Genomic DNA, 143,185 nt, shown 5'->3' with positions numbered 1-143,185 from the left:
CGTTTTGTCTCGGTGAGCTTGATTTTGCAATCTTGCAATATCTTTAGGGGACACGAGGTCATTCCCTAAATATATTTTTTCTATTTTAATAATAGCCTGATGCGTTTCATGCTTTCGTCGTTTTGAGAGAACGAGTTTAGTCAAATTACCCTGCAATATGACACTTTGTTTTGTCAGATTAATTAAAATAAACTAGACGAAGCACCCGGCGTTGCCCAGGTTAAGTATAGAGTAGCCTATTTGCCAGTTTAATTCTACAATTGGTAAAGGACGAATGGCCCTATACCGGTGACGTAAAATAATTACAGCTGCCTAAAAGCGGTTTGTATTTTTTTCCGTATTAAATATATAAGAAAATTTAAACAAAATGTTTTCTTTAGAAACCAGGCCTTATATCACTGTTGAAAGTAATCCTGAACGGAACAACGATCCAATAATAGAATTACTGCCTTAGTGGCGTTATGAAAAAATAATGATTTTTTTGACAAGCCATTCCGCCATCTCTGACATTTGAACCGTCAGAAACACAAGTTCGGTCTCAGAAATACTAAAAAAGGACATCTTTTGGTTTCAAAAATCGATGACCCTAAGCGGGTATCGCCTACCAGTTAAACATTTTCCGAGGCCGCTAGAGAGCGATGTTAATTGAATAATTTGACGCAGAGCTTCGATTTCATGCTTACGCAACTCAAGGCAACTTCGAAAACTAATTTTTCGATGTTTCGTCTATGACAGTAGTCGGCAAATGCGGGTGCCAGTCCGCGAGAAAGTGCTTACCAGTCCGTATACTAGAGTTGCCAGTTTAAAATTTTAACTTAAACCCAAACTGCACGTAAAAGGCGAAACAAACAACAACAAAAAACAAACAACAAATGTATTTTTATTTTCAAAACACATTAACTTTGGTTTAATATACTCTATGGTTGATTGGTATTATAAAAATATTACAATTAGTATCAAGCTCTTGTGGGGTTTCAAATAATTTGTTTGCTGTGGCCATAGGAGTTACGTGGCACGTTCGCAACATCCAAAAATACAACTTCTCGTATGTATAATAATATCGAAAAAATGGGCTAAAATAACATGTTATTTTATGTTCAAGCGTAGGCCTACTCACCCAAAAGTGCAATAGAATAAAATCCTACAAACAATGTTTATAAACTATGTCCCATAAAAAATGATTCATTATTTTGTTGTTAGGGCTGAAAAGTTTTCGAAAAAAGTATGAATTTAATTAGTTTAATGAAAAAAAGTTGCAGCAAAATATATTTGACTGAACATTTGTTGAATTTTGAAGGCCGGTCCGCGACAAAATTAAGGTTTTAAACCGGGCCGCAGTGCAAAAAGGTTGCCGATCCCTGGTCTATGAGCAAATTTACGCAACGAAACAGACAGCAATCGACATTTCATTCAGATATAAACACTAAAAAAATGTTGGAACATACAGATAAGTCCGACGGCAAGTTGAAAATGCCCAACAATATTCGCGTAACCCAGCGTTTGTCGACCGTGGTCTCCGGCCCCTATGGATGGCCAGATAAATCTTCTGGGGGATAGAAAGTTAGAAACATATCTGATTTTAAGTATTTGCCGTTTAACCCAAACGCGTCGTTTTTTTCACTTTAGAGACCTTTCTTTTGACATAATGTGAAGCATTTTTCCAATTCGCGAGTGGAGAACAAAGTGGGAAAAGCAATGAAACGTTGCGAAACACTGTCATAATAATTTATGCATCAAACTTTGCTTTTCGTCACTTGTAAAATCAATTATTTCGTAAGAAGTTCAAATACAACCCAGAAACTGTGTAGATGTTTTGTGTTCTTTTGTCGTGATTTATTAAATTCTCTGTTGATTTTAGTAAATGCGAAGTTTGTAGAAATTCCTGATCATGAAAAACGATACTTGCGAGATAAATATGGCAGCGTATTGTTTTACTTGCTTAGCAAACAAAACGCTATCAATTACAACATCCTTCAGTCGACTTTTATAACCTGGGGTGTGGATTTTTATTGACATGACGTTTTTCTAGTTTTGTTCCCTACAAAAATATGCCGTTCTTCTTGAAAATGCCTTGTGTTTCTAAGGTAAAATGACTAAAGCATATTGTCGACTCGCATAAAGAAACCAAAAAAGGAAAACTATAGAAAAGTCAAACAAGCACTCTTTGAGAGGGGATCCGGATTTGTTTACCAAATGCAAGCAGGCGCTAATGTGCGAGCGCAAACATCGGCAGACAAAAAAACAGTTAAGGCCCGGCGCTGCAGCTTAAACACACAATCCCTTGCCACGGCATGCAAGCACACAAAAATCGCGATAAGAACAACCAAAGTGCAGCAGCCAACCTATATGATATATACATATACACCTATGTGCTCACCTGAAAACGGCCTCGATGCCGAAGCAGCAGCAGGGTTCGCGACCGCCGCGGCTCACTTGCCTCTGTTTATTGCCTTTATCAGCGCGACGGAGGCCCATGTGTGCCAAGGGCAAACAAGCTCCACCTGGTACGTAGAGTATGGGCGACGCTGGCCGCTCGCCGAATATATCTTCGCCGCCTTTTGCGTCTGTCCGCCTAATCGGCCGTTGCTCCTCTGTAGATTGATATTTTGCGCTCGTGGAAAATTGCCAAGGCAGAAATTTGCAATTATTTCCATTTAAATTTACGCGACGGCTCAGCGTCGGAGTCGGCAGCTTGTAAGGTTGTTTTTAGCTCAGGTGTGCCGTGTTAAAAAAGGGGCGTAAAGCAGCCGTTACAGGGCTGCCTTAGTGTTTAACCTGACTTGGCGATAAAATGTTAAGGGCAGCGCATTCCATGTCGTGACTTGCAAATTCCGTGTAGTGAGACGCTTACTGTGACGTTCACATTTTTCCTTCCCAGTCTTTCTTACTTGTAAGGCAGCAGGTTGCACGCATTTTGCGTAACATGGAGTGCAAAAAGGAAAACATGGCGCTCGATTATAGCCACCCTTCGGCGTTCGGCGAAGGCGCGGTATCAAAACCAGCAGCGGACACCAATAGCAGCAGCAACAATAAGAGCAACAGCGTGAAACCGGAACTGAGCGACAAACAATGCAAGCTTCTACAAGAGCTGTACGACAGCGGCCTCAACCTGTCGCTGCTCGTTAAATTCTTCAAAGCTAAGGGAAATGTCACGTCCAGGAAAAGTGCTGACGACAACCGCGACAAGAGGACGATTAAAGCGCTGCTTAACAGGAACGAGGCAACGCCAAAAGCGGAGTTGGAAAAGTCCAGGAAGAGCGTGAGTGTGTCAGCGAAACCCAGCACGTCTTGCGCCTACACACAGACAAACAGCGCGGACCTGGACGACCAAGGTGCAATGTAAGTTTTCGACCGAAATTTACCGTATCGCTTAAAAACTTAAAAGCTATACTGGCCAGCCGATAGACGTAAGAATTAGTATTTCGACGCCTATAGATTGATTATAAGAAGGTGTGTGCTAAATTTCCGATTTATACCGTTAATATTTCCACCAGAAGCAGGGCCTATGATTATGGTTATGGAACGCATAAAACGACCCTCTCATGCAGCTAAAATTGTGTACACCATATAAACGGACTTCTAAATTGTTTTTCTGTGGCAAACTTCCGTTATCAAATATGATGTGTAAAAGTGGTGCTTTTAAAACGGACCCTGGAACACACCAAGTTCCCATGTTTGTCTAGCGTTATTACAGTTGGGGATATTCTTTGACCCTATGAACCTAACAGAAAATTTGAACAACTTTTTTCGTTCAGGCAAGTGGAAAAATATAGGTCTTTGGGCGCAGTGACCGAAACCGATCTGAACGCGCCTTTTGCCGGAGAACCGACCACGGCCACTACGGTTGATCCCCGAAACTGCGAGGAGGAAATGGAAAACAAAATAGTGGAAGGAGAGCTGGCCGAGGCCCCGTTCGTGCAAATGACGAGCGGCATCGAGGCACAGGATCACCAGCCTGCCGTGTTCGAAACTGGTCACGACTTCGAGGCTAAGGCTCCCGCCCAGCAGCAATCGCGCAAGTTGTCCAGCACTTCGTACACTACCCAGCACGAGGCCGACGCTCAGAGGATGCAGACAGAAGGCTCCTACTATCCTGGCCAAGATGATATTAATGTGCCTGAACAGCATCCGGAGGTGAGTGGGGCGGGCGATATTGTGTCCTATGAAGAAGTAAAAAACCAGATCTCGGAAGAGGTCTATCGTCAGCAGGAGCAGCAGATCATCGCGCAGCATAGGGATAGCGGCGACGTCGGGTTTAACTTGCTTCCTCCGCCCCCTGTGATTAGCAGCAACGGGCAAACAAGCTCGTCCTACCAGGATTCCCTCTCGCACTACTACACGCTGCCGACGCACGACGATCACCATCAGCCAACATCCATCTACGACGGGTACGTGAGCACAAGCGTGGAGAGCGCTCCCTGTCAAGTAGTCCAGCAGCAACAGCAGTTGCCTGCGAGTCAAGAGAGCAACCAGGAAGCGTCGGTCTCAGCAGCCGTCACCACGCAGTCGCAAGCCTACATCAGCCACTTCCCACACGATCACGTTATGGCGTTGGACGGCAGGAGCATCAGCCAGCACGCCTCTTCGCACTTGGTTCACCACCGACCGGACAGCATGGAACATTACCAACAGCAGCAGCACGTTATGCACGGCATAGAGGGAGACTCAATCGTTCTTGATCAGCAGGGCCATCCAATCGACGTCGCTCAGCAACAGCAGCAAGACCTACTCCAAATCTACGACCCATCGCGGAACATGTTTATCTACCAGCAGGGTCACCAGGGCACCCTAGACCCCAATGACCAGCAAGGTGTTATGAGCACGCTGCAGACGCCCATGATGCAACACCACGTCGGTGCCATTCACGCCAAGACCGAGGCACCCCTGGACCCCTACGCCAGACCCAGTCAGCAGCAGCAGCCTCAGCAAAACCAGCAACAACAGATCGGGCTGCGCGTTCGCAAGAGAGAAATCGAAAAGCGAGAAGACTTGGACACGGATTCGTTCGAGGAGGTGTCCCACGCTCCTGAGAAGTGCATCGAGGATATCATACAAGGCACCCAGGGAAACGAGCGGAGGAAACAGAAAGTGGAAGAACTACTCAAGTAAGGGTTTTTCTTTGGGCACTAACAGATCACTCGGGCAGGTATAAAAAAATTTGCTGGGCTATTAATGGTGTGGTGTTTTCTCGCTTAGTGGTAAATGACTTCTAAATTACTTTTAAACCTAAGTTGACTCAACTAAACAATAGGCAGCTGTAACTACACAAGACTTTAATAGCAGCGATATTATAAGTATTATTCTAAACATCTTTACCTTTACCACCGCGCAAACTAACGCACCCCCAACTAATTTAATTTATCGTTAACCTTGGAAGGCAAAACATGTCAAATTTAAATCAACTTAAGAAAATGCGGCGTGCACTAAAAAGGGCGAGAGCCTACGGCCGGGAAATACCCTGTTTTGTTTTACACGTGCCCTTTCCTGGCCCAAACAAAAGCATCGCTGGCGCGTATCATGGACTCGAGATAATCTTTAACTTTTACTCGTGTTGTCAACGACGAAACGACGCGACTGCTACACTAACTACGGTGTGTGTGTACGACCAGCTGTTTGTACCGGTCTCTCTTCCAATCTTCTATTTGGGTTTCCACATCTTACAAGCGTCTTATTTCTATATATATAGTGGTCGTGCCAATACAGTATAGTATAGTAGTTGTGGCCCTGGTAGTAGATCATTAGCCACCACGAGGCGCGCGCGTAAATCTTTGACTAAGTCGATGTGGATTTCCTATTCAAGTCCCCCACGCCGGGCGAGCCCGCCAAGAATGGCCGTGATACATTACTTGTGGAGAACGATAAGCTTCGCCTGTGGAATCCTCTCATCGCAGCTCGAAGACGGTGTTAAGCATTAACGTGCGCCGGCGGACCGACGAATGAATGAACGAACGAACGAATGAATGAATAGCCAAGGCGTCGGACGCCTTACTATTCCCGTCGTAACACAGCGGGCCTTTTCACAATGGCCCCTGGTAAAAATTAACCCTGCGTCCGGCTACTGGAGCGATCGAGGAGTCGTTTTGGTAACAAAAGAACCCATATTAATGACTAACTAAATGGCGTTTTGAATTTATTTCTTATCCGCCTCCAGTCTTAGAAGCGAACCACCGTTGTACGGATGGCAGCTAGCTCGGTAGCGCAAAAGGTTAGGTCGAATAACTGTTAACGCAGAACTGCTAAAACTCTGGAAGCTTTAACAGAGACAGGAAATGGTTCCTGAGATTTCAGAACAGGTACGAAAGAAATCACTTTGCATGAAGCGATTCGGTTGCCGTAAAAATGGCGGCCTTGTGAGTTCGCGCGGCGCAACGTTGTCACTAACTACTATAAAAAAGGCGCAAACTGTTCGACTTTTAAGGGTTGATTTCTCCTCCGTGACCAAACACCTAAGCGGCCTTTTTATAAAGTACGAACAATGCGCGTTGTAAAACGTTTCTGATTTGAACCGGCGGGTAAGCGATCAGGCGATTTTAAAATCGTCCCCAGGCAAACTTTTAGGGCTGTGCGCGGTGATAAAACCAAACGGCTGAAAAGGACTGGGCGGGCCGCTCCGCTTTTTTATGCTTTATCAGATGCGACATTCGTCGGCGCGGGATCTTTGTGCCAAGGACCTCGCGGCCGTAACGCGCGCCAAACAAAGATCCGAGCACTGCTCGGCCTCTGTTTGCCCAAGGAAGGGTGCCAATGGCAAGCAAACAGCAAAGCCCCGCCGTTTGTTTTTCAATATTTCACGTCAAGCGTTTGGACGAATATAGCCGCACGAGGCAAAAACACCCCTGGCGCAATTGCTGGTTGTTTTCCAACAGTCGTTTAGTTCAACTCAAAACTGGACCAGTCGCATCAATGGTGACGTATATTTGTACCGGAGATGACGAATATTTAGCAGAAAATTTGTATCTTTAAACCGTCAAACATAAAGGAAAAAAACCCATAAAGGTAGAGCACTTAAACAGTCAAAGTAAAAGGACGGGCAGCGTTGCCCATTTGTCGGAAAAACAAATATTAATTCCGGGAAACTCAAATAACTCATTCTGTTTTCAAGAAATGTTTTTTTTTGTTATTAATCTAATGTTCAAAGGACGCGATGCCACCGCCAACTGATTTGTATTGTAAAACCAACTGGTCAAGCAACTTGCGGTAACTTATTAATTTAACCTAAAGCTGAAAGACACACAACACTAATCGTGTAAAGTAGAGAAAATAAAAATGCTCAATAGGTGATCTGAGTACTTGTTTCAAAATGTATGGTTTAAAATCTCCCGAAAAAGTAAAGCAACGCTATTTGAAGTGGAACATTGTCGCGCTTTGCCTCATACTTGGTTCCTTTTTTGTTTCAGGGGTACATTGGCAAGACACACCCTTTGTTTTGCGGGTCATTGACCGACAAACATTGTTGTAATCACGACAAACATTAGCACGTCTAAAATATTGAGCCACTTACGTAATGTGTGCGCATTGATAGGCGAGATTCCTGGCGCAGTTTAACGTATAAGGGTGGGGTGAGGGTTATTAATGGGGAGGGAAAATGCGTTAGTAGAACAGGCGTTGCTGTTTTTTTGCTTAATAGCAACATATAAAATCCACTATAAAAAATACTCAATATTTAAAGGGCTTTCTCAATTTCTAAGAGTGAATTGTCCCTGGGGTCGCATACATAGACCGTTTCATAGGTAGGAAACCCCCTTATGGCGCGTCTCTTATCGTGCCAAGGCACTTCAGAAACATTTCGCCTCTCTTGCCTTTGTTTGTGCCCCGAACCAAACAGCAGCATAAGCTTTAACCATTAGCAGCGCGATCGGCCACAATTAACCTGCCTCGGGTCGAAAAGGTTGCAAATCACTCTTGTTTCCCGAAAACGGGGGCGTGTCGACGATTCCGAAGCCCGGCTCATGTTTGCCGGTGTCGGTCCGACCCGTTACCGGGGTCGCGAGTGCAAACAAGGCCCGCCGATATAGCCTTTTGACTGTTTGCTCGTGCCCATTAAATTTATTAGGAGCAGTTTGCACGCGAGTCGCCGCCACAGCGGTAAAGCATCGGCGATACACGTTGTTTGGCCCCCGGCGAATTGGTAGCCCCCCTCCCCATATTAGCCAACCAACCATTTTCGCTAGTCACCTTGTCACGTGCGCAAAACGTTTTTTTCGCTAATAAGGCCAATATGATGTAAGCCATTTAATGATACACAAGCAATTCTAAATAATAATATGATACACAAGCAGTCCTAATTAATTCCACAGACGGAGTTTTTTATGCGGTGTAGCGTCTCTGTTTGTTCTGTTGGTGTAATCCACGTGTAATCCTTCCTACATACCGCGCGGCTTGGAACATAGCATCCCTCATGAGAGCATATACGTCGCTTTCTCGTCTGAGGAAATGCAAGTGGCTTGTAAAACTCGCGGGTGCCCCTCGATCTGTTAAAATGTTACCAGAAGGCGGCCGTCGGGCGAAACCTACTACTACACTAGACGACGACTACAAGGCGACTCGGCCGCGGGCGCATCCGGCTAAGTGAAATATTAACAACATAGACTCACAACTGTAAAAGAAAATGGTAAATGATTTGCCTAAAAATCCGCGTTACAGTTTTCCCCACTGGCCCGCACAAGGCGATTCGCATTTAAGCGTCGCAGTGCCGAAATCAGTCGCGTTGTATGTGAAGTGACATACAAATTAAAAAACAGCTTTGGAAAATGTTTTAGACGCTGTTTTTTTTAATTGGGTAAAATAACGCTAAAAGCCCAAGATGAGAAGACATTGTAGAGTTGCGAACAAACATTTCAAGGGATCCGCGATTTAGAAACTTGAAGGCGATCGCACAGAAACAAAAAAAGTACAGGTAGTTCACGCTACTAACCTGGTTGCGAATTGGCCAAAGCTTTACGATGTCAGAAAATTTGCCAGCGCAGACTATACAGTTGCCAAATATTGCGAGATGTGCGCACTGTGGACTACAAAGTCCGTTGTAAATCTGACAAGAGACGAAAGCTTTGAAATATTCGTATCGATTAGAATGCGTGGAAACCGCGCTTTGAACAGCATCCAAGGCCACCGAGCCCTAAATCACAAAAAAACGGTTGTTTGCTAGTTGGGCTTGTGCCTAACTTCAGATGGCACCCTTCCAAAAACTGGGTAAATAGAAAAAATGAAATGTCGAGAAAGGTTTAACGAAACTTCACAACGTTTGATAGGAGCAGCATAAAAAACACCTGTGTGAAAAAGCTAGGCAAGGGATGTTAAGTGCCACGGCTCGTAATAAACTTGGTTTAATGGAGCTACGGTCCAACTTAATCGTGCCACTTTCTACACCATACAGTACAGGTAAGTACACGAAAGAGGTAAATCCAAAACCCAGAGAGACGAGCGTGCGCGCGTGTGTGTGCGTTTGTGTGTGTGTGTGTGTGTGTGTGTGTCGAATACGTTTGCCAACGACGGCGCGACACATTTTTTCGTTATACTGCTCTGTCAACATGAAAGACGACGGAGCGTACACTGGAGTAATAGATTCGCGATAAATCATCTACAGGGCCCCACCGACTGGCGAGCAAACAAACTGTAACAGTTTCCCAATCGCGCCGGGGCCTCGCCGTCTGGAATTGTTTTTCGGGGCAAGGTGTCAACACTTGAACTGAAGTGCGCGGCGATGTTCGGTGCATGCGCCAAATCGATTTTTCGAGTAGCAAACTCTTGCACAATAGCGAAACCCCTTCCGCCCGATAGATAACGCGATTTCGGTTTGTTTTGCGAACTCGCGACGTCAACCTTTTTGTAACAAGGCTGTGCAGTTTTTCCTTTACCTAAACAGACATACCAAACATGAGAGTTTCTGTTTGTGGATCAGCCGTGGAAATATTGGATATCGACTCTTGTCGCAAGAATTTTATACCACCCTTGAATAAATGGCGTGCTACAGCATTATAAATATAAATCTTCAACCTATACCTAAATAAACCGTAATAGGTTGGCTATACGAAAAACTGACTATAGGCTCTCCATTTCGATCGTTTTATGTCATGGAGATATCTTTATTTTGCGTCTAGTTTTGTTGCAACTTTTAGTTTCTTGGTTTATAATAAAACCGTTGACAGCCAGTTTCACATTCCTTTTATTTGCTATTTGCAGGGCAGACCCATGGAAGGCGGCAAAGCACATCAAGACCTACATGGCACAGCACAACATCCCGCAAAGGGAAGTGGTCGACTGTACAGGTAAAATATCAGGCCTATTTGGAGAGCGCACGCATGCATGCTACTTAAAGCCTTATATAACCACAAAAATATTATTATTATTATGGACCTGGTAAATATCCCAATGTTTGCACATTTAGGAAATATATGGTGCGTTTAATAAATTTGCTATAGTGATTAAAATTAAAAGATGTTGTGCGTAACCCTTTAGAATTTCCAATGGACCTCCAAAGGTATATGCAGTGCATTTTAAGATTAGCTGCTATTGGTTGTGCGATATACTATACTAAACAACAAAACACTTTTTTTTTGTTTATTTTAATTATTTTTGGTTTTTTTTTGGTATGAGTGGAATTTTCAAAGCAATTTAACCTAGCGTTTCCCAATCACACTTCGTGTGATATGTCAAAGTTAGTCTATTAGAACATAGCAAATACAATTTTCGCAGGATTAAATCAAAGTCACTTGTCGCAACATCTGAACAAGGGAACACCAATGAAAAACCAGAAGCGCTGTCTGCTGTACGCCTGGTGGACCAAGAAACAAGATGAAGTCTGTGCGCGTAAGTTTCACCTGGAATATTGCTTTCTGTAGCCAGTGTCTTTTATTTTATATAAGGGTAATCAGGTTGGACTTTATAAATACAATTTATTTTGACAAATTTGACCTGTTGAAGCATGGTACTGCGATAATTGTCGAGAATCAAAACAATTTGTCTTTATGTAGTGCAACCTGACTACCCTATTTAGAATTAGACAAATACGTCCAGTCGTCCATTTACAAGGATTCAATTTTATATAATGTTTAGCGAGTGTTTTTTTCGCTTCTTAGTAGTTGATAATTTGATCGTTCATGTAAACAAAACTGAATATTTTAGACCTACACTTTTAAGATCCACGTACTTTAGGTTCTCTGTGTATAAATAAAACTATTTTTTTAACCGATTCTTCGAAAGTAAAATTCATTTGTGTCAAAGCAAAATACTTGAGAGTCTTCCCAAAAATGTTATTCTCTGCGTCTAAAACAGCGGTTCTTACCATTAATTTTGAGATATGACGTCATAAATTGATGTCATATTGCAAATAGAATTCAAAAACATCCTGCTCCGTTCCAAAAAATGTGAAACTGAAATGAAGTCTAAATGTATTAAGCGCAAAAACGTTTTATTTCTAATTGAACTGTTTTTTTGAAAAATTTATCACTATTTAAATGATACATTAAGATTTGAAATATGTTTTCGTGAATCCCCTTAAACCAGTACAAGTACCCCTGAGGGGTCCATGGAGCGCAGTTTAAGAACCCCTGGTTTAAAACAAATGAAATACAAAGCTGCGCAAACGTAGATAGATATAAGCGCCGACTTTATACCTTTACACCAGTGTTTCTCAGCCTTTTATGGCTAGCGGCACCACTCAGAAATAATAAATACATTGCGGTACCCCTATAAGATTTTGTCAGTGGGTAGCAACTCTACACAACGTAGGTAATTATAATTGGATTTAATCCACTCTAATCTTTCACATAAAGTTGTAAGAGTTGAGCAAATATCAGATTCTTAAACATTCCCAGATATGTCGCGGCACCCTTGAGGATTAGAAATGGCACCCAGGGTACCGCGGCACCCGGGTTGAGAACCACTGCTTACACTGTTGCCGGTCAATCGAACAATGTAAAAACGAGGCGTGTATTTTGCTGTAGAATTCAAGATCGCCGAAAAAGGAATGGGAGCAGAACAAGTGGAGGAAGCGGTTGGCGTGAGTCTGAGAGCAAGAAGGAACAGATTCAAATGGGGGCCTGCGTCACAGGTGAGGTCCTAGACAGGCCGCGAGACTTTATCCGGCATTTCCTTTCTTTAAAAGCAGACGTGTTTATTTTGTACTCGGTTTGTGGAAATGAAAGCTTTATTCAGAAGACACGAGACGGTTATTGGGGAAAATTAGTGACGGAATTTCGGCGTTGAATTTATGCAACAAGTTTAAAATAATTATATAAAATTATCCAGTTTTATTTTTCGTGACACTGCGTTAAGGCTATTAAATACTTCAATGTTTTATATTATTTTATTTAAACTTAATGTAAGTCCAGGATTCTAGACATCTTTTGGTTCGAGTTTTTCAGACGACACTAGACGGCCATTAGGGAACGTGAACGGCAGAATTTTCTGGGTTGCCTTGTGATCTATTTTCTGTTTTCTTGATACCGCGTTAATGCCATTAAATTATTCAAATTTTTATATTATTCAATCTTATATAAGGCCAGGATTTCAGACATTTTGTGGTTTACTGTCACGTTACCATAAACGAGATTGAAACACCACATTAACTGGAAGCTTGCCAATAGACCAAAAAATCGGAATCGTAAAGAATTTGAAATATCTCTCCGCACACTTGAGCGTTAACAATAGCACCCCAGAGTTCCGCGGTACACCGGTTGCGAACCACTGGCTCACAGGTTGATCAAAACAAAGAAATGATATTCGTAGGGTATAATTAAAACAACAAATAATTTATTATAGTAAGCTTGTTAGAAACTCACCAAATCGAATCTCGAAGTGTGTTTAGCCAGCTGGAGACCAACAACATTACCTTCATATTTTTTTTAGAAACTCCTATACGATAATTACCAGCGACAGCGAAACCCGACCAAGGAAGAACGCGAAGCATTGGTGAACGAATGCAACACTGCAGAGTGTCTTCAAAGAGGGGTTTCTCCTTCACACTGCAGTGGACTTGGGTCCAACCTGGTCACTGAGGTAAGGCCCACATAAAAGATAAGATACGATCAATGCTTGTTTGTTGCTACGATGCGAACACAGTAGCAACAAAGGATCTACAAAGAACCACAAAATGGTTATCGAGTCAGTTAACTCTGAAGGTATAAGGAATTTAGGTTAAAACAGAAATAGAGAATATCAAAAACAAAAAAGAATATTAAAGACAAACAATAAACAAGGACTTTAGCAATGTAAAATATGTTTGACAAGAAAAGAAACAATAAAAAACCAATCGAGAATAACTTAAATTACAATGTAAGGTTTTTTGTTTTGAAGTAATAGCCGTATAATTTTCTTTATGGTTTGGGGTATTTTTAATCAGGGCTGCGGAGTCGGTTAAAAACAACCCGAGTCCGACTCCGGCCAAAAAAATACACCCGAGTCCGAATCCCGAGTCCCGAGTCCGACTCCGGCCAAATGGAAGATTTTGTCGAGGCCCGAGTCCAGCTCTGACTCTACAGCCTGTATTTTACCCATTTACGCAATTAAATTAAGGTGTTTTTTTGCAATCCACTCATATTGGTCATAGTTGATCCACCCGCATTACATGGTTTAAAAATATTTCACCATTTGCTATTACACACAACTTACATTTTGCCGCCTTAACAGTTTATAATTTGATACTGCGCACGCGCACGTCGGACTCGGGACTCGGGTAGTTTTACGCTGTATGACTCGAGTCCCGAGTCCCGAGTCCCGAGTCCCGAGTCCCGAGTCCCGAGTCCCGAGTCCGACTCCGGCAAAACAAACCGACTCCGTCGAGTCCCGAGTCCCACTCCACAGCCCTGTTTTTAATACAGAAAAAGCAATATAATATTCTATCAAACTAACCTTAGACAAAGCCTGAGATCCTTGTGGAGTTCAAATAAACACTTGTTTACTAAACCGTTTGTTTACCGCCTTTATCTTGTATGTTTTAGTTTTGACTAACAGGTTGCAAAAGGCACCAGGCTATTTTTTCACAGGATACGTTTCTTACCCTATCGCACAATACACAAATTGATAATTACGATATTAGAAACGATATCAATTAGGCGTTATGTGTGAGTTGTTACATATTACATCTACAATTTTCCAGGTGCGCGTCTACAATTGGTTCGCGAATCGTCGCAAAGAAGACGCTTTCAAGCACAAACTCGCTTTGGATACCATGCAGGTAAATCATAGAACACACAAAAGTTAGCAAAGAAGATAATTATTAGTTAAACCTTCAGAAGGCGGTGTTTGTGTCAGCACACTACAGCATACTTTATTGACAGCGTATCAATCTTTTGAGATATGTACCATACAAGGGATGTCCCATAAAATGGGATCGGAGCCGATGCCCGATATTGTGGTATAGAATTGCCGATTTAATATGAGAATTTCAGCCACGGTTTGTAGTCCAACGCAGTGATTTCAGCCTTAAAAGATAAATTTATGAATAAATAAGAGGTTAACAACTTGATGCAACTAAACTTGCTACTCAAATTTCGGCCTAATAACCTATCAAAGTTAACTTGAACGGTTCAATGTCGCCTATTTCACTGTTTTAGCGTATTGACGACGTCATTTAGCATCCAATTGGATCGCGATATATTCAATCCAAGCGATCGGGTATCGGTAGCAGATAAACTGTCATTATCGGACATCCTTATACACTGTACTTTTTAAAGAGAGACGTATCTCATTGAATTTATGCTAAAGTTACCTATAACGTTTATCTACCAAAGGCCTCAGTTGCCCCATCCACATAAGCAATTTTCAAAGGGACAAGTAATGCTAATTGACCTTAGAAGTTAATTCTATATAATCCGATATCTGTAGTAAGGCGAAATCAACAAAAATCATAATGAAAAGCAAGTGGAGTGTTTTGTAAAAGGAAAGCAAGGGTAAATCCCCAAATTATCCCCCAACCATTTTGCATTTAGGACGACCTACAACTGCGGACATCGGCCGATGACGTCCACGGACCACCTCCCATTAAAGTCAAGGTCATCGGCAACGAGGAGGAGTTCGTCGCCAAAAGTAAGTAAAAGCAAAAGTGTTTTGCGAAAAGTAGCTTACATTGAAATTGCTCTTTCGATGAGTCAACTTGGATCATGGAAGATTACATATTTAAACGTAGGCCTATATCCACAATATCAAAACCCGTTTGGCGACCAACCAATTTCGTTTCAAAGGCACGTGTGGTATGCTGTGTTTTTTTACAAGTAATTCGGTTGAAAAGTTGCACAAACCAATGTCAAACTCGGAAAGGTTTCGTTTTATTTCTGGCATACTCCCTTGGTCAAGAGTTGTCTGACGGACAATGAAAGACGATAAACCCCACATCTGATTGTTAAACGATATATTTGTTCACAACCTAAGTTTTTCTCAAACTAAAGGTCACGACCCCGCCGGGGATTTCGCAACTAGTTTTTAGGGTCGTTAGTAGGCTACATCGATTTCACACAAAGTGTTACATCTACAAATATGTACTTTTCGCTTAAAGCAGTGGGATAATTTTTTTGTCGTGCGTTACACCAACTGTATAAAATAAAGACAAAATCACGGAAACAATCTACACGGTACCACCGCATTTCATTATCAGTTATCAAGATATAGGGTTTTGTGTACAGCAGAGCAAGCTGTTCAACATCAACAACATCAACAACAACAACATCAACAACAGCAACAACAACAACAACAGCAACAGCAGCACCATCAACAGCAAAACCACAGCGGCCACAAATCGCATACAAAGCGCCACAGATCGAGGCCGTTTCGGTCCATGTCAGGAAAACCACCTTTGGCCATGTCTTCGACGCCTATGCAAACCGTCACCCTGCAGCAAATCCACCCAGGTCAGCATATGGATAACATGACACGATATAAATTTAATCGTGTTATGGTTTTACAATCGTTTGGTAAAGGCTGATAAAATTAAGTCTGACAATTCGAATATTTACACTTATTGCCGTTTAAAAAAGTAGTTAAATTTGTAAGGATTTACGGCAGGGGTTATTAGACTTGGGTACATGGACCCTTTTGGGTCCGTGAACAAGTTTTGGGGCCTCATGAAGGTCTAGTTGAAATATTAGTGTACATTTAGGAAGTAATCAATTTATCAAAAAAACAAAAAGATTGATTAAAAAATAAAACGGTTTTCCACTGAATGTATACTTAGACTCCATTTCACTTTCACATCTTTGGACCGAAATCAAAAAATTTAAGACGTTTATTTAGTTGTGACGTCAATTTATGACATCGCTTTTGATTTTTTTGTCTACCGTGGTCCGCGCGGGGCCAAAATAAATTTTAGGGGTCCGCGGTAAATAAAGTTTAAGAACCCCTGATTTAAGGTGTCTGGCATTAAAATTACTTGTTTCGAAATGCCTAAAACAAGTTCCAAAATTCCTAACCAAGACTCACAAGAAAAAAAACGTGCAATTACGGCCAAAGGCCTTCTATAATTTGTAGCATTAAGTGAAGGTAACTTGAACAACGTTTTTCCAAACAGTCCCAAACCAAGTGAGCCCGGCACAGCAAGCTCAAATCGAGCAGGAAAACTTGTTCTTTACCAGACTCGGAAATGCTTCATCTGCTAAGGTAAATGCAATACTATTTTATGAAGATTAAACTTAATAAAGATGACAATTCATATAACTCATATACTGTGCAATGTGTATACATAGGTGGAAATTTGTAACTATTGAATCGGACCCCTCGAATTAACAAATAACGGTTTTTAGGGCAACCATATTTTGTGACAGAGGAAACCCGCACAAAAAGAATGAAAAACTTGTGGAGAATTACTGAAAACAAATAAAATATATAAAAAATAACTTTTTTAAATAGGACAAGTATTATATCTAGTCTAAAAACTAATTATAAATGTAGTCTAAATAAAAACTGTCTTAGAACCTGACGAGCGAAAGCCTAATGGGGAATTGCGTGCGTTTATTCATGAAGACAACCCTGCGACACAAGTGCAAAAACCAAATAAGCCACTGTCACGAACACAACAATTTGCCAGCTATTTTAAAATATTCTTTTACAGTCTAGAAGATACCCAAAAGCGTTTACTATATTAGTTTCGCTTTTGAATTGGTTTCTCAGTCGCGCAAAAAAACACGCGTGTTTACCTCGCAACTTTTAATGTAAAATGACCTGCTTTAACGCAGTAAACCACACGGCATTTTGAGGGACATTGTGACATAATACGAACGGCTAGTCGTAAACAACGACAACAAGTTTACAACTTATCGAAAATAATGTTAAATACAACTGTTAGATACAAGTTCAGTGGTTCTCAACCCGGGTTACGCGGCGACCTGGGGTGCCATTTCTAATGCTGAAGGGTGCCGAGAGATATTTAAGAATCTGATTTTTGCTCAACTCTTACAGCTTTTTTTGTAAAGATTAGAGTGGAATAAATCCAGTTATAACTTCCTACGTTGTGCATAGTTGATGTGTGTTGTTCTAGTTCCGTTTATTGTGACATTCTGGTGAATTACCTACGGAAAAATCTCGTAGGGGTGCCGCTAGCCATATATTTGCAACACCCCTAATTTTACCACTCCCTATTTGTTTTCCTCGTACAGCCAACGAGCTACGGGGGTCTCCCGTCGGTAAACACCCTGTCACCCATCGTGAACACTTCTCTACTGCAACATCACACCTCGGGACACGGCACAAGCGAGGGACCGATGATTGAGACAGTGCAAATGTCAACTCCACTTCCCCCTCAAAGCCTGTTGCTGACAGGCCTCATAGCCAACGGTAGGTCGACGCTAAACTGTTTTTTGTACTTTCAAGTTTTTTAAACAAATCTTGGAAAAGTGTGGTAACCGCTAGAAATGTGTCAGCACTTTTAGAAATGGCTTATAACGCCAAACGAAAGTGGTTAAGGTCGGTTAAGAGATATATCTGGTCTGTTGCGTGATATCTTGATTTAACGACAATATTAAACCAGCAAATCCAGCATTGTTTATAGTATACCATGCAGTGGCTCCGAGTAACTATATCAAAGGCATTTTTTCATAGAAAATACAGCGACATGTCATCTCGTTATTAACCTAACACAGTGTTTCGCAACCTTTTTGTGGCTTGCGGCACCCTACAGAAATCATAAATAGTTCGCGGCACTCTTGCTTGTATTTTTGCTGAATGGTTAACTGGAACGTTACAATAAAGGAGATTGAAACAGCACATTAACTGTGCAACAAGGTTGATAAAACCTTTTTGATGATTGACACTTTGATCGTACACAAAGGAATTGTATCAATAAGCTCAAACCAAGTAGAGCAAAAATTCGAATCCTGAAGAATTTGAAATGTCTCTCGGCACCCTTGAGCGTTGTAAATGGCACCTTATAGAGCAGGGGTCGGGAACCTATGGCTCGCGAGCCATATATGGCACTTTTTGTGACGCAATATGGCTCTTTTGATGAAAGTATCTTGCTTGCAAATAATTCAAAGCTATCATTTCACAGCATGATCTGAATAAAATTGCAAGCAGCCACGACTGCTTTCTTAACTTAATATTTCGTTATGTATTACACATAGTAGCACATTTTTGGCGCTTCGCGCGAATCTCTTTATGTCCAAAAGGCTCTATTATTTCAAGGGAACTCCGTAATCAAAGTTGTGTAAACTTAGCTAATTATTTTTTTGTGCATATTATGTTCTGTCCTTTAAATGAGAAAAAATAAAATGACCCTGCTCAATTTACTATTTTTTTGCCAACATAAACTTCAAGTATTATATACAATCAAGAATATTTGACTTTTATGGCCCCCTTACAGCAAAAAAGGTTCCCGTGCTATAGAGTGTTAACGTTTTATCTTAAAAGAAAAACTCACACGACTATATTTTCTTCCTTAGCTGCGACCGCCTCTTCCCCGTCGTCGCAAAACATGCCCGTGTTCACATCGCTCAAGACGATCAAGCAGCCGCACGGGCAGAGCACCACACAGGTGCACACTGTGCACGACCACCTTGCTCAAGTGCACCACCAAGTGGCTGGTACGTTTTTTGTTTACCTCCACTAACGGCGGACGCGAGCTTTTAAGAAGTTGCATTAACGGCTGTTCGGTGCCGCCAAGAAAAACAAACACAATATGGCGAGAGTATAGTGTTAAAAATCGTTTTTATTTGTGGGAATATGGCAAACGCTTGTGAGGTGTACCTTATTTCCATACAAAAAAAAATAAAAAGGTAATATTGCCTTGTTTAAAGAATATGACAAAATGAGTATTGACTATTTGAACGTGTACGATTAAATCTTTGTCACAGATTTTACAGTAAAATAAATTTGCGTTTTTTGTGAACGTTATATTGCCCTTTTAGAACAAGCCTGGACAAACTACAGCCCTCTTACCGTGTCCGGTGGTATTATTTTTTTTAAAGCCCGTACAATTTTTATATTTTTCAATATTTCATTGAATAAACTACACCTGTATATCATCCTAACTTTTACCTACTATAGATTATCACCATGTGAAATCAATGCGCTTTAGAAATAGATTAATACTTATAATGTGGATCCTAATTTAGATCTGGTCCTTCAAAAGATTGTCTTATTCCTATGCGCGGCCCCGTCGAACATAATTTCCCATCCCTGGTTGAGCATAAACCTTTCGTATCTTTAAACATCCACATTGCGAGTGATTTATGTTTTACTAACGTCACCTTAATCTCCAGGTCCGTTCAGCGGCTACCACACAACTGCCCAAATCAAGCAGGATTTTGCCACGTTTCAGCCTGGGCCTGTTGCATACCCGTTGACCACCGCTCATGAGGTAAGTCGACAGCATGAAAGTGCGGAAAAAAGTTAAAGACCAAATGCTAACTGGGGTTTAGCATTCACCGACGTATGGTCAAAAGGCCTAGCACAACGCATTTCCATATTCAAAGGAATATTTACCGTTTCATCTTTACAGTTTCGACAGCTTATTGAGAGAACCCGTTCGGCTTTTAAATTGCCATTGTGGCGAAAATGGCTGAAAGTTCCCCATTATTTAATTCAGCAGTGAAACGTTTTTAACTTGCGGCACACTAAGATATAAAACAAATTCGCGGCACACTCTGTACAAAAGCATACAATTACAAGTAACTCAAACAATCATATACCAAAATCATCCAGTGAATAGTGTGCAGCACGAATGCTTGAAGCATGCCTACAGTAATACACATGATTATAGATTATTTTCGGAAGTTGAAAACAGTCTCGCGACAGACTCTAAAATCGCTCGGGGCACACACTTCAAAAACAATATGATCACTATAAAAAATACTATCTTAAAAATTAACTGTTTCTCTTTCTTTTACAGCGACGAAGCGAAGTTTCCTCGAACGGTGTTACGAGGAACGATGCGGACATGAATTCACTCGAATTAGCCAGTGAGTTTTGATAAGACGTTTATCATTAGGACCCGCAAAAGTTAATAAGGTTAAAACAATTTAAGGACCCCGTCTGTCCACGAATCAAATAATAAAGTTGTTTTCAGCACCTAGGGGACTGTTTCTATGAAGTTTATAGGTCAAAATAAAGTTAAAATTTACACTAAAGTCAAAATTTGTCAAATTATGGCAAGTTTTTTTGTTTCTTGAGAATAGTTTTTGTAAAAATCATCGTGGAAGCCTCGTAAATCAGGAACCGCGACACAATTAAACATATTAACCCATAAAAGCAGAAAATATATCACAATGCCCTCTTGGATCAGTAACTTTTATCGCAAATTGTCCATTTTATTTTATTTATTGTTATTTTTTTTATTGTTCTTATAAAACACTCCATCTTCATAAACGTGGTCTTTTCGAAGATTAACAGTTTTGATTTTAGGAATAGCCTATTGACATTCTGTAATACAAAAATGCCTAAGCAAGCTAAATCTATCGCCCAAAAAACCGACGCACTTTTTATAATCCATAAAACACCTTGACTTTTCGAAAAAATACTACGTTTGGCTCTGAAATCGACAAAATATTATGTATGAGTAACTGGCATCAATTCAAGGAAGAACTGTGGCCTCCAAAAATAAGCAATTTCGTTAGGTTAAAATAAAGTCAAAACTTGATAAAAATAAAGTCAGAAATTTTTTTTTTAGGTTAAAATAAAAATGGCCTTATTTATAATTTAAAAACATCGTCATTTACAAGTATGCCAGACGTCTTTTGCTATACTTTTGTTCAGGGTGAAAGTAGAACAATAGTAATACAATGAGCTTAGCGGAACGCGTAAACATTTTTTAGACACCAAGTCACAAAGGTACGTTATCATGAGACGTTTAAAACAAATAACCTTAGAAAGCTGGAAATTATCGTTCGATGTCGTGCTCAAATATGAAACGCAAATCTTAGTTTGAATACATTCAAGGAGATGGCGGGCTGGCCTGGGGAAAAAACATTTGTTCCTTAATAGAAAGCAGAATAATAACTTCCCACCTAGTTTTAAATCATAAATCGCGGCAAAATCAGGCTGCTCTGAGGGCTAACTTATGGCATGTCGTGAATTTATGCTAGTAAGTCACTTTACTTGGATATTATTGTTGTGACCTAAAGAAAATGGTTTGACTGAGATAAACTTTGGTTTATTAAACTTTAACACAGGCAGTTTAGATTTAAACAGCGTATACTTGTGTTACAAAGGGTTTTGGACATATTGCTTACTTGATAAAAATTTGGTAAGATTTTGACACGTTTGAATAGAATCTAGGACAAAGTGTAATTCACCTAGTAGAAACCAAAACGTAGCCTGTACTAAGTAACATACAAGTTATGCAACACCTTATACTCCTCACTTTTCCTGTCCATCGAACACAATTACTCTTACAACATAAAATTGCGTCGAAAATATCTGGCTGTGTTAAATACTGTTTGACCTCACCAAGCACTTTAATAACTCATTCAAACAAAGTACAGAGTGATAATTTTTTTTGCATCTCTAAATTCTAAGTTTTTATAGCAGTAGTTTTCCAAATGTAGTAACATGGTTACGTTTATGACCTATGTATACCGAAATTTTTTCTTTCTGGAAAAATTTATCTGGCTTCGGTAGTTAAGGAACACATTTTTTAATTGTTTGCACTTTGAGCGGAGGTCAAACAAGCGCTGATTGCAATAAATTGGAGTACCTTACTTTATAGTTCGCGCTCCCGTTCATAATGAGCATGTTTGAACAACAGTTTTGCAATCAGCAAATTGACGGTTTTTATTTCAAATAAGCCAAGACCTTTGCGAAAGTTTTCAGACAAAAATTAACCCGTTTTACAACTGGTCTTCTAAAATGTTTTGTCCCAATATTTCGTGAGAAATTCCATTTTTTAACGTTCTGTGACATATTGACGTGTTTGCAAGCGTTCTTGCTTTGGGGAACACGTTTTCGGCCTTAAACCAGATTTCTAGCTGTCCAACTTTATATCTTGATATAACTTGTTTTCTTAGTGATTACTGAAGTATAGTTTTTATATGCCTGTACCTCAAACATCGCATTTTTATAAGTCAATGCCCACTAAAAGGAAAAAAAAACAGGTCTCTGCACACAGAGCCTTACAGTTACAGTAGCAGGCGTTACGCCAATCAAGTAACGTTTTCTGGTTTCAATTGCAGGTTCTGCTTTGCTTGCGGCAGCCTACAGTCAGCAGTCTGTATGAAGAATGGCAGCTTGACGTTGGGAAAATCAGAATAAAGTTCAACGTCGAGCAATCGACCATTCCAAATTGCTCTAAAGCTGATTTTGCGTGTTGCTGTTCAGTTTCGGTTATTTGTGGCGCGGTTACGTTTGGTCATGCGATTTATGCAGTTGTTTCCAGCAATGATTGAATGATACAGTGTTATTAAATCGTGAAAAGCGTATGTGTTTCGTATGAGAATTCTTGTCGATAGAAAAGAATGCGTTTGTCGTATGGTAGTCCGGTTGTGAATTCTTCGTTTTTCCGGCCAACATTTATTAGCTCGCTTAACAGTAAAAAAAGTATCAAACCATTTTAGGAATGCGGCTGTGGTTAACCAAACATGTTAAAACTGTTGGCCTATACGTAAAATTCCAAGCAAATATTTAAAACATGGATTTGGGATGTTGTTTTTTAACGGATTTTTGATTACCGGCAATGTGCAACTAGAGGTATTGGCAATTATAGAAAAAAATGAGTATATTTAAAAAAATATTCCTCGACTGCCTGAAACACAAAGAAAAGTTCATGCTATATATATTTATTTATTCGGAAGGGGAAAGGAACATTATATCACACAAAGTAATACAACAAGGTAGAGACGCATTTTAAGATGGAAATTTATATGGGCCTCTTTCCCCGGGAAGCTAAACTTCTGTTCAATAGTAGACGTAGTAGTTTCCGCAGGTGCTGAGCTTGTAGTAGGAGCTACGGCTGTAATATGAAGGAATATACATTTTTAAATTTCACAGCTCGATGATATATAGGCCTACACCAAGATTTGAGGCATGCAAAAAGAAGAAATAAATATATTAATGGAAACTACAAATCGCTCCGTGACTAAATCAAGACAGAAATAGACTCTTTGAAAAAGAAAGAAGTGAACTTATTACAATAATATAAATTATAATTGTGAATACGAAACAGAAATCAATGCATTTATATATGAGTTGCAATACTTACCAGAACTGGGTATAGTAGTAGCAGTAGGACTGGCTGGTGGGGTAGCACACACTCCAGCGAAGGTATCCTCCGAACATGTATCTGGGGTAGCAGTAAGAGACTCTGCACTTGGAGCAGCAAGAGAAGTGCTGGACAAGGGCGGGGATCAGCTTAGCGTAGTAAGCATCGAACTCAGCCATAACGACGTTGCAGCCAGAGACAAGCTTGTTGGCGTAAGCGGAACGGGATTGGGAGACGTAATACAAGTTGTAGTAGTACTGTCCGTGGAACTTCTCGAGCATTTCGTTGTATTTGTTCCAGTGAGCGACCTTGGCCTGCAATCCGATAAAGCAATATGTTGAATATATAATACTTTCATATCGTTATATCTAAATTGTAACTTACATCCCACATAGCGCTGTAGAAAGCGGTCCTCTTGGCGTCACGGTCATCTTCGAGCTTCTTCTTGTAAGCAGCAATGGAGGCGGCCCTCTTGCTAAGGCATGTGCTGTACTTTCCGATGACGGACTTGATGAGCTCAGCGGCCTTGGTCTTGTAAGCGGCGATGCTCTTGTTGAAGGTGTCCACGCATTCGATGAGCCTCTGGGTAAGCTGTTCCTTGTAGAGAGCGACGGCATCGCCAAGCTTCTTCTTGAGGTCAGCGCTCAGTTTGGCGAGCTCCATACGCTGGGCATAAGTCAAGTAGGTGCTGCCGTTCCTGTATCATAAAAACAGTTAAAACAGTATCTATTTGTTCAAGCATAAATAATGGTAGTTTTTGGTTCAATTAACTCACTGGCACACGAAGTAGGAGTACTTCATTCTGTAGATGAAGGCGTGTCTCTCCTTGATGATGGCCTCGTATTTCTCAAGGTATTCGTTGTGGTATCCGATCCACTTGAGCTTCCAGGCAACGAAGGTAGCGGTGTAAGATTTGACGAATTCGTCAACCTTGGCCTGCATTTCGGATTCAATCACAGCGGGAGTCTTGTGAAGGGCATTGAGATCTGAAAGAAAAATAATGTCATTGCATCATCTGATAATATACAATTCGATAAAAGTAATGTCTACTTACCACAAGTCTTCAAGTTCTTGAAAGTCATTCCCCTGAAGCAGTAACGGAAAGCACACAAGTTGAATCCGACGCGGCAGTATTTGCGGCTGAAGGAATACCAGCATCCGAGGGAGGCACTGAAAATACAACAACATTAGATATGACACTATTTTACAACTCTTATATGACTTATTGAATCGCACCATCCGTTGTAGTAGCTCTTCTTGTAGAAGTTGAGGCATCCGTTGGTCATGTAACAGCGGTAAGAGCAAGTGTAGAATCCGATAAGCTTAGACTTGTAGGAGTTAAGCTTGGCGGTGTACTCGGCCATGCATCCACGAGCAATGTTGAGTTCGCTGTTGTAGTAGTATGAGGTGACGTAGTTGATGTAGTAGTCGGTGGTGCTCTTAGTGCCTGGTAAGCAAAACTATGTCATTCGCTGTATTTTAAATAGTTTAAGACGATTCGAAATTCAACAAATGTAAATACGAATAAACTCACAGTAAATGTTCTGCAAAAGAGTCCTGTAGTAGCTGGTCTTGGTGGTGGCAACAGCAACCTTGAACTTCCAGAAGTTGGCAACGTAAGATGCGATCCTCTTCTCCAAAGCGGTCTTGTATTCGGCGATCTTGGTGAGACGAGTTTCAAGGCACTTCTTGGCACTGTGGAGGGATCATTTGCCATTTAGCATTATTTGATATAAATTTACATAAGTTAAATTCAAATTCTTACTTTTCGACAATCTTGGCGTGGAAGTCGATGATCATCTGAAGCTTCTTGCTGAGCAAAGTGTTGTAAGCAACCAAAGCATCGTATCTCATTTTGATAAGCTTGGCGGTGTATTCAGCGATCTTCTCATCACGCTCCTTGATAAGAGCATCCCTGTCAGCAGTGGCGCAGCTAAAAGCGAACAGAGAGCAAAAGTCAGCAGTGTCTTTGTTTGACTGATGCTAGAAGCGGTATTACTTAATCTTAAGCGATATAGAAATATTGTGTTTCTGTAACTTACGACATCTTGTAGTCGTAGTAGATGGTGATGAACTTCTTGTAGGCTTCGATGTATTCGTTGGTCTTCTCGTAAAGAGCGTTGTACCAGGCAATACGCTTGGCAATCATCTCACTGGAGATCTTGAAAAGACTCTCCTTGAGGAGGTTCTTAACTTCTTCAACGACATCATCGACGGATTTCTCTGCACACAAGAGAAGTTTGAGTCTCTTGTTTTGAGAAAAATTTGTTGCATTTACCGTTTACTTACCAGACCATCCGGGCTGTCCGCAAGTATCCTCGGGGTAAACCTTCAAGATGGGCTGGTAGAATTTGGTGGAGCACCAGGCGCTGTTGAAACTGATGCTAAACCTGTAGAAGGAGGAGCAGGGGAACACATTGAAGTTGCGTCCGCAGTAGTAGGAGTAGTTGCATTGATATGCGTTGGTGGCCTGCAAAGAAACAATACGTTATTTATTGACGATACATTTATTATTCAAATGTAGTACGTTTATTACTTACTGCAATGCAAGCCAAGAGAACGAGTAATAACTTCATCGCTGTCGTTTTTCAACTTTCCTTCTTGGATAATCGAAACTGGACTGATTTCTTGTTTAAATCTCCCTGGTTATATAGGCTTTTCCCGGACTTAGTTGCACGGACAAAAGACACAAATGGTGCACTCGAAGTGGTATTGTTTTGCCTGGCGCTCATCAGAGCAAAGTAGTTTGCCATTCCAAATTGGTTGTTGTTATAGCTTAACAACTCTTTTCTACATGTTGTATCGGTGGCCAAACTAACTTGCTGTTACCAAGGATGTGTTTCGCAAAACATTTGGGCAGTGAGCGTTCGTTAGCTATATCCGCAATTCTTTCCTTGTTCTATATGCATAAGCATGTTAGTCTTTAATGCAGTTTGTTAATGCAATGTGGCGGGTCGTTGTGTTTTTACGGCAGTTTGATTGATTTACCTTGCATGTGCTGTTTGCTTAAAGCGCTCGGTTTTCTATTGCGACACTAAAGTGGTTTATATTGCGGATGTTGTACTTGGATCGAATATTCATTATCATAACAGCGTGATTCAAACAGGTATGAAAATGTTAAACAGACAATAACGTACAATATCACCCTGTTTGCTGTTGTTATAGCCTTTGACAGTCTTGGTATTAAGTAAAATAAAATAAAATATATGTGGCGTTCGCAGTTTTATCTCGATCGTCATTACGTTTTCGATTGTTAATTCAAGCTTGATTGAACTGCTACCTGGCTCATATATATTTGTTTAGTTTGGGGTTTAATTTTAAATATTCATGCACATGTATATATTGATATGCAGCCATAATGAGCAACATTGCATACAAAATTGGTTTTTGAGTTACTTAATGAAAATTCAAGGTTTAGCTGTAGGGTATACATTTGTTGGAGATAAATCCTGTCGTTTAATTTGACAAACATAATATCGACGGCTTGCTTGTGGTGAAGTTAAAGGCAATTTGCTTTAAACCAACGTGACTCTTCTGAATATTATTTTTTAATAAACTCAAATTAACCGGTGCTTACAACTGTATTGATTTTATTTAGTTTATATTAGTAGTTTTGATAACATTTTCTTTCTCATTTTGATTTTTGGCAACAGTTTAAACTCATACCAGAATTATTCTTTGATCCTTAATTTTTTACAGTTTCGCAGAGAAGGAGATAATTGAAAAAAAAGGCTAATGCGTTTGCGTTTCGGATACGAATGGTCGACTATCAAGCAACAATATTGGATTTGGGGGAAGTCATTAAAAAAATTTTGAAAATCATGAATTAAAGCTAACTTATGCAGTCGCCCTCTAACGGTTAAAATGCTATCGTACGACTTGCCTAGCTAGCTTTTGGCACTCAATTCAATCACTAAAATACAACAGCACTTTAAAGTTGTTTGTTCACTACAGCCACAGCAAACCCAAATTAAGTGTTCGCACACGTCCGTAACACAACATTAGCGAAGCGTGTGTTTTTAAATGAATGCCAAAAAACAGGAAATCATCACAAAGTATCTGACGCAGCATCGCTGTCCAATTTGAAGCACCATGGTACAAACAACTATCATCACTTGTTGCATTAGTTTAATGATCTGAAAACATTTCTATATCCCTTAGAACAACAAGTAATATGTGGTTGCTGAACGTATTAGCAATTACATGAAGGGCTTTAAAACAGCTCTTCAAAACAGGGTAGCACTATGACTTTCTACGTATTTTATTGGACTAACCGCTTGGTAACTAAACATGCTAAAAATGTAGTGTCGAACGGCATATGCAACACTCTCGGTTTAGAGCAACCTTTCTTAACCTGTGGTAAATTTTCCCACAGACGTAAATTTCTTCGTTTTAGGGGGTAAATCCAAGGATAGGTATTCAAGCTCTGAATATTCTGGCTCCGTTTCTTTAACTTACCTATGCCGATGAGGTTTCTCCGGATTGCTTACCATAAAATCTAAAGTACGATGCCGATTTCATGTTGAATCTTATGTTCGTTGTACATTATCTGCTTCTTTACCAGACATTAAACAACTCGTTGCCAAAAAGCAATGCTGAATATAACTGGTGCAATCTGCTAATTTCGTATTTTTATTAAATAAGAACAATTTTATATATTGGGGGTAAATCTGATATTTATCTTTGATAGAAGGGCAAAACATAAGATACAAAAAAGTTTAAGACCCTCTGGGTTAGATTAAAACCATAATCCCAAAGTTTAAAAACCATGATTCCTAACTGGGTGGTGCGGCCATGCAAGCTGTCATAATTAGGTCCACATCATTAGTTTGACACATGTGTTGCATTCATATAAAATGATTTTTTATCATAGGCAAGTTTTAAATTAACCCGAAAACCCAATTCCCTTAAGAGTTACATTATTTCAACAAGCTGTGGCCAAAGTTAGCAGACAACGAAATGTTTTGCTTCTAGATTACGCGAAACGAAACAAGGCGCTAAAACGTTTAATAAATTAAAAGGGTTGCAGACAGAAAAGTTTGGAAAGACCTATTTTAACCAAGTTATGATATTTTTAGGTTTTGTACATTGTATGTTAATGGGTGGAACACTTTTACACAAAAAATTAGAAAAGCATTATGTTTTCGCATGTTAAGCTGCAATGGGACGTACGCCGTTGTACCACCAAATATATCACTAGGCTATATGTTGTGTTAACATCAAAATATTAAAGCCTCACGTAATGACGAAACCGCTTTACTGCAGCAACGTTTAAAGCTGTTTGTTATCTACAACCACAGCAAGCCAAATGTAAGGGTTTGCACACGTTCGTAACACAACATTAGCGGAGTGTGTGTTTTCAGAAGAGTGCCAACATATTAGGAAATCGCAACAAATTTGTACGCAGTCGCGTTGATCTCTTTATAGCACCAAAGGTACGAGCGACGATTATGATCGTTTGTTGTATTAGTTCGTTTGTGATAAAACAGTCCTATGTGCTTAAAACAACAAATATCTTGGTAGTGCCAACTATGTGCAATTGCAATGATTCAGCGAGTTCGGCAGTAACGTTGAGGCTTTTTGGCGACTCGGACGGTGAGGTGTTTGTAACAAGAGAGAGAGGCAATGTGTGCAATGGTGACTCGCGTTTCAAGCGAGCGCCAAGGGACGCTCTTAAATAAACACGATCTCATCTTGGCAGACAAAATGATCCACTTTCTGGGATTAAACAACATAATAGAAAATGCTGATTTAAGTCAAAGCCTATTGGCTTCTTACAGTATGTTTACCCACGCAAAATTTTAAATGATTATCGCGCTTTTTGCAGCGGTTTTAGCAGTAAGCACTTTTTTATTTCCAGATGGGATAAAATTATGTTGGCCACATTTTACTTCCGGGATTACGTGTTTGCTTGAATACCTTGCAAGTCAACTTTTATTGTCATAACTGACTGCACTTAAATTTGACTTGTCGGACCTGTCGTGTTTGTAAAAGCCCTTACACTAATTGTTTTTAAAATGTATGTTTTTAATTCCACACATACCCAATGTTTGTAAACGGTCGCGTTTAATTGTTTTTAATGTGTAAGAACAAATATCTTAAAAAATTGTGCTTACACCTGCGGCCAGAGTGTCGGCTGTGGGCAGAAATAATGCCAATTAACAGTTTCGCTGAATCAATATAATTGCATATGAAGTAGGCAAGTTAGTTAAAATGCTTTTAAATGCGATAGAGCTGTTTTATGTCCGCAAACATTATTTTTACTAACTTTAATTGAAAAAATTATAGCTGGGTGAACTTTCACTCCTTTCAGAATGTTTTTGTCTGTTTAAAGAAAATCTAATTAGTCTACAGGCGTTATGCATCATGTCATGTTGTGCCGTGGGACTCAAAAACTGTCTGAATGCGAAAAGTGCCGTTATTTCGGACAGTATTCAGACTCCTTTTGTGTGCCTACTGCGCCGCATATCCTTTTAAATTGAATGTTTGCCAATCAATCAATCAATCAAACAAAATTAACAAATCAATCAAATCAATTAAACAAATTTGTGCTCAATAGAGAACAAGAGTTGTGTTTAACGTTAATTGCATATGACGTCACGTTATGTTGGAACATTGTGTCCAACAAGATTGCGTCCAAAACTTTGTTATGATTGTGCCAACATTGTGTGTTTGTAGCAATTGTTTATAACATGTTGCTGATAAAAGTGCTATTTAATAAACCTCGGTTCCCCACATTTCGTATTCATTTAGTTCACAAGTTCCCAACCCGGGGTACTTGTACCCCTTGGGGTTACGAGGTTAAACATCAAGTGGTACGAAGATCCTTTGGCCACAGAGCGGCTTTTCAAACAGATTTCACAGTACATTTTTATTTTATTTTTTTACCAATAATTGTTGTTATTTAGCAAATAAACTCATTGTCGTATAACCATGCGTTTTTTAACAGCGCCGTACGACTTTAAGAGATTGAGAACTAAATATGAGTTTAGCTTCGGCCAGCATTAAACAACAATGCACAAGATTTGGCTTGCTGTATATCTGCTACAAACGGTCTACTATCCACCTCTAGAACTAGAGTGTAAAATACAGTGTAAATATTTGGTGCACAGAAATCGACTGTGCCTCAGGAGGTATTGAACAAACAATATATACATGAAAAATCTTAAATATGATAACCTATTTTTCCTTGAGTAAACTCGAACCATCGTTTAAGCGAATTTTATCATTAAAGCAGCAACAAATAACTCACTGAGATGTGGCAAACAAAATAATTGACGTTTAATTTCTTTTTGCGATTATTGTGAGAAATACCTGTTTAACGTTTAATTAAGATCTAAACGAAATGTAAGTTAGCAATATACATCTAAAAAAAAATCCATTAGAAATTTTTTGGGGTACGAAGAATGCCCTGACCTGACTAAGGTGTACGAGCAACAAAAAAGGTTTGAACCCCTGATTTAGTTCGATGTTATTTCAACATGATCTTTACAAGTTCCTTAAATCCTATGGCGAACCAAACTAAAGTAAAACACGGCATGTGATGATTGACAAAGAACTTTCTGCACAATATGCCAAATTTGTATTAATTTTTGGGTACACTATGCACGGATCTTGATGATAAATTGCAAAGCCAAAACGGTCGAGTAGATCGACATCATTTTGATTAGGACTTGTATCATCTTCAGTTAATGCGACCGAGAAACAATTCAAGCATCACTTATCAAAGATGGAACGCAATTGTTAACAGTCTGAGTTAGAAAGTATGATCATAATTTAGCATTCTGATTTCGAAATCAGAGGTTGGCAGTCATCTTACAACATCCCGAGCATAAGTTGATTTTTGCAAACCCGAAGTTCTCGGATGGGCTTCAGACGTTTTAGATTGCGGCTACTCGAGGCGCTATCTATCCAAGACTGCAGCCCCGAACTAAACGTCGACAATTTATCAACACCGCAGTACGTGTTCAACACCTCAAGGTGCTAAATTATGCTTCTTCTTTCCAAATCTGATTGATAACAATTGCTTCCCATCTCTTATAAGCAGGGTTGCTAAACCGTGCTTATTTCTAAGATTTATGCTTATTTTTGGGTGCAGTGTCTTAGAAAACGCAACTGTGCTTGTTTTTTAAGAAACGTGCTTATTTTAGAGGTGTGTGCTTAGTTTGCCTTATTTTAGTTTCTAAAAGTGTTCTTTATCACATCTATTACATTAAAGGAGGAGTGAGAGACTTTTTTATGGACATTATTCCTAAAAGATGGATTTCACGTAATCCCGCAATCCTGGATCTAGTCCTGGTCTTCAGTAGTGCGCTTTTTTTGAGTAGCGTGCTTATTTTTTGGTTTGAGCAGATGGTAACCCTGCTTATAAGTGATGCTTGAATGGCTTCTGAGTCACATTAACTGAAGATGATACAAGCTCGTATCGAAACGTCCTAATCAAGATGATGTCGATCTACTGGACCTTTTTGGCTTTGCAATTAATTATCAAGCTGTATTAATTGTGTTCGTATATATATTTCGCGTTCAAAGTTAAAAAACATAAAGAAAATGTTTTGATCCATAGGAGGGAAAACAAGCAAATTGATTGACCCTAGAACCTCAACAATTTGTGTTTGCAGTAGATTCTCATTGCCTATAATACAAGGCTGCACTTTGTTTATCAATGTGGCTTCTCCCACGTGGTTTTAGTTAGTTTGATGCTCAACCAAAAATTTACTTTTCATTTAAGACTTCGCAAGGATGTCTTTTGTTTTGATTTGGTGCAAGGAAATGCACAAAAAGAAAAATACAATATTCTGGAGCTGAAAAGGTAACTGTTTATGATGTTTTCCGATGCGACAAATTTTGACAGTCAATCTTAAAACATTTAAATCAATCTTAATACAATTAAAAGCAATTTGGTTTTTGAGGTACTCTAAATGGGCTGAGCATGTAATATAGTATACTTTGATCATAGATTTTTTTTGTAATTCATCTCGCATAAAACACTTATCAATTGTTATATTTCTATGCTTCCTAAAAACCGTTTGTGATAATTGTATGTTCTAAATTAAGTAAACTTAATACAGAACCAAATTGAATGCTATTTGTATTTATTTATTCGGAAGGGGAAAGAAACATTATATCACACGAAGTAATACAACGAGGTAGAGACACATTTCAAGATGGAAATTGATATGGGCCTTTTTCCCCGGGAAGCTAAACTTCTGTTCAATAGTAGACGTAGTAGTTTCCGCAGGTGCTGAGCTTGTAGTAGGAGCTACGGCTGTAATATGAAGGAATATACATTTTTAAATTTCACAGCTCGATGATGTATAGGCCGACACCAAGATTTGAGGCATGCAAAAAGAAGAAATAAATATATTTATGGAAACTACAAATCGCTCCGTGACTAAATCAAGACAGAAATAGGCTCTTTGAAAAAGAAAGAAGTCAACTTACAATAATATAAATTATAATTGTGAATACGAAACAGAAATCAATTCTTTAATATATGAGTTGCAATACTTACCAGAACTGGGTGTAGTAGTAACAGTAGGACTGGCTGGTGGGGTAGCACACACTCCAGCGAAGGTATCCTCCGAACATGTATCTGGGGTAGCAGTAAGAGACTCTGCACTTGGAGCAGCAAGAGAAGTGCTGGACAAGGGCGGGGATCAGCTTAGCGTAGTAAGCATCGAACTCAGCCATAACGACGTTGCAGCCAGAGACAAGCTTGTTGGCGTAGGCGGAACGGGATTGGGAGACGTAATACAAGTTGTAGTAGTACTGTCCGTGGAACTTCTCGAGCATTTCGTTGTACTTGTTCCAGTGGGCGACCTTGGCCTGCAATGCGATAAAGCAATACGTTGAATATATAATACTTTCATATCGTTATATCTAAATTGTAACTTACATCCCACATAGCGCTGTAGAAAGCGGTCCTCTTGGCGTCACGGTCATCTTCGAGCTTCTTCTTGTAAGCAGCAATGGAGGCGGCCCTCTTGCTAAGGCATGTGCTGTACTTTCCGATGACGGACTTGATGAGCTCAGCGGCCTTGGTCTTGTAAGCGGCGATGCTCTTGTTGAAGGTGTTCCCGCATTCGATGAGCCTATGGGTAAGCTGTTCCTTGTAGAGAGCGACGGCATCGTCAAGCTTCTTCTTGAGGTCAGCGCTCAGTTTGGCGAGCTCCATACGCTGGGCATAAGTCAAGTAGGTGCTGCCGTTCCTGTATCATAAAAACAGTTAAAACAGTATCTATTTGTTCAAGCATAAATAATGGTAGTTTTTGGTTCAATTAACTCACTGGCACACGAAGTAGGAGTACTTCATTCTGTAGATGAAGGCGTGTCTCTCCTTGATGATGGCCTCGTATTTCTCAAGGTATTCGTTGTGGTATCCGATCCACTTGAGCTTCCAGGCAACGAAGGTAGCGGTGTAAGATTTGACGAATTCGTCAACCTTGGCCTGCATTTCGGATTCAATCACAGCGGGGGTCTTGTGAAGGGCATTGAGATCTGAAAGAAAATAATGTCATTACATCATCTGATAAAATACAAATAGATAAACTAAAGATAACTTACCACAAGTCTTTAAGTTCTTGAAAGTCATTCCCCTGAAGCAGTAACGGAAAGCACACAAGTTGAATCCGACGCGGCAGTATTTGCGGCTGAAGGAATACCAGCATCCGAGGGAGGCACTGAAAATACAACAACATTAGATATGACACTATTTTACAACTCTTATATGACTTATTGAATCGCACCATCCGTTGTAGTAGCTCTTCTTGTAGAAGTTGAGGCATCCGTTGGTCATGTAACAGCGGTAAGAGCAAGTGTAGAATCCGATGAGCTTAGACTTGTAGGAGTTAAGCTTGGCGGTGTACTCGGCCATGCATCCACGAGCAATGTTGAGTTCGCTGTTGTAGTAGTATGAGGTAACGTAGTTGATGTAGTAGTCGGTGGTGCTCTTAGTGCCTGGTAAGCAAAACTATGTCATTCGCTGTATTTTAAATAGTTTAAGACGATTCGAAATTCAACAAATGTAAAAAAACGAATAAACTCACAGTAAATGTTCTGCAAAAGAGTCCTGTAGTAGCTGGTCTTGGTGGTGGCAACAGCAACCTTGAACTTCCAGAAGTTGGCAACGTAAGATGCGATCCTCTTCTCCAAAGCGGTCTTGTATTCGGCGATCTTGGTGAGACGAGTTTCAAGGCACTTCTTGGCACTGTGGAGGGATCATTTGCCATTTAGCATTATTTGATATAAATTTACATAAGTTAAATTCAAATTCTTACTTTTCGACAATCTTGGCGTGGAAGTCGATGATCATCTGAAGCTTCTTGCTGAGCAAAGTGTTGTAAGCAACCAAAGCATCGTATCTCATTTTGATAAGCTTGGCGGTGTATTCAGCGATCTTCTCATCACGCTCCTTGATAAGAGCATCCCTGTCAGCAGTGGCGCAGCTAAAAGCGAACAGAGAGCAAAAGTCAGCAGTGTCTTTGTTTGACTGATGCTAGAAGCGGTATTACTTAATCTTAAGCGATATAGAAATATTGTGTTTCTGTAACTTACGACATCTTGTAGTCGTAGTAGATGGTGATGAACTTCTTGTAGGCTTCGATGTATTCGTTGGTCTTCTCGTAAAGAGCGTTGTACCAGGCAATACGCTTGGCAATCATCTCACTGGAGATCTTGAAAAGACTCTCCTTGAGGAGGTTCTTAACTTCTTCAACGACATCATCGACGGATTTCTCTGCACACAAGAGAAGTTTAAGTCTCTTGTTTTGAGAAAAAATTGTTGCATTTACCGTTTACTTACCAGACCATCCGGGCTGTCCGCAAGTATCCTCGGGGTAAACCTTCAAGATGGGCTGGTAGAATTTGGTGGAACACCAGGCGCTGTTGAAACTGATGCTAAACCTGTAGAAGGAGGAGCAGGGGAACACATTGAAGTTGCGTCCGCAGTAGTAGGAGTAGTTGCATTGATATGCGTTGGTGGCCTGCAAAGAAACAATACGTTATCTCATTGACGATACCTTTAATACCTAAATGTAATACTTTAATTACTTACTGCAATGCAAGCCAAGAGAACGAGTAATAACTTCATCTCTGTCGTTTTTCAACTTTCCTTCTTGGATAATCGAAACTGGACTGATTTATTGCTTAAATCGCCCTAGTTATATAGGCTTTTCCCGGACGTAGTTGCACTGACAAAAGACACAAGTTATGCTTTCAAGTGGTATTGTTTTGCCTGGCCCTCATTAGAGCAAAGTAGTTTGCCATTCCAAATTGGTTGTTGTTATAGCTTAACAACTCTTTTCTACATGTTGTATCGGTGGCCAAACTAACTTGCTGTTACCAAGGATGTGTTTCGCAAAACATTTGGGCAGTGAGCGTTCGTTAGCTATATCCGCAATTCTTTCCTTGTTCTATATGCATAAGCATGTTAGTCTTTAATGCAGTTTGTTAATGCAATGTGGCGGGTCGGTGTGTTTTTACGGCAGTTTGATTGATTTACCTTGCATGTGCTGTTTGCTTAAAGCGCTCGGTTTTCTATTGCGACACTAAAGTGGTTTATATTGCGGATGTTGTACTTGGATCGAATCTTCATTATCATAACAGCGTGATTCAAACAGGTATGAAAATGTTAAACAGACAATAACGTACAATATCACCCTGTTTGCTGTTGTTATAGCCTTTGACAGTCTTGGTATTAAGTAAAATAAAATAAAATATATGTGGCGTTCGCAGTTTTATCTCGATCGTCATTACGTTTTCGATTGTTAATTCAAGCTTGATTGAACTGCTACCTGGCTCATATATATTTGTTTAGTTTGGGGTTTAATTTTAAATATTCATGCACATGTATATATTGATATGCAGCCATAATGAGCAACATTGCATACAAAATTGGTTTTTGAGTTACTTAATAAAAATTCAAGGTTTAGCTGTAGGGTATACATTTGTTGGAGATAAATCCTGTCGTTTAATTTGACAAACATAATATCGACGGCTTGCTTGTGGTGAAGTTAAAGGCAATTTGCTTTAAACCAACGTGACTCTTCTGAATATTATTTTTTAATACACTCAAATTAACCGGTGCTTACAACTGTATTGATTTTATTTAGTTTATATTAGTAGTATTGATAACATTTTCTTTCTCATTTTGATTTTTGGCAACAGTTTAAACTCATACCAGAATTATTCTTTGATCCTTAATTTTTTACAGTTTCGCAGAGAAGGAGATAATTGAAAAAAAAGGCTAATGCGTTTGCGTTTCGGATACGAATGGTCGACTATCAAGTAACAATATGGGATTTGGGGGAAGTCATTAAAAAAATTTTGAAAATCATGAATTAAAGCTAACTTATGCAGTCGCCCTCTAACGGTTAAAATGCTATCGTACGACTTGCCTAGCTAGCTTTTGGCACTCAATTCAATCACTAAAATACAACAGCACTTTAAAGTTGTTTGTTAACTACAGCCACAGCAAACCCAAATTAAGTGTTCGCACACGTCCGTAACACAACATTAGCGAAGCGTGTGTTTTTAAATGAATGCCAAAAAACAGGAAATCATCACAAAGTATCTGACGCAGCATCGCTGTCCAATTTGAAGCACCACGGTACAAACAACTATCATCACTTGTTGCATTAGTTTAATGATCTGAAAACATTTCTATATCCCTTAGAACAACAAGTAATATGTTGTTGCTGAACGTATTAGCAATTACATGAAGGGCTTTAAAACAGCTCTTCAAAACAGGGTAGCACTATGACTTTCTACGTATTTTATTGGACTAACCGCTTGGTAACTAAACATGCTAAAAATGTAGTGTCGAACGGCATATGCAACACTCTCGGTTTAGAGCAACCTTTCTTAACCTGTGGTAAATTTTCCCACAGACGTAAATTTCTTCGTTTTAGGGGGTAAATCCAAGGATAGGTATTCAAGCTCTGAATATTCTGGCTCCGTTTCTTTAACTTACCTATGCCAATGAGGTTTCTCCGGATTGCTTACCATAAAATCTAAAGTACGATGCCGATTTCATGTTGAATCTTATGTTCGTTGTACATTATCTGCTTCTTTACCAGACATTAAACAACTCGTTGCCAAAAAGCAATGCTGAATATAACTGGTGCAATCTGCTAATTTCGTTTTTTTATTAAATAAGAACAATTTTATATATTGGGGGTAAATCTGATATTTATCTTTGATAGAAGGGCAAAACATAAGATACAAAAAAGTTTAAGACCCTCTGGGTTAGATTAAAACCATAATCCCAAAGTTTAAAACCATGATTCCTAACTGGGTGGTGCGGCCATGCAAGCTGTCATAATTAGGTCCACATCATCAGTTTGACACATGTGTTGCATTCATATAAAATGATTTTTTATCATAGGCAAGTTTTAAATTAACCCGAAAACCCAATTCCCTTAAGAGTTACATTATTTCAACAAGCTGTGGCCAAAGTTAGCAGACAACGAAATGTTTTGCTTCTAGATTACGCGAAACGAAACAAGGCGCTAAAACGTTTAATAAATTAAAAGGGTTGCAGACAGAAAAGTTTGGAAAGACCTATTTTAACCAAGTTATGATATTTTTAGGTTTTGTACATTGTATGTTAATGGGTGGAACACTTTTACAAAAAAAATTAGAAAAGCAGTCGATTTCTTTATTTTTTACTTTTTAGGAGAGTTAGCTCAAATGTGCTGTTTATAATTATTATAAATGTATGTTTTCGCATGTTAAGCTGCAATGGGACGTACGCCGTTGTACCACCAAATATATCACTAGGTTATATGTTGTGTTAACATCAAAATATTAAAGCCTCACGTAATGACGAAACCGCTTTATTGCAGCAACGTTTAAAGCTGTTTGTTATCTACAACCACAGCAAGCCAAATGTAAGGGTTTGCACACGTTCGTAACACAACATTAGCGGAGTGTGTGTTTTTAGAAGAGTGCCAACATATTAGGAAATCGCAACAAATTTGTACGCAGTAGCGTTGATCTCTTTGTAGCACCAAAGGTACGAGCGACGATTATGATCGTTTGTTGCATTAGTTCGTTTGTGATAAAACAGTCCTATGTGCTTAAAACAACAAATATCTTGGTAGTGCCAACTATGTGCAATTGCAATGATTCAGCGAGTTCGGCAGTAACGTTGAGGCTTTTTGGCGACTCGGACGGTGAGGTGTTTGTAACAAGAGAGAGAGGAAATGTGTGCAATGGTGACTCGCGTTTCAAGCGAGCGCCTAGGGACGCTCTTAAATAAACACGATCTCATCTTGGCAGACAAAATGATCCACTTTCTGGGATTAAACAACATAATAGAAAATGGTGATTTAAGTCAAAGCCTATTGGCTTCTTACAGTATGTTTACCCACGCAAAATTTTAAATGATTATCGCGCTTTTTGCAGCGGTTTTAGCAGTAAGCACTTTTTTATTTCCAGATGGGATAAAATTATGTTGGCCACATTTTACTTCCGGGATTACGTGTTTGCTTGAATACCATGCAAGTCAACTTTTGATTGTCATAACTGACTGCACTTAAATTTGACTTGTCGGACCTGTCGTGTTTGTAAAAGCCCTTGCACTAATTGTTTTTAAAATGTATGTTTTTAATTCCACACATACCCAATGTTTGTAAACGGTCGCGTTTAATTGTTTTTAATGTGTAAGAACAAATATCTTAAAAAATTGTGCTTACACCTGCGGCCAGAGTGTCGGCTGTGGGCAGAAATAATGCCAATTAACAGTTTCGCTGAATCAATATAATTGCATATGAAGTAGGCAAGTTAGTTAAAATGCTTTTAAATGCGATAGAACTGTTTTATGTCCGCAAACTTTATTTTTACTAACTTTAATTGAAAAAATTATAGCTGGGTGAACTTTCACTCCTTTCAAAATGTTTTTGTCTGTTTAAAGAAAATCTAATTAGTCTACAGGCGTTATGCATCATGTCATGTTGTGCCGTGGGACTCAAAAACTGTCTGATTGCGAAAAGTGCCGTTATTTCGGACAGTATTCAGACTCCTTTTGTGTGCCTACTGCGCCGCATATCCTTTTAAATTGAATGTTTGCCAATCAATCAATCAATCAAACAAAATCAACAAATCAATCAAATCAATTAAACAAATTTGTGCTCAATAGAGAACAAGAGTTGTGTTTAACGTTAATTGCATATGACGTCACGTTATGTTGGAACATTGTGTCCAACAAGATTGCGTCCAAAACTTTGTTATGATTGTGCCAACATTGTGTGTTTGTAGCAATTTTTTATAACATGTTGCTGATAAATATGCTATTTAATAAACCTCGGTTCCCCACATTTCGTATTCATTTAGTTCACAAGTTCCCAACCCGGGGTACTTGTACCCCTTGGGGTTACGAGGTTAAACATCAAGTGGTACGAAGATCCTTTGGCCACAGAGCGGCTTTTCAAACAGATTTCACAGTACATTTTTATTTTATTTTTTTACCAATAATTGTTGTTATTTAGCAAAAAAACTCATTGTCGTATAACCATGCGTTTTTTAACAGCGCCGTCCGACTTTAAGAGATTGAGAACTAAATATGAGTTTAGCTTCGGCCAGCATTAAACAACAATGCACAAAATTTGGCTTGCTGTATATCTGCTACAAACGGTCTACTATCCACCTCTAGAACTAGAGTGTAAAATACAGTGTAAATATTTGGTGCACAGAAATCGACTGTGCCTCAGGAGGTATTGAACAAACAATATATACATGAAAAATCTTAAATATGATAACCTATTTTTCCTTGAGTAAACTCGAACCATCGTTTAAGCGAATTTTATCATTAAAGCAGCAACAAATAACTCCACTGAGATGTGGCAAACAAAATAATTGACGTTTAATTTCTTTTTGCGATTTTTGTGAGAAATACCTGTTTAACGTTTAATTAAGATCTAAACGAAATGTAAGTTAGCAATATACATCTAAAAAAAAATCCATTAGAAATTTTTTGGGGTACGAAGAATGCCCTGACCTGACTAAGGTGTACGAGCAACAAAAAAGGTTTGAACCCCTGATTTAGTTCGATGTTATTTCAACATGATCTTTACAAGTTCCTTAAATCCTATGGCGAACCAAACTAAAGTAAAACACGGCATGTGATGATTGACAAATAACTTTCTGCACAATATGCCAAAATTGTATTAGTTTTTGGGTACACTAGGCACGGATCTTGATGATAAATTGCAAAGCCAAAACGGTCGAGTAGATCGACATCATTTTGATTAGGACTTGTATCATCTTCAGTTAATGCGACCGAGAAACAATTCAAGCATCACTTATAAAAGATGAAACGCAATTGTTAACAGTCTGAGTTAGAAAGTATGATCATAATTTAGCATTCTGATTTCGAAATCAGAGGTTTGCAGTCATCTTACAACATTCCGAGCATAAGTTGATTTTTGCAAACCCGAAGTTCTCGGATGGGCTTCAGACGTTTTAGATTGCGGCTACTCGAGGCGCTATCTATACAAGACTGCAGCCCCGAACTAAAGGTCGACAATTTATCAACACCGCAGTACGTGTTCAACACCTCAAGGTGCTAAATTATGCTTCTTCTTTCCAAATCTGATTGATAACAATTGCGTCCCATCTCTTATAAGCAGGGTTGCTAAACCGTGCTTATTTCTAAGATTTGTGCTTATTTTTGGATGCAATGTCTTAGAAAACGCAACTGTGCTTGTTTTTTAAGAAATGTGCTTATTTTAGAGGTGTGTGCTTAGTATGCCTTATTTTAGTTTCTAAAAGTGTTCTTTATCACATCTATTACATTAAAGGAGGAGTGAGAGACTTTTTTATGGACATTATTCCTAAAAGATGGATTTCACGTAATCCCGCAATCCTGGATCTAGTCCTGGTCTTCAGTAGTGCGCTTTTTTTGAGTAGCGTGCTTATTTTTTGGTTTGAGCAGATGGTAACCCTGCTTATAAGTGATGCTTGAATGGCTTCTGAGTCACATTAACTGAAGATGATACAAGCTCGTATCGAAACGTCCTAATCAAGATGATGTCGATCTACTGGACCTTTTTGGCTTTGCAATTAATTATCAAGCTGTATTAATTGTGTTCGTATATATATTTCGCGTTCAAAGTTAAAAAACATAAAGAAAATGTTTTGATCCATAGGAGGGAAAACAAGCAAATTGATTGACCCTAGAACCTCAACAATTTGTGTTTGCAGTAGATTCTCATTCCCTATAATACAAGGCTGCACTTTGTTTATCAATGTGGCTTCTCCCATGTGGTTTTAGTTAGTATGATGCTCAACCAAACATTTACTTTTCATTTAAGACTTCGCAAGGATGTCTTTTGTTTCGATTTGGTGCAAGGAAATGCACAAAAAGAAAAATACAATATTCTGGAGCTGAAAAGGTAACTGTTTATGATGTTTTCCGATGCGACAAATTTTGACAGTCAATCTTAAAACATTTAAATCAATCTTAATACAATTAAAAACAATTTGGTACTCTAAATGGGCTGAGCATGTAATATAGTACATTTTGATCATAGATTGTTTTTGTAATTCATCTCGCATAAAACACTTATCAATTGTTATATTTCTATGCTTTCTAAAAACCGTTTGTGTTAGTTGTATGATCTAAATTAAGTAAACTTAATACAGAACCAAATTGAATGCTATATGTATTTATTTATTCGGAAGGGGAAAGGAACATTATATCACACGAAGTAATACAACGAGGTAGAGACGCATTTTAAGATGGAAATTGATATGGGCCTTTTTCCCCGGGAAGCTAAACTTCTGTTCAATAGTAGACGTAGTAGTTTCCGCAGGTGCTGAGCTTGTAGTAGGAGCTACGGCTGTAATATGAAGGAATATACATTTTTAAATTTCACAGAAGAAATGTATATATTTATGGGAACTACAAATCGCTCCGTGACTAAATCAAGACAGAAATAGGCTCTTTGAAAAAGAAAGAAGTCAACTTATTACAATAATATAAATTATAATTGTGAATACGAAACAGAAATCAATTATTTAATATATGAGATGCAATACTTACCAGAACTGGGTGTAGTAGTAGCAGTAGGACTGGCTGGTGGGGTAGCACACACTCCAGCGAAGGTATCCTCCGAACATGTATCTGGGGTAGCAGTAAAAGACTCTGCACTTGGAGCAGCAAGAAAAGTGCTGGACAAGGGCGGGGATTAGCTTAGCGTAGTAAGCATCGAACTCAGCCATAACGACGTTGCAACCAGAGACAAGCTTGTTGGCGTAGGCGGAACGGGATTGGGAGACGTAATACAAGTTGTAGTAGTACTGTCCGTGGAACTTCTCGAGCATTTCGTTGTACTTGTTCCAGTGGGCGACCTTGGCCTGCAATGCGATAAAGCAATACGTTGAATATATATTACTTTCATATCGTTATATCTAAATTGTAACTTACATCCCACATAGCGTTGTAGAAAGCGGTCCTCTTGGCGTCACGGTCATCTTCGAGCTTCTTCTTGTAAGCAGCAATGGAGGCGGCCCTCTTGCTAAGGCATGTGCTGTACTTTCCGATGACGGACTTGATGAGCTCAGCGGCCTTGGTCTTGTAAGCGGCGATGCTCTTGTCGAAGGTGTCCACGCATTCGATGAGCCTCTGGTAAAGCTGTTCCTTGTAGAGAGCGACGGCATCGTCAAGCTTCTTCTTGAGGTCAGCGCTCAGTTTGGCGAGCTCCATACGCTGGGCATAAGTCAAGTAGGTGCTGCCGTTCCTGTATCACAAAATTTGTTATCTATTTGTTCAACATAAATATTGGAATTTTTTGCTTCAATTAACTCACTGGCACACGAAGTAGGAGTACTTCATTCTGTAGATGAAGGCGTGTCTCTCCTTGATGATGGCCTCGTATTTCTCAAGGTATTCGTTGTGGTATCCGATCCACTTGAGCTTCCAGGCAACGAAGGTAGCGGTGTAAGATTTGACGAATTCGTCAACCTTGGCCTGCATTTCGGATTCAATCACAGCGGGGGTCTTGTGAAGGGCATTGAGATCTGAAAGAAAATAATGTCATTGCATCATCTGATAATATACAATTCGATAAAAGTAATGCCTACTTACCACAAGTTTTCAAGTTCTTGAAAGTCATTCCCCTGAAGCAGTAACGGAAAGCACACAAGTTGAATCCAACGCGGCAGTATTTGCGGCTGAAGGAATACCAGCATCCGAGGGAGGCACTGAAAATACAACAACATTAGATATGACACTATTTTACAACTCTTATATGACTTATTGAATCGCACCATCCGTTGTAGTAGCTCTTTTTGTAGAAGTTGAGGCATCCGTTGGTCATGTAACAGCGGTAAGAGCAAGTGTAGAATCCGATAAGCTTAGACTTGTAGGAGTTAAGCTTGGCGGTGTACTCGGCCATGCATCCACGAGCAATGTTGAGTTCGCTGTTGTAGTAGTATGAGGTGACGTAGTTGATGTAGTAGTCGGTGGTGCTCTTAGTGCCTGGTAATCAAAAGTGTGGCATTTGTTGTATTTTAAATCATTTAAGGTGATTCGAATTGAACTGAAAACTGTTACAAATAAACTTACAGTAAATGTTCTGCAAAAGTGTCCTGTAGTAGCTGGTCTTGGTGGTGGCAACAGCAACCTTGAACTTCCAGAAGTTGGCAACATAAGAAGCGATCCTCTTCTCCAAAGCGGTCTTGTATTCGGCGATCTTGGTGAGACGAGTTTCAAGGCACTTCTTGGCACTGAGAAGGAATCATTTGTCATTTAGCATTATTTTGATTTACATTAGTTAAATTTAATCCTTACTTTTCGACAATCTTGGCGTGGAAGTCGATGATCATCTGAAGCTTCTTGCTGAGCAAAGCGTTGTAAGCAACCAAGGCGTCGTATCTCATTTTGATAAGCTTGGCGGTGTATTCAATGATCTTCTCATCCCGCTCCTTGATAAGGGCATCCCTGTCAGCAGTGGCGCAGCTGAAAATGAATATAACGCAAAAGTCAGCAGTGTATTTTTTAAAACTTACACTAGAAGGGAGATAAATTAATGTAGAAAGTTATTACTTTATATGAAAAAAGCGATATATAAAAAAAAATTGTCTTTCTGTAACTTACGACATCTTGTAGTCGTAGTAGATGGTGATGAACTTCTTGTAGGCTTCGATGTATTCGTTGGTCTTCTCGTAAAGAGCGTTGTACCAGGCAACACGCTTGGCAATCATCTCACTGGAGATCTTGAAAAGACTCTCTTTGAGGAGGTTCTTAAGTTCTTCAACGACATCATCGACGGATTTCTCTGCACACAAGAGAAGTTTGAGTCTCTTGTTTTGAGAAAAATTTGTTGCATTTACCGTTTACTTACCAGACCATCCGGTCTTTCCGCAAGTATCATCGGGGTAAACCTTCAAGATGGGCTGGTAGAATTTGGTGGAACACCAGGCGCTGTTGAAACTGATGCTAAACCTGTAGAAGGAGGAGCAGGGGAACACATTGAAGTTGCGTCCGCAGTAGTAGGAGTAGTTGCATTGATATGCGTTGGTGGCCTGCAAAGAAACAATACGTTATTTATTGACGATACATTCATTATTCAAATGTAGTACGTTTATTACTTACTGCAATGCAAGCCAAGAGAACGAGTAATAACTTCATCGCTGTCGTTTTTCAACTTTCCTCCTTGGATAATCGAAACTGGACTGATTTCTTGTTTAAATCTCCCTGGTTATATAGGCTTTTCCCGGACTTAGTTGCACGGACAAAAGACACAAATGGTGCACTCGAAGTGGTATTGTTTTGCCTGGCGCTCATCAGAGCAAAGTAGTTTTCCATCTCAAATTGGTTGTTTGCTCAGTATAACAACCTCTTACTGCATGTTGGTGTCGAAGCTGCAGTAGAGTGGCGGTTTCCATAGATCTGTTTTGCAAAATAGTTCTTAGATGAGCGATGAGTGGTCCTGCTGAGCTACATTATTTTCGTAATTTTATGTTTGTTCTGTAAATCGTCAAATTAAACCTTATTGCGATTGGATTGCATAAAACAACATTACTGGCACTTATTCCGTTACGGCAGTGGAACAATTCACCCTGCATCAATGAAGGGTGTTTGTTCAACGCATTTGACTATTTTTCATCGCGACATCCTTTTTATTAGGGCTGTTTGTTCAAGATACATTGCCTAGAACAGCGTTGTTTCTTTAACACGTTCGGCTGTTTTTTCATCGCATATCCAAGTGGTTTAGAATGCGGATGTTGGACTTGGATGAATATTCTTTAGGATAACAAGCGTTATTTGATGCTGACGAATTACTTGCAGCCATGTAAAAACCAAAACAAAATATAACTGATTTTGCTAACGATACCCAGGGGTAAATACAATCGTGTTTGTTCTGAGGACAGAGAGGTTTTTGTTGTAACACACCCACTCCTGGATAAACATTCATTCTTCTATTATTACTACACGAACATTTCGTATTTCTTTTAAAATTTGCAATATGACCTTTACGTTTTTTAAGCCGTTTGTTCAAGATACATTGCGCAGGGTTGTTTCTGTAAATCGTTCGGCTGTTTTTTCATCGCGACATCCAAGTGGTTTAGAATGCGGATGTTGGACTTGGATCGAATCTTCTTTAGGATAACAAGCGTTATTTGATGCTGGCGGAATATGTTCAACCAGGTAAAAATAAACAACAAATATAGGTGAATTTGTTAACGGTACACACGGGTAAATATTGTATTTGTTGTGAGATAGGAGAGGCTCTTGTAGTAACACTGGCGGTCCTGGAAAAACAGTTTTTTATCGAACCAACCAGAATAACTCGTATCTTTTTTAAAATCTGCAATAGTATCGACATTACGTTATCAGGGCCGTTTGTGTAAGTTATATTGCCTATAGAGCAATTAAGGGTGTTTGCTTAACGCGCTCGGCTGTTTTTGTTTCACCGAATCCAAGTGGTTACAATTGCGGATGTTGGACTTGGATCAAATCTTGTTTAGGATACCAAGCGTTATTTGTAACTGGCAGAATAATGTAAAAGAGTAAAGCAAACAAGTAGAGATGTCCGAATGTGCATACGATTGTACATACGGCGCGTCCCAACAACAGCTAGATATAATTGTTTTGGTTTGGGCAAAGGTTCTTAAATTTGTCCCTTCCAGGAAAACCTTTCCTTTTAATATACAGATAGCTCGGATCTCTTTTAACATTTCAGGACTGTTTTCCTTCGTTTGATATTTTCTTATTTAGCCTTCAAGAATATTACATGTAGTATATTGTTCACCACTTTTATCATTTTTTATCACAAGTAAATATCTTAGTTTCTTTTCAGTTTTTTTAGTTCTTTTTTGTGTAAAAAAAATAATGCCGATTTTGACGTAACTGCGGTATTCTGAATTTTAGTGAGGTTATACTAGATATTTTGTAACCTTCGTAGTTTGTTTTGCATAGCTCCCCTAGGCCTGATAAGAGTTTGTCTGATCGTTTATTTTCCCAAGACTCTTTACTCTATTATTTGTACACAAACCAGCCATGCATAAGACTAACGCATGTTTGGCGTGATATGAATAGGTTCATGTTTTTATTGGTGTATTAAAATAAAATTTGAAACTATTTTGTCGCACTGTAAACAGCAATATAGGCCGCACAATTTCCTACAAATATGCCGTATCGTATAGTATGCATTTCAAAAACTGCAATTTGCCAGTCTTGTAATGACGCAGTTAAGTCGTTTTGGTAAATAAAATTGACTTGCCGTAATTCGTTTTGGACAAGTGATTTAACTTGGGCTTAAGTTTTGGGTATAATGAGTTAGATTTAAATTTATCAGCATTTTTTTAAACAATATTATATAAAATTTAGCAATGTATCTTAAACTTTTCACGTAAACCAATTAAATTGCTACGATCGAGTTGTTTTTTGTTGGTATTGTTCTTGGTTTCGTTTTATAGAGATATAAGTGATTTGGCTTGAAAATTACTTGCTCTAATTATGACTCAACTGGAACTTTACTTAGACAAATAATGTTTTGAACTGGGACTTGACTTGTTAATTTCTATAGAAGAATTGCCTTAAACTTCGGATGTTTTTAAATGACTTAACTGGCACTTAAGTCTATTAAAAATGTTAACCTCACTGCAATTTTCATTTTGTTTTAGGTGGTTAATCCAAACTAGAACCTCTAAAATCACAGTTAATACACACACTTGTAAGCCTTTTTAAAAGCTTTTATCCCTTCTGTGATTAAGTTTAACGAAATCCTGTTGTTGGCCTAACTTTCTGTCGATTTGTGGAAAGTCAGATTAAACTTAACCACACACCATAAACCACCACAATAATCATTTTTTTTATAGATTTACATTTTAAGGTGAATCGTGGCCTGGGATTGCAAACAAGGCTGAAATTCCGATCTTAATTCGGTATCGCACGGCGACCGATACCACTGAAGTATCGGGCGAGTACCGATACAGCTACTGGGCACCAGGTATCGGCTCCGATCCAATTTATCGCACATTCCTAATAACAATTGTCAAACAAGCAAAATAAATGAACATAAAACTTTCCAGATTATTGCTACCAGGTTGTTAGGACATCACTTGCTTTGGCATTAAAAAGATTATTTACTTCCGGTTGTTAATCGACTTGTTTTTGATAAATTTAATTTTAAGGTAAAATCGCTGCCATGGATCGCCAAGCATGGCAGGAATTTTCTAAATTGATATGGCACTTAACCGGCACCGTTACCGCGCTGGTATCTGCCAAACTCTCACTGACAATTGGCATCGGGTATCGGCTCCGATCGATATTATCGGTCATCCCAATTTCAAAGAAGCGTGATTTGACACAATTTTATTAGAATTGTTTTTACTTTAATAAAATGAATTCCTACTAGGATATTTGTTCATGTTCAATAACAACCATACAACTGCTGACGGTTTAATAAATCCAAATACTACAGTTGTCAACGAAAATCATAGTGTATCAATTATCTGCGTAAACCACTGCAGCTTTTTTTTTTTTACTATTTTAACGTTTTTTTTTCACTTTTTCAAGTATATATTTGGATAAATGTTCATTTCAGGAGCAAACATCCCAAATTTTAGTAAACAATAATCCGCCTAAAACCCGCAGATATCATGGACACTTAATCCCAATATCTTGAATCACGTAATATATTTAACAAATGTTTTCAAAATCATCAAAAGATACCAAAAAAATTTCTAGATGTCAATAGTCCACAATGGACGACAATTAGGCTATTTGCAATAAAGATTTATCTTAACTGAACAAAACTATAAAAAGACGGCTTTCCGTTCATACGAATTATTAATATTTTTCTGCTTGGCAACATTTGTGAGTGACCTGCCGTTATAACAAACTAAGTGGATAGTTTGATATAGTGAAACAAACGAAACAAATGGATGCTATATATTTATTTATTCGGAAGGGGAAAGGAACATTATATTACACAAAGCAATACAACGAGGTAGAGACACATTTTAAGATGGAAATTTATATGGGCCTCTTTCCCCGGGAAGCTAAACATCTGTTCAATAGTAGACGTAGTAGTTTCCGCAGGTGCTGAGCTTGTAGTAGGAGCTACGGCTGCAAAAATAAGTATAACTATATTTATGGAAAATACAAATCGCTCTGCAACTAAATCAAGATAAGTATAGGCTCTTTGAAAAAGAACGAATTGAACTAATTACAATAATATGAATCCTAATTGTGAATATGAAACGGAAATCAATGCATTTATATATGAGTTAGCAATACTCACCAGTACTGGGTATAATAGTAGCAGTAGGACTGGCTGGTGGGGTAGCACACACTCCAGCGGAGGTATCCTCCGAACATGTATCTGGGGTAGCAGTAAGAGACTCTACACTTGGAGCAGCAAGAGAAGTGCTGGACAAGGGCGGGGATCAGCTTAGCGTAGTAAGCATCGAACTCAGCCATAACGACGTTGCAACCAGAGACAAGCTTGTTTGCGTAGGCGGAACGGGATTGGGAGACGTAATACAAGTTGTAGTAGTACTGTCCGTGGAACTTCTCGAGCATTTCGTTGTACTTGTTCCAGTGGGCGACCTTGGCCTGCAATGCGATAAAGCAATACGTTGAATATATAATACTTTCATATCGTTATATCTAAATTGTAACTTACATCCCACATAGCGCTGTAGAAAGCGGTCCTCTTGGCGTCACGGTCATCTTCGAGCTTCTTCTTGTAAGCAGCAATGGAGGCGGCCCTCTTGCTAAGGCATGTGCTGTACTTTCCGATGACGGACTTGATGAGCTCAGCGGCCTTGGTCTTGTAAGCGGCGATGCTCTTGTTGAAGGTGTTCACGCATTCGATGAGCCTCTGGGAAAGCTGATCCTTGTAGAGAGCGACGGCATCGTCAAGCTTCTTCTTGAGGTCAGCGCTCAGTTTGGCGAGCTCCATACGCTGGGCATAAGTCAAGTAGGTGCTGCCATTCCTGTATCACAAAATTTGTTATCTATTTGTTCAACATAAATATTGGAATTTTTTGCTTCAATTAACTCACTGGCACACGAAGTAGGAGTACTTCATTCTGTAGATGAAGGCGTGTCTCTCCTTGATGATGGCCTCGTATTTCTCAAGGTATTCGTTGTGGTATCCGATCCACTTGAGCTTCCAGGCAACGAAGGTAGCGGTGTAAGATTTGACGAATTCGTCAACCTTGGCCTGCATTTCGGATTCAATCACAGCGGGGGTCTTGTGAAGAGCATTAACGTCTGAAGACAATAATGTCATTGCATCATAATATGATAATATACAATAGATGAAAATAGAGATAACCTACCGCAAGTCTTCAAGTTCTTGAAAGTCATTCCCCTAAAGCAGTAACGGAAAGCACACAAGTTGAATCCAACGCGGCAGTATTTGCGGCTGAAGGAATACCAGCATCCGAGGGAGGCACTGAAAATACTACAACATTAGATATGACACTATTTTATAACTGTTATATGGCTTGTTGAATCGTACCATCCGTTGTAGTAGCTCTTCTTGTAGAAGTTGAGGCATCCGTTGGTCATGTAACAGCGGTAAGAGCAAGTGTAGAATCCGATAAGCTTAGACTTGTAGGAGTTAAGCTTGGCGTTGTACTCGGCAATGCATCCACGAGCAATGTTGAGTTCGCTGTTGTAGTAGTATGAGGTGACGTAGTTGATGTAGTAGTCGGTGGTGCTCTTAGTGCCTGGTAATCAAAAGTATGGCATTTGTTGTATTTTAAATCATTTAAGGTGATTCGAATTGAACTGAAAACTATTACAAATAAACTTACAGTAAATGTTCTGCAAAAGTGTCCTGTAGTAGCTGGTCTTGGTGGTGGCAACAGCAACCTTGAACTTCCAGAAGTTGGCAACGTAAGATGCGATCCTCTTCTCCAAAGCGGTCTTGTATTCGGCGATCTTGGCGAGACGAGTTTCAAGGCACTTCTTGGCACTGAGAAGGAATCATTTGTCATTTAGCATTATTTTGATTTACATTAGTAAATTCAAATTCTTACTTTTCGACAATCTTGGCGTAGAAGTCGATAATCATCTGAAGCTTCTTGCTGAGCAAAGTGTTGTAAGCAACCAAGGCTTCGTATCTCATCTTGTAAAGCTTGGCGGTGTATTCAGCGATCTTCTCATCCCGCTCCTTGATAAGGGCATCCCTGTCAGCAGTGGCGCAGCTGAAAACGAATATAACGCAAAAGTCAGCAGTGTATTTTTTAAAACTTACACTAGAAGGGTGATAAATTTAGGTAGAAAGTTATTACTTACGACATCTTGTAGTCGTAGTAGATGGTGATGAACTTCTTGTAGGCTTCGATGTATTCGTTAGTCTTCTCGTAAAGAGCGTTATACCAGGCAACACGCTTGGCAATCATCTCACTGGAGATCTTGAAAAGACTCTCCTTGAGGAGGTTCTTAACTTCTTCAACGACATCATCGACGGATTTCTCTGCACACAAGAGAAGTTTGAGTCTCTTGTTTTGAGAAAAATTTGTTGCATTTACCGTTTACTTACCAGACCATCCGGTCTTTCCGCAAGTATCATCGGGGTAAACCTTCAAGATGGGCTGGTAGAATTTGGTGGAACACCAGGCGCTGTTGAAACTGATGCTGAACCTGTAGAAGGAGGAGCAGGGGAACACATTGAAGTTGCGTCCGCAGTAGTAGGAGTAGTTGCATTGATATGCGTTGGTGGCCTGTAAAAAAACAATACGTTATCTTATTGACGATACATTTAATACCTAAATGCAATACTTTAATTAGTTGCATCGACAAAAGACACAAGTTATGCTCTCAAGTGGTATTGTTTTGCCTGGCGCTTATTAAAGCAAAGTAGTTTGCCATTCCAAATTGGTTGTTGTTATAGCTTTACAACTCTTTCCTACATGTTGTATCGGTGCCCGAAGCTAGCTTGCTGTTTCCATGGGTGTGTTTCGCAAAGCAATCGGTCGATGAGCACTCGTTAGCTATATCCGCAACTCTACCCTTGTTCTATGCATAAGCGTGTTGGTCTTTGATGCAGTTTGTTAAAGCAATGTGGCGAGTCGTTGTGTTTTTACGGCAGTTGGATCGATTTACCTTGCATGGGTTGTTTGCTTAAGGCGCTCGGCCATTTTCTATCACGACACCAAAATGGTTTATATTGCGGATGTTGTACTTGGATCGAATCTTTATTATGATAACAGCCGGATTCGAAAACAGGCAATAACGTGCAATAATAAGCTGTTTTCGGTTGCTACGGCATTTGACAGTTTTATTTATTTGTTTAGTATGGGGTTTAATTTCGATATTTAAGCATATGTTTATATAGATATGCAGCCATAATAAGCAACGTTGTATACAAAATTTGTTTTTGATTTTTTTGATCATAAATCAAGAGCTGTAGATTAAGTACATTTGTTGGAGATAACTTCTGTGGTTTAGTTTGACAAATAGAAGATCGACGGCTTGCTTGTGGTCAACTGGGGCAATGCTTTAAACCAACATGACTCTTGAATATTATTTTGAAAACTCTATAATTACCGGGGATTAAAAATGTATTGATTTTATTTAGTTTATATTAGTAGCATTATTAACCCTTTTTTGGATTGTGTTAACAAATAAAAAACTCCTTTTAATTTTTGGCAACATGTTAAACTCATATCAGAATTATTTTTATTTTGATCCTTAAATTGTTAAGTTTTGCAGAGTAGAAGAGAAATGAAAGATACCGGCTAATGCGTTGGCGGTTTAGATTACAAATGGTCGATTCTCAAGTAACAAAATCAGGACAGTCGTTAAAATAATTCCGAAAATCATCAATTGAAGCTGACTTGTGCAGACGCCCTCTAACGGTTAAAATGCTATCGTACGCCTTGCCTAGCTAGCTTTTGGCACTCAGTTCAATCACTCAAATGCAACAACACTATAAAGTTGTTTGTTAACTACAGCCACAGCAAACTAAAATTAAGTGTTTGCACACGTTCGTAACACAACATTAGAGAAGTATGTTTCTTTTACATGAGTGCCAAAAACATGAAATAATCACAAAGTATCTAACGCAGCATCGCTGCCCAATTTGAAGCACCGCGGTACGAACAGCGATCATCACTTGTTGCATTAGTTTAGTGATCTTAAAACATTTCTAGCACCGTTAGAACAACAAGTAATATGTTGTTGTCAAACGCAATTGCAATTACATGGAGGGTTGGGCTGGTAATATGGCTACACAACAGGGCAGCACTATGACTTTTTACGTATTTTATTAGACTAACCGCTTTGTAACTGGAAAAGCTTAAACAGAAGTGTCGACAGCATGTGCAACACTCTCCGTTTAGACCCAAAGTTTAAAACCATGGATTCCCAACTGGGTGGTACGGCCGTGCAGGGTGTCGCAACTGGGTCAGTTTATGTGTTTTACACATGTGTTGTATTCATACAAAATGATTTTTTTATAATATGCATGTTTTAGATTGACGCGAAAACCTAATTCCCTTGAAGGTTAGCCTATTATTTCAACAAGCGGTGGCCAAATTTACCAGACAACGACAAATGTTTTGCTTAAGTTAAACGAAACGAAATGTTAAAACGTTTAATAAATTAAAAGGTTTCCAAACAGGAAGTTTGGAAAGTCCTATTTTGACCAAATCATTTTTAGTTTTTATACAATGTATGTAAAGGGGGAACACTTTTACAAAAAAAAATCAGAAAAGCCGTCGATGTCTTTTCTTTTTCACTTTGCACGAGAGTTAGCTCAAATGTGTTGCTTATAATTATAAATGTATGTTTTTGCATGTTAAACTGCAATGTGACCTACGCCGTATTACCACTACTATGTCATGGGGCTATATTGTGTTAACATCAAAAGATTAAAGCCTCACGTAATGATGAAACCGCTTTATTGCAGCAAAGCTGTTTGTTATCTACAACCACAGCAAATCCAATGTAAGGGTTTGCACGCGTTCGTAACACAACATTAGCGGAGTGCGTGTTTTTAGAAGAGTGCCAACATATTAGGAAATCATAACAAATTTTCCAACGTAGTCTCGTTGATCTCTTTGAAGCACCAAAGGTACGAGGGACGATTATTGTCGTTTGTTGCATTAGTCCGTTTGTGGAAAAACAGTCCTATGTTAAAACAACGAGTATCTTGTTATTGCCAACTTTGTGCAATTGCAATGATTCAGCGAGTTCGGCAGTAACGTTAAGTTTTTTTGACGACTCGCACGGCGGTATGTTTGCAGCAAGAGAGCAAATGTGTGCAATGGTGACTCGCGTTTCAAGCGAGCGCCCAGGGATGCTCTAAATCAGTGGTTCTCAACCTTTTTTCTTTCGTGGCCCATTTACGTTGAAAAAAATCTGTGGCCCAATGGTTTTATGAAAGAAAAAACTGTAGAATAGGTTCAGAACAAAACACAGCAGAACAATCCATTATTCCTAAAAAATAAATGTAGTGACACAAATGAAACTAAATCTAGGTTTTTCAAATTGGTCTGTGGCCCACCTGAAATATTCTTATGGCCCACCCGTGAGCCATGGCCCACTGGTTGAGAACCGCTGCTCTAAATAAACACAAAGTCCTTTTTTATTTTGGCAGAAAAATGATCCTCTTTCTGGGATGATCCAACATAATCAAAAATGGCGATTTAGATTAAAGCTTGTTGTCTTCTTACACTTACAGTATGTTTAACCACGTAAAATTTAGGATGTGTTCGCAAGAATTATCGCGCTTTTTGCAGCGGTTTTAGCGGGAAGCAATTTTTATTTCCTGGTTGGATTTGTCTTATGTTGGCCGCATTTTGATTTCGGGGATTACGTGTTTGCTTAAATGACGAATTTGAATGACGAATTCGCTTAAATGACACAAGACAAACAATTTATCCTTTCCACACGGGCCTTATCTTTAATGTTTTGGTCTGTTCGTGATTCCTGATCGATCTACAGTACGTAGATGATGTGTCGGTCGTGCATAGACAAAGTGTTCCATTCTATAGCTGAGAACTTTGTCGATTTATTTCAGGTACAACACATAAGATGGAAAATTTAAATGGGCTCAATCACTTTAAATAATTTGCTATAGCGTATTATCTTTAGCAAATTTACACAGGGACGGTGCAACATGTATCAGTGAATAAGAGACACAATTTCAGTTTCCTTAAAGTTTTATTTACAAACTTTCAAAAATTTTATGAGAGTTTTAGTTTACAAGATGAAGAATTTAATTTGATTACTTACGATTTAGTTTGCCACACAAAAAGCATTTAGATTTCGCAAATGATCGCCTTTATTCCATCGGTAATTAATTTCCATCGCCCGGACAACAACGCAAGTGGTCTTCTACTTGTTTCAAACTGATAATCACTCAGTTTACCATATTAAAATCGCCAAATACTTCGCCGGGTTAGAACTGAACTGGTACCCTATCATACCTGGGCAATGCTGAGTATTTCGCCTAGTATTTGCCAATCAAATTTCTTTCTTTACAGCATGAAAAAGCGTTTTTTTAATGCATCAAGGTTGGCATATCTGTATAAAAACAATTTTCCAAATTAAAGATTTAACAAAGACAATTTCACTAAGTCAAGTTCCATTTATATTCCAAACGTGTTTCCAAACAGGACAAGTCTAGGTCGAGTCATAAACACCGAATAATTAACTTATTAATCCCAATTTTTTTTTATTAGTATGAACAACTGAAAATTTATAAGCAACCTGTTTTGCGTTCACAAAGTAACAATGTGATGTCAACCAGAATATTGGACAAAGGCATATTTATTTGAGTGTTAAAACAAGTTGATAAACGACTATAACCATTATAGCACCGAAGCCTATGTTATACTAAATATAAGCAATAGAGCTAACAAATATATTAGTTTCAAATTATTACGTTAGGAATAAATATATTTTTCCTTCGATTTTAAATACGACAATTCCATTTCCCGTTAGTGTCTCAAAAGATAAGGCTTTTCATTTAACAATATAGGATTTCATTTAATGACACAAAATTACTACAAACATTATAAAATCACAGTTTTGCCGCAAAATTCGGAGGACTATCTGTTTAAAAAAACGAATAAAAACATTATTCCGGGAAAAGGCCTTCTAAACTATGGGTTCAGAAACAGTTAAAGCCTAGTATCTGAAATTGGTTAAATATTCTTACCTTTTAATATTTTTGTTTTTAAATTTGAATAATTCACCATTACACACTATTGTTTAAATAGGTCCAATATTTTGAAACTTGAAGGTTTCTAGAAATGTATTGTTTTAGCTGTAACATCGCCTAAATGTCTTGTGTTCTTTACCCGCTTTGTAATTTTTTAACACACATCACCTGGCCTTGTCACACGACTATAAATAGTATTTCAGTTTCAAAATATAATTAGTAGCCCTTCAAAATATAATTAGTATCTCAAAATCGTCAAATATCTGAGGTCAAGTTAATTTCTGGTTATCAATCTTTAGATATTTTGGAATAAAATATGAATTTAATTTATTTCAGAAGTCTTTGTCTAAAGCAGGTAGGTTTTTTGTACATCGACCGTGCCCCTGAACTGATTTGGTTCAGCACCCCTGCGATAAAACGTAAAGACGCGGTCGCCATCTGGTGGTCAAAATACAGCAAGTGCCTTGAAATTGCAGCAAACCGTCATAGCCCACCCGGTGCAAGTGTCCGCACACGTCCGGAAAACAACAATACCGAAATGTGTGTTTTAGATAAGTGCCAAAATATCACGCAGTCATAACAATGTACCTTACGCAGCATAGCTGTCCACTTTTGGGCACCACCGGTAGGATCGGCGACCATCATTTGTTGCATTAGTTCGATGATCGTAAAACAGTTTTATCTTCGTAAAACAACAAGTATATCTTGTTATTGCTAACTGAAATTGGGTGCAAATTACTGAGAAGAAGAGAAACGGTTCGCTCTACACGTAGGCTTACTTAAATATCTAAAAAAGGGGGTAAAAAAATATATATATAAAAAATAAACAAAATAAACAAAAAATAATGGAATATTAGAAATAACCAAATAAGACTATCTCAACCAGTCTAAAAATTAACAATTTACACAAAATTAGGTAAACAATTTTAAAGTTTCCATATGAAAGAAAACTGGTAAAAAATAATCTCAACGATCAAATTAAAAAAACACAAATATTTTGTTTTTATTAGGTATCGAAGCTCGGAACTAATAAGTGGCAATCGCGATCGCAAGTAGTTTTTGAAGAGCCTATGCAGTGCTGGCTACCAATGTGTCAACCACGAAAACATCCCTAAACACAATTTCGTACCCGGATCAGATTATCCGGGTTTCGCAAATCAAACGAAAACAATTTATTTAAGGCTCTCGACAACTTGGCGCAAATCCGCATTAAAACAAACGTGCTGGTTGGTGGTTGTTATTGGTTTATTTTGGGTGCATCGACCGGCGGTTACGCTATATAAGTCCGAAGCTTGCAGTCCAAAATCACATTCAATTACCTGAAGAGGAAAGTTGAAAAAACGACAGCGATGAAGTTGTTACTCGTTCTCTTGGCTTGCTTTGCAGTAAGTAATAAACCTTATATATTTGAGTATTAAACGTATTGTCATTAAGATAACGTATCGTTTCTTTACAGGCCACCAACGCATATCAATGCAACTACTCCTACTACTGCGGACGCAACTTCAATGTGTATCCCTGCTCCTCCTTCTACAGGTTTAGCATCAGTTTCAACAGCGCCTGGTGTTCCACCAAATTCTACCAGCCCATCTTGAAGGTTTACCCCGATGATACTTGCGGAAAGACCGGATGGTCTGGTAAGTAAACGGTAAATGCAACAAATTTTTCTCAAAACAAGAGACTCAAACTTCTCTTGTGTGCAGAGAAATCCGTCGATGATGTCGTTGAAGAACTTAAGAACCTCCTCAAGGAGAGTCTTTTCAAGATCTCCAGTGAGATGATTGCCAAGCGTGTTGCCTGGTACAACGCTCTTTACGAGAAGACCAACGAATACATCGAAGCCTACAGGAAGTTCATCACCATCTACTACGACTACAAGATGTCGTAAGTTCAATTTTTATATATCGCTTTTTTCATATAAAGTAATAACTTTCTACATTAATTTATCTCCCTTCTAGTGTAAGTTTTAAAAAATACACTGCTGACTTTTGCGTTATATTCGTTTTCAGCTGCGCCACTGCTGACAGGGATGCCCTTATCAAGGAGCGGGATGAGAAGATCATTGAATACACCGCCAAGCTTATCAAAATGAGATACGACGCCTTGGTTGCTTACAACGCTTTGCTCAGCAAGAAGCTTCAGATGATCATCGACTTCCACGCCAAGATTGTCGAAAAGTAAGGATTAAATTTAACTAATGTAAATCAAAATAATGCTAAATAACAAATGATTCCTTCTCAGTGCCAAGAAGTGCCTTGAAACTCGTCTCACCAAGATCGCCGAATACAAGACCGCTTTGGAGAAGAGGATCGCCTCTTACGTTGCCAACTTCTGGAAGTTCAAGGTTGCTGTTGCCACCACCAAGACCAGCTACTACAGGAACCTTTTGCAGAAAATTTACTGTAAGTTTATTTGTAATTGTTTTCAGTTCATTTCGAATTACCTTGAATGATTTAAAATACAATGAATGCCTTACTTTTGATTACCAGGCACTAAGAGCACCACCGACTACTACATCAACTACGTCACCTCATACTACTACAACAGCGAACTCAACATTGCTCGTGGATGCATGGCCGAGTACACCGCCAAGCTTAACTCCTACAAGTCTAAGCTTATCGGATTCTACACTTGCTCTTACCGCTGTTACATGACCAACGGATGCCTCAACTTCTACAAAAAGAGCTACTACAACGGATGGTGCGATTCAATAAGTCATATAAGAGTTGTAAAATAGTGTCATATCTAATGTTGTTGTATTTTCAGTGCCTCCCTCGGATGCTGGTATTCCTTCAGCCGCAAATACTGCCGCGTTGGATTCAACTTGTGTGCTTTCCGTTACTGCTTCAGGGGAATGACTTTCAAGAACTTGAAAACATGTGGTAAGTAGGCATTACTTTTATCGAATTGTATATTATCAGATGATGCAATGACATTATTTTCTTTCAGATCTCAATGCCCTTCATAAGACCCCCGCTGTGATTGAATCCGAAATGCAGGCCAAGGTTGACGAATTCGTCAAATCTTACACCGCTACCTTCGTTGCCTGGAAGCTCAAGTGGATCGGATACCACAACGAATACCTTGAGAAATACGAGGCCATCATCAAGGAGAGACACGCCTTCATCTACAGAATGAAGTACTCCTACTTCGTGTGCCAGTGAGTTAATTGAAGCAAAAAATTCCAATATTTATGTTGAACAAATAGATAACAAATTTTGTGATACAGGAATGGCAGCACCTACTTGACTTATGCCCAGCGTATGGAGCTCGCCAAACTGAGCGCTGACCTCAAGAAGAAGCTTGACGATGCCGTCGCTCTCTACAAGGAACAGCTTTACCAGAGGCTCATCGAATGCGTGGACACCTTCGACAAGAGCATCGCCGCTTACAAGACCAAGGCCGCTGAGCTCATCAAGTCCGTCATCGGAAAGTACAGCACATGCCTTAGCAAGAGGGCCGCCTCCATTGCTGCTTACAAGAAGAAGCTCGAAGATGACCGTGACGCCAAGAGGACCGCTTTCTACAGCGCTATGTGGGATGTAAGTTACAATTTAGATATAACGATATGAAAGTATTATATATTCAACGTATTGCTTTATCGCATTGCAGGCCAGGGTCGCCCACTGGAACAAGTACAACGAAATGCTCGAGAAGTTCCACGGACAGTACTACTACAACTTGTATTACGTCTCCCAATCCCGTTCCGCCTACGCCAACAAGCTTGTCTCTGGCTGCAACGTCGTTATGGCTGAGTTCGATGCTTACTACGCTAAGCTGATCCCCGCCCTTGTCCAGCACTTCTCTTGCTGCTCCAAGTGCAGAGTCTCTTACTGCTACCCCAGATACATGTTCGGAGGATACCTTCGCTGGAGTGTGTGCTACCCCACCAGCCAGTCCTACTGCTACTACTATACCCAGTACTGGTGAGTATTGCTAACTCATATATAAATGCATTGATTTCCGTTTCATATTCACAATTAGGATTCATATTATTGTAATTAGTTCAATTCGTCGTTTTTCAAAGAGCCTATACTTATCTTGATTTAGTTGCGGAGCGATTTTTCCATAAAATTTTCCATAAATATATTTATACTTATTTTTGCAGCCGTAGCTCCTACTACAAGCTCAGCACCTGCGGAAACTACTACGTCTACTATTGAACAGATGTTTAGCTTCCCGGGGAAAGAGGCCCATATAAATTTCCATCTTAAAATGTGTCTCTACCTCGTTGTATTGCTTTGTGTAATATAATGTTCCTTTCCCCTTCCGAATAAATAAATATATAGCATCCATTTGTTTCGTTTGTTTCACTATATCAAACTATCCACTTAGTTTGTTATAACGGCAGGTCACTCACAAATGTTGCCAAGCAGAAAAATATAAATAATTTGTATGAACGGAAAGCCGTCTTTTTATAGTTTTATTCAGTTAAGATAAATCTTTATTGCAAATAGCCTAATTGTCGTCCATTGTGGACTATTGACATCTAGAAATTTTTTTGGTATCTTTTGATGATTTTGAAAACATTTGTTGAAAAAAAAAAAAAATCCTAGTAGGAATTCATTTTATTAAAGTAAAAACAATTCTAATAAAATTGTGTCAAATCACGCTTCTTTGAAATTGGGATGACCGATAATATCGATCGGAGCCGATACCCGATGCCAATTGTCAGTGAGAGTTTGGCAGATACCAGCGCGGTAACGGTGCCGGTTAAGTGCCATATCAATGTAGAAAATTCCTGCCATGCTTGGCGATCCATGGCAGCGATTTTACCTTAAAATTAAATTTATCAAAAACAAGTCGATTAACAACCGGAAGTAAATAATCTTTTTAATGCCAAAGCAAGTGATGTCCTAATAACCTGGTAGCAATAATCTGGAAAGGTTATGTTCATTTATTTTGCTTGTTTGACAATTGTTATTAGGAATGTGCGATAAATTGGATCGCAGCCGATACCTGGTGCCCAGTAGCTGTATCGGTACTCGCCCGATACTTCAGTGGTATCGGTCGCCGTGCGATACCGAATTAAGATCGGAATTTCAGCCTTGTTTGCAATCCCAGGCCACGATTCACCTTAAAATTTAAATCTATAAAAAAATGATTATTGTGGTGGTTTATGGTGTGTGGTTAAGTTTAATCTGACTTTCCACAAATCGACAGAAAGTTAGGCCAACAACAGGATTTCGTTAAACTTAATCACAGAAGGGATAAAAGCTTTGACAAAGGCTTACAAGTGTGTGTATTAACTGTGATTTTAGAGGTTCTAGTTTGGATTAACCACCTAAAACAAAATGAAAATTGCAGTGTGGTTAACATTTTTAATAGACTTAAGTCCCAGTTAAGTCATTTAAAAACATCCGAAGTTTAAGGCAATTCTTCTACAGAAATTGACAAGTCAAGTCCAAGTTTAAATCATCAATTGCCGAGGTAAACTTCCAGTTGAGTCATAATTAGAGCAAGTAATTTTCAAGCCAAATCACTTATATCTCTATAAAACGAAACCAAGAACAATACCAACAAAAAACAACTCGATCGTAGCAATTTAATTGGTTTACGTGAAAAGTTTAAGATACATTGCTAAATTTTATAAAATATTGTTCAAAAAAATGCTGATCAATTTAAACCTAACTCATTATACCCAAGACTTAAGTCCAAGTTAAATCACTTGACCAAAACGAATTACGGTAAGTCAATTTATTTTACCAAAACGACTTAAGTGCGTCATTACAAGACTGGCAAATTGCAGTTTTTGAAATGCATACTATACGATACGGCATATTTGTAGGAAATTGTGTGGCCTATATTTGCTGTTTACAGTGCGACAAAATATATTCAAATTTTATTTTAATACACCAATAAAAACATGAACCTATTCATATCACGCCAAACATGCGTTAGTCTTATGCATGGCTGGTTTGTGTACAAATAATGGGTAAAGAGTCTTGGGAAAATACACGATCAGACAAACTCTTATCAGACCTAGGGGAGCTATGCAAAACAAACTACGAAGGTTACAAAATATCTAATACAACCTCACTAAAATTCAGAATACCGCAGTTACGTCAAAATCGGCATTATTTTTTTTACACAAAAAAGAACAAAAAAAACTGAAAAGAAACTAAGATCTTTACTCGTGATAAAAAATGATAAAAGTGGTGAACAATATACTACATGTAATATTCTTGAAGGCTAAATAAGAAAATATCAAACGAAGGAAAACAGTCCTGAAATGTTAAAACAGATCCGAGCTATCTGTATATTAAAAGGAAAGGTTTTCCTGGAAGGTCCAAATTTAAGAACCTTTGCCGAAACCAAAACAATTATATCTAGCTGTTGTTGGGACGCGCCGTATGTACAATCGTATGCACATTCGGACATCTCTACTTGTTTGCTTTACTCTTTTACATTATTCTGCCAGTTACAAATAACGCTTGGTATCCTAAACAAGATTTGATCCAAGTCCAACATCCGCAATTGTAACCACTTGGATTCGGTGAAACAAAAACAGCCGAGCGCGTTAAGCAAACACCCTTAATTGCTCTATAGGCAATATAACTTACACAAACGGCCCTGATAACGTAGATGTCGATACTATTGCAAATTTTAAAAAAGATACGAGTTATTCTGGTTGGTTCGATAAAAAACTGTTTTTCCAGGACCGCCAGTGTTACTACAAGAGCCTCTCCTATCTCACAACAAATACAATATTTACCCGTGTGTACCGTTAACAAATTCAGCTATATTTGTTGTTTATTTTTACCTGGTTGAACATATTCCGCCAGCATCAAATAACGCTTGTTATCCTAAAGAAGATTCGATCCAAGTCCAACATCCGCATTCTAAACCACTTGGATGTCGCGATGAAAAAACAGCAAAACGATTTACAGAAACAACCCTGCGCAATGTATCTTGAACAAACGGCTTTAATAACGTAAAGGTCATATTGCAAATTTTAAAAGAAATACGAAATGTTCGTGTAGTATTAATAGAAGAATGAATGTTTATCCAGGAGTGGGTGTGTTACAACAAAAACCTCTCTGCCCTCAGAACAAACACGATTGTATTTACCCCTGGGTATCGTTAGCAAAATCAGTTATATTTTGTTTTGTTTTTTACCTGGCTGCAAGTAATTCGTCAGCATCAAATAACGCTTGTTATCCTAAAGAATATTCTATCCAAGTCCAACATCCGCATTCTAAACCACTTGGATATGCGATGAAAAAACAGCCGAACGTGTTAAAGAAACAACGCTGTTCTAGGCAATGTATCTTGAACAAACAGCCCTAAAAAAAGGATGTCGCGATGAAAAATAGTCAAATGCGTTGAACAAACACCCTTCATTGATGCAGGGTGAATTGTTCCACTGCCGTAACGGAATAAGTGCCAGTAATGTTGTTTTATGCAATCCAATCGCAATAGGGTTTAATTTGACAATTTACAGAACAAACATAAAATTACGAAAATAATGTAGCTCAGCAGGACCACTCATCGCTCATCTAAGAACTATTTTGCAAAACAGATCTATGGAAACCGCCACTCTACTGCAGCTTCGACACCAACATGCAGTAAGAGGTTGTTATACTGTGCAAACAACCAATTTGAAATGGAAAACTACTTTGCTCTGATGAGCGCCAGGCAAAACAATACCACTTCGAGTGCACAATTTGTGTCTTTTGTCCGTGCAACTAAGTCCGGGAAAAGCCTATATAACCAGGGAGATTTAAACAAGAAATCAGTCCAGTTTCGATTATCCAAGGAGGAAAGTTGAAAAACGACAGCGATGAAGTTATTACTCGTTCTCTTGGCTTGCATTGCAGTAAGTAATAAACGTACTACATTTGAATAATAAATGTATCGTCAATAAATAACGTATTGTTTCTTTGCAGGCCACCAACGCATATCAATGCAACTACTCCTACTACTGCGGACGCAACTTCAATGTGTTCCCCTGCTCCTCCTTCTACAGGTTTAGCATCAGTTTCAACACCGCCTGGTGTTCCACCAAATTCTACCAGCCCATCTTGAAGGTTTACCCCGATGATACTTGCGGAAAGACCGGATGGTCTGGTAAGTAAACGGTAAATGCAACAAATTTTTCTCAAAACAACAGACTCAAACTTCTCTTGTGTGCAGAGAAATCCGTCGATGATGTCGTTGAAGAACTTAAGAACCTCCTCAAGGAGAGTCTTTTCAAGATCTCCAGTGAGATGATTGCCAAGCGTGTTGCCTGGTACAACGCTCTTTACGAGAAGACCAACGAATACATCGAAGCCTACAAGAAGTTCATCACCATCTACTACGACTACAAGATGTCGTAAGTTACAGAAAGACAATTTTTATATATCGCTTTTTTCATATAAAGTAATAACTTTCTACATTAATTTATCTCCCTTCTAGTGTAAGTTTTAAAAAATACACTGCTGACTTTTGCGTTATATTCGTTTTCAGCTGCGCCACTGCTGACAGGGATGCCCTTATCAAGGAGCGGGATGAGAAGATCGTTGAATACACCGCCAAGCTTATCAAAATGAGATACGACGCCTTGGTTGCTTACAACGCTTTGCTCAGCAAGAAGCTTCAGATGATCATCGACTTCCACGCCAAGATTGTCGAAAAGTAAGGATTAAATTTAACTAATGTAAATCAAAATAATGCTAAATGACAAATGATTCTTTCTCAGTGCCAAGAAGTGCCTTGAAACTCGTCTCACCAAGATCGCCGAATACAAGACCGCTTTGGAGAAGAGGATCGCTTCTTACGTTGCCAACTTCTGGAAGTTCAAGGTTGCTGTTGCCACCACCAAGACCAGCTACTACAGGAACCTTTTGCAGAAAATTTACTGTAAGTTTATTTGTAATTGTTTTCAGTTCATTTCGAATTACCTTGAATGATTTAAAATACAATGAATGCCTTACTTTTGATTACCAGGCACTAAGAGCACCACCGACTACTACATCAACTACGTCACCTCATACTACTACAACAGCGAACTCAACATTGCTCGTGGATGCATTGCCGAGTACACCACCAAACTTAACTCCTACAAGTCTAAGCTCATCGGATTCTACACTTGTTCTTACCGCTGTTACATGACCAACGGATGCCTCAACTTCTACAAGAAGAGCTACTACAACGGATGGTGCGATTCAATAAGTCATATAAGATTTGTAAAATAGTGTCATATCTAATGTTATTGTATTTTCAGTGCCTCCCTCGGATGCTGGTATTCCTTCAGTCGCAAATACTGCCGCGTTGGATTCAACTTGTGTGCTTTCCGTTACTGCTTCAGGGGAATGACTTTCAAGAACTTGAAGACTTGTGGTAAGTAGACATTACTTTTATCTAATTGTATATTATCAGATGATGCAATGACATTATTTTCTTTCAGATCTCAATGCCCTTCACAAGACCCCCGCTGTGATTGAATCCGAAATGCAGGCCAAGGTTGACGAATTCATCAAATCTTACACCGCTACCTTCGTTGCTTGGAAGCTCAAGTGGATCGGATACCACAACGAATACCTTGAAAAATACGAGGCCATCATCAAGGAGAGACACGCCTTCATCTACAGAATGAAGTACTCCTACTTCGTGTGCCAGTAAGTTCACTAAACCAAAAACTACCATTATTTATGTTTGAAAAAATAGATAACCAGTTTTGTGATACAGGAACGGCAGCACCTTTTTGACCTATGCCCAGCGTATGGAGCTTGCCAAACTTAGCGCTGACCTCAAGAAGAAGCTTGACGATGCCGTCGCTCTCTACAAGGAACAGCTTTCCCAGAGGCTCATCGAATGCGTGGACACCTTCGACAAGAGCATCGCCGCTTACAAGACCAAGGCCGCTGAGCTCATCAAGTCCGTCATCGGAAAGTACAGCACATGCCTTAGCAAGAGGGCTGCTTCCATTGCTGCTTACAAGAAGAAGCTCGAAGATGACCGTGACGCCAAGAGGACCGCTTTCTAGGACGCTATGTGGGATGTAAGTTACAATTTAGATATAACAATATAAAAAAATGTTCTGTATTTCACTGTATTGCTTTATCGCATTGCAGGCCAAGGTCGCCCACTGGAACAAGTACAACGAAATGCTCGAGAAGTTCCACGGACAGTACTACTACAACTTGTATTACGTCTCCCAATCCCGTTCCGCCTACGCCAACAAGCTTGTCTCTGGTTGCAACGTCGTTATGGCTGAGTTCGATGCTTACTACGCTAAGCTGATCCCCGCCCTTGTCCAGCACTTCTCTTGCTGCTCCAAGTGCAGAGTCTCTTACTGCTACCCCAGATACATGTTCGGAGGATACCTTCGCTGGAGTGTGTGCTACCCCACCAGCCAGTCCTACTGCTACTACTACACCCAGTACTGGTGAGTTATTCAGACCTCTATACAATAGCCATGCTATCTTTTTTATATTCAAATGTTGAATTTATAAATTGACTCTTTTTCAAAATGCTTATTTTTATATTTCTAAATCATCGAGCAGAGAAATTTTAAATATGTGTATTATTCTTCATTTTACAGTCGTAGCTCCTACTACAAGCTCAGCACCTGCGGAAACTACTACGTCTACTATTGAACAGAAGTTTAGCTTTCCGGGGAAAGAGGCCCATTTAAATTTCCATCTTAAAACGTGTCTCTACCTCGTTATATTACTTCCTGTGATATAATGTTCCCCTTCCGAATAAATATATTATAGCATCCATTTGTTTGAGTTGTTTGTTTTTATCCAACAATCCACTTACAGTTTGTTGTTCAGGGAGATCACTATATTGAAAACTGTCGCCTCGCTGAAAAAATAGAAATAATTTATACGAAAGGAAAAGTTTTCAAAGATATTTTCAAAAATGTCTTTATTTCAAAATTATGGTCTATTATGGCAGGGCTGGGGAGCCGGAGCTGGAGCCCGGAGCTAAGCATTTTCTCTGGAGCCAGAGCCGGAGCCGGAGCCATTGTTATTATTTTTGTGGAGCTGGAGCCGGAGCCGGAGCCATTTTTATTATTTTTGTGGAGCTGGAGCCGGAGCCATTTTTATTATTTTTGTGGAGCTGGAGCCATTTTTCAATTTGTGGTGCTAAAGCTAAGAAATTATATTTTGTTCCATCTCCAAAGTTAGTTAGCCAAAAGCAATTTTTAAAACTTGCCATTGAATAAGTGACTGGTGGCACCGGAGCTGGAGCCGGAGCCAAAGGATATGAGTTTTACGACTCCGGAGCTGGAGCCGGAGCTAATGCTATTTTACGGTGGCTCCCCAGCCCTGTATTATGGACTACTGACCAGGGCTGGGGAGCCACCGTAAAATAGCATTAGCTCTGGCTCCAGCTCCGGCTCCAGCTCCGGCTCCAGCTCCGGCTCCAGCTCCGGCTCCAGCTCCGGCTCCAGCTCTGGCTCCGGCTCCAACTCCGGCTCCAGCTCCAGCTCCGGAGCCATGAGGCAATTATTAAATTGCTCCGGCTCCAGCTCCGGAGTCGTACAACTCAATCCTTTGGCTCCGGCTCCGGCTCCAGCTCCGGAGTAGTAAAACTCACATCCTTTGTCTCCGGCTCCGGCTCCAGCTCCGGAGCCATCAAACACACACCCAATGACTCCGGCTTCGGCTCCGGTGCCACCAGTCACTTATTGAATGGCTTTTTTTTTAAAAAGTTTAAAAAAGAAAAGTTTTAAAAATTGCTTTTGGCTAACTAACGTTGGAGATGGAACAAAATATAATTTCTTAGCTTTAGCATCACAAATAGAAAATTGGCTCAAGCTACACAAATATAATAAAAAGGGCTCTGGCTCCGGCTCCAGATCCACAAAAGTAATAAAAATGGCTCCGGCTCCGGCTCTGGCTCCAGAGTAAATGCTTGGCTCCGGTCTCCGGGCTCCGGGCTCCAGCTCCGGCTTCAGCTCCACAGTCATGCTACTGACATCTAGAAATATTTTGGTATTTTGTAATGAATTTAACAATATTCGCTGAAGATATTGTTTGTTCATATCTCACAAGATATATGGATTGGTTTTCATTATATCTACGGGTTTTAGTAGGCGGAATTTTTTACTTAAATTTGTTCCTGAAATTAATATTAATCTGAATAAATACTTAAAAGTAAACTTACGAAAAACCCTAAGTTAACTAAAAGAAAGTTAACTTAAAAATAAAAACCTTTGAATAGGTAAACCAGTTGTATTAGTTCATGGAGGAAATAAAATGTTGATGTTTTAGTATCACTATGTATTTTGATATATATATATATATATTCGAGTGCGCGTTACATATACATCACAATACAATGCACGCGTCACCATACATTGCACTAGCATGTATACAAGTCTGTAAAGTAGTGAGAGATGTTCTTCTCCTTCCACGGCCGCCAGCTCAGCTCGTAGACGCGCTGTTGCAGAGATTATTAACTTGATCGCGACTCGCGCTCTCTGCTTGATCTTCGGGCTACGGTTTTCAGGTGCTCAGCCCACAAGCACCGCGCGTAAGTAAAGTGCTCAACCGGGTGTTGAGCCCCGGATCTGAGGATTGCTGGTCAGTGGCGCTAACCACTTCGCCAACGCGCCCACACGTATTTTGTATTTTGGTAAAAGCATTGGATTAGTATTTCAAAAATGTAAAAATTTGATATTTTTTTTAAAATGTAAATTTGTCAAAAAATATTTAAAAAACAACTGGAGGTAAATAAACTTCTTAACGCTAAACGGAATTTTGTTCAAATAACCAGGTAACAATTGCCTTGAACGTTTTATGTTCATCTATTTTGCTTGTTTGATCATTATTAGGAATGTGCGATAAAATTGGATCGGTGCCGATATCTGATGCCAGTGGTGGTATCGCTACTCGTCCGATACTTCAGTGGTATCGGTCGCCGTGCAATATCAAATTAAGACCGGATTTCACCTTAAATGCAATTTTATAAAAAAATAGTAGATTCAACTAAAATTAAGTAAGAAAAATGTTAACTGTCAAAGAAAATTTTAAGTAAAATGCTAAAAAATACTTTTGAATGTTTCAACTTAACGTTTTTGGTTGTTTGTGCATAGGCTAATATTGACGTTATTTTATAACTGATCAGATCGCGATAGTTATTTGCTTCAAATATCAGGTATCGGTATCGGAATACAATGTAAAATATCGGACATATCTATTTAGGAGTTTCACTAAAACAAAAGTATGCATATTGATTTTAAAACTAGTTTGATCACTCTGGTAATGGCCGACTGACTTTGGTTAGTTTTGTGGCGGTACATGATGCGTGGTTAAGTCATATCTCCCTTTGCACAAATCGATAGAGCGTTACAACTATTACGATTTCGGTAAAGATAGGCATATAAGTGATAAAAGCTTTTACAAAGGTTTACAGTTATGTGTTTCGGTATGAACTGTGATTTTAGAGGTTCTAGTTTGGATTCACCACCTACAACAAAATGAAAATTGCAGTGTTAAGAAGTCATTTTTAATAGACTTAAGTCCCAGTTAAGTCATTTAAAAGCATCCGAAGTTTAGGCAATTCTTCTATAGAAATTAACAAGTCAAGTCCCAGTTCAAAACATTATTTGTCTAAGTAAAGTTCCAGTCGAGTCATAATTAGAGCAAGTAATTTTCAAGCCAAATCACTTATATCTCTATAAAACGAAACCAAGAACAATACCAACAAAAAACAACTCGATCGTAGCAATTTAATTGGTTTACGTGAAAAGTTTAAGAGAAATTGCTAAATTTTATAAATAATTGTTGAAAAAAACGCTTATAAATTTAAACCTAACTCATTATACTCAAGACTTAAGCCCAAGTCAAATCACTTGTCAAAAACGAATTAGGGCAAGTCAATTTATTTTACCAAAACGACTTAAGTGCGTCATTACAAGACTGGCAAATTGCAGTTTTTGAAATGCATACTATACGATACGGCATATTTGTAGGAAATTGTGTGGCCTATATTTGCTGTTTACAGTGCGACAAAATAGTTTCAAATTTTTTTTAATACACCAATAAAAACATGAACCTATTCATATCACGCCAAACATGCGTTAGTCTTATGCATGGCTGGTTTGTGTACAAATAATAGAGTAAAGAGTCTTGGGAAAATACACGATCAGACAAACTCTTATCAGGCCTAGGGGAGCTATGCAAAACAAACTACGAAGGTTACAAAATATCTAATACAACCTCACTAAAATTCAGAATACCGCAGTTACGTCAAAATCGGCATTATTTTTTTTACATAAAAAAGAACAAAAAAAACTGAAAAGAAACTAAATATTTACTTGTGATAAAAAATGATAAAAGTGGTGAACAATATACTACATGTAATATTCTTGAAGGCTAAATAAGAAAATATCAAACGAAGGAAAACAGTCCTGAAATGTTAAAACAGATCCGAGCTATCTGTATATTAAAAGGAAAGGTTTTCCTGGAAGGGCCAAATTTAAGAACCTTTGCCCAAACCAAAACAATTATATCTAGCTGTTGTTGGGACGCGCCGTATGTACAATCGTATGCACATTCGGACATCTCTACTTGTTTGCTTTACTCTTTTACATTATTCTGCCAGTTACAAATAACGCTTATTATCCTAAACAAGATTTGATCCAAGTCCAACATCCGCAATTGTAACCACTTGGATTCGGCGAAACAAAATCAGCCGAGCGCGTTAAGCAAACACCCTTAATTGCTCTATAGGCAATATAAATTACACAAACGGCCCTGATAACGTAGATGTCGATACTATTGCAAATTTTAAAAAAGATACGAGTTATTCTGGTTGGTTCGATAAAAAACTGTTTTTCCAGGACCGCCAGTGTTACTACAAGAGCCTCTCCTATCTCACAACAAATACAATATTTACCCGTGTGTACCGTTAACAAATTCAGCTATATTTGTTGTTTATTTTTACCTGGTTGAACATATTCCGCCAGCATCAAATAACGCTTGTTATCCTAAAGAAGATTCGATCCAAGTCCAACATCCGCATTCTAAACCACTTGGATGTCGCGATGAAAAAACAGCCGAACGATTTACAGAAACAACCCTGCGCAATGTATCTTGAACAAACGGCTTTAATAACGTAAAGGTCATATTGCAAATTTTAAAAGAAATACGAAATGTTCGTGTAGTATTAATAGAAGAATGAATGTTTATCCAGGAGTGGGTGTGTTACAACAAAAACCTCTCTGCCCTCAGAACAAACACGATTGTATTTACCCCTGGGTATCGTTAGCAAAATCAGTTATATTTTGTTTTGTTTTTTACCTGGCTGCAAGTAATTCGTCAGCATCAAATAACGCTTGTTATCCTAAAGAATATTCGATCCAAGTCCAACATCCGCATTCTAAACCACTTGGATATGCGATGAAAAAACAGCCGAACGTGTTAAAGAAACAACGCTGTTCTAGGCAATGTATCTTGAACAAACAGCCCTAATAAAAAGGATGTCGCGATGAAAAATAGTCAAATGCGTTGAACAAACACCCTTCATTGATGCAGGGTGAATTGTTCCACTGCCGTAACGGAATAAGTGCCAGTAATGTTGTTTTATGCAATCCAATCGCAATAGGGTTTAATTTGACGATTTACAGAACAAACATAAAATTACGAAAATAATGTAGCTCAGCAGGACCACTCATCGCTCATCTAAGAACTATTTTGCAAAACAGATCTATGGAAACCGCCACTCTACTGCAGCTTCGACACCAACATGCAGTAAGAGGTTGTTATACTGTGCAAACAACCAATTTGAAATGGAAAACTACTTTGCTCTGATGAGCGCCAGGCAAAACAATACCACTTCGAGTGCACAATTTGTGTCTTTTGTCCGTGCAACTAAGTCCGGGAAAAGCCTATATAACCAGGGAGATTTAAACAAGAAATCAGTCCAGTTTCGATTATCCAAGAAGGAAAGTTGAAAAACGACAGCGATGAAGTTATTACTCGTTCTCTTGGCTTGCATTGCAGTAAGTAATAAACGTACTACATTTGAATAATAAATGTATCGTCAATAAATAACGTATTGTTTCTTTGCAGGCCACCAACGCATATCAATGCAACTACTCCTACTACTGCGGACGCAACTTCAATGTGTTCCCCTGCTCCTCCTTCTACAGGTTTAGCATCAGTTTCAACAGCGCCTGGTGTTCCACCAAATTCTACCAGCCCATCTTGAAGGTTTACCCCGATGATACTTGCGGAAAGACCGGATGGTCTGGTAAGTAAACGGTAAATGCAACAAATTTTTCTCAAAACAAGAGACTCAAACTTCTCTTGTGTGCAGAGAAATCCGTCGATGATGTCGTTGAAGAACTTAAGAACCTCCTCAAGGAGAGTCTTTTCAAGATCTCCAGTGAGATGATTGCCAAGCGTGTTGCCTGGTACAACGCTCTTTACGAGAAGACCAACGAATACATCGAAGCCTACAAGAAGTTCATCACCATCTACTACGACTACAAGATGTCGTAAGTTACAGAAAGACAATTTTTATATATCGCTTTTTTCATATAAAGTAATAACTTTCTACATTAATTTATCTCCCTTCTAGTTTAAGTTTTAAAAAATACACTGCTGACTTTTGCGTTATATTCGTTTTCAGCTGCGCCACTGCTGACAGGGATGCCCTTATCAAGGAGCGGGATGAGAAGATCGTTGAATACACCGCCAAGCTTATCAAAATGAGATACGACGCCTTGGTTGCTTACAACGCTTTGCTCAGCAAGAAGCTTCAGATGATCATCGACTTCCACGCCAAGATTGTCGAAAAGTAAGGATTAAATTTAACTAATGTAAATCAAAATAATGCTAAATGACAAATGATTCCTTCTCAGTGCCAAGAAGTGCCTTGAAACTCGTCTCACCAAGATCGCCGAATACAAGACCGCTTTGGAGAAGAGGATCGCTTCTTACGTTGCCAACTTCTGGAAGTTCAAGGTTGCTGTTGCCACCACCAAGACCAGCTACTACAGGAACCTTTTGCAGAAAATTTACTGTAAGTTTATTTGTAATTGTTTTCAGTTCATTTCGAATTACCTTGAATGATTTAAAATACAATGAATGCCTTACTTTTGATTACCAGGCACTAAGAGCACCACCGACTACTACATCAACTACGTCACCTCATACTACTACAACAGCGAACTCAACATTGCTCGTGGATGCATGGCCGAGTACACCACCAAACTTAACTCCTACAAGTCTAAGCTTATCGGATTCTACACTTGTTCTTACCGCTGTTACATGACCAACGGATGCCTCAACTTCTACAAGAAGAGCTACTACAACGGATGGTGCGATTCAATAAGTCATATAAGATTTGTAAAATAGTGCCATATCTAATGTTATTGTATTTTTAGTGCCTCCCTCGGATGCTGGTATTCCTTCAGTCGCAAATACTGCCGCGTTGGATTCAACTTGTGTGCTTTCCGTTACTGCTTCAGGGGAATGACTTTCAAGAATTTGAAGACTTGTGGTAAGTAGACATTACTTTTATCTAATTGTATATTATCAGATGATGCAATGACATTATTTTCTTTCAGATCTCAATGCCCTTCATAAGACCCCCGCTGTGATTGAATCCGAAATGCAGGCCAAGGTTGACGAATTCGTCAAATCTTACACCGCTACCTTCGTTGCCTGGAAGCTCAAGTGGATCGGATACCACAACGAATACCTTGAAAAATACGAGGCCATCATCAAGGAGAGACACGCCTTCATCTACAGAATGAAGTACTCCTACTTCGTGTGCCAGTAAGTTCACTAAACCAAAAACTACCAATATTTATGTTTGAACAAATAGATAACCAGTTTTGTGATACAGGAACGGCAGCACCTATTTGACCTATGCCCAGCGTATGGAGCTTGCCAAACTTAGCGCTGACCTCAAGAAGAAGCTTGACGATGCCGTCGCTCTCTACAAGGAACAGCTTTCCCAGAGGCTCATCGAATGCGTGGACACCTTCGACAAGAGCATCGCCGCTTACAAGACCAAGGCCGCTGAGCTCATCAAGTCCGTCATCGGAAAGTACAGCACATGCCTTAGCAAGAGGGCTGCTTCCATTGCTGCATACAAGAAGAAGCTCGAAGATGACCGTGACGCCAAGAGGACCGCTTTCTACGACGCTATGTGGGATGTAAGTTACAATTTAGATATAACAATATAAAAAAATGTTCTGTATTTCACTGTATTGCTTTATCGCATTGCAGGCCAAGGTCGCCCACTGGAACAAGTACAACGAAATGCTCGAGAAGTTCCACGGAGAGTACTACTACAACTTGTATTACGTCTCCCAATCCCGTTCCGCCTACGCCAACAAGCTTGTCTCTGGCTGCAACGTTGTTATGGCTGAGTTCGATGCTTACTACGCTAAGCTGATCCCCGCCCTTGTCCAGCACTTCTCTTGCTGCTCCAAGTGCAGAGTCTCTTACTGCTACCCCAGATACATGTTCGGAGGATACCTTCGCTGGAGTGTGTGCTACCCCACCAGCCAGTCCTACTGCTACTACTACACCCAGTACTGGTGAGTTATTCAGACCTCTATACAATAGCCATGCTATCTTTTTTATATTCAAATGTTGAATTTATAAATTGACTCTTTTTCAAAATGCTTATTTTTATATTTCTAAATCATCGAGCAGAAAAATTTTAAATATGTGTATTATTCTTCATTTTACAGTCGTAGCTCCTACTACAAGCTCAGCACCTGCGGAAACTACTACGTCTACTATTGAACAGAAGTTTAGCTTTCCGGGGAAAGAGGCCCATTTAAATTTCCATCTTAAAACGTGTCTCTACCTCGTTATATTACTTCCTGTGATATAATGTTCCCCTTCCGAATAAATATATTATAGCATCCATTTGTTTGAGTTGTTTGTTTTTATCCAACAATCCACTTACAGTTTGTTGTTCAGGGAGATCACTATTTTGAAAACTGTCGCCTCGCTGAAAAAATAGAAATAATTTATACGAAAGGAAAAGTTTTCAAAGATATTTTCAAAAATGTCTTTATTTCAAAATTATGGTCTATTATGGCAGGGCTGGGGAGCCGGAGCCATTGTTATTATTTTTGTGGAGCTGGAGCCGGAGCCGGAGCCATTTTTATTATTTTTGTGGAGCTGGAGCCGGAGCCATTTTTATTATTTTTGTGGAGCTGGAGCCATTTTTCAATTTGTGGTGCTAAAGCTAAGAAATTATATTTTGTTCCATCTCCAAAGTTAGTTAGCCAAAAGCAATTTTTAAAACTTGCCATTGAATAAGTGACTGGTGGCACCGGAGCTGGAGCCGGAGCCAAAGGATATGAGTTTTACGACTCCGGAGCTGGAGCCGGAGCTAATGCTATTTTACGGTGGCTCCCCAGCCCTGTATTATGGACTACTGACCAGGGCTGGGGAGCCACCGTAAAATAGCATTAGCTCTGGCTCCAGCTCCGGCTCCAGCTCCGGCTCCAGCTCCGGCTCCAGCTCCGGCTCCAGCTCCGGCTCCAGCTCCGGCTCCAGCTCTGGCTCCGGCTCCAACTCCGGCTCCAGCTCCAGCTCCGGAGCCATGAGGCAATTATTAAATTGCTCCGGCTCCAGCTCCGGAGTCGTACAACTCAATCCTTTGGCTCCGGCTCCGGCTCCAGCTCCGGAGTAGTAAAACTCACATCCTTTGTCTCCGGCTCCGGCTCCAGCTCCGGAGCCATCAAACACACACCCAATGACTCCGGCTTCGGCTCCGGTGCCACCAGTCACTTATTGAATGGCTTTTTTTTTAAAAAGTTTAAAAAAGAAAAGTTTTAAAAATTGCTTTTGGCTAACTAACGTTGGAGATGGAACAAAATATAATTTCTTAGCTTTAGCATCACAAATAGAAAATTGGCTCAAGCTACACAAATATAATAAAAAGGGCTCTGGCTCCGGCTCCAGATCCACAAAAGTAATAAAAATGGCTCCGGCTCTGGCTCCAGAGTAAATGCTTGGCTCCGGTCTCCGGGCTCCGGGCTCCAGCTCCGGCTTCAGCTCCACAGCCATGCTACTGACATCTAGAAATATTTTGGTATTTTGTAATGAATTTAACAATATTCGCTGAAGATATTGTTTGTTCATATCTCACAAGATATATGGATTGGTTTTCATTATATCTACGGGTTTTAGTAGGCGGAATTTTTTACTTAAATTTGTTCCTGAAATTAATATTAATCTGAATAAATACTTAAAAGTAAACTTACGAAAAACCCTAAGTTAACTAAAAGAAAGTTAACTTAAAAATAAAAACCTTTGAATAGGTAAACCAGTTGTATTAGTTCATGGAGGAAATACATATACATCACAATACAATGCACGCGTCACCATACATTGCACTAGCATGTATACAAGTCTGTAAAGTAGTGAGAGATGTTCTTCTCCTTCCACGGCCGCCAGCTCAGCTCGTAGACGCGCTGTTGCAGAGATTATTAACTTGATCGCGACTCGCGCTCTCTGCTTGATCTTCGGGCTACGGTTTTCAGGTGCTCAGCCCACAAGCACCGCGCGTAAGTAAAGTGCTCAACCGGGTGTTGAGCCCCGGATCTGAGGATTGCTGGTCAGTGGCGCTAACCACTTCGCCAACGCGCCCACACGTATTTTGTATTTTGGTAAAAGCATTGGATTAGTATTTCAAAAATGTAAAAATTTGATATTTTTTTTAAAATGTAAATTTGTCAAAAAATATTTAAAAAACAACTGGAGGTAAATAAACTTCTTAACGCTAAAGGGAATTTTGTTCAAATAACCAGGTAACAATTGCCTTGAACGTTTTATGTTCATCTATTTTGCTTGTTTGATCATTATTAGGAATGTGCGATAAAATTGGATCGGTGCCGATATCTGATGCCAGTGGTGGTATCGCTACTCGTCCGATACTTCAGTGGTATCGGTCGCCGTGCAATATCAAATTAAGACCGGATTTCACCTTAAATGCAATTTTATAAAAAAATAGTAGATTCAACTAAAATTAAGTAAGAAAAATGTTAACTGTCAAAGAAAATTTTAAGTAAAATGCTAAAAAATACTTTTGAATGTTTCAACTTAACGTTTTTGGTTGTTTGTGCATAGGCTAATATTGACGTTATTTTATAACTGATCAGATCGCGATAGTTATTTGCTTCAAATATCAGGTATCGGTATCGGAATACAATGTAAAATATCGGACATATCTATTTAGGAGTTTCACTAAAACAAAAGTATGCATATTGATTTTAAAACTAGTTTGATCACTCTGGTAATGGCCGACTGACTTTGGTTAGTTTTGTGGCGGTACATGATGCGTGGTTAAGTCATATCTCCCTTTGCACAAATCGATAGAGCGTTACAACTATTACGATTTCGGTAAAGATAGGCATATAAGTGATAAAAGCTTTTACAAAGGTTTACAGTTATGTGTTTCGGTATGAACTGTGATTTTAGAGGTTCTAGTTTGGATTCACCACCTACAACAAAATGAAAATTGCAGTGTTAAGAAGTCATTTTTAATAGACTTAAGTCCCAGTTAAGTCATTTAAAAGCATCCGAAGTTTAGGCAATTCTTCTATAGAAATTAACAAGTCAAGTCCCAGTTCAAAACATTATTTGTCTAAGTAAAGTTCCAGTCGAGTCATAATTAGAGCAAGTAATTTTCAAGCCAAATCACTTATATCTCTATAAAACAAAACCAAGAACAATACCAACAAAAAACAACTCGATCGTAGCAATTTAATTGGTTTACGTGAAAAGTTTAAGATAAATTGCTAAATTTTATAAATAATTGTTGAAAAAAACGCTTATAAATTTAAACCTAACTCATTATACTCAAGACTTAAGCCCAAGTCAAATCACTTGTCAAAAACGAATTAGGGCAAGTCAATTTATTTTACCAAAACGACTTAAGTGCGTCATTACAAGACTGGCAAATTGCAGTTTTTGAAATGCATACTATACGATACGGCATATTTGTAGGAAATTGTGTGGCCTATATTTGCTGTTTACAGTGCGACAAAATAGTTTCAAATTTTTTTTAATACACCAATAAAAACATGAACCTATTCATATCACGCCAAACATGCGTTAGTCTTATGCATGGCTGGTTTGTGTACAAATAATAGAGTAAAGAGTCTTGGGAAAATACACGATCAGACAAACTCTTATCAGGCCTAGGGGAGCTATGCAAAACAAACTACGAAGGTTACAAAATATCTAATACAACCTCACTAAAATTCAGAATACCGCAGTTACGTCAAAATCGGCATTATTTTTTTTACATAAAAAAGAACAAAAAAAACTGAAAAGAAACTAAATATTTACTTGTGATAAAAAATGATAAAAGTGGTGAACAATATACTACATGTAATATTCTTGAAGGCTAAATAAGAAAATATCAAACGAAGGAAAACAGTCCTGAAATGTTAAAACAGATCCGAGCTATCTGTATATTAAAAGGAAAGGTTTTCCTGGAAGGGCCAAATTTAAGAACCTTTGCCCAAACCAAAACAATTATATCTAGCTGTTGTTGGGACGCGCCGTATGTACAATCGTATGCACATTCGGACATCTCTACTTGTTTGCTTTACTCTTTTACATTATTCTGCCAGTTACAAATAACGCTTATTATCCTAAACAAGATTTGATCCAAGTCCAACATCCGCAATTGTAACCACTTGGATTCGGCGAAACAAAATCAGCCGAGCGCGTTAAGCAAACACCCTTAATTGCTCTATAGGCAATATAAATTACACAAACGGCCCTGATAACGTAGATGTCGATACTATTGCAAATTTTAAAAAAGATACGAGTTATTCTGGTTGGTTCGATAAAAAACTGTTTTTCCAGGACCGCCAGTGTTACTACAAGAGCCTCTCCTATCTCACAACAAACACAATATTTACCCGTGTGTACCGTTAACAAATTCAGCTATATTTGTTGTTTATTTTTACCTGGTTGAACATATTCCGCCAGCATCAAATAACGCTTGTTATCCTAAAGAAGATTCGATCCAAGTCCAACATCCGCATTCTAAACCACTTGGATGTCGCGATGAAAAAACAGCCGAACGATTTACAGAAACAACCCTGCGCAATGTATCTTGAACAAACGGCTTTAATAACGTAAAGGTCATATTGCAAATTTTAAAAGAAATACGAAATGTTCGTGTAGTATTAATAGAAGAATGAATGTTTATCCAGGAGTGGGTGTGTTACAACAAAAACCTCTCTGCCCTCAGAACAAACACGATTGTATTTACCCCTGGGTATCGTTAGCAAAATCAGTTATATTTTGTTTTGTTTTTTACCTGGCTGCAAGTAATTCGTCAGCATCAAATAACGCTTGTTATCCTAAAGAATATTCGATCCAAGTCCAACATCCGCATTCTAAACCACTTGGATATGCGATGAAAAAACAGCCGAACGTGTTAAAGAAACAACGCTGTTCTAGGCAATGTATCTTGAACAAACAGCCCTAATAAAAAGGATGTCGCGATGAAAAATAGTCAAATGCGTTGAACAAACACCCTTCATTGATGCAGGGTGAATTGTTCCACTGCCGTAACGGAATAAGTGCCAGTAATGTTGTTTTATGCAATCCAATCGCAATAGGGTTTAATTTGACGATTTACAGAACAAACATAAAATTACGAAAATAATGTAGCTCAGCAGGACCACTCATCGCTCATCTAAGAACTATTTTGCAAAACAGATCTATGGAAACCGCCACTCTACTGCAGCTTCGACACCAACATGCAGTAAGAGGTTGTTATACTGTGCAAACAACCAATTTGAAATGGAAAACTACTTTGCTCTGATGAGCGCCAGGCAAAACAATACCACTTCGAGTGCACAATTTGTGTCTTTTGTCCGTGCAACTAAGTCCGGGAAAAGCCTATATAACCAGGGAGATTTAAACAAGAAATCAGTCCAGTTTCGATTATCCAAGAAGGAAAGTTGAAAAACGACAGCGATGAAGTTATTACTCGTTCTCTTGGCTTGCATTGCAGTAAGTAATAAACGTACTACATTTGAATAATAAATGTATCGTCAATAAATAACGTATTGTTTCTTTGCAGGCCACCAACGCATATCAATGCAACTACTCCTACTACTGCGGACGCAACTTCAATGTGTTCCCCTGCTCCTCCTTCTACAGGTTTAGCATCAGTTTCAACAGCGCCTGGTGTTCCACCAAATTCTACCAGCCCATCTTGAAGGTTTACCCCGATGATACTTGCGGAAAGACCGGATGGTCTGGTAAGTAAACGGTAAATGCAACAAATTTTTCTCAAAACAAGAGACTCAAACTTCTCTTGTGTGCAGAGAAATCCGTCGATGATGTCGTTGAAGAACTTAAGAACCTCCTCAAGGAGAGTCTTTTCAAGATCTCCAGTGAGATGATTGCCAAGCGTGTTGCCTGGTACAACGCTCTTTACGAGAAGACCAACGAATACATCGAAGCCTACAAGAAGTTCATCACCATCTACTACGACTACAAGATGTCGTAAGTTACAGAAAGACAATTTTTATATATCGCTTTTTTCATATAAAGTAATAACTTTCTACATTAATTTATCTCCCTTCTAGTTTAAGTTTTAAAAAATACACTGCTGACTTTTGCGTTATATTCGTTTTCAGCTGCGCCACTGCTGACAGGGATGCCCTTATCAAGGAGCGGGATGAGAAGATCGTTGAATACACCGCCAAGCTTATCAAAATGAGATACGACGCCTTGGTTGCTTACAACGCTTTGCTCAGCAAGAAGCTTCAGATGATCATCGACTTCCACGCCAAGATTGTCGAAAAGTAAGGATTAAATTTAACTAATGTAAATCAAAATAATGCTAAATGACAAATGATTCCTTCTCAGTGCCAAGAAGTGCCTTGAAACTCGTCTCACCAAGATCGCCGAATACAAGACCGCTTTGGAGAAGAGGATCGCTTCTTACGTTGCCAACTTCTGGAAGTTCAAGGTTGCTGTTGCCACCACCAAGACCAGCTACTACAGGAACCTTTTGCAGAAAATTTACTGTAAGTTTATTTGTAATTGTTTTCAGTTCATTTCGAATTACCTTGAATGATTTAAAATACAATGAATGCCTTACTTTTGATTACCAGGCACTAAGAGCACCACCGACTACTACATCAACTACGTCACCTCATACTACTACAACAGCGAACTCAACATTGCTCGTGGATGCATGGCCGAGTACACCACCAAACTTAACTCCTACAAGTCTAAGCTCATCGGATTCTACACTTGTTCTTACCGCTGTTACATGACCAACGGATGCCTCAACTTCTACAAGAAGAGCTACTACAACGGATGGTGCGATTCAATAAGTCATATAAGATTTGTAAAATAGTGTCATATCTAATGTTATTGTATTTTTAGTGCCTCCCTCGGATGCTGGTATTCCTTCAGCCGCAAATACTGCCGCGTTGGATTCAACTTGTGTGCTTTCCGTTACTGCTTCAGGGGAATGACTTTCAAGAACTTGAAGACTTGTGGTAAGTAGACATTACTTTTATCTAATTGTATATTATCAGATGATGCAATGACATTATTTTCTTTCAGATCTCAATGCCCTTCATAAGACCCCCGCTGTGATTGAATCCGAAATGCAGGCCAAGGTTGACGAATTCGTCAAATCTTACACCGCTACCTTCGTTGCCTGGAAGCTCAAGTGGATCGGATACCACAACGAATACCTTGAAAAATACGAGGCCATCATTAAGGAGAGACACGCCTTCATCTACAGAATGAAGTACTCCTACTTCGTGTGCCAGTAAGTTCACTAAACCAAAAACTACCTTTATTTATGTTTGAACAAATAGATAACCAGTTTTGTAATACAGGAACGGCAGCACCTATTTGACCTATGCCCAGCGTATGGAGCTTGCCAAACTTAGCGCTGACCTCAAGAAGAAGCTTGACGATGCCGTCGCTCTCTACAAGGAACAACTTTCCCAGAGGCTCATCGAATGCGTGGACACCTTCGACAAGAGCATCGCCGCTTACAAGACCAAGGCCGCTGAGCTCATCAAGTCCGTCATCGGAAAGTACAGCACATGCCTTAGCAAGAGGGCCGCCTCCATTGCTGCTTACAAGAAGAAGCTCGAAGATGACCGTGACGCCAAGAGGACCGCTTTCTACGACGCTATGTGGGATGTAAGTTGCAATTTGAATATAACGATATGAAAGTATTATATATTCAACATATTGCTTTATCGGATTGCAGGCCAAGGTCGCCCACTGGAACAAGTACAACGAAATGCTCGAGAAGTTCCACGGAGAGTACTACTACAACTTGTATTACGTCTCCCAATCCCGTTCCGCCTACGCCAACAAGCTTGTCTCTGGCTGCAACGTTGTTATGGCTGAGTTCGATGCTTACTACGCTAAGCTGATCCCCGCCCTTGTCCAGCACTTCTCTTGCTGCTCCAAGTGCAGAGTCTCTTACTGCTACCCCAGATACATGTTCGGAGGATACCTTCGCTGGAGTGTGTGCTACCCCACCAGCCAGTCCTACTGCTACTACTACACCCAGTACTGGTGAGTATTGCAACTCATATATAAATACATTAATTTCTGTTTCATATTTACAATTAGGATTCATATCATTGCAATTAGTTCAACTCGTTCTTTTTTAAAGAGTCTCTAGTTGTCTTGATTTAGTCACATTGCGATTTGTAGTTTCCATAAACATACACTATTCTCCATTTTACAGCCGTAGCTCGTACTACAAGCTCAGCACCTGCGGAAACTACTACGTCTACTATTGAACAGAAGTCTAGCTTCCCGGGGAAAGAAGCCAATATAAATTTCCATCTTGAAATGTGTCTCTACCTCGTTGTATTACTTTGTGTAATATAATGTTCCTTTCCCCTTCCAAATAAATAAATATATATAGCATGAAATTGAGTGATGTCTGTTTCTGTGTTGGGTAAATATGCTTTATTTGTTTTTTTGATTGCTTAGAAGACGCCGAATTATAACGAATTAATAAAAACTATTAAAAGCGAGTTGCACAGGTAAATTAGAAAATGCATTAAGTACTATATACTACATGCTCAATGCTCATCCAAAACTCACAACACGTTAAGTATTTGTCTAACTTCAACAACATGTTTCAAATCTTTAGGAGGCAAAGTTTAATGTAGTTTAATCCATTTAACACAGTGGATTACCTTCTACGGTCTGCACCTATCACTTTGGTTTAGCATTTTTTTAAACTTGCCGTCAATACTTGTCGCACACAGCACATTAACACTTACCTTTACAGCTCCAAATTGATTTTTCTGTGTAATTTTCTTACTACAAAGATGAGATTAAAGATTTCCATGTGAAACTCAACTAAAATTGCCCATAGTTGTGTCCTGCACTAAACCAAACGCAGCCATTTTAGAAGCGCGCAGGTAATGGGCGATTAGAGGCTTCAAGCATAAGTTGTTGTGGTAATAGGGCTAATATAATTGTTTTCCTGATTGTTACTGCAGCAGATTTTCAGTTCGAACTTTTCTTTTTGAATTTAAACGTGAAATTTCTAAACTAAACAAATCTAATAAATTTCAGTCATATTCTTATTGCGAAGCTTTAAGACACGATCGAAAGATCTTTTTTAAACTTTGTCACAAAGGATTTACAGCCGGAGGTATATTGTATTTTCGCGCAAAATTCACAATATCTTAAGCGAAGTCATCTATTACACTGATGGATGCGCCCTTGCGAGATATAACTATACGCAGTTTGAAAGAAAGCAACAAAACAGCGGCGGTGGGAAAAATAATTGCACTGCCTTCTGCCACAGGATTAGGCGTGCAACATAATCTCTTGCCGACCAAAAATGGAACAATCATATCATCACGTGATTTGCGAAAAAAAGGAAAAGTAGATAAATTCGGTAGGCAAAACTGCAGGTCAATTAAAGATATGTACACATCAAAAACGAGAAATAAAACAGTTTAAAAATGAGCAAGGGAAGTTCGCTAAATTGCACGCCTCCAAATTGCGCACACTAAAACATTGAGGGAATGGGTTGGATAGAATGTGCAGAGTCGTTAATCACTTTAGGAGACAAACTTAGATCGTCAAATGCTATCGAATCACGTATCGTTCATCAACCAGTCTATAACATTACCATCTACATTTTTAGGAGAGTAGTTGAATAAATAATATCGACAAAACTGAGAAACTAATAGAACGTCGACCTTATTGTCACACAAAAAAAAAATTTAAAACATTCAACAACTTTTTAAAAACGATTCGAAGGGTTTTAAAAAACCTTAAATTGAATCGTTTGAGGTTTTTTGAATCAAAAAACAAACAGTATAGGTGCCATGGTCAACACGACTAAATCATTATGGAATTGTTTTTTGACAGCATAAAATAAATTCAAAGACGTTTGAAAAACATATAGGGTTTCCAGAAGTCGTTTTAATACGTAAATCAATAAAGGCATTTAAAGACTTTTAAAGATTCAAAGACTTTGCGGCAACCCTAACTTATGCGGACGGGTTTGGGTGACCAATAAATCTTCACAATACTCTCCAATGCAAATATCAGGGTCCTCGAGTTTTAAGCCTTTAAAAAAACTTAAATTTAGCACTGTCGTTTGGGTTGACGCGATAAGCAGTGAAAATGTTTTGGGGATTGTTAGAAGCTGGATAGGTCAAACATAATAATGTTTTAAGGCTATTGCGATCGGATTGAACGGCTTACGCGACAACAAGTCAAAACGTACTTTAGACCAAACACGTGCACGTGGCAATGTTCGTATGGCTACATACACACATATTCGAGTGCGCGTTACATATACACCACAATACAATGCACGCGTTTCCATACATTTCTGGCATGCACACAAGTCTGTAAAGTAGTGAGAGATGTTCTTCTCCTTCCACGGCCGCCAGCTCAGCTCGTAGACGCGCTGTTGCAGAGATTATTAACTTGATTGCGACTTGCGCTCTCTGCTTGATCTTCGGGCTACGGTTTTCAGGTGCTCAGCCCACAAGCACCACGCGTACAGTGCTCAGCCGGGAGTTGAGCCCCGGATCTGAGGATTGCTGGACAGTGGCGGTAACCACTTCGCCAACGCGCCCACTTCGTATGGCTTAACTGCGCACACAAAAATAAGCACACAACAAGTTTTGAAAGCGGTCAACGCCTGTGCAGAAATCTAAATACGCTGCGAAAGTAACAGCAAATCTCTCGTTTGCGATAAAGGTGGACGCTGATTTACGATAGAAAAATAACGAACAGTTTCAATATTATTGGTCAAAATAAATTCTACGGTTATGTAAGTAAAAGTATAATCAACATAGCGAAAAAAACGCGAGTTTTGACATACAGTTACAAGTTGAGCACTAAAAACAGATCACGTCGCCAACCTATATACATAACCTTATATTGTCTATTTAACTCGCATGTTTTTTATTAAATCCATCGTGTCAAAAACTGAATATGTTTTTAAATTGATTTTACCTTGAGCAGCACACACTAGTTCGCTTAGAGCACTGGTTCTCAACCGCCGGTCCGCGTCAACTTTCCGGCCGGTCCGCCAAATATATTACAATTTTGTATCTCAATTGCAAAATTCAAGATGTGGAAGATCAAATTTAGAACTTCGCTAGCTCCGTAATTTGCAGCTTTGTGACGTAACATAGAGATAATGCTTTACTCTGGACTTTATCGTACGTCACAATACTGAAGTGTTGTGCCCAACTGTTTAAAAGTTGGCTATACAATATGTTAAACTTTAAGACCAGTTGTATGTGAAAAACTCCAATAGAACCACGTATAACACGTATGATATCAAAAAGACAGCAGCGAATTGCTCATTAAATTGAAGTTTCCGTTCTTTGCTTTTAAGTTGCATACTTGTGTCGTAAATAAGTTTTGGGTCGATTTGATTTATGAAGGTCCGCCGGTCCGCAAAATTTGTTTTGGAATTTTACCGGTCAGCAAGCTAAAAAGGTGGAGAACCACTGGCTTAGAGTGCTTTTACAACGATAACCTGGTCCGCACCTGACAAGAAGCGGTTTTGAACATTGGGCGAATCGTAAATCCGCACAGCGAAAAAAATACGACAAAGAGGCAGTGGACATATGTAAAACGTGCTATACGCAAAACACGGCACTTGGGCTTAACAAAAATAATTTGTGCCTAGGGTGATAAACATGAACTTCGTTTTTTGCTGGTTTAGCTCAGTAAAATATTTTAAACTTAAACAATATAATTTATACGGCCGTAGATTTTTGATAACCAACTTCTCTACAGTAAAACGAAGTGAACAAAATAAACAAAAAACGCACATGATCATTTTTAAACCCTTAATTAAAAATGTAAAATACTTTCCTAACTTGCCAAAAATGTATTTGGTCTACTGTGTACAACAAACAATATCACGAATCAAACACACCCTGATAAAAGCATAGAAAAAGTTTGCTCGGCCGGAAAATTCGTCTTAAACAGGATTAAGCCCCTTGGGCAAAAGGAACTGGGAAAACGAGGCGTCGCGTTGGCTTCATTCTAAACTGCATCGCTCTGGAAATTGTCAATCACTTGATCCTGTGAGTCAATTCGTACCGGGATGTTGCCGCTCCAATTGTGCGTTGTGCATCCGTTCAGAATGTGAAGGGTCGCGGGTTCGTCTCCCGCCCGCGACGATTCGTCGGTGGCCACAATTCCGTTGCCGACCACGTGTCGCCCATTAGTGCCGTTGCCGACGGGAAATCCATTCTCCAGCAGGCCGTTAGGTGGCGACGAGCAGTCATTGTCTCGTCGGCCAATGTCGGCCTCGTAGCTCTGTATATCAAGGCCCTCTGTGGACTGAATGGCCCTTTGCTCGGTCAAGTGAGCCGGGTCCACGTGTTGGGACAGCGGCTTGGCCAGTTTGTCCTTGAGCTGCTTGAAGGTCGGCCGCTGGAGGGCGTTCCAATTCCAGCATTGAGTCATGATGTCGTAGCTGTAAAAACGATGTTTTGTGTAACCGATTTTGAACTTATTATATTTATAAATAAACTGAAATGAAGTAAACCGACACTGAAAATAAATATTTAAAATGAATTGAATTACTCAAAAAATTTCTCAGGTTGTCTAAGATGCGGCAACCTGAAAGCTGGAAAAAAAGAAAGTAACAGCTTCTACTTTTGCGACGCTTTTTATGTTGTTGTTTTTTTTCAAAGTTATAAATCGTGTAATGTTTATCTTGCATCACTGTCTCATCACAATATATCAATAAAAAAGTTGCAACAGCAAAGGACAACTTAATCAGCACACACGTTAAACGTGACTCAATGAAGTCAGTTCAAAACTCAGATTGGTCGAAATAATTACTGATAAAAGTCATACTTTAGAAACAAGAATTTTATTCATTACGCATAGACATATGTTTTGTGTATAGCATTAAGCACTACATAGCCGATTAGGCCAACTTACAGGTATTCGTTGCAAGATGACGGCCTTTCCATTCTGTAGCCTTCCTGTAGCGCGCCAAAGATAGACCGGGGTTCCATTGAGGGGTAGGGAGCCGCACCTAGGGTAACCATCTCGTAGAGAAGGATTCCAAACGACCAACTGCAAAAATAACACAGGGTAAATTTTGGGTGATTAATTCTGATTTTTGTGCAGGGTTTCTTAAACCTTTTTTACCCCGCCCCCTAATGAATTTTTTGGCTTCGCATGGACCAGCATCGGCAACAAATTTTTAGAGGTGACGTCATAAATTTACGTCACAAAACAAATAGACTTCAGAAATTTGCTTTTTCCGATCCGAAAAATGTGAAAGCGAAATGAAGTCTCAATTATATTCTGTGTAAAAACGCTTTATTTTTAATAAAACTCTTTTCTTTAAAGATTTGATAACATTTTAAATAAAACACTTCTACTTCAACGAGGCTTTCATGGACCACCTAAAACTAGTTCACAGATCCCCAAGGGGCCATGGACACCAGTTTAAGAACCCCTGTTTAAGTCCATCAGTGAATATTTTGCCTAACTGCTATAGGCGATTTTGCCATACAGTTCGAACCGCCCGCTGTTATTTGAAAGATTAATGACCTGTTGATCATTCATCACAGTTAAGGGTCTATATTTTTCGTTTTATCTGTCGTATAGTGAAGGTGACTACAATCCTTTTCACTATAATTGTGGTATACGTAATAAACAGATTTTCACGCGTTGATAAAATCATTGGTTGCCAATCTCATATTTAGCTCATTGCAAAGTATGTGTCCCCTATCAGAAGCGATTTGACACTTCATTTCGTGTAGTACACTTTTACAGCGCCAAGAAGTGAAATTTTTAGCTTTGAAATGCAATTGAGTATGAAGCGACCTTTCAGTAATATAGACATAAAAATTCATCGCATTTAAATGCAAAAATTAGGCAACGCTCGATTCATCTACCCACGATACAAAATTTATGCAAGTAAATTACTGATAAGTAAGAGTTTAAAGCCCGGGAATTTATCTCATCGTTAGTAAAATAAGGCAAAATCCCAATCTATCTTCCATCCTACTGGGAAATCTTCACTTACACGTCGCTCCTCCAAGTAATAGGTACTTTCCCTCCCATCATGCGTTCCGGGCTCACCCACTTGAAAGGCACCCGTCGCTCGGTGGCGCCCTTGATCATGCCATAGCGGTAGACGTCATTGGCGAGTCCGAAGTCGGAGATCTTACACTGGAGGTTCTGCAGGTGAAATAAAAGCTTCAGGATTTAGTTTTTTTTTTTTGGGGGGGGGGGGGTAGTTATCATGCTGGTTGACGGCGGAGATCTAACAATGGAGGTTCTGCGATAATTAGAACTTGGTTTAATAAAACTGCACGTTTTATTTTAAGTTCGACTTGACAAATTATAGCGAAGGTTACAAACCCTGGTGTGTAGGACGATCTGTTTGACATTTGGAAATTAACTCACGACTTTTTGGTGAGTTAAGCTGCTTTGAAAAACTATGCAAAACACTCGTCCAGTAACACAACAGTTTACTTTATGTACAGGGAAAGCAAAGCACTGTATATTGGGAAATATCCGAGCCATAATATTCTTACAACGATGTATGAAACGTTGTTTTTTGGAGAGTAACCACAAATTACCGCAAAATGCCTCCTTACGCTACCTATTTATTTATGTTTTCAACATGCTTTATTTCTGTACTTGTCAACAATTCGAGGCGACCCTTAATTGTAATATCGTTATCTGCTTAAGATTATATCTTTACATTTTATGGAAAGTCTATTTTTAGTTACAATTTTGCGGTTTTACGCACAACAACACTTTAACCATATGGAATAACCTCAATTTCACTAAAAAATGTAATAGCCTCCGTTTCACTCAAAATCATTAAAGGTGTAACCTTGAAATGGACGAAACCACACACACTTATCTGGTTCTGTGGAAGTTAAGGGTTATTATATTAAGTGTTTTATTGGGAACTAATGTGTTCCAACATGTTTAGCAGCAATATTTTTAAATATTATTTTGCGGTTTTACGCACAACTACACACCTTAAAAGCAACATAGCCAGTTAACCACCATATGGAATATAACCTCCGTTTCACTGAAAACCTTAAAGAGATAACCCTTATAATTTTTGTAAACCTACCTCGCCGACCAGTATATTCCTGGCAGCGACGTCGCCGTGAATTATCTTCGAGCTGGAGAGAAACTGAAGTCCGCTGGCCACCTGGTGGCCAATGTTGTACAAACTGTTCTCGTTGAAGTCGTACGTCGGGTCAGACTGACGTTTGGCCGTCTGCACAAAAAAAGTGTAAAATTTTGTTTTTTATATAAAAATATATATATGACCTCAAAAGGTGATGGTTATACCTATTTTTGTTTTCACATGTAAAAAATATATATATTTACAAAAAAATATATATAACTATTCCTATAAAGCGTACCATAGCATTTTGGAGCATATTGGTTGGAGGTTGTAGTAAGACGTAACGAGAATATCAAAGCCCATACAAAAGTTAACAGACGTTTTTCGAATGACAGAATCCGCCTGAGTCCGAATATTGAAAGCAAACGATTCTGTTTGCACATCAATGATAAAGATCAATCCAAATTCAGAACTTAGTAAACCGAAAATCAGTTTGTTTGGATGTTGTAATATGATAAATATATATTTCCCTACTAAAAGCATCATCAGTAACTTAATTCATTGATTCAAGAGTTATTCAAAACGCTCAAAATGATGCCCATATCAGTATGGCTTTGATATGCTTGTGACGTCGTACCATAACAGTTTAATGGATATTTAATGTGTACAAATAAAGAAGGTATGGAAAATGACTAAATATCCACATTTAAGTGCTCATCGTGGCTGAAATAGTTTTTATCTGTTTATTTTTTTATATTTGTTAAAAAGAAAACTCGGATAACACGAAACTATAGATAAAAATAGTTAGTTGATAAAACTTGCTAATAATTTAACAAGCTCTTCCTTTAAATCCGGACATTTTTGTTTAGATGCCAAGCAATAGCTTTTACAATGAAATATCCGAAAGTTGAAATTCAACGCAAATGTTTAGTTCGGCCCATTTGAGAGCATAGAATGCGGTATATGCGGGCGAATGGACATCACCGCAGCTTTGTCAACGCGTTGAGAGCGGTATGAACCGGTCCGGCGGCAATCTAGTGGAAATTCCAGCCAAATAAAAACGTAAAATTCGCAGGAGTCTTGAAGCACTTGACTTAAGGACTTGCCGATCTAAGCCTACTCCATCTTACAACATTCAAAATCAACCGCAATTTCGCGATCGACCTATTAACCTTACTATTACATCACAGAGACTATACTTGGCGGTCCGGCTAACGTCTAAAACAATGGTTCTTAACTGGGTTCGAATGGTTCTTAACTGGACGTTGACTAGTTTTGAGTAAGGGGTCTATATAAGCCTTATCGAAATCGTGGTTTGTAATTAGAAAAGTGGAACAAAAAATATTTTAATACGAAAAAGCGTTTGGTGTCTACAACTATATGTAAACTAAGCTTTATCTCAGGTTCACTTTTTTTTTGACCCAATAAAGCAGTTTTTCCAAGTTCACTTGTTTCATGACGTCATCTCAAAAAATCCCAAGCTATATACGTTGGCCATATATGGCCCGCTGGTTAAACTCTTCGACATTGCTTTTATAAAGAAAGTTTACCGTTGTCCTAATGAAGTTTGAATAAGGAAATGTTTGTCGAGTGCACATACAAGCTAAAACTTGATTAAATTTAATCCTGAAGAAAACTGTCCTCGCATATTTCTCACCAGGTTATTGTTTGTGATTGTCATCTTCTTGTTTTATGTTTTTAATTGTTAATGTATAGCAAATGTAAATGGATTGGTTTTGCCCATAGATAAAAAAAACATATTAGTGGCAGCTTAACATGACGAATAGAGATTTTAGATCCTAGGTTGAGACCAGTGTGTCGTTTACCAAAAAAGAGATCAAGAGTTGCAAAACGCAAGCTCGATTAGCTAATTCGCCGAATACGCTAAAAGTCAGCAGGTTAGCCACATAAGACGCTACTGTGTCAGGCACAGGCTGCAAGTCGCGTGTATATATAAACGTATGCGAATGACGAGCGGTTCTTATGTAACGAAGTATAATCGTTACGTAACTACTTATGCGAAGTATTTGTTACGCAATACGCGCCGGGACGGGTGAAGCGGAATATTTAAACTTTAATCGCGAGGACGTAGAACTGAAGAAGGGCGTCTCTAATCCTTTGGCCTTAGTTCAACGCATTGTCGAATTGCCGACTATAGCATAACGAAAGCATTGCTGCAATGTGGCAATATTCCAAGGTCCAAAGTTCGATTTCTGGCGAACTGCGGGTCTTGCAGGCTAAGCACTTAAAAGTTTTGTCTAAATATCACGCACTGCAGCAAATCAAGTCAGTATTTTATTTTATTTTTTTTATAAGTTTTCCACATTTCACTGAAACAATCATACACACACGTCACACATGTGTACAACAGTGATCGCTTCCTTCAGAAACCGCCCAGTTTATCAACGACAACGCTCCACATTTATATGTATTTCATTTCACAAAAAAATATATGGCGGCCAAACATCGTTCAAACGAGAAAACGGGCACTTCAAATTTTGCTAAGAAAATCTAACTTTTAATTTATGCAAAGTTTGCTCCCTTATCAACCGATACGAAACTCAAACAGCAAATATATTTCTCGTTAATCAATACAAGGTTGGTATAAGTTGCATAGCACGGCCCGGTTGTTATTGCACAGCTCAAGGCGCGAGCGTTATTCTTGCTTAAGCCGACTTCCGCGAATCGCCTACCACAAGATAGTTGCCATATTTGGGCATAAAACAAAACTTCGTCGCTAACCAAATTTCAGTCCGACAGAGCGCTTGACTATTTTAGGTATGTCACACGTAGTTGCTCTGAGGAATATTTTTAGCTTAATTGTTGTTCCTATTACACTGAGGGGTGATTTGCTTGTTTAAAAATGTAATGTATTAAAAAAATGAAAAAAACGCCCATATTTATCTCACATGTCACCCATCCTCATTACAACCTATTGCAGGATGCTTGGATAATATTTTGCATGTAATATTTTTGAACATGTTTAATCTAAAGCAGTGTGTAGCTAAATCCCAAACTTTAGAAGACCGTTACAATGTAACTATAGTTAGAAATAAACAACAAACGAATCTCTGTTTTCAAGATATTTTGTCGTGTGAATTGACTTGGACTTGTTTGTTGTGTTGACGGCAAACGAATGCCTGTTTTGTTTTATGGATATTTTGCCGTATGACTCGACTGTGAAGTTTGTTTGTTGAAAATGATTATAAGTGGCTTTTCACCCCGGACATTAGCACTTTCGCTATGGGAAAACATTGGGCAAAAAAGAAAAAAGCTAAGAACGAATAAAGAGGGAGGTCCTTAATAACAAATCAAGTATATGTCTTCCTTCCAAAACCAATGGTAAAAAAATTTGTCAAATTATTTTTAACCAAGTCACCAACATACAATATAAAGAGCTTCAGATCTAGTAAGGTTAACATGTCAAGGCGATAAATTAGAAATTGCTGCATTTAATCTTTTAAAAGCCAATATTAATTTCAATGGGCTTGCACCTCCATGAGGAATACCTTTAAGTGCGCATGCGCATCCGGTTCCCATGGCGAAACGTCCTATAAGCGCGTATCGCTGTCAAACCGCGAAAGCGGCGTAAACCGTAAATTTGTTCATAAGAAGACTGTTTGAGAGTCGGATTTCAGTGCTATAAACAAGTCATTTAAAAAAAATAAAAAAATACTAAGTCCCAGCCCACGTCCAGTCTCAGTTAAGTCATTATTAGAGCAAGTAATTTTCAAGTCCAAATCACTGATATAAAAATAAAACAAATCGTCCGATTTTGCGCAGTATTTAACTCAAAACAACAATACTAAATAAAACATTTAGCAACATAATCCTTTTTCGTGCAATACTTAAGATAAGTAGCTCAGTTTTAGAATAAAATGCTAAATGAAAACACGGAATTTCAATACAGGTCATTTGAATCAATGACTTAAGTCTAAGTCAAGTCCTTTGTCACAAAGACTTAAGTCAGGTTAAGTATTTTTTACCTAAAAACCAATTAAGTCAAGTCAAGTCATTTAAAAACAGTGAAATAAGCATACTTAAGTCAAGTCAAGTCATTTAAAAACAACGACATAAGCGTACTTAAGTCAAGGCAAGTCCTTTAAAAACAGTGACTTAAGCGCACTTAAGTCTAGGCAAGTCATTCCAAAACAATGACTTAAGTGCACTTAATTAAAGTCATTCATTTCATTGACTTAAGTCATTACAACGTCATTGACTTAAGTTATTAGAACACTGCCGGATTTCTTACCTCTCTCGCGTCCCACAGGAAGTGAAGGAGATCGCCGTAGGTCATGAACTCGGTGACGAGGAACGGGGATTGCTGCTCTTCCGCGCTGTTCATCTGCGACGTACACACCCCCACCACGCCCAGCACGTTGTCATGACAACCGAGCGAGATGAGCAGCGACATCTCGGCGAGGAAGTCGTCCCGGTAACAGGAGGCGTAAGCTCCTGTGTGTGGAAGATCACTGGGGATTAATTTTGCTCGGTGGAATATTATCAGGGGAATAAGGGGTTCACTTTTGCAGATTATACACCCCCAGTGTTGCAAACATGTCATTTTGAAATGACTAAAGTCTAAGTCAAGTCTTTTCGAATAAATAACAGGTCATTTTTTAGTCCAAGTCATCGGTTGCCCAAGTCAAGTCATTATTAGAGCAAGTAAAATCTTTGTCATAAACTCATCCGATTACGAGCAATACCTTAAGTAAAGATATCATAAACGCAACGCGTAAGCTTCTGTGTGTAAAAGATCACAGGGGTTTACTTTTGCTTGGGAGAGGCTATTGTAGAGAATAAAGAGTTTACTCTTGCAGAGTACACCCACAGTTATGTAAATTTTGTAACAGTCTTTCGTAAAATTACTTGAGTCCGCGTCAAGTCTTTTCGAATAAATAAGTCAAGAAAAAAAAATAAATAAATAAAATAAAATAAAATCTAAAAATAAAACGTTAACTATTAAACTCGTCCGATTATGAGCAATTCCTCAAGTAAAAGAAATAATAAATGCAACGTATAGCAAGCAAATTGTTTTATGTGCAAAAATAAAATAAATAACCCAATTTTATAGCAAACTACTTTAGTCCAAAAGACTTCAGTCAAGTTAAGTAATTTTGGCCAAAAGACTTAAGTCAAGCCAAGTAATCTGCGAACAGTGACTTGAGTATATACAAGTAAGGTAACGACTTAAGTCATTACAACGCTGGTACACTGGGAGATTTCTTATAGTGTGAACCGAAATCAGTTAATAAAATTTAACGGATTAGCGGATAAGAATAAATAAGGCGTTTAAAATGGCCTATTACTATAGATAGACAACAGGGTAAATATTTACGTTCTGACAATTACATATAGGCGGCATTTGAAAACTGTTCCATGTATGTTACCAGTTATTTAGAAAATTTTTCACGGAAACCACTCAAGATGTTATAACAGGTCTTACCAGTAAGAGCCTTAACGGCCACGGTCTTCTCCGTTCCATCCTTCCTTAAGGTTGCCCGATGGACCACACCGAAGTTGCCTCGTCCGATCACGTCTGAACACAAACACGACGATTTAAAGTTTCGTCAAAACTGTCATCAAACGCTATAAGGACACTGAGCGTGTCATATAAACATCATAACTTAAGGGGAAATAACGGTGCCGGTAGGACCGGAGGTCGTGAGTTCGAACCTCACTGCAGGCTATAGTTGTTTTTCTGTCCTGCCCTGCTTGCATCATAGATCGACAGATTTGGCGAGTTTGCGATGGATTTTCTGTGTGCTATTAAGGAAACGTAGTAAGAATATCAACGCCCATATCGAAGTACGTATCATTGTGAATGTTCTGAATAACTCATTCATGTTCAACATTCGAAACGTTCAAAATGATACCTACTGCTCTATGGGCTTTGATCTTCTTCCTATACGTCTTACTACAGCCTCCAACCATTATTTTCTAATAAAACGTTTGTAAGGACACAAAAAACGTAGGAACAATATACCTTAAGGAAAGTGCGCTGAAGTTCGTGCAAACACTAATGCTTCCACACTAAAACACTAAAACCATGACACCGACGGACGAAACCAGATACAATAAATCGAACGCGTGATGGGCGTTTACAATCCGGGTAAGGTTGACTTTGCCAAATTGTGTGCTACCAAGTTTTGTGAAATATTCGAAACAAGGAAATGTGTTTAGGTAAACACATTTCTCAGTTTTGACTTTCGTGCGCACTTAGGTAAAATATTAAAAACATTATAAATCCCGTTTCCGATAGTTCGTTTTTATTCCGATATCCAATATGTCGGGCAAAAAGTGCCTTTAAATCAGAGATTAACGGTGTGTCGAGAGGAAAAAAAACTATTTAAAGGCTACGAAACAATACACGGAAAACACGTCCAACTTGGCAAAACGCAGATGGCAAAAAAATCGCATCTTTTGAGCCATTTGTGAATCTGTGCAACGCACGTTCGTTTGTGGAATAGATCGGTATAAAGATAAGACGCTCGTTCGCCGTAAAAGCGACGGGGCCGCGTAAATAAAGGCGTTTCTCATCCGCACAATAACCACTCGCTTTACAAACGGGCGGCGTCGGCGGTGGACCCAAGGCAGCACTATCTGCGGTATCGGAGCTAAACACAAACAGCTGAGGGTATGATCAACTACGCCGAAAGGCTCGGTATGCCTCAGCAGCTGACGTAAGTTTTGGCTTAACGCTAAGCCTAGCAAAGGCGATCGCATCTGGCTTTGTTTTGCCGTAATCCGGGGAATTCTGTTCGCTATTTTGCGATCTGTTGTGTTCGCAACACAAGCGTAGGAGGCGAGCGACCGGTCGTGCCAAGTTTGTATAAAAGTTAATTAATACAAGTGTTACAATGTCTTAATTTTTGCAAACGGCCGTTTTTGTCTAATACTATATAGATATAGGGTAATCAGGTTGCACTACATAAAGACAAATTGTATCGAAACCCCAACTCAATACAATTTATTTTATATAGGGCCACCTGACTACCCTGTAAGTGTAATGACTTAAGTCACTGTTTTCAAATTACTTGACTTGACTTAAGTCGTTTCGGTAAAATGACTTGACTTGACATAAGTCTTCCTGACAAATGACTTAATTTTGACTTAAGTCATTCAGTCAAAAAGTGTTTTCACTTCACATTTTTTTATAAAATTAATTTATTATTCTAAAATTTTGCGCGTAAAACAATAAGCTGTCTATATTTTGGGTTTTTGTTGCTCTTTAGTTTGGTTATTGCTGATATACGTACAAATTTGCCAATTTTAATAGTTCAACGTTTAATTTGTACGTCAATGACATGGCTTAAAGTTGACTTGTACTATAATAAAGACTAAAATGGAACTTGACTTGAGCAATCGATCACTTGACTGAGACTTTTGTACAACACTGTTTAATACTATTCTAGAGACGCATTGTGATCTCATCAAAAATAAATGCAAAGTGTCGGAGATTACTCATCCTAAACCAACGTTAAATGCCTGTGAGAGGCTGAGAACAACCAAGGTCCCTTTTATAGTAAACAGATCTACTAGAAATACTCATCCACTCGAGCTTGGTCATTTCAGGTTAAAGGACACTGTTTTCCCGACCCGTTAATACTTCTATATGTTTCTGGCACTTTTTAACGTTTAATAGTATGATAATTTTGATACTTTAGCAGTTAACGCAAATGCGTCTTTCAAAATTTGTTACAAGCATATAGATTTAATAATGATCCTTATCTTAAGGAATGTAAAATCATAAATGCGACTTTATTGACTACCCGGCAACGCAAAGAACATTTGACCTTGGCACGAAACTATTTGACCTTGACCGCGTGGCGAATGGCTTCAGACACAAAACATGCGCAATCAAGGTTTCCAATCGCAACTGTTGCAATCTCAGCGAGCGATCGGGCACCGGGTCTCCGCAAGATGTACACGTGGTGCCGCCAAAGATCGTATCTGCCTGTCTTGGCATCGCTAGGAGTCTGTGGGACGTTTCAATCAAGGGAGGGGAGGTTTAAACATTTTTTCGATAACCCATTTATACCACACGTTAAAGGAGGAAAGTTTTTTAATTTTTTTTTTTCTAGTTTTAGAGCAAATGGGTCCTGTATTTTTTTGACAACTGCCAATAGTCTAAAGCGCTATTTAAAACCGCACTTTTCAGTTGTTTGGTATTTCCTGGCAAATTGAAGCACCCTAAAATCTATCCCCTCCTTTTTTCGATTACCTTTTAAGAAACAGTCAATAGTAAAATATGGCTGTTCTTCGCCAAACCAGTATGGCAGGTCACCACTCCATGTCCCGCGAACATACATACGAGTTTCCACAAGTAGACAGTAGAAACAGGGCGTTCCAATGCGCGAGCAAAACACAGGCCAGAAGGATTGAACAGGGCGTCGACGGTTTGCGTTTAATTAAGCGCGCTGTTTGTTTGTCGTGCCTTGCCTTGGCCTGTCTTTGTTTTTTGTGTTTTGTAGATTGGCCGCCGCTAATTCGGGCCTCTAATCCGATGGATGCAGCTCTCGTCGCGTCGAACACCATGTTTAGAAAACAAGGCTTGACTGAAACAGGAATGAGGCACTACAACCCCGCGTGTATGCTGCTCGGGGCAACAATTTACATTTGGTTGCACTGTTTACGACGTTTGGATTGTTTATCCATTTTAAACGCGCAACTTATTTGTTTTTTAGCAAAGTTGTACAACCCATAAGCCATTAGAGAGTTAGACGCGTCATGCAAACTAGTACTCACTATTCCGGTGTGGTGTTTTTGGATTAATATTTTATGCAAAGTTGCCTGTTAGTAACCTTGTAGTTAAATGAGAGCATTCCTAATATTACAATATTTTACATAGCCTTTTCTGAATTGGTGAAAAATATCCTTGAGATTTAATGTGCACTTCACACCGCGTGACATGTATTGCCAGCACTAAACCAAAGCGTACACAAATCAGTGGAAAATTTTGACGGCCGAGTTTCGGCATAGACACAAAATATACAAAACAGCAAATTGGCGCATTGATGTATTTTACTGATATTAAGTCAGACGATCATCCCAATGCGAGGTTTGTCCTCATTTGCATCAAACTGTGGGTCGCGATTTCTCTTTATGAGGCGTGATAAAACCTTGACCTAAAACGTGAATAATACAAACCCAAAACCAACATATACTTTATACACACACCAATAAAAAACAGCCCGGGATGCACTGCCAAAATGAAAAAAGATCAACTTTGAAGCACAAACGAAACCAGGTTGAAAAAGGTCTGTGGTTTTGAAGTCCCCATGAAAACCAATCCGATTTTTTTCAATATCGGCATAGGTCCACGGTATAAGTAGAGTGTTATCGTGGCCCGTGCATGGAGCCAATCAGCTAAGCGACACAACGGAATGCATTTATCGCGACACGCGATCTGCGCCTGCGCGACAGGCGTTTTGCTCTTTTTCCTATAGGGTAAGTTTTAACGTCTTGGAATAGAAAAGCTTGGCTAAGTTCTTCCAAACCGGAGTGTCGCTTCTAAAGCTTCAGGTTGCAGCGAGATACTGTGAGTTCTTTGGAAGTTGATTTTCCCTGTTGGTAAGATCCGTAAAACAATTGTGCGATTGAAAAAGCCTGCAATTTTAAAGAGTTAAAACACTTTTAACTTTAAACACTTTTATCAATTTTAAAACACATTTCGTTTTGACAAATTTACAGATGTTGTTTTTAGGGGGAATTGTGTTTTGAACAGAAGGGTTCACGAGATAAGAACCTTTTAAAGCTTAGTGTCAACATTTGGACGCTATTAGGGCCGTAATAAAGTGGCCCAGAGGGCTAAGAAGTGCTCCGAAATCGGTCGCTTTTAGAGAAAATAGGACGTTTCACCATTTGGTGAGCTTAAACTTGTCAAGACAAAATCTCAGGTTTAATGTCCACCGTTGAGTGGAGGGACTTTCCCCAATCGTGTCGCACGTGACGCGCGTCACACGGACCGTGACGTTTCTTACGTCACAGTTGACTCGAAGCTTTGCCGGAACTATAGGGCGCTGTGTACGTTTGGATCGAAGCCACATTCGTAACTTGCTATTATCCGCTGTCATAGCAGCGGATCAGTTTATCTTCACTTTGTGTTTCAAGTACCAGATAACAGAGCTTCCGATAATATCGGACCGGAGCCGATACCCGATGCCAAACTGTTACATATGTAGCGATACGATACTATAGGGTGGTATCGGCTCCGATCTGATAGCCAGTTGTATATTTCAGCCGTGGTTTGAGATCAGCGCTTTCTCTACAAACGTTAATTTTCCCCAAAAATTTAGGAATCAAAGTTGGATTTAGGCTTCGTATAAATCAAGCGTATTTTAGCTTAATAATCGAGAATGATACTTTGCGCAGGGGGCATTAACGTATGCATCAGGGGACATTAGCGTATGCATGTTTTGGTCTTCCACGTTTTACAAACAATATATAGTTACGAGGTAGTTTCGTAAGCGTTGGGAATAGGTAATTTATCCCAAAATATCGGGTTTGGGAATCCGAATGAAAAGTATCGGACATCCGTCTATAAGGCTACTATTGACGAACACGATATTGTGTGCAATAACGGGACTCCAGCCATAAGACCAAGATAAGAACAACACCAATGTCAGAATAAAACACAATTCGGAATAAGACCAAAATAGCACTAATACCTATGGTATTAGTACCGTCTAAATCGTAATAAGTCCTAAATCCGTCGGAATAAGACCTAAAAGGTCAAAATCAGGCCTAAACAACACTTTAACTAACCCCAAACCCCACCCCTAAGTACATCACTAACTCCCCTAAAAGTTTCAACACTAACCCATTTTCTAACCCCACCCATTACCCACCAATAACCCCAAACAGGACAAAAAATCCGGTGCTGAAACAGCGGCGCCCTGACGGCGCCGGTCAGACTAGGGCGTCCAAACGTAGTCACCAAAACGGCCGATGCCAGACCGATGGCCCCCGATCGTCCCATACCCTCTACTTACAGGTTCGGGCGTTATTCTGGCCATTTAGGCCTTCTTTCGATGAATTTAGGCCTTATTCCGATGAACTTAAGTCTTATTCCGATGAAATTAGAACTTATTCCGATGAATTTAGGCCTTATTCCGTTGAATTTAGGCCTTATTCCGATGAATTTAGAACTTATTCCAAAGAATTTAGGCCTTATGCCGTTGAATTTAGGCCTTATTCCGATGAATTTAGAACTAATTCCGATGAATTTAGAACTAATTCTGATGAATTTAGGCCTTATTCCGACAGATTTAGGTCTTAGTCAGACGATTTTGATCGTATGCTGTACTGGATATTACTGCGTATTTGGCTTTATTATGTCGTTTGTCTTAATACTATGGTTTTATAGTTTTTTGGGCTTTATGTATTGTTGCTTTTTAGGTCTTATTGTGTGTTCCCCAATAACGTTCAACAAACGAACCTTTTACGATCTTATCGTATCCAGGGTCCCGTCACACGCAATTCCTTCGCTTGTGCGCAACAGGAAACAAAACAGATTTGGACGAGGAGCGAGTAAAATTACGCGCCGAGTTGTTTAAGGCTGTACTGAAAAAACAGCTTGATGAGCATTCAAAAGCCAACGCAGCTTTGCGATTGCCCACATGCGCAAACGGAAACAAGGCAACGGGATCGCGAAATCTTAACGAGATCGGCGTTTCATATCAGCGAGGCTTGACATGCGAGAAAGAACGACTGAATTGAGTAACATTCGTCGCTGAAAGTCAAACAGCGAATTGGCAGCTCACATATGGACGGTTCAAAGTGCGGGCTGCTTTAATTTTAGACGCAGTTTTTCTGCTAGCATTACTTCAAACACAGATGTAGAAAAATGGAAACGCCCTGCACACAAATATTTAGGCGTCGGGCGCTAATCCAGATGACGAAATACCTTTAGTAAACGCCTTCCTTTAACCTAAATTGATTAACTGTGGTATTTATATTTGTAACGGACATCTACTAACAAAAAAGCGACAGAAAACGCGATTGAATACTACTTTATTTAGGAGACTGACAACCTAAGGGATTTAAATGCAATAACTGTTTTGGGCCTTTGCGGCAAACGATTTTCAAACTATACCTTTCTGTTAACGATCCGTAAAGTTTATCAGCAACTCCGGTTCAGCGCAATTTAGCTGTTGGCCCAGGGCATTGCAAATATAAACACGTAAAAGCCTTTGTGAAACGCAAAAAATGCGACGTGGTACCGAGTTCCACAAGCGTATACGCTTCTATTTGTAAACAGATCGCATCAGGTAAACCTCACAACGCACCCAACATAAAAGTTCAGCTGTTGTACGCATGTAATGTATGCAGGAGCACGTTGCATTTATTGTTGAACGAGTTTTACAAGTTTTAACCGACATATATTGTGAATTATCAGCGTGACATTTGAGTTTTGAAGTTGTTTGTAAGAGATTGTGTAACGGGAATTACTTCGGGTATAAATTTTGCTTCCTGATACAAACTACGTTTAACCATTCAAAATTTAGCCATCTACTACTAAAAATAATAATCTTTTTGGTAATTTTGCTTAACCCCTTGTATTGCAAGTCTCCACAAGAATAACTTTTCTAAATTTTAATTAGCACTTAAACATGACAATATTCTGCGTTTCAATTAATTACGAATAATCAATTTGACTCCCTTTAACTGCCTAATTTACAAATTTTTTTAAGGCCGTATATTTTTAAATTATTTTTATTACAAAATCATTCGTATTTTTGTTTTAAAGTTATCACTGTAAAAAAATAAAACATTAGCAATTCGAGGAAAATTTTTAAAGAAATGCATGCAAGATATACAAATATATAACATTTCTCCCAATGGGTAAGTGAACAAAAGTAAAGGAACCTTTGAAAAACTGGGGTCTGCGCGACATCTTTTGCGTACATCAAATGACAGATGCATGCAGCATTGTGTGAATATAGGTTAATGTTAGTTTAATTATTGTAACGTCTATTAGATTTTCCTTGTTTAAAAGGGTCGTCTTAGTTATAAAAAAACAAAACGGTCCGCCGGGTAAAAGTTCAAGTACCAAAGGTGTATAGGTTAATAAACTGCAACTATATCCCTCAACATTTTCTCGAAAAGGCGTTTAATTTTACAACGCGGTTTTACTACAGGATGAGGATCCTCATAGCTTGCAGTTTATCGGAATGTCTATAGAAGGCTTAAATCGCAAAAAAAATCGGTGGCAATATTGACAAACGACTTAGCGAATTAATCAGAATCAGCAGCCACAAGCAACTTATAGGAAAAACACAGTAAACCGAGGCGTATATTGCACTTTGAACCAACAACGGCACATAGGCGGTAACGCTTCTACCATACGCACTAAAGCCTTGTCACGACGGCGCGACACTAATCCGCTGCGTCGCGGTCGCTTATGACGTCATAGTCGCCGCTGCGACGATACGGTTTCAGGTCGGTTCGAGGTTGCCAGGTCGGCGCCGGAACTGTGTTGTTGAACGAAAAAGTAAGTTTTTAAGTCTTTGCTCTGATCTTTTGGCGATTTAATGTGCGACGATGGTCGGGACTGCAATTTACGCTAATAACACGGCCGCGGTGCTAGATTTGCAGTAAACATACATCCAAATTTGGTGACGCCTTTTACGCCGCTTGTTGTATTAATGCAACCGATATAACATTTCGATAATTAAAATCTTGGCTTTTTTCAATAATTGGATTATATAGGTGTGTAATGCCAAATTATTTCGTGCGCTTTATTTAACTGCTAGAGGGCAATTCCTTAGTTTGAGCAGTGGCTGAAAGGTGCACTTATTGAAACTGAAAACCAACTAAGATTATAGGCTTGCTCCTATAAAACTTGTGATGTCACTTAGTATGGCAGGCCGAAATATAAATTTCCTTAAACGTAAACTAACATCTAGTCTTGTATGTTGGGGGTCGGTTAAATTTTAAGCGTCACAATAGTTTGCAAAGTGAATGGGCAAATGAAATTTTCCGCTTCAAGCCTTGAATGACGTTTATCTTTTTCACGATGGAAACACAAGACGATTTATCGTAAATCGTGTACGATGGTCTTAAGATCGTTTTACAACAGGTGCTCTGGCAAATAAACTGTAACTTCTATTGCAATTTATCAAACAACCGCATATCCCTTTACCCGCTAATGCGTAATCGATAAGACACACGGCCAGGTGTTTATTCCCTATCTAAGCATTTCAAAGGTTTAATTCTGCAAGAATATTACCAATTGGCTTAAGTAATGGAAATTCAATCGCACTTCCTCGCGAAAGAGCAAACATTTCAAGGTAGTCAGAACAGTGTAACGTTAGAGCTGTTTCATCTAAATGTTAGTCTTACCATTCCTTCAGTTATGGTTGAGATGAAACAATGCAAAATACAAAATATATTAACTTATTTAATTTGTACAAGACTTAATACATGTACAGTATCGGCCCCATAACAACCCGGATATTTCACTCCAAAATATGGAGTCAAGAGTGGATTATATGTCTTATGGGTTATTCATTTTATGCCTATTTAGGATCTCCATCTGCTAACGTGTAAGTAAATCTTTGTCCACCGTTTTCCCTTTGAAATACAACTGTTTCCATTTTCCAACGCTTTGTTTAAGCGATTATTCATTCGAAAGCTGCTTTTTCCAATTTCATAAAGTTTGTCAGGCGTACAACAGTAAACAAAACGATGAGCCAGCTTCTGCCAAGTTTAGGTTGCAACTCTAGAAGTCTATGTGGGATGGACTAAAAAAAAACAGAAAGAAAACCACGCAATTTAATATCGGCCGTTTGTTTACTGCTCGAAAGACCCTAGCCGTAAAGTAAAAAACAAGGATATCGCGTCCCATTGCCTACGCATATTACGCTCGCACGCTATACCCTTTTCGAAGCGCGCGCCTGCCACGAGTTGGCCGTTGCGTCAGAAAAGATTAGGCGTGGCGAAAGGTGAACGCGAGTCACCAAGAGATTGTGTGCAACTTGTGCGGCTTCTGTTCGATTATCGCGGTCCTTGGGACAGCTGTGGCCGCCCGCAGCAGCAGAATGCGAAAGTTTAATTGTGGTTTGATGCTGCAATCGCTCTCACGAAAGCATCGCTTTGAAATTGGGCCGCTTACGTAAACTGGACGGGCTTAAGGAACAAAACGACCAATGTGGTCGTTAGTGGGAGCTGGAGAGTCAAAGTAAGGATATGATCAACAGCTTAAAGTTATGTGGGCTGGCCTTTAGCCTAACCTGTCGTTTTTTGATAGGGGCTGTTTATTTTCGTACATCTATCTATTTTTATTATGTTTGCGCTATAATCATGCTAAAGAATGGAGAGCTTACGACAGGCCTGTCCAACGCAAACAGTGCCGCAACAGTGAAACATTTTGTTAAACCATTGTAACGCGTATACAATGCCATGTGGTCTCTTCGTTTACTGAGAAAAAGGTAGGAAAGTACCATTGTCCTACTGTAGAGATCAAGCAGTAAACACAAGAAAGTCCGTATTTTTAACGATGTTATAGCAGATATCGTGCAATACACGAAAATGTGCATTAATTTATAAAAATCAAAATACTAAACCAACAAACTCTCTTACATCGTGGCCGCACTAAAAGGCGGGGTCGTATGCGGTTCAGGCCTAGTTTTCAAAAACCATTGTCCGGCCACTAAATAATGTGCACCTGGAAACAACCCAAAGGCGGTCAAACAAAGACTTGTTTATTGTTTATGGACGACGCGGATCCAAGAGCTGGGCGTCGCCGTAAAGGCACGACTTCTTCGGACCAACACAACCAAACCGCCTTAGACCGCCTTGAACCGGTCTTTGCGTCGCTGCGTTTGTAGCTGTTTTGAACTCGGCCTGGCTCAACAATCGATCGGCGGCGCTTGACGGAATTTTGAAGGTAAACAATGCTGCGGATGGGACAGAAAACCAGTTTTAACCGGTTCGAACTTACTTAACGACAGGGAAAACACAGGCTGCTATCAATATGATGTTGTGTATTCTGCATGTGTATTGGGTTGAAACTGACTCTAACCATAAGTTGCAATGGAGTAATAGCCAGGCAGACAGAAAGCAGAAAACCAAAAGCGCCAAAAACCGAGAGTTGTACAGAAGACCATTAAATTCAACAAAATATGTCAATCAATCGCAAAAGCAAATCAAAAAAATTGAAAGAACAACAACATTAAAAATCCCAGAGCTTGGGTTAACCAACTTCCTTCTTGTTCAGCCACAATTACAATTAGTCGCATTTTCTTCTAATCGTCGAATTAGAAAACTAGATTTTTCAAAATTCTGCGTATGTAACCTTTAACACAGCGGTCAATTCACACTTCACAGGCCTTGAATCGCTTCTTGAATTATTTGGATTGGTTTAGGACTTCTAGCATCAAGTATATGTTGATATTTTATTCACTCATCACTATAAAATGTATAATACCAATTTTAAAGAGTATACTAAGAACCGGGTTGCAAGCAAGACTTCATGCCGAACAAGTGCAATTTTGCGGTACTTTTTCAAGGCCTGAACCGGTTTGCACCTGCAAGGGGTTGTTCAGACTGGATCGATCGCAATCAAGCAACCGCCAAACGTGTGCAAAACACATTTTCGCCACAATTTGTACACTGAGTGTCGATCACATATAACAGAGTACAGTTTGCAGCGAAATGTTGTGGTCTTTACGGTATGTGTTTTTTCTTTCTATCGCCATTAAAAAAAAAACAGTCGATTCCCGCCTTTTATGTTTTTCGTAAATATTCAGCTTGTTGAAGAGTGTGGCATTTAAGCCCCGCAAACCATTTAATCTTGTAACAACTATTCCGCGCTATAAGATAGAGTAATTGAGAAAAAATCCAGCGATCATTAAATGTCCAATAAAAAGTGAAAGCCTTCAGCCAAGAATTAAATTTCTATCTCAAACGATGATTCTATCTCAAACGATGCCCAAAACAAAGTAACACGAACTTTAAAAAATTGCGAAGCGTATACTGCATGTTTGTCCGACAACGACCTGAAGCACAGAATTTTTGTCCAGATTTTGTTGTATGTTGTCCAAAGATCGGCATTTAAAACTGTAAATAAAACAGAAGAGTGCTACGTGCGCTAATCACGTCTGTGGGCGACCAAGGTCGTTAAGGCCTGTCAATAAAGCATGACAGCCCGAGTGGCAAATCGCCTTTCACCTTGACCAGGCGGATTTGCATGGATGGCCGCAGCCGGACCGCGGAATAATTAAATCGGATTAAGAGCGTAGGAGAAGATCTACACGCTCGCCGGTGGTGAAATTGCGAGGTTGGACTTGACAGCCTACGGTCGGTATGTGGTTGTAGTATTGCAATTTGAAGTAGCTTTTCCGGCGTTGGTGGTTGAGCGACATTTATTGCAATTTTTTGTTAAAGCTTAATTTTGTTCGGAACATTGTTATTTAGCTGAAATCCAGTGGAAAAAAGCATGAATAATATTGTGATGTAAGGAATCGGGATATTTAATGAAATTAGAGATCCACAAACTATTTTTGCAGTTTGAAAAGATTTCACCAGCACAAAGTATGTTATGTTGTGTACTTTAAAGTTTAACCTCTATAAAAAAAGAGAACAAATTAAAAAATGATACAGCATAAGGTAAATTGAAATAAAAAACAGGCCGAGACAAGTAACTAAAAATCAACCCAAGTCTTAACAAAACAGAAGAAACTTTAGCTGAAAAGAAAATTCCGATTTACACTTAGATCAAAATAAAAACCATTTTGAAACAAAAGAATGGCCTCTAAAACACAATAAAAGATACCCACGCATATATGTGTTCAACAACTGTTATCTAGCCCTTCTGAATCTGCTTTTTGACCAAAGATTACGGCGGCTTACGTATCATTAGTACACCGAAAGCCATCGCAAACTCACCCATTCTGATTACTCTAACATACATACAAGATCGGAATCTGTGTAAGGCTTGGAATCGCTGCCGGTCTCATATTTAGTTTGGCTCTCTAGCTTTACACTTTCTCCCAATTCCACTTCCGGATCGCGCGTCGTGTCCAAACGACGTCACAAAGCCGATGGACAGCGCTGCGCATTGTGACGTCACAATCTTGGGGTGTCCAGAACCGACACGGCCAAGTTCAAATCGATCAAATCGATTTTACGCGAGGAGGCAGAGGTTGTGACGCTATTAAATCAAAGTTTTTTTCGCGCTTTTGGTTTGGCAAAACAAACTGGGAAGGTTGAACATTGGATTAGTGAATTATCTTAAAATTTAAGTGGATTTAAGGTGGGTGGCCTGTTTTTACTAGTCTTAGGCGCATGTCCGCAAAACTGTAGGGTTTGAAACCTTCACGATTTTATGTTTCTAAAAGATTACTAAAGGTCTTTAAACTTGTTAAGTAATAAGTTAGCCTACCTTATTTTTTACCTTATTTTTTATGTCACGCTTGGGTGAATGGTCAGCAAATCTAATAAATATATCTTAAAGGTTTGTTTTTTGTCTTTACTAAGGAGCGCCGAAGTTATTTAAAATGATTTGTGTATAAACAACTGCTTTTTCAACATGGCCACGAATTGAGGGTATGATGCACAATAGGTTGTAAATGTAACATTAGTTTGTTTCTAGTATTAAACACAGTTTTAACACATCTACTATTAACATGCGGCAACCTAGGCATTTTTAAGGTAATAACAAATAATTTTGAGTGATACCTCTGTTGGATTACCTTGTATTTTTTTATCGTATTTTAGTTTTTTTCCCAGATCGACAGGATGAAACTTTCCAACGTTGGGTTGCTTACCTAAACCTATTAAAGGTAAAGCTTTTTTAAACTAATGAGTTTAAAGTTATGTACTTTGAGTGGTCTGCCGTTAAACAGTTTGGGTGGTGAAAACCTCCACACCATTTTTCCTCATATGCCCCGCAAAACAATAAGCCGCGAGCATACCTATGTCACTCTTCTAACCTGACACCTAAAGCAAAAACAGGGGAATATGGCGAGCTGAAAAACGGCTGATGTGCTTAGCGACCGCGACTGGACGACAATAAACACACAGGCCATTCCGCGCGAGAGTGGATAATCACGCGTTTTATCGCGATCGATACATTTCGCCTCGGGAGGGAACGCTTCCTTCTATAGCCGAGCGTGTTTGCGGCTCGTGCGAGACGGAACAGCTTTGGATTCGCCGCTCACCTTTTTCGCTTGGAACTAACGGAACGACGCTTTGGAGTAAGGTTAAGTCTTTGGGACAAAAAACGGCCCCGGAAGTAGCCTAGAATTAGCGGAAATTCAAACATCACTCAAGGAGCACATCCTTGCAATAGGGGAGTAATGCGAGCACTGTTAGCCATTATCCAGACCCGCCATATGCATAGTTCTCCACGTAGGGTGAGAAGGGCAGGCCTTGGCCAAATTTGATTATACATCTCCCCCTTTTTCTCCTTGTTCGCCTTTTTTATTTTTCGCACACTAAATAAAATAAAACCACAAGAGCAATGACGAGCCCAAAGCCAAGGGGGTTAGCAAATTACTAATCCCACCAAACCTGAAGTTTCTGAACCCTTTAAGAAGACAAAAAACAGTCTGAAAGTAACACAACGTTGAGTAAAAATTAAACGAGAACAAGTTGGTTTTATTTGGAAATATGTTACAAAATAGTAGTTTAGGTGTTGCTGTTCAGCTTTGGAAGTATTTTACCACAAGCCGAATTTATTTCATATAAGACAATTGGCGTCAAGATTTATGTCTGAGCAAAACATCAATCGGTTTCATCGAGTTTTAACTTTACACAAAACATGCATTTACTGGCGACTAAAAAAAGCCATTTATACGAGTCTAATAATTTATTTCTTAACTATAATATAGAGAGTGATTTGACGTCGAAATTTTTTTTTTATAATTTAAATTGACTTGTTTTCTGAAGAAATACATTTACTGAAGCTAACTTAAAACGAATAATATTCAGCACTAAAAATTAATTGACCAGAAAAGGTGCGAAAACTCATAGTTAAAACAAGGCTAGCCACTGTAAACACTGTGCACTGCTTAAATAGAATCAAGACCTCTCCACCAGGGCTCAATCCCAAGCAAAAAAAATTAAAATTACAAGCGCGCACATACCTTGCTTTTCGATGTCGTTCCGTTGCAGTTCCCACTTGGTTCCGAACACAGGCCCGTTCTGTGCCATTTCCCGCTGAGCGTGGTCGTTCTGGATAACTTGTGGCGTCGAGTAGGTCCCGCTTCGCAGAGGAACAAACTTGGAAAACTTCAGGTTGCGCGCCCTGCCGATAAAAAGACTCGTTTCAAGGTTGGAGTTCAGGATGTCCATATTACAAAGGATGGTCGGGTGTCGATCCAGTAATGTGTGCTTTTCAGCCATCGTTTGCTATCCAACCAAACGTTTTCCGTTATTTAAAATATTTTTTTTTACCAAATAGTGACTTATCAGTCGAAGGAAACTCAGTTTTTCAACACCCAAAAAAGTGTGTTCCTACAATTTAAAAAACAACTTTGTATGCTGTGAGTGGTCACATTATTGACGTCAGTTGGTTGCTCATCGGACCTCAGTACTTTTTGCTGAAATATTGGATGTCGAACTAGAAATAAAAAACGAAGGATCGGAATCCCAGAGGCACGTCGTGAATTCTACTCCTAATCAACGGTGAGGATCAGGCCGCACATCATCGTTTTTTAAGTTTATTTTTCATGGGGGCTTTGCTCTAATTTTTTTAAATCCGAATTTCCACACCGACAATATTGGCGTTCTGTTTTTATTTTGGCTATTTGCATATTTTAAAGATGACAAGTAGGCGTTCTTCTCAAAGATCCGGACAAAAGTCGGCATTGGGTTATAGGCAATATTGCTAATCGCGAGTATAGCTGTCGGATCTTGGGTTGTAATTACGCCGACCAAATCCGCTAAGGCCGGGCGTATAATTGCAGCATCCGTTGGTCTACTACAAGTTCTCCGCCAGTCAAAAACACAAGTAAAATTTGCCGACAAGGATTAAATAAAAGTATGCAACGGCGAAACGTGGTAATTACTAGGTTGTGGGCGGATTTTGAGCAATATCCATCGCCAAAAGTCAGTCAAAACCTGTCATACGTCGCATTAGCGTATATAACGAAAGTGGATTTATTGGTCAGGCTGTTTTTTTTTCTTATTTGTTGCACACAAATTTGATCTGCTTAAGTAATCTTACCGCTTGAATGCCACGGCGTTGCCAAACAGACCCGCCCAAATTGAATATTTGACTTGGATAAGAAACGGATTTGCAGGATTACATCATGTAAACTGAAAATTTCCAAGATTTTCAATAAAACTCAAGTGTCAAACTTTCAGCAAACCGGGCAATTAACCAGAAATACATCAAGCCCAGCAGGCACGTTTGACAGTTTGGTTGTTGGAACAATCTTTCGTGAAAGTTTGGCATCTTTAAGTATCCCTGGCATTACACTGCGGTATTTCACTCTACATGCCGGCGACATTTTACAGTTTAGCGCAGACACTTGTGTCTTTTGCACGGCGTCGACGAGGTTGATAGGTCAGCCGGTAAAGCATGCGCAACTGTCGTGTGATAAAGCCAGTAGTCGTGAAGCCTATAGTCGTCAAATCGGTTTCAGACATTTGCTTGACATTTCTATAGGCTTTTATGGGCCCTTTGCGGTTCTTCGGAAAAAAGAGTAGCCAATAGCCCGTTTTACGTGGTAAAAATGGTTTGTGGTGTGGTATTAAGCTTTGGCGTGTTCTCAAAGCGATCTGTAAAATTTAAATTCTATTCGCACGCGACTGGTTTAAACCATCTCAAGTTTTCCATAAATCGTAGCAAAGTTTTCAAAAACTTATTCCCTACAAATAGTAAGTATTAAAAGCGGTATAAGTGCGATCATCATTATTTTCTGCCTTTGTGGTACTTCAATGCCAAAAAACGGCTTGTTTCCAAAATAACATGAACAACGTGAGTGTGGAAAGCCGTAGGAAGGTGGAACGTCGTGGGCAATAAAGCGATTAAAAAGAAGGTAAAAAATTTTCCACGAACAACACCGAACGAGAACAATCCTAACTACAGCTTGAGAGCAACAAAACAAGAAATTTATCTTTTAAACAAAGAATCTGTTGAACTTCCATAAGATCGATATTCGTCAGAGTATTTCACTTGAAAATCTGATCAAAATCTGTCCCTTTGGACAAATTTTAAACAATTTTTATCTGGTTGTTAGTAACTATTTAATTAGTTAGAGTTATGCATTGAACCTATATACCAATAGGTACGTATGTCATCAAGGTTTTCTATAAAAAAGTTCATTGACGAAAAGCTATCGGAATAAATGTAAAAAATATGTAAAAAATTTAATGACTTCACTTCCATATTTGATGCATTTTAGGAAACATATTCTAATTTTTTGCTTCAACTTTATTTAGTATTTGAAGCCATCGCATTTCGGTTCAAAATTTTAAAATCCAATAAAACACAAACTTAAGAAGAGTAAAATAAGAAATTATATTTTACTGTTCGGTGTTTTCATCAATATGTTCTGAGTTTTTCCATTGACTTCTAGCTAAACACAAACTAAACAATCAGAAACTTGCACCTGGCGACGTCATACTCAAATAAAAAAAACTGAAAAAAAATTACATTAAACTTTCCTAACAATTTTCCACTTTAAAATTTTTCCATTTTCCGCCAAAATGAACCCACCTCTTTTTGGTGGTCCGATATCTCCACACGAAGAGGAAGGCCGCACAAACGAACAGCGCCACCATTGGGACGCCAACAGCTATTCCGACCACCAGGCGGCGCTCCGTGCATCCGGTTCCGTTGCGCAAACCGTCGCCGAAGTAATTGGGCCTGGAACACAGCACAACACTTTTAAACTTTGAAAACTAACACGGGGAGTCTGATGCACGGCGTGGATGTTACAATGACTAAAACCACAAAAGCATAGATAGAACTAAATGGTTGAAAAATGGCCGCTTTCTGACCTCCACAATGACATTTTCTAACGGCTCTCAATGTTTGGTTTAATGTAATAAATGTCATATGATCAAGCAAAATTTTGGAATTGATAAAATAGTCATGTATTTTGATATACCAAAGTTAATACTGTTAACCAGCGTTGATTGCAGTGTATTATCGCAAGTAATTGTGTGTGCTTGAGCCCACGCCATCGCATATCTAAACTGAAATTATATAAAAATATAAACATAAACTTAAATATAAAATTATAAACAAAATACTAACTGCAATACAGTATAATCATCATACTCAAGTTATTACCGAGAAAAATCACAACAAGCTACACAGCTAATTAGTTTTCCTACTTCACAGAAGAACTCTCAAATCGTTACCTTGATTTATAGCGGGGGTTCTTAAACTTTTTTAACGCAGACCCCTGAAAACTTTTGGCTCGCGTGAACCAGTTTCGACATGGATTTTTAGGATGTGACGTAATAAATAGCTGTCACAAAACAAGTAGAATTAAGAAACCTGCTGTTTGTGTTTCAACAAATGTGAAACTGAAATAAAGTTTAAATCCTAGGGGAAGGTGTTCTTTTAAAAACCCAATTTCATATTTCAAATTATATATTGGGATTTCAATTGGGCCTTCATCCCAAACCCCCGAGGGGTCCACGGACACCAGTTGAATAACCCTTGATATATAGCAACGACACCGCGATCCAGTGTTGTAATGTTGACCTGTTGAAGTTTTGTGGTATATTTAGTTGAGTTATCGCTTATAACCGAAAGAGTTTACCAATTGTAATAGTTTAACGTTTAATGACAAGGATTATCTACTTGGAATTGACTTGTTATTTATAGACTTGACTTGGACATACGATCTTTTACAAAGGCTCAGAGTTAAGTTTCGTAACAAATGACTTGACTGGGACTTGAGACATTACAAAATGACTGGTTAACAACACTGCCTCGATCTATGGCACAACAACGTCATTGGCGTAAATACAATATTTAAACCAACGTAAAATAAAACAAAAACCATAATAATCCAAGCCTACCCGCATTGGCACGACACGCCCAAGCTAGGCGGCGGTTCGTCTACGCAGGTGGCAGCGTCCGAGCAAGAGTCCATGTCGAGACAGGCGTCCAAGTCCTGGCACCCCGTACCGTTAAGTCGCAGGCTGACCCCGTCTCCTGTGTACCCCGGCTTGCAGGTGCAGTTGGCGAACACGGCCAGGTCCAGACAGTCGGCGTCCTGCGAGCAGTAGCCCAGCTCGCAAGCGTTCACATCTGAAAAACGGTAGGCGGGATATGTTTTCTTTTTTTGGTCGTTTGTTTCCGAGACCGAGCGTTACTTTTGAAACCCCCTCTGTTTTCGTAGTGGTTCTTATACATAAAAGACAGATTTTTTACAATCGTAGTTCAGTTAGCCTTTCTTACAAATCCCCCAGCAGTCCAGCCTGAGCCATTCACTAAGTCATAAAAAAAAAATTATAACAGCGATATCGCTTTATTGTGATATTGGGCAGTACTCAAGCCAACCTATTGAACCTTTGAGTTCATCGAAATTCACCAGGTAAATAAAAACAAGTATACGTTTCTTAGAAACAATATTATTTTCCCGGAATCTGTTTACCGTAAAGAGTACAAATCTCCGCAAAAAACATAATCTGACAAGAGGGCTTGGCAAAGCGTAAACATTTGCTCTGTTGCCAAAGTCGCGCCCAGATCAGTTGAAAAGAAAAAATCTAAAAGGTTACTTTTCAGTTGTAAACCAAAACCCAAGCCACGCTATTTAGATTTCTGCTTTTCAAAAACGTAATTTCCCTAAGAATATCTTGCTGTGTGTTGACTGTAATAAACAAAATAGAACGAGTGCTTATGGCGCTTTAAATACTATTCCCTCAATGATCCCAAAAACGGTAAGAAAGGCACTGGTCAACATAAACAAACCCAGGTTTGATTATTAACACACGGCCGTTCCCGATATTATATTCGGAAAGCTTTATACTCAAAAATATTCGGAAGCATTATACTAAACGTATCTGTTATTCTAGAAAAGTAAAACGACCTTCGGAAAATCGGTCGGAAAAATTATATTCATTAGGTACCGGTAAACTTTTCTATTCAATAATTTACAAGCCTTCTTTATAAGTTCTCCTCAATAGTGTTTGCTTTCTGAACGAAGTCTAAGCTGTGCAATCTGTGCAACCAAACGCGAAATGAAAACCTAAATTTCATGCCTAAATCGTGCCGGTTGTTTTTCACGTTAGGCCCAAAACCACTTTTCACACGAAAATAAAAAAGTACCATACCAACAGCAGCCAAACGCAACCCATGTCGACTTACCAGCGCTGACAAAGGACACGGTTCCACCAGCTCCATGATAGTTACAAGTATCCCACACTTGGCACGAATCGCCTGTCCTGTCCACGTAAGGGGTCAATAGGATCTCGTAGGCGGTGTTCGGCTCCAGTCCGTTCAACGTCCAGTTGTAGAAAGGATTCAATTTTTCCTCTGCTTCTGTCTTGCCTTTCTGCCAAAGGGTCACTCAAACGTTTTCATGATAGTTCAGTAAGCCCTATGCCTTTTAAGCGCATGTACAGCCGGCACAATTGCGCACAAAGCAATTTTTGGTCTTATTTGGCGAAGACTAACTTTTCGCCCATCAAACGATCGCTTAAATCACATAGTAAGTTAGGGTCGTTTTGATAAGTTATATGTTGTTTGGTATATTTTTTTCTTGACGGTCGTCAAAGCAACAAAACCTTACAGAACTCATAGTTCAAACAATATCTAAAGCAGGCCAATTTGTGTCGGCGTTTTAAAAGCGTGTTTCTAATTTTAAAGTTAAAAAGAAGGTTTTACATTAGTAAAGACCACTTTTTCGCATCTGCATATAAACAAACACCTGGAAGGATATGGCAACCCGTACAAAGAATAAGTCCCTTTAACCTATGTACTTCTATGAGGGATTTACACGCAACGCAGCGCCTCATGCAACGTTAATATGGCCTGTTGTGGCATTAGAACTGACGACCAAAGCTATGACACAGCCTTACCTAATGCCTTACTATAGGTCTTAACAGTGTAGTAATGACTTACTGTAAGTTTGTTTTCAATGACTTGACTTGACTTAAGTCTTTTAGACAAATGACTTGACTTGACATGAGTCTTTTAGACAAATGACTTGTTTTAAAATGTTCTAATTTTTACACATAAAACAATTTTGCGAGTTTAGCCAATTTCAATAGTTTGACGTGTAATTTTTATGACAAGGACTTGACGTGGTATTGACTTGCTTTAATTGCGACTTGGTCGCCAAATGACTTGTTTACAATACTGGGTCTTAATAATAACACTCCGGTCACCGAACAAGTCCATATTATTACCGTTGTGAACATTATTCACCTTCTATATAAATTTCAAGCAAACCACTTACCACGGACAGTGGCAAAACGACCCCAGGCGTCCTGGGCAGCAGTCGGACCATGTATCGCAATACCCTGCGGCCGGCCAGCACGTCGTGGGGCGACTTCCAGCGGACCACCACGTTGGCCCGGTTGGTGGTCAGATCGGGCGTCAAGTCTTCGACGGACAGATCGACCGGCGAACTTGAAGCTTCACGTTCTGAACGAGTAGTTAACAGTGAACGGATCTTAAGTGTAAAGGCCCGTTTACACTACAGCTGCACTGAGCTGCGCTGGGCGTAATTTGCATTTAAATTCTATTGTGGCGAGCGTTTCACGCTTTGCTAAACTCAAGCCCCGTGCAGCAGCTGCAGCTAGCTTAAAGTTACGCTTTGCTAAACAGCCCCGTGCAGCTGAAAAAAATACGCTTTGGAGCGATTTTCACGCTTTGCTAAACTCAAGCCCAGTGCAGCTATAGAAAAACATTACGTTTTGTCGCGATTTTTACGCCCAGCGCAGCTTAGTGCAGCTGTAGTGAAAACAATTCCACGCCCAGTGCAGCTCAGCTCCGCTCAGTGCAGCTGTAGTGTAAACGGGCATACAACTCAATAATCTGGTTGTCTAAAGTCTGCCTATAGTTCTACTCGCAGAGTCACACGACGTTAGCGTTGGCAACGTCAAATCCAAATGTTAACCAACAAACCGAGCATAATTACGTTTTACTGGACGCTATAAGCAAGTCAATGAACTTTAGGATATTTTATTTGGCCTTAAATAGCTGTTCGTAGCAAACCTATGACAGACGGTTACTGGCTCGAATCTTTTTTTTATATATTACTCCCTTAAAAAAATTGTTCGATTAAGTTCGATTAAAATTTACCCTAAACCCTAATTCGTTTAAATACGTTGGTTGTCAACATTTTTGTTATAGTTTTTTTTTTAGGAAATTTACACCTGCCCCTTGGAACAGTTTGATTGCCAGAAATAAGATATAATTAAAATCATAAAAAAAAATATATTTCTGTCAAAAATCACTAATAAATCATTCAGGGTTGCACTTAACAATAAGCTTGTGGCTGGCAAATTTAGAAAGGAATATATAACCCGAACTCCCCTTTTGGTTTGACTTACAACCTGTCTTGTGGGATTCAAAATAAACTTACCGCTCATGTCCTGCGTGGATCGACAAAAATCGTACGCCCTTCCCCTGTCGACTCCCTGTTCCTCTATGAGGTGGTGGGCGCAGTAGAGGTAGACCTTATCGTCGCCTCCACCGTAGCTGACCTTGCTGGTACGAAAACCCTGGTATGGAAGCACCTCGAACGAGTAGGTGCGGCCAAAGCTAATCGGAAGGGTAATGTTGCGTTCGTCCTGCGAAGTAAATAGGGGGCACCCAATTAGACCTATACAAGGCAACAATATCTAAAGGAGGATTATCTATAATATAATATAGTATTAGTATAGATTAAACTTTATTTCATCAGAAACATTGTTCAGCAGGTTAAACAAATAAACATTAGTAAAATACAACGCACCCATAGACAAATCTTAAGGGGGGGATAATCGGTTAAGTTGGTCTATATATATAATCATATATAATCAAAGCTCAATTAAGTGCAAAAATACTACAAATCCCAAAACGTAACACATTATTTCCAATTACCATGTTCTAACACGCTATATGACTTCTAAAAGTTACAATTTCAACACAAAGGTAGGTGGAAACAATCTTGCTTTACATTCTATTTCCACAAACGCAATTATTGAAAATAGGGCGTCGGAATAGGTGTTAAAACTCCTGCACGGCCGCGTACCTTGTTCAAAACCTGGAAGTTTGTTCCTAGTCTGTTGCATAGGCCCGTGCCAACGGAACAGGGTTGACCCAGCATGTGCTTGCACGGGAAAGCGCATTTCACTGAGCTGCCGTTGGCCGCCGTCACGTAAATATTAGAACCAATATGTTTCTGGCACCTGAAACGTGTTGAAAGAAAGATGCGGTAGTAAAGCGGTCAAAGTAAGGGGTGGAAAAATAAAAACTCGGCGTTTTTTCTCCAGTTGCGAGGGTTTCGATATTTCTGTTAAAGATGTAGTTATACGCGCGCTGTTGTTTGTATGCGTTATCGTTTCTGCTATTTAACCTGCTATTTAATTACTGCGGCTTATATCCCATGTGAATATGAAACACGCTATACAAAAATTATATTTTTAGCCAAAAAAAAGCATTAATAAAAAATATGGATTTGCAGTAATTATAAATGTTTACTTGTATATATTAATAAAGGTAATAAATCGTAGCATTGTCATTTTTAGTAAATACAACGATAAGACGTAAAAAATAAAATACGTCAGAAAACAGATATACTTTTATTTCTTTTTATAGGTTAACATAAGCGGTTCTCATCCCATACACAAACTATTTGCAATAGCTTTGGCATTCAGCGATAATTGAAAAACAAATATCTATAGGCAATGTTAAAAAATACCATTTGAATCAAGCAACATGCAGTATACGGTAACAAAACAAAACGATAGCAAAATCTAAAAGTTGTAGTCCATGGTCTAAAACAGGCAAAAATGTTTTCTTAAGCTAAACATAACGAATGAGATGGATGAATAACAAAATCAATATTCTTGCAAATTTACCAGGATAAGCTCAGCAATAGTTTTGGTCTGTAGAAGTTTAATGGTTAAAATACTGAATTAGTTGCACAAAAGTTATATACATTAGATGTCGAAACATCCATACACACAAGGTGTACAATCTGTTATCAAGTCCTTCTAAAGTCGTACTGGCCAAGGATAACGTCACACATTATATGAGCAAGATGCCTTCGGAAAAGCCGGAAGACCGACTGATTTCGTTGAGCACATGTCCATTACAATTTGTCACATTTATCAAATATAAAAACATTTAAAGTTGTTATACAATTCCAATCTAGGATCATAAAAGGAGACAAAAAAACCCTTAAACATAACAAATACCTATATACGCTCTAAAAGCAACAGTTTAAATCCTTGTTTTGTTCCCACCCGCAATTACAGTCTTAGCTCCTTTCGGTATCTAAATTTAGTTCGGGCGAGATAATCACAACAAAGCGACGTTAATCATTGCCTGGGAACCTTGAGTCAGATTTTGAGAAGTGGAGCCCGCTGTTGGCATTTATGCAAAAGTGTCTATATTTAACACCCAAACATCGACACATTTTCCACTTACCTCAGTAACGCAAAATCAACGCGAGGACTGCTGGGCAAAGGAACCAAGCTAGAGGGAAAATCTTCTGTGTAAAAATACAAAAAAAATATCAAAAAAAAAGGACAAATGGCAATTAAACGAACTTAAACTAATGTTGTTTCCAGGATTTTTTTGTTTGCTTAACTGCAGCACGAGAATGACGGTTGTAAGTTGTGTCATTAAGCGCCTTTATTAGTACAAGCACGGCAGCAATTTTTGATACTATCGGATAGGAATCGATACCGGATATCATGCCACAGTATATTCTTCATATCGCTGGACGTAAATATGGAGCTAATCCATTTTTTATAATTAAAATTAAACATTATTTGCGAGACCACAATCCGGTCGGTCAAACGAATTTGTTTTTAATTGGAGTAAATGAAAAATTTGATAATGGATTTCAAACCGAGTAGATCGACATCATCTTGATTAAGACGTTTCGATACGAAATTGTATCATCTTCAGGTAATGGAAAGCAATTAAATATGTTAAATGGGTTTTCAAATGAATCCTTAGACAGCTGTGGATCTAAAACTCTGGTTTGTATCCCCAATACGACAAGTTAATTTGGCCACGTAAAAGTAACCGCACGTACTAATATTACTTACAAGGCGATCAAACTTGCGCAAAAACAAAGGGCGGCTTCGCTGAGTTGATCAGCCTAATCCCGAAGCCGCATTCGTACAAAGAAGGGAAAACAGGTGTCGAAAAAACAAGCGCGTATGTGCTGTGTCGGGCAGCTCGCAAGCCGCGGCGGCCAAAAGAATAACCCTCGCGGCGTTGTATCGTGAAGGCTTAGCAACAAGGCTCTCAAGCTTTAATGCCGCGGCGCGATTGGTTGGGTGGGATTTCCCCGAATACCGCGAACCGAACGCGTTGTTATAGCGCCGCGATAATATGTAGAGACAAACAAAATGGCTGAACCCGGTCGCCGATTCCGCGTATTATTGACGCTCTGGCTACTTAGCTATGGAATTTTTTCTACTTCGCACACAGTGAGTAAGGTAGGTCTTTTTAATTGTTTCTCGCAGATGCGTGGAGCTAATTAATTACGTATGCAGCTGGATTATTATAGATGACGCTAAGTTTGGCGCTGTAGGCATTTTTGCAAGATTATATATCGCTGCTGCAACTCTCCCATTCTTTATATTTCCTTTCTTGCTATATTCTAACAATTCAATTTTGTTTACGCGAATAAAGGAAATCTTATCTTATCGGCACGATCGAAAAACACCTGCACTTTGCACAAAACAAAGCAGTAGGTTGACATGCATTAGGAGCAAAATATGCACAAAACAAAGCGATAAAACATAATTCGCTGTTTATTTTCGCTCCATTCTTCAACTAAAAGCGCCTCAGCCTTCTCGTTAAAGCGCACAGCTAGAAGCCGCAAACAAATCTACATCTCAGAATTGCTTGTTGCGCCGGAAATAGCGATCTTATGGAGCGCTCAAATCGCCATTTGCGTTTCGAGGTAATCTTTTGAAGAATCGAATTCACACAATGAGTATTTCTTGTAAAAGTTTAACAATAGCGGAGTCCGCTGATAGCGAAAGTATCTCTAACCGCCAAAATGACTGGCTACTATGCAAATTCGGTGCCATTATAGCGCTACTGTATGCTATTTTTAAAGGCGCGGTGTTATTCACAGGTTATTATGTTATTTCACAGGTTTGTAATTACCTAGCGGAACCTCAGACAGGCTTCTCTTGTTCAGGTTGTTGATTGTGTTTGCGTCTGTGTCAACAAATCTGTACAGGAAGCCATCGTAGTCCACACCTGGGAGAAAAAAAGCATTCGCTATAAATATTTAAAATTATTATGAACAAGACGGCAAACTGTTGTGCCAATTTTTCGTCAGCGGTGACCGCGTTTAGAACATTTCTGTGATGCAATCTTTCGGAAATTTTTTACCCAAAGTAATTTTGTGTAATGTTGTCGAGCTTTTTGAGATAAAACTAATAGCCTTGTAAAAGGTTGAAAGAACTCTTGGAATAGGGTTTTTTCTTTTTATGAGATCATTATTTATAAATAACAATACAGTTTTAATATATTTGCTTTTGTTGGTTTTGTCGACACTTTAAATGGAAAAAAGGTAGCAAAATAATAAATAAAATAAGAGGGCTAGTTAAAAGATTTTTTATTGGGAATTTTTTAGTGCAAACAACATGTCGTTAAAAACGCATTTCGGATTTACACAACAATGATCTTTGTGTAAAATAAGCTGTACAAATTCAAACAAACTTAAATGTTTCCTTAAAATAAATTATATTACCAAATTTTATCCGGCTTCCTTTTAGGGCACTAGCGAAACACTCATTCAACCTAATACAGTTTAATATTGTATATAGGCCTTTAAACACCCAGTTCAAAATAATGCAGTTATACCTTTTTCGACTGTTACGTCCCATTTGTAAGTGACGCTGATAACGTGGGACGACAAATCGCTTCGATTGGGCAGCGAGAAGGTCACGTGATCCGATAAGTTCATGCTGATTCCTGCATTGAGAAAAAAATCGTTTGCGAACAATTCCAATTTTCACTAATTGCCGTCTGCGCCCAAAATAAATTTAGAGGCCGGAAAATGACTCGGCGCCAGATATTACGCGGTTGCGTTGCGTAAAGGTTTTTTTGTTAAAAATATATAAGCACGCCCGGAACAGAAACGGAACAATTTGAGCGCAAAAATAGAAGCTCGCTACATTGGATTGTTTTTGTTTTAATTTTAATTTCCACGCAGGCGTGATACACGCAAACGCATATTTACGTATTTAAAAATAAAGTATTTTAAAGTAACTCATTTCAAGGGCCGGATAACTGAGCGTCAAAAAATTGTCGTCAAGTTTAGGATTTATTCAAGATTTTATGGGAATTTGCATCCGCCCACATTTCAATTCTACTTCATTAGGAAAATATGTCGCGGGTAGATTTAACTTCATAAATTACGGGCCGCAGTGTGTTGACCCCTGTTTTAAAGCAACGACTTCAAACTAAATAGCAAAAATGGACAAAAATTAAAGCTATATTTAACCGTTTTTTATTTATTAAAATGTTTGTTAAAAGATATTTATTGAAAGATTTGGTTTTAATGGAATTTAATTCGTTTTGGAGGTTTTATAGCCAGCAGTTGTATGCATCACTCTTAACAAGAATCGACTTGCTGACTGTTTACAGCGAATTTCAGCAAATAATATTTTTTGGTTGCTTAGAAAGAATCACAGTAACTATTTTAACAAGATATATCATCTTTTTGTTTTATTGTTTATGAAAATGTATTTTTGTCAATATTTGCTTACAAGTCCTCCATTGTTATTTTGTTAAAAACTTAATTAAAATCTAAAAAGCTTAGATAAGGAGACTAAAGTTTAGCAACCACTGATTTTGACAAACAGACAGTTGACAGTTGGGTCATTCGAATTGTGTTGCGAACTTAGCATGCTTTTTAAAAGTTACTCATCACAAAAAGGCTTCGATTGTATCAGTGCTTTTTAACCGGGTGTAGTGTACACCTCAGGATGTACTAGAAAATTGTTAAATGGTGTACCACATTGATGAGGTGTACTGGGGTGTACAAGATACCGCATTACATTAAGCCTGTGATCAGGTATCATAATGAACAAACACGTTTATTACCAGACTGAATGCTGGAGTGCTTAATACGTGGCACAACATGTATTTAAGCGACGTAGCTTGTAAGATACTACAATATGAATAGAGTAAATATATTCTATTTGTAACATCATAACAAAATATTTCTCTTGATAAATCGTTTTGTTAGGTACTAACTGGTTCTTCATAACGGTAAACAAATCTTTTTGCAGTACAACAGCGTGTATGTTTCTATACGTTCAGTGCATTGCGTGGATTGGCGTGTACAAGTTCTTCAGTAAACGTAAAACTGTGTAATGTTCTAAAAAAGGTTGGCAAGCACAGGAATACATAATAGCGTTCATCCGAGAAGAGCAACGTATGCAGCAAATATACCGATCGTTTGCCGACGGCGGCCGTTTTTGCGGCGAGGTATATTCAGTAAAAACAGTGGCTTCGTAGCGTCACAAATCGCGGGCAACTTAATCCCACTAACACGCGCCGCACCACCTGGCCACGCTAACGCTCTGTGTCAACGCCAACCTTTAACAAAACGTGTCGACCAAAGAAGAATACCACAGGTGCAACCGCGCTGCTATATTCGCGGCCTGTAGGTGAAAGCGGTTTAAGTAACGTGTCGAGCCCGATTTCATGTTGTTTCCACCAAGGCTCGACTGATAAGGCCCTGAAGACGGGTTTGGGCCGAAAGGCATTACCGAGAAAATACAGCGCGTGCTTGATTTGGTTTACTATATTGTAAACTTGTATAGGGCGAGGACGGAATAAGCGTTTTGTGCATAGACCACTCATAAATTAGATCAAGAGTTCGCGTTAACAGCGGGTATTTTTTTTATTATGAAATGTAGCTTGAACCAAAGTTATTACCATTTTCTCCGATTTCCCGTTAGTTTTCAAAGATGGAAACCACTTATGACGACTAATTAGGCTTTGTAGACGGGTTTTGGCCCATGCACATTACATACGCTGATAGGCGAAAACGCACCGCGTCCTTGATTTGGCATAGTATGTTAATATTGGGCGAGGACGGCCTGCACGTTTTGTGCATAGATCACTAGTAAATTAGATCAAGAGTTTGCGTCAACAGTGGGGATTATTTTAATATGAAATGTGGCTTGGCCAATGCTAATCACCATTGTGTTTAAATAATTATCTTTAGCTTCAAAGGGAACCAACGTGTTCTTTTAAGAAATGTATTTTTTATGGAAACCAATTATGACATGAACATTCCATAGCATTACTTCGATCATCACGGTAAAGCTCAATAGCATCTTCTCGGTGAACATTAATTCGTGGCGATTATTCCCTTTGTAAAACATTGGACTTTGATTGTTGATGAAAGCATTAATTCGTTTTTTTTTAAGAATATATAAGAAGTATAGTATCGACTCAACTCAACGGATTAACATACTTTTTCTACCCAGTTTGAAGACGACATTAATTGGCCGCAGTGTTTTTTCAAGGTGTTTTGAAGGACCGAAACGGTCTCCCAACTTTCTCCAGCGGTTTCCCAAATTTTGAACTTTTTGGTATTTAAATGAAACACTTGCGGTCTCTCAAAACTACTTAGCGGTCACCCAAACCAAACCTTAAAAATAACCCTGATTGGCCGTATCACGTTCCTAAAATTGTGGCCGAGCAAAAGTAAAATTCCCTATAGCCTGAATTGGTGCCGTTTTCGGACCACAGAAGGAAAAAAAGAGACCGGTTGCTTCTACGTCTAGATGTGGCGTGACTCACTTTAAATAGAAATAAATTCGCAAATAAACATTCGTGCGATCGTTGTTCCGTGTACAGTGGGAGAAAACAATGTCTGGGCACGTCAACTATAGTCGTTTGCTCTAAAGCTAAACCACATCTGGTTATCAAGTGCGATTATGTTCTCTTGATTTCTATTGAGCCGGTTAAACGGTAAAGGTGACCGACTTTTGTTTTTTTTTTATTTCGCGCTGTTTTTCTGCGGCAATACTGTAAAACATCACAGTGTTTTACGATTGGAATATTAATCAGAGTTTTTTGCTGTGCCTAATTAAAAACACACTTGAACTTGAGAGATTGGTAAATTGCCGTTTTACAAAGTAAAAAATTATTAACTGTTCTATAAACCGGTTTTAACCTTGCTTAAGCTATACATATGCTGGTAGAAGTGCATTGAAACACGCTGACCAAGAAATCAGAAAAAAGTCCAAGCTTATTTAAAAACATTAATTTAAATTAATCATGGCTTTAAACATTTTAAAACACGTTTGGGTAACATTGTTTTCATCATTGCCAAAAATTATAAAAAATCTTATTGGCCTCAATACACAACGAAGTTAATACCATTTAACACCAGGCTAATGAAGGATATATTTCTGAAAAAACTTTAAAAGCAACGGGTGACAGTTAGGAATAGGCCAACCCAAAGGTGAAAAGTTGATAACGATAAACGGGTTCGAAACAATTCAGCGTTAATGGCAAACGTTCGACTTTTCATGATTTTTTAGGCATGACAGTTTTTGGACCTGTGGCCTGTACTTGAGACTTAACAATCCTGATTCTTTGTTAGACAAATTCCTTTTGAATAACAAAGGAATTAAAAACGTTGATCTAATAAATCACAGATCATTTACGTGAATTCATTTTATAGTAAGCTCTATTTTAGTTGTCTCGTAAAATTCAATACTGAAAAATATTTAATTGCAAATATATCAATTCCGGCCGAGAACGTAAAAAGTCTTTTTTTTTTGTATAATTTTCGTATAATCTTTAAAATCCAATATTGAGATAAGGTTGAATGAATGTAATTCCTGAAAGCTATTTTAGTAAGAGTGTCGACCAGGAAATTTGGAATGGGCGTACAGCTTAAAGCACGGAAATGACGACAATGGATGGCCCTGATGAAATATGCTTTTGCTAATGGAAGCCGAAACGGTAGAGTCATTAATAAAAGTCAACGTCTGGGCATTGTATAGATTTACCATGTCACACAAGAGATACAAAATTACATTTTGGAAGAAACTTTTGGCACAACGTTACCAATTTTACTTCACATGTTTTCGTGCTATCAAACGACACTTAAAGACAATAGCGATACATACATATGCAAGCCTAAATTACTGAACAAAAATGCCAAAACGAAAAGGACAAGCATTAGAAAACGTGCAGAGGGTTTGCGAAAGTTATGTATAATGCACAGGCGAATGACCGAAGGGATAACTTTAACAACAATGACAAAAATCAATTGTTCAACTGGCAAATATCGGTCCGTACATTGGAGGCGTCATTGCAATGTCGGTGCCTTAAAAATAAGATAGCAATTTCACGTTAAGATTTCCCTGATACCTAACAGAAAGTTACTTTGATTGCTTGTTGTCATTATTAAGTCACACCAAACTTATTAAAAACTTAAGGTCAAAATGCAAACTATATTTGTTGTAAAGCAAATGTCAAGATCCGATGCTTCACTAAGGGATTAGGTACGAACTTGCAAGAAAGAGGAGATTACAAATTTATACCGAGCTACTTCCGCTACCAGTTCAACCTTTCTTAATTCATAGCGACCGAACCCACGCAAACCTAAACAAATAGGCGAAAACAAAACAACTCCATAGATAGCCATAGATCCAGACTTTATTTGCCAGCGAGTTCAAGCGAGAGGACACGGGGAAATTATATTCGCCTTACTCGGAAACCGTAGCGAATAGGAGCTTGACAAACAGCAACAAAGCTAGCGTCTCGCTAATCACAGATTTTATACAGAAGTTGAACTGACGACATTTAAGTCAGTGTTGGTCTTGAACCGCACACGCTGTGTCGTGACGGCATTTCGGGCGATATTTATCCCACCGTCTATTGTTTGCGGCCTATTGGCGGCTGTTATTCGCCGCCTTATACCCTACAGCGCCCGTGGCTGAAATTCGGAAACAACCAGATCAGGTTTACCGTGCTCTTACTACTACAGCCTATCAAGCGAAATTCCGTTTATCGCCAGTTGTATTCTATTATTTTCGAAACGTACTTTTCACGCTTGCGAAAATTTTTGCCTGTCAACCTGAAAATATTACATTCTCACGTTTTTATACCATTAATTTGATTATTCCGTCATAGATATTCCTATATTTGGTAAAATTACGGGTATCGGTATATTAAAATAGTAAATATTGGACATATCCAGGTTTAAATGTTTTAACGCGAATTTGTGATAATGGCTACTATAGCGCGACAAAACACGGGAAATCCCCAAATAAGTGACGTACTCAAACTGTCGTAATATGACGTCATGCGAACGTCTGTACAATTGCATTGAAAAAAACACTTCTTAGGTTTTCGTTGCAAGGCTAAACGGGTGCATAAGCCGGAAATAGCGTCACGGGATTTCTATACTAAAAGTCCAATCGGACCCCACATTCACTTAGCAATTTGTATAAATAGCGAATGAGTCACTGATTTCAAAGATATATTATTTAACTGGTTAAATGTAGGCCACAAGCCGTATTTTTTGTCATCTTTTCTGAAGACAGATGACAATATTGTTACCTTTCCAGAACACCCAACTATATATAATAATTAAATATTCATAAAAAAGTTTATCCTTCTTTTTTCGCAAAAGCTATAGTATTCAATCACATTGAATGAGTTAATAACTATTAATTCTAAACAAACTATAAAAATACTTAAAACAAACGCGAGGTATCGTTTACACACCTATAAATCCTACATTTACAGTAAATGGCGCAGAAACACAAGTTTATTGTTCCCATGACAAATGTCTACATAACAAGATAAGGCAATTTTGCTAATCCGCGAGTTAAAAGTAGAATGTTTTGAAGCTCTAGTAGTGTAGTAAAGCACATTTAGAGTCAAAAGAGGGTATACAAAAAAGGAAATGTTAAATGGTATTATTTTGTTATTAACCTTGTTCACACAGAAAAAAACAAAACGAGACTTATCGAAGCACCAACTCCAAAAAAACGTGAGTTCTGTGTCAATCTTGGCTGTGCACGTTTCAGCCAGCATCTTGTACAAACAATGCGAAGGTGGACATTTCGACCAAACGACTGTATATGGACAAGATGTCCGGAAAGATTATCGTGGAAATAAATTATTATCAGCGAAACAACGTGAAATGAAGAAGGCTCCATTCGAGGAATCGGCTCAAGTTCGGAAATGATTTCATCTCCATACGTTACAGCTATAACGGGTTTATCTTAATGTTGCTGTAAATTTAAAACCTTAAGTGTATGCAACATCTCGATTCGGGCCCTTACGAACACCAACTGTCCAATTGTAACGGCGCCACATCAATAATAATTAATAATCCAACGGTAGACTTTTGGGAGACTTTTGCAGATTTTCGTACAGGCCAAGGGGTCGAAAATAATAGCCTGCGGTGAGAATCGAACTCATGACCACTCACGATGTATAAACATGGTAAGTGTACAGTGTACACATACTTGAACTTCGTGTAACACATCTCGAACCGACCTATTTGTAATCTGAATCTTAAAGGCCTATCCGTAATTAAAACGACAGAACGCCAAAAATACGCAGCTCCTTTACTTAAACGTATGTACGGAAAAACAAGTATGTACAAAAATATGTAGCCAATACGGTACGGAAATACACCACAGTTTAGTAGAGATCGAGTGGAAAGTACCTACTGATAGCAGAGTCGACTTTCGAAAACTTTTCCGAGGGATATTTTTAATTAGAGAGGTTAAATTGAAACACTGTGAGTTCATTTCGAAGACAAAATTCGTTCAACGGCCCCAGTGATCGCCTGGCACAAATGCTAAATTGTGTTATGCGTGCGAAGGGGCGACTGCTGTATACAGCCTCGACTCTGTTAGCATTTGCTCAACACCCCAAGTTCCGGATCGATTAATGTCACACAAGCACGTCAGCATCCAAGCGTTAATGGCGACCCGTTCCTAGAAAGCACGGATTTTAATCGGTTCGAGATTCTACTGTTTTGGTTGCTTTTCTGCATCGCGCCTTGCAGGGTGCTTGCAATTTTACACGACATACACTTTGCCCAACATTAGCGACATTGGGAGGCATTTCACGTTATGGTGAACCTGACATACAACGCTGAAAATGGTCGTGAGTTTGCATACACACACCATAGCCCCCAAAACACACAAACGCACGCACTGGCCGCGCAAATAGCCGCGCAGAATCACGACCCACAGTTTTATTGGGCCAAGTCGTGCCAAAAAACGTACAGCCTTTAATAGATTTGCGGTTCGGACCCAGACGGGTGCACTGCTGGCGACTTGCAAAGTGCGCCAGACCGATAATAATAATAGTGCGACGGCTTTCCGAGAATCGCACAACATTGTGCGTGGCAATTGTCGCGGCGGCACGTTTTAGGCGCCGTTTAACTTATTGAACGCATAGGCGCGTTTCGTTCGAGGGTTGGGGGTGCAGTGCATGGTACGTTTCCTGCGTGACTGTGCAATCTCCAGAGGCGGCGTAAAAGGGGCTCAGCGGCGCCTGGGCAAAGTTGACAGAGCGATCACGGTCAATGCGCGGCGTCTGTTAGCACGCAATTGCTGAATCAGGCGTCTTTACATGTCGTCGGTGGGGTGTTACGCATTACACTAGTAATCCAGGGCATTTGTCCCTTTTTTGTTTTGCTTTAGTTTGACACTTCATTAACTCACTAGTTAAGTCCACGTATATTTTCCGTTTGTTATTTTCCGTTAGTTAATTTGCTTCACCGATTGTAATATTTTGTATATTTTTGTCCATCTCTAAACGTCAATGAAATGCGATTCACAAGCCGAAAATGTAGAAACTTATTTGAGAAAACAATAGAACTTGTTTGCTCAAAAAAGCCTGTTTTGATATAACATACCGATTAACGCTGTTTTACTATATCTCGTTAGTTTCCAAAACTTGAAAAGTTGAATAAATTAAATCACGACTTGGCCTAAATTAAGATTATAAAGTTTGTAAAAACATCGTTAATCTTAACAGACGTGATTATGTCAGTGTGACAAGGTTTCTTCGGAGGACTTTTACCAGCGTAATAAAACAATACACACAGTCGTTAAAACTGCTTTTCAGAAAAGCACAAATCGACAAAATCGACATTCTATTGTCCAAAAAACGCGAATTCTCAGAAGGGACGTTTTAAAATCCCATCGCAAAGTGGACCGACCGCCAGTTTAGGCCGCACGGCACTCAGTATATTTAATTGGGCTTAATTGCCAGCGTGACATGCAATATGCCTTCAAACGCGGTTTGCGTCTGGTGTAAATCCAAGCAAGCTAAAATCGCTTTGCGTGTGAGATTCTGTTCAAATTAACTCAGCAGTGATCGCACTTCTGATTAAACACCGCTTTTGCAACGACAGTACAGGAGTACTAATTTTTATGTTTTTCTGAAAAATTAAAAAAAAGTTTGGCTTTATCGACATGCATACATTTACGAAAATGCAATTTGATACATGTATAGGAAACTGAAAGAGTATTATGTTAATAGTCTTTTTAGGCGGTTAGCAAGTTTTTTTAAACCTACATAATTTGAAAAACACGTGTCAGCTTAGTTGAATAAAAAGTTCAACTTTCTGCAAAATTAAAAAATTCACTTGAAATGATGTAGACGGTAAAGCTTATCCTGGACTATATACCCGCTTACTTCATGCCAAAGCAATGCAAACTCGCGAAATAGACGTCATGGGTTGTACACCTTAGTAAGAAAGCACAACGTGACTCCACTGACGCGACTGTAGTATCCCCACCTTGCCCCACCCTTACAGCAGCACGCTTTCGATGTGCAGGTACAACAGTATCTCCTTGTGTTTTACCTGCATAAGGTTTGAACCCGTGGACCAGCTTGTTGTCATGTATACAGCGCTGCGCCAAATCCGGCCCCGATTAGTCTATAGTTCTTTCAATACACCGCGTTCATACATCGCGTGCACTTTTACGCCTATATAAACATCTTCCGCCTCACCCTTGGACCGTTAAACAGAGCGTTGGACGCGAATAACCTATGCTACAGGCTTGGGAAGGACAAATATGCCTTAAACTTCCACTAATCGCACCCCCAAACCACGGCTAGCGTTTCTCACGTTAACCGAATTGTTGCCCACAAAAACAGTGAGTGAAAACGCAATAGTGAACATAGGGCAAAAACAACACACAGACAAACGATAAGATTACTTGTACGTTAGTGTATGGCCTCATTCAGTCCTACTCCCAGTCTTAGCCTTTGGAATCCGACCCTGCTTCAGGGCCTACAGTAAGCTAGTTCGTGGCCCGCTTGAAAAACTAGCATGATTCTGATTGATTAACGACTTTTACTGCAGCATTTTTTCGCAAGGCGATTTATAAAATAAAGCCAGGGACATCATATAGTGTTCAAGCGAATAGGCTAGCGGTGCGGGAAACTCACATCAGCGTGGATCTAAGAAGTGAGAAAAACTTTGAAATCGCAATGCATATCGGTCTAATGACTTCGCATATCGACAGGGTGTTTCGGTAAAGGTGGCCTTGCAGCGTTTCCTCGTCCTACTGTGACCAAATTTGGCTGCGCTTAATAGACAAACAACAAACACGCAAACCGACAACGCTTAATTCGCGTGGCCACCTGTGTGCGCTCTTACAAAATTGCATCACCAAGTTGTCGATTTTTTGGCAGAAATTCACATTCGGTTTTTATGCACAACATATATTCTAAGGTTCGCTTTAAAAAATACTAATCTGTAAGCTAACAAAATTATTTGCTTTGGTCATTGAAAAATCAAATATAAATTATGTTAACCCATGAACCTATTTTGTCTTTATTCACGGCGATCGTCTCTAAGCCGGCATCATGCATTGTCGCCAAAAACGTGTCGGCCTAAAAAACACAACGTAAACAAATGCGCAACGCAATCGCGGTCAAACGCTGCGTTTGTGACAGCCGTTTGTTTAGATTAGCAGTTGCGGAAAGCGAGGACACAAAAGTAAAGCTTTAAGCGAGTGATTTTTAACCTTTAATGGCTTACGGGCACACCTCTAATATAATAAATCGATTTTCGGCAATCCTACTTGAATTTTCGATAAGTGTTTTACTGAAGTGTCACTATTAATGGAACTGGGACAACGGAATCAACTTAAAACATGTTGGAAAATGTCATTTGATATAATGGTCTCTAATCGCATGGTTACACAAACAGTTGTATCAAGAAGCTTAACAATTGAACAAAATTCAGATTCTTAAAAATTCTCGAATACTTATCGACACTCTTAAGCATTAGAAATGGTACACCAGGGCGCCGCGGCACCCCGGTTGAGAACCACTGCTTTATGCAGACGAAAGAAACAGAGACAACATTTTTCCGCCGATAAAGGAGATGGGAACAACAGGACTGCTCAGGTGACCGTGCCCTGGTACTAACTGCTCTCTAATCCCGATTAACTCTTGGCCGGATTTCGCATTTATCGGCCAGCATCAAAGCGCACGTTCAACTCTACATTGCTGCTGTGGAACATTTGAGAAACACAGTACGTGAGTTTTGTAACGCCAAGTGCTACCCGACTTTTAAACCTGCGGCATACACACGTGGTCGTTGAAACAAGCCGGTTGCTTTTCTCTTTCTGTCTGTCCGGACCAATATCACGAATTCTGGGCGATTTTACAAGAAATGTGCCGTGTCCTGGATTGGCTTAGCTGCACATTCGTACTAATGCAGGCCGTACAGGTTTTAAGACACAAAAAATCGTGTTTGATCAAAAAAAATAATTTTGAATCAACCAATTTATAACCAGTTGTTCACGAATACCCCGATGATCATTTAACCAACATATTTAAGAGCATAACAAATTCAACTACAGTCTTTGTATAAATACAATGCCAATAGCAAATTGACCCCCAAACAAGTTGACTTAAATAAGTATTTCGTCAATTTATTGACGAAAATTAGTTTTCTTAGACGCTAACTGTTTCTTCGAACCTTTAGTTCTACGGAGCTTTCACAAAAACCTCTCTGGCCCACTGCCATGTTTCGTAAATTACGCATAAAAATGCGAATTTACATGTTTTACCTGTCAAGGATAAGCAAGGATTCGCGGATACTTTGGCGATTGGTCCGTTCCAAATCACGAGCAGCAGCAGAAGTTCCAGAAAGGCGCACAGCTTACAGTCCATGTCCGATTGCAAGGAAGCAAGGTTTTACTAAGCCTGTGGAATGTGGATTCACCACTCTAGAGGTTGACCATTCTAAAAAGACAAAAGCGTCGTCGTTAATCACGGAAAGCAAAATCGAGAGGTTCATAACTTTTTGCGGAATCTTAAAGCTAATTTTTTTATAGGGATTGAACTAAATTATACTAACCTGCAAAACTGAACTAAATACTGAATTCAAATACTGAAATAACTCTTCATAGTGAATATGGTGTCCGTATACCTCCTGCATTCTAAAACACAAAGCTTCATGTATATGGACTTTGGTGAATATTCTGGCTAAATTCTAACGACATCCATTCAAGATGTCTCTCAGGAATGTAGAACAGCTACCATAGGGAATGTAGAACGGCTACCCAAAGGTGCTCGCCAAAACAGAAAACATATTCTGGCTTCGCATGCCAACAGGCCGTCAAATGGCCGTCCAGAGACACTCGGGTGAGTTTATAAGCCACCACGACTAGCGGCAAAGAACTCACAGAGCCTAACATTTGAACATTGGGCATTAGTCGCGAAATAACTAAAAGCGAGAAAAAATATCGGCACAATCGAGAGAGGCGCGTAATCAATCACACGCGAGGCGCAGATGCACTGTGCTCCCCAGGGCCTGACGCGATTCTCAGAAGGCACGCACGTCACACCAGCCAAACAATCAATAAGCACTGATCCGTCACGAAGGGTGGCCGGCCAAAACACCAAGAGCGCGCCAGGGACCCTCGGAACTCTGGCATCCCCTGCGTTGAAAATCGGTTTATCGCCAGGTGAGAAAACGTTTATGTGCGAACGACGCCGCGAAAATGCGCGAAGGCGTCCGAAATCGTTTGCCAAAATCGCAAATCTCACCCTTTACGTCTTAGTAAAAAATCACAATAGGCAATTTCAAATAGCAAACTCGGCATCACTGCTATTAGTACTTTCTAGAAGCCTTATATTTTTAAGTTTTCAATCATTAAAAAAATATCTATAATACTGTTATTGAAAACCTTGAACAAAACGTTGACAAACATTTCGTAAACCATCAAAAAAACGATATCTAAAAAACGCGTCCATAACAATTATAAAAATAACTTGTAGTTGAACTATTTTAAAAGCCATGAAATACAAATTACAGTAATGGGGACCGCTACATTCTTAATAAAACGCTAAATGTCGAAAGAAATTGGAAATGTTCTGCATACCAACCCTAAATACGCTCAACGATGACAAGTTAGATATAATTCAAAATCGCATTATCGCGTGCGCGAAACGGCAAGGCTAAAGTAATGGGTTGTTAAATACGACCAGAGTCTGTCGGCCATCTCAGTCTTGATTCGCTTCATCATTTCCTGGTAATTATGCTTTTGGCAATAGAAAATCCAGTGGATTCACCATGACCATTTACAGATAAGTGAATTACATTATTACTTTACAACGTTTTATTTTTAAGTTATTCTTTTTTTTTCTTTTTTCACAAAAAAAAAATTAAGTCGTAAGGATCTAAACATAGTTCGTCCGTATTTTTTTCGGTGCTAATAAAACACAACATGATATATGTTTATATTGTAAGATATTATCCTGGCTTTAGACTTATTGTTATCAACGTAATAAAAAATGTAAATTATGAACGAACGGGTTTACTTTTAGCCATTAAAGCATATTACTTTGCAAAATTTTTTTCAGTGGTACAGGTCAAGCGCGCCTGCTTTTGCTAACAATAAATACAAAACGTTTTTGTCAATTTTTTTTAATGTTACTATTATTGGCGCTACAATTACCGAAATTTGGGGTAGCACTAATTTACAGAATAATGAATAGTCAGAATGGTCGGAACTTAAATATAATAACACTTGACCCACCTTCACCCAAACGCTAACCCCCACCCTAACTCAAATATTGTACGTTGGTTTAATAATTGTTTTAACGGGGTAACATTTAAATTAATTAGCGTTCAGACCATTCCGACCATTCATCATTCCGTAAATTAGTATTACCCGAACTTGGCAACCAAAACGATAATTTCCGCCCTGCGCAGCTTTAAAAAGTAATCTGAAAGTAATAGTTGCTGCACAAATATCAACGGTTCCTCTCAAGTGTTGACCTTGCGTGCGCTTGGCGTTACGTTGGCCTATCAGATTTTTCGCTAAACCGCGCATGCCGTATCTATTGTAACACGAGGCAGTCAGATTTTTATCGGGACGCATTTTAAGGCTATAGGGTTTAGGTGCTGTTAAGTGCCAAAGCGACCAGGACTGGGCTGCAAAATACCCTTTAAGCAGAGGCTACACATTTTGTTTATTGCTCCTGTTGGTATTTGCATCCAAGGCGAAAACGATTTTAAAACAAGTAATCTGCGGTCTCTCATAATACCACAAGCACAAAATTAGTTAATAACAACATTCAATTACTCGATTCATTACGTATTTTAACACCGACAGCATATGATTAACAGCGTTCCACTCTTAAAATACAGCGGTGAGATAAATATCAGAAATGTCGTTTTGTGAAGGAGAAAGTGGAGAAAGTATTTCTGTCCGCCGAAAATTATGTCGTATATAAGCGCAGTGCATTTAGCCGTGTGGCTTCAATACAACTCTAGTCTGATATTTAATGCCAGACCGGATGTTTTGAGGCATCTCATATCCAGGCCAGCCAAAAAAAATTAACCTCGATTTTTAAGCGCTGTACTGTCAAAACAAGCAGAACTTTAGTTAGTTTTAACAACATATTGGCTGAATAGTATAGATTATTTTTTTTTTAAGTAAGTTTTATGAACAGTTTACAATTAAAAACTATTCTTGAACGTTTGAGAAAAAATCAATCAGTGAATACTGGCCCCACACGTCTGCACATTCGTACACAAAATATTTAAAATCTATCTAAAACAAAATGATAAAGCCAAAGAAATATGATTTACGCAAAAACTTGCCTAAAATTTTAGCCTAAAAATTCGATAATTTGTAAACAAACGCAGTTGACCGTTGATTGGGCATTTTAAGGCATTGTGTTAACGTCAATATACAACTCCAAAGATCTACTGACTAATAAGACAATTAGAATACGGTATCCATCTCTTTTTTGTTACAATTAATCTGTTAATATTGAGATGAGTTAAAACTATAATGCCGGGCAACACGAAAAAAATATTAACCATTCGCTATATTTTATTGTTTTACTATTTTGTTAGCAAAACATATATTACTTGAACGTCGTAAAACTGCAGTATATAGCCGCCATTACTGTATTCTTTTTCAGTAGGCCTAATACATTCCCAGTAGGCCTAATACATGTTTTTCAGCGATAGTTAACGACACACTATAACGAAACTTTCTTCCTTTCACTTTTAACAATTAATTTTTTAATATTTCTTCTTTCAAAACACTGTCTAGCTGTCTGTATTGAAACCACTATTTCCTACTAACTAAATGTGTGCTCATTGTACATAGCAGCTGTCCTGTAGCCTTAACGGCAAAAAATGCCTTTATACAAAGGTTAAAATGCCTGTTTAAGAGTAATTTTAACGATTTGCTATTAATGGTGTGTGTGTAACCAATAAGCCAGTACTAGCAGCCCTTCTCTTTGTGACGACATACATACTGCGGCTTTGTTTCCCGCTAAAAAGGCAAGGCTATCGGTATTCGAGGCATCAGGCAGTTTTAGCGATGGGCAAAAAGATTAAAGTAAAGGCGTCCAAGTTCATTACAGTATCGCCGCGGGCCTATTAACATCTTTCACGGAAGTCTCATTTTAAGTAGACATTTCGAGCGCCAGTTCTGCAGGCAACATCGGCACGAAAGACTTCAACATCGCAATCTAAGCATTCCTGTGCCACCGCAGTTCCAGTACAACTTTTAATTAGCAGCCTGGAAAATTGGCTCGATGTTTTGCTGCCAATTGTTTCGAGGCAACACAAATCCAAGAAATTCTAGAAATACGTGCAATTAAAATGCTCGAACAATTACGCCTTAAAAGTGGTACAACTTTTGTGCACCGGCGTGGCTGAGATATGGATAAACCACTTCAAAGTGCTACCGCCCGAGAAATCGACTGAAAAGCTCCCGATTAGTGACCTGTTTGACTCTACAAGTGTCCACGTTGTGTACTGAACATGCCGGCTAGTGTATGCAATTAAGGCAATTAGCAAAATGCGTTTGACAATGATGGTGCATATTTGGAGGTGTCACGATGCCATTTCATGAAGCAACATGACTAGTTTGCCCTATTTTGAGGTAGTGTCATTGCTACGACATCGCGAGCAAAAGTTCAGTTACGTGCTTCGGTTTCAAATGTAGTTTTTTCTCATATTTCAAAAGATGATGCCCAGCTTTTAAAGTAGTTGGTCTGACATTTTTTATTGGTTCCTCGACAAAAAAGTTGGGAACCACTGAATCAAAGAAAAGGTTTTATGCTAGAAATAATACATTTGGTTTACCAGTGGGGAGAACTTTGAAGGGCTTTCAATTTTGTGCGTCACTTACATTTTTATATTTTGATTCCCTAATATTTAAAATTGTTTTAATCGAATTTCTACTTAACCATAACAAAAGATTTTAGGAAAAAAAAAGAATGCTTTTTAGCAAATGTCAATTGAGTTGCTCAAACCAAATTAAAAATGATAACACGAAAAATTTACCTTTCAATTATTTATGCTAACGACTTATCTCTATTAAAATAACATTTATGAATACCAGATAGCACCAAAACTCATTCCACGAACACGTCGAACAGGGATACAACACATCTCAAGTAGTCCGAAACTAATGCAGAACTTTAAATAATGAAGTCGTTAAATACAATTTGAAATTATATTGATATAGGTGTAGGCTTGGACATATTTTGTTTTTTTCATACATATTTTTTTTTCATAGAGTAAAAGTTAGATAACAGCGCATGTTGAAAATCTGTAACGGCGTCGTGTTTTGGTATATAGGTATAGGCTATGGTAATAAAATCGCAAAACCACGAATGAACAAAAAATAGCGTTACAGTTTGACAAAGCTGCTACCGTGTATAGCGTTGTAAGTACAATTGCTTATTTCCTCATATTTACCACGTAATCAAGTGTTGACGTCACAGCCAAGTTGACGTCACAGCCTGGCTTCTCGGAAGCAACGAGGCGAGAAAAAACATGGACAGAATAACGCCGAAGCACGTGATCATCACCATGGCAACGCACGCGAAAGCGCCGCGCAAGACGCCGCCAAGCTGCGTAGCGTAGCGTGTCCGGCAAGCGTTCGCGTATACGTACGTAAGCGTCGGGTCCGTCCCACACCTTTGAACGTCCGTGAGGTTCGTAATGCACACGTGCAAAAGCGAACTCGCCCCTAAAATCCCGCCGACGCATGTCTCATCCGACACGTTGCCCGTCGCCCTCATCCGACACGAAATGGGGAACGCGCCTCTAGCGCCACACTGCGGCGAGTGCAAGACAAGCGACCAGTCACTAGCAAACCAGTCTGTGTGGTTCCCAGCACCGCAGCACCTTTCATTTTCCTGTAGTTGATCCCACTCTGCGGTTACTTTTGCTTGAGTGGCTTGGCCGTATTGGGACTGAAGCCTTTTTTTCATACCTTGGTTCACGCTGGTTGGGAAACCGTCGCCGAACACGTCGCCCAGCATGACGCACGAACCGATGTCAAGGATCACCACGTAAAGCAGGCTTAAAAGTAAACGGCCGCAACAAGTTAGGCTGATTTTAGTTTCGAGGCTTGTAACTGTTTTTTTTTACAACACCTAACAAGCTAAGATAAAACTCACACGTCAAGCGTCCCGGGCAATTTCGTTAAACATTTTTAGCAAGAAATAAAACAAGTTTTAGTTGGAAATAGCGAAAATATTTTAAATCCGACATAAACTTATTAAATGTATGACATAATTTACCCCTTTAATTATACTATTCTAATCACGACCGTCCCCGATAAGCGCTTCTTAAAGCGTTTATAATATATCACATTTTCTTTTTTATGCGTACAATCCTAATATAAAAACAACATCGGGCAAAAAAATTAATTTCAAAGTAACCTATGTAAAATGAAAATAATTGTTAAAAAAAGAAAACAAGGTTTTATCAGAGTGGTGAACTGGCGTCGTTTAGTTAGTTCAACTATTTTGTTAACAAATTTCTAAAGTGTGTCAAGACACACGGAAGAGATCCTTATGATAAGATGCATCATAATCAACTACGGTCGTAGTTGATATTACTTTTTTACTTTTATCGATTAAAAATAAAAATGTCGTTGCCCTACTTACACCATGGCGGAGCATTTGACGGCTGATGACGTCAAACTGCCGACTTGGTACGTCAGCAGGGCCATTCGAATTGTAATTGCACCAATGAGCATGAAAAGCAAGCCAGCCGCTATCTGAATAAACAAAAAAAAACTATTTAAGTAAATAGAGTCGCTTTTTTAAGTTATACGTACTGTATTTGTTTGACTTAACAAGGGGCCAAAACAAAATCTTTAAAATCAATTTTATAATAATTGAAAAAGAACCAAATTTGTAAATAGCTTTATGTGATACCAAAGCAAAATTGATAGTAAAAAATACTTTTGATCCATGATTATGATTTAATATTCACTGACACTGTGGTTAGCTAAAACAAACAAGTAACATTGCTTCCTCTTTTATAAAATATTATTTTGCCTTCTAGCGTACATTTCCTAAATTTGCTTGAAATGTCGATTGCTAACGATTTTTAAATTATGTCACATCACGGAATTTGTTAGACCAGCCGATAAACAAAAAAAGTAATGTTTTTTGTGACAAATTGAATAAACAAAGCAGGATTTCTACTTGGGGAATTTACTGATGTGTACGCATGGCAAAAGAAACAGCCACAAAATATCTTTTCATTACATTTTCGAATTATAAAGCATGATGTCACACATGGTTTTTATACTTTGAACAAAAAAACAGCAGGCGTTTTCCTAATGAACATATAGGCTTTCTCTTGAATTTTAGTTTTAAATAATGTCATCTATCAGCTTTTACAGTTCAACAGGGTGTCAAAAGCAAGTGTTTTTAAAATACCCACAATAAATGTTAATGCTTTTAAACTATAAGGGACAGAGATCCGAGTTCAAAATCGTGATGGATTCGCGCAAGAAATGCCAACATGACCGTATGAACAGTATACGAATTTGCATGCACGGTTATGAACGTGAGACGGGCTAGGATATTTGACCGAGTCAATCAATATTTATACGATATTAATTTCACAGAGCGGGTTAAATCATCATTGACGGTTCTATCACCGCACGATAACAATCAAATCTCGCCAGCAGCTTCAACGTCTTTATGATGTTGCGTCATTGTCAGGTGTCCAACGTCTTGCAAAGGTGTTTTTGTGGAACGTTTTTGCGGACAGATTTTTATGCCGAATATTTTCGCAAACTTAATCATGCAATCGTGATATATCTTTGGCCGTTTTTGCATAAGCGTGCCGCCGCAAACAAGGATTAGATCTCAGTCGTGAAGGCACCAAACGCATTTTCTTTTGAATCTTCGACTTAGTCACGAAATTAGGTTTACAAAACACTCAGCTATTCATAGTCTCAGAGGTCCTGCAAAGTGTACAGGTTACGGAATGTCGAAAACAATTAGACAACCGCTATATGGCGCGAGAGACTTTGTTTTATTTTGACGGGGAGATTCACAGGCACCTACTATGAATTAAATTAAGACTTTCAATCCAAGGATGAAGACCTTACAGTGGCTGTTTGATTTGCGGCCGACTCTAATTTAGTTTACATGTTATTTTGATTCACTATTGAAAGAATTTTTAAGTTTAACGTTGTGTCATTGACATAGGTCTTAGGACCTTTTTATTTGTCTATTGCTACAGTGTCCAGAATATGTACTTCAATAAATACGAAATTATGCATAAGAAAACAAACATTTTACCTAATCAAATTAACAAAATTGGGTCTTGAACATTATAGTGTTTATTTTATCTATAAGTTGTAAAAATAGTTGAGTGGCATTGTATTGAGTATTGGGTATGGCTATAGTCACCAGTTTTACATGCTATGTTAACCTATGGCTCTCTGCGCCCTATCCCTGTTGATCTTTTAGTTATTTTTAACGCAATTCCATGCGATGTTTAACTTTGACGTAACTCCCGTGTGTGCTTCCATCAACACGGCTACCGTACTAGTAAGGTTTAAAAGTAAGGTTTTTAAAACTTGAAACTCACCTGCAGCATTCCTCCATTGGTCAACGAGTTATGATTGGCCAGGGCGCTTGCCCGTACACCCTCCACTACAGCCCAAACACCAATTGCCAAACGCAAAACGGCGGACAACAGCAATGTGAACATGCACACGAATATGGCCAAGTGAATACGGTCGTGGCCCGAGCTGCAATTCAACTTTGCCAGACCCTTGTAAATAGAATGTCGTTCCCGCCTATGGCGCCCAGCTTGGCGCGAGTGTCTGTAGCTAATGGTGCTGATAGTTGGCGGGATGGTCGACACGGCGGCGTCGCTGAATTCTCTGCTGCTGGCTGCTGCTCTTGGTTGAGGATTAAATACAGCAGGCAAGGAGTTTGTTAAAGGCATTTTGACCAATTTATTAGTTTTAACGCTTGCTTCGGACTTTTCGGCCACAGTTTGCTATCTAGAAAGCTTCATCGTACAAAAGCGCACTGTTACAAGTTAGTAAAAATACGACTGGCTTCATGTCGGCTTTAGAACTGAATTGACAAGTTGTTTTTCTTATGGTTTCGAGCTTTCGAAATTCCTTGCTTTTTATTCAAAATCACTTTGCTTCAGCAGGAGTTTCTCACTACTATATACACTGTTCAGTCACGTATATGGACAAGAAACTGAAACAAGCCAGCTCATAGTTTTGCTGTGTAGGGGCGCGCTTACGTTAAGCTTTAGCGAAACAATGCGAGTGATATCGAGTTTCAATGTTTGTTCAGACGGGTATATCAGATTCATTCTAGAATGTTTAAATAAATTCGTATAAAAAACGAACGTCCTATAAAACACTAGGCCTACCAGTGTAAACTCTGGAGCCCTATAATACTGAGTCTAGTTATCATTAACCAAATAATATATTACAGGATGTCATGCAAAATGTTGCCTATAGATTCGCCCTTGTCCTTTAAGACTAGTCTGGATTTTTTTGGCAAAACTAATTGTAAACTTTGTTTAAAACAAAACTTTTATTGACATATATTTACAATTCACAATTTGTTATTATCAACGTTTTAAATGCACCTACATATCGAACAAATATCATGAACACTATATAAGCAGGCACAATGTTTGGTAATTCGAGCACCCTTATGTTTTCTAATGGGCAACTAAAAAAAACGGCATGTAAGTGATCAATATTCCTTTTTTGCAATTTGAGCGCCTCAAAAAAACATCAGTGATGTACGTTACCTACATATTACACTTTAACATTCACAGCTTAGCACAAAACGGTGGCAACACTAACAAAATACAAAATCGCATTCTAACAAAATACTACTTCCAGCGTTACAAAACTTTACATGGATGCATTTAGAGTAAACTAGTAACGAAAGTGGCAAGATGGGCTAAGAGATGTGCAACAGAAACGGGCATACACGACATGGTAGAGTCCACCTACCAGCACCAAAATAAACAAAGGAAGTAGGAAAAGCACCATAGATTTGGTACAAAACTCAAGTATTTTAGCCTTTACAAACTTATTTTTAGTTTTTGAGCTGGTTGTCGTGAAGTACAAAAAAAACGGACGTGATCATTGCCGTAAGAAGACTACAGTCGTAGAAGATAGTTTTTTTTTTATCTTAGTGTTACAAACTTACTGTGTTTTTAAAAGTCTAATTGTTATTTGGTTCTTAAATATGTCTTATAAATTATACCTGACAAAACCACAATTGACTATAAAAACGATATGACTTAAAAAAAGAATTTTGTATAAATGAATGCCTGTTTGTTCACAAGCCCGAACAATAAACTAAATTGTACGGGATTTATTTGAAGTAATGTTGCGAATCAGTAACACTTGGTATTGCTCGAAAAAAAGAATAAGGGCGCATGTTAGTTTGAAACTGGCGGTA

At 39.0% G+C, this 143,185-nt stretch overlaps 10 protein-coding genes across 11 annotated transcripts; 4 read left to right on the top strand and 6 right to left on the bottom strand.

Annotated features, from left to right (window-relative positions):
* Nucleotides 1-23,310: 23,310 nt before the first annotated feature.
* Nucleotides 23,311-30,352, bottom strand: LOC146138635 (uncharacterized). Its single transcript, XM_083394630.1, has 11 exons — nt 30,338-30,352; nt 25,904-26,084; nt 25,657-25,837; nt 25,380-25,547; nt 25,149-25,309; nt 24,851-25,061; nt 24,669-24,784; nt 24,390-24,600; nt 23,999-24,311; nt 23,615-23,928; nt 23,311-23,365 (listed from the first exon to the last, which is right to left on the bottom strand). Exons 1-11 carry the CDS (start codon nt 30,350-30,352, stop codon nt 23,311-23,313), a joined length of 1,926 nt encoding a protein of 641 aa, XP_083250756.1.
* A 2,475-nt stretch (nt 30,353-32,827) lies between these two features.
* On the bottom strand, nt 32,828-35,705 carry LOC146138634 (uncharacterized). Its single transcript, XM_083394629.1, has 11 exons — nt 35,670-35,705; nt 35,418-35,598; nt 35,171-35,351; nt 34,894-35,061; nt 34,663-34,823; nt 34,363-34,573; nt 34,181-34,296; nt 33,904-34,114; nt 33,513-33,825; nt 33,129-33,442; nt 32,828-32,882 (listed from the first exon to the last, which is right to left on the bottom strand). Exons 1-11 carry the CDS (start codon nt 35,703-35,705, stop codon nt 32,828-32,830), a joined length of 1,947 nt encoding a protein of 648 aa, XP_083250755.1.
* Nucleotides 35,706-42,401: 6,696 nt separating this feature from the next.
* LOC146138633 (uncharacterized) lies at nt 42,402-45,505 on the bottom strand. The gene is made up of 11 exons (XM_083394628.1): nt 45,464-45,505; nt 44,962-45,142; nt 44,715-44,895; nt 44,409-44,576; nt 44,184-44,344; nt 43,886-44,096; nt 43,704-43,819; nt 43,426-43,636; nt 43,044-43,356; nt 42,660-42,973; nt 42,402-42,456 (listed from the first exon to the last, which is right to left on the bottom strand). The coding sequence occupies exons 1-11, from the start codon at nt 45,503-45,505 to the stop codon at nt 42,402-42,404; spliced, it is 1,953 nt and encodes a 650-aa protein (XP_083250754.1).
* A 3,633-nt stretch (nt 45,506-49,138) lies between these two features.
* Nucleotides 49,139-52,222, bottom strand: LOC146138632 (uncharacterized). Its single transcript, XM_083394627.1, has 11 exons — nt 52,193-52,222; nt 51,625-51,805; nt 51,378-51,558; nt 51,119-51,286; nt 50,894-51,054; nt 50,596-50,806; nt 50,414-50,529; nt 50,135-50,345; nt 49,753-50,065; nt 49,369-49,682; nt 49,139-49,193 (listed from the first exon to the last, which is right to left on the bottom strand). Exons 1-11 carry the CDS (start codon nt 52,220-52,222, stop codon nt 49,139-49,141), a joined length of 1,941 nt encoding a protein of 646 aa, XP_083250753.1.
* A 5,380-nt stretch (nt 52,223-57,602) lies between these two features.
* Nucleotides 57,603-60,416, top strand: LOC146138631 (uncharacterized). The gene is made up of 11 exons (XM_083394626.1): nt 57,603-57,638; nt 57,710-57,890; nt 57,957-58,137; nt 58,263-58,430; nt 58,495-58,655; nt 58,743-58,953; nt 59,020-59,135; nt 59,203-59,413; nt 59,483-59,795; nt 59,866-60,179; nt 60,362-60,416. The coding sequence occupies exons 1-11, from the start codon at nt 57,603-57,605 to the stop codon at nt 60,414-60,416; spliced, it is 1,947 nt and encodes a 648-aa protein (XP_083250752.1).
* A 3,363-nt stretch (nt 60,417-63,779) lies between these two features.
* Nucleotides 63,780-66,836, top strand: LOC146138630 (uncharacterized). The gene is made up of 11 exons (XM_083394625.1): nt 63,780-63,821; nt 64,143-64,323; nt 64,390-64,570; nt 64,705-64,872; nt 64,937-65,097; nt 65,185-65,395; nt 65,462-65,577; nt 65,645-65,855; nt 65,926-66,214; nt 66,312-66,625; nt 66,782-66,836. The coding sequence occupies exons 1-11, from the start codon at nt 63,780-63,782 to the stop codon at nt 66,834-66,836; spliced, it is 1,929 nt and encodes a 642-aa protein (XP_083250751.1).
* Nucleotides 66,837-71,903: 5,067 nt separating this feature from the next.
* LOC146138629 (uncharacterized) lies at nt 71,904-74,960 on the top strand. The gene is made up of 11 exons (XM_083394624.1): nt 71,904-71,945; nt 72,267-72,447; nt 72,514-72,694; nt 72,829-72,996; nt 73,061-73,221; nt 73,309-73,519; nt 73,586-73,701; nt 73,769-73,979; nt 74,050-74,362; nt 74,436-74,749; nt 74,906-74,960. The coding sequence occupies exons 1-11, from the start codon at nt 71,904-71,906 to the stop codon at nt 74,958-74,960; spliced, it is 1,953 nt and encodes a 650-aa protein (XP_083250750.1).
* Nucleotides 74,961-79,917: 4,957 nt separating this feature from the next.
* Nucleotides 79,918-82,990, top strand: LOC146138628 (uncharacterized). Its single transcript, XM_083394623.1, has 11 exons — nt 79,918-79,959; nt 80,281-80,461; nt 80,528-80,708; nt 80,843-81,010; nt 81,075-81,235; nt 81,323-81,533; nt 81,600-81,715; nt 81,783-81,993; nt 82,064-82,376; nt 82,447-82,760; nt 82,936-82,990. Exons 1-11 carry the CDS (start codon nt 79,918-79,920, stop codon nt 82,988-82,990), a joined length of 1,953 nt encoding a protein of 650 aa, XP_083250749.1.
* Nucleotides 82,991-83,983: 993 nt separating this feature from the next.
* On the bottom strand, nt 83,984-133,180 carry LOC146138627 (uncharacterized). 2 transcript variants are annotated; one of them, XM_083393434.1, is made up of 18 exons: nt 133,015-133,180; nt 121,778-121,888; nt 121,073-121,168; nt 119,369-119,432; nt 118,798-118,824; nt 117,969-118,125; nt 117,318-117,525; nt 116,187-116,374; nt 115,094-115,280; nt 113,803-114,034; nt 112,484-112,633; nt 109,905-110,065; nt 95,258-95,350; nt 94,064-94,266; nt 89,812-89,961; nt 88,744-88,898; nt 87,645-87,782; nt 83,984-87,171 (listed from the first exon to the last, which is right to left on the bottom strand). In XM_083393434.1, exons 1-18 carry the CDS (start codon nt 133,115-133,117, stop codon nt 86,736-86,738), a joined length of 2,859 nt encoding a protein of 952 aa, XP_083249560.1. In that variant the 5' UTR covers nt 133,118-133,180; the 3' UTR covers nt 83,984-86,735. The 2 variants fall into 2 exon arrangements, with proteins under 2 accessions (XP_083249560.1, XP_083249561.1); XM_083393435.1 differs by lacking the exon at nt 118,798-118,824.
* Nucleotides 133,181-138,199: 5,019 nt separating this feature from the next.
* LOC146138626 (uncharacterized) lies at nt 138,200-141,916 on the bottom strand. The gene is made up of 3 exons (XM_083394622.1): nt 141,327-141,916; nt 139,379-139,491; nt 138,200-138,788 (listed from the first exon to the last, which is right to left on the bottom strand). Exons 1-3 carry the CDS (start codon nt 141,687-141,689, stop codon nt 138,200-138,202), a joined length of 1,065 nt encoding a protein of 354 aa, XP_083250748.1. The 5' UTR covers nt 141,690-141,916.
* Between the last annotated feature and the right edge of the window lie 1,269 nt (nt 141,917-143,185).

This window comes from Ascidiella aspersa, chromosome 7 (genome assembly GCF_963924565.1).
Source record: "Ascidiella aspersa chromosome 7, kaAscAspe10.2, whole genome shotgun sequence".
NCBI classification, from domain to species: domain Eukaryota; kingdom Metazoa; phylum Chordata; class Ascidiacea; order Phlebobranchia; family Ascidiidae; genus Ascidiella; species Ascidiella aspersa.
Note: the sequence above shows the minus strand (reverse complement) of the source record. Positions and strands in the feature narration are given on the sequence as shown.

Bases quoted from the DNA above. Each gene is read 5' to 3' on its own strand.
- LOC146138631 (XM_083394626.1), top strand. From the start codon at position 57,603: ATGAAGTTGTTACTCGTTCTCTTGGCTTGCTTTGCA. The intron at 58,431-58,494 runs GTAAGGATTAAA...ATTCCTTCTCAG, and splicing joins CACGCCAAGATTGTCGAAAA to TGCCAAGAAGTGCCTTGAAA. The intron at 59,796-59,865 runs GTAAGTTACAAT...ATCGCATTGCAG, and splicing joins TCTACAGCGCTATGTGGGAT to GCCAGGGTCGCCCACTGGAA.
- LOC146138627 (XM_083393434.1), bottom strand. From the start codon at position 133,117: ATGGACTGTAAGCTGTGCGCCTTTCTGGAACTTCTGCTGCTGCTCGTG. The intron at 121,889-133,014 runs GTAAAACATGTA...TTCTCAATGCAG, and splicing joins TCCTTGCTTATCCTTGACAG to GAATCAGCATGAACTTATCG. The intron at 95,351-109,904 runs GTATGTGCGCGC...GTTTGTGTTCAG, and splicing joins GAACGACATCGAAAAGCAAG to ACGTGATCGGACGAGGCAAC.
- LOC146138634 (XM_083394629.1), bottom strand. From the start codon at position 35,705: ATGAAGTTATTACTCGTTCTCTTGGCTTGCATTGCA. The intron at 35,062-35,170 runs GTAAGTTACAGA...GTTCGCTTTTAG, and splicing joins TACTACGACTACAAGATGTC to CTGCGCCACTGCTGACAGGG. The intron at 34,115-34,180 runs GTAAGTTATCTT...ATTTTCTTTCAG, and splicing joins CAAGAACTTAAAGACTTGTG to ATCTCAATGCCCTTCACAAG.
- LOC146138630 (XM_083394625.1), top strand. From the start codon at position 63,780: ATGGAAACCGCCACTCTACTGCAGCTTCGACACCAACATGCA. The intron at 65,396-65,461 runs GTGCGATTCAAT...TTGTATTTTCAG, and splicing joins AAGAGCTACTACAACGGATG to TGCCTCCCTCGGATGCTGGT. The intron at 66,215-66,311 runs GCTTTCTAGGAC...ATCGCATTGCAG, and splicing joins ACCGTGACGCCAAGAGGACC to GCCAAGGTCGCCCACTGGAA.
- LOC146138632 (XM_083394627.1), bottom strand. From the start codon at position 52,222: ATGGCCGAGCGCCTTAAGCAAACAACCCAT. The intron at 51,559-51,624 runs GTAAGTAAACGG...TCTTGTGTGCAG, and splicing joins CGGAAAGACCGGATGGTCTG to AGAAATCCGTCGATGATGTC. The intron at 49,194-49,368 runs GTGAGTATTGCT...TTATTTTTGCAG, and splicing joins TACTATTATACCCAGTACTG to CCGTAGCTCCTACTACAAGC.
- LOC146138626 (XM_083394622.1), bottom strand. From the start codon at position 141,689: ATGCCTTTAACAAACTCCTTGCCTGCTGTATTTAATCCTCAACCAAGA. The intron at 139,492-141,326 runs GTGAGTTTCAAG...TTGTTTATTCAG, and splicing joins CCAATGGAGGAATGCTGCAG to ATAGCGGCTGGCTTGCTTTT. The intron at 138,789-139,378 runs GTAAGTAGGGCA...TTTACTTTTAAG, and splicing joins GTCAAATGCTCCGCCATGGT to CCTGCTTTACGTGGTGATCC.
- LOC146138635 (XM_083394630.1), bottom strand. The intron at 25,062-25,148 runs GTGAGTTTATTC...TTTGCTTACCAG, and splicing joins TCTTTTGCAGAACATTTACT to GCACTAAGAGCACCACCGAC. The intron at 23,366-23,614 runs GTAAGTATTGCA...TTCATATTACAG, and splicing joins TACTACTATACCCAGTTCTG to CCGTAGCTCCTACTACAAGC.
- LOC146138629 (XM_083394624.1), top strand. From the start codon at position 71,904: ATGGAAACCGCCACTCTACTGCAGCTTCGACACCAACATGCA. The intron at 71,946-72,266 runs GTAAGAGGTTGT...GTTTCTTTGCAG, and splicing joins AGCTTCGACACCAACATGCA to GCCACCAACGCATATCAATG. The intron at 73,222-73,308 runs GTAAGTTTATTT...TTTGATTACCAG, and splicing joins CCTTTTGCAGAAAATTTACT to GCACTAAGAGCACCACCGAC.
- LOC146138628 (XM_083394623.1), top strand. From the start codon at position 79,918: ATGGAAACCGCCACTCTACTGCAGCTTCGACACCAACATGCA. The intron at 80,709-80,842 runs GTAAGTTACAGA...ATTCGTTTTCAG, and splicing joins TACTACGACTACAAGATGTC to CTGCGCCACTGCTGACAGGG. The intron at 81,534-81,599 runs GTGCGATTCAAT...TTGTATTTTTAG, and splicing joins AAGAGCTACTACAACGGATG to TGCCTCCCTCGGATGCTGGT.
- LOC146138633 (XM_083394628.1), bottom strand. From the start codon at position 45,505: ATGGAAACCGCCACTCTACTGCAGCTTCGACACCAACATGCA. The intron at 45,143-45,463 runs GTAAGAGGTTGT...GTTTCTTTGCAG, and splicing joins AGCTTCGACACCAACATGCA to GCCACCAACGCATATCAATG. The intron at 44,896-44,961 runs GTAAGTAAACGG...TCTTGTGTGCAG, and splicing joins CGGAAAGACCGGATGGTCTG to AGAAATCCGTCGATGATGTC.